General features: G+C 48.7%; 3 protein-coding genes across 4 annotated transcripts; 2 read left to right on the top strand and 1 right to left on the bottom strand.

Moving 5' to 3' along the window:
* Positions 1-8,030: 8,030 nt before the first annotated feature.
* LOC141468658 (L-threonine 3-dehydrogenase, mitochondrial) lies at positions 8,031-14,444 on the top strand. Its single transcript, XM_074153799.1, has 8 exons — positions 8,031-8,232; positions 8,609-8,651; positions 10,061-10,131; positions 10,943-11,092; positions 11,183-11,355; positions 12,243-12,333; positions 12,896-13,165; positions 14,063-14,444. The coding sequence occupies exons 1-8, from the start codon at positions 8,049-8,051 to the stop codon at positions 14,200-14,202; spliced, it is 1,122 nt and encodes a 373-aa protein (XP_074009900.1). The 5' UTR covers positions 8,031-8,048; the 3' UTR covers positions 14,203-14,444.
* Positions 14,445-54,650: 40,206 nt separating this feature from the next.
* On the bottom strand, positions 54,651-64,188 carry FAM167A (family with sequence similarity 167 member A). The gene is made up of 2 exons (XM_074153837.1): positions 63,817-64,188; positions 54,651-54,914 (listed from the first exon to the last, which is right to left on the bottom strand). Exons 1-2 carry the CDS (start codon positions 64,186-64,188, stop codon positions 54,651-54,653), a joined length of 636 nt encoding a protein of 211 aa, XP_074009938.1.
* A 16,524-nt stretch (positions 64,189-80,712) lies between these two features.
* BLK (BLK proto-oncogene, Src family tyrosine kinase) lies at positions 80,713-127,331 on the top strand. 2 transcript variants are annotated; one of them, XM_074153753.1, is made up of 13 exons: positions 80,713-81,102; positions 97,537-97,639; positions 99,766-99,814; positions 106,388-106,481; positions 107,508-107,606; positions 108,828-108,931; positions 116,544-116,693; positions 117,182-117,334; positions 117,973-118,152; positions 118,736-118,812; positions 123,266-123,416; positions 126,042-126,173; positions 126,544-127,331. In XM_074153753.1, exons 2-13 carry the CDS (start codon positions 97,538-97,540, stop codon positions 126,750-126,752), a joined length of 1,500 nt encoding a protein of 499 aa, XP_074009854.1. In that variant the 5' UTR covers positions 80,713-81,102; position 97,537; the 3' UTR covers positions 126,753-127,331. The 2 variants fall into 2 exon arrangements, with proteins under 2 accessions (XP_074009854.1, XP_074009853.1); XM_074153752.1 differs by lacking the exon at positions 80,713-81,102 and adding an exon at positions 90,077-90,156.
* Positions 127,332-141,600: the final 14,269 nt, after the last annotated feature.

Genomic DNA, 141,600 nt, shown 5'->3' with positions numbered 1-141,600 from the left:
GTTCAGCCTAGAGAAAAGGAGGCTGAGGGGAGACCTTATAGCTCTCTACAACTACCTGAAAGGAGGTTGTAGAGAGGCAGGGGTCGGTCTCTTCTCCCAAGTCACAGGCGACAGGACTAGGGGAAATGGCCTTACGTTGCACCAGGGGAGGTTCAGATTGGATATTAGGAAGAATTTTTACACTGAAGGGGTTATCAAACATTGGAATGGGCTGCCCAGGGAAGTGGTTGAGACACCATCCCTGGAGGTGTTCAAAAGACGGATTGACGTGGTGCTGGGGGACATGGTTTAGTGATGTTTTTTTTGTCAGTTAGGTTGATGGTTGGACTAGATGATCTTGAAGGTCCCTTCCAACCTAGACAATTCTATGATTCTGTGATTCTAAGACCTCACAGAGCTTTGCAGACTAACCCCTCTCTATAAAAGAGCTATTTTTCCAGGCCATGTATTGTAAGCAGAACATTGAGGCATAAAGAAGCGAAGTGCAGTAATTACATTGGTTAAATATGGGTCTTTTCTATTAGCTGGGCCCACTTGATTGTTATCCACACAAAGGAGTCATTTTTGGGTGGTGTTGAGCTTATCAGTTTCAGGTTTATAAATGATTAGTGCTTGAGTCATGTTTACCCTCCCCCTGAGCAGTACGTACTTTCTGTGTTTGAAGGTGCTCCCGAAGGCAAACCAACCTCCTCCTTTCACCCGGATTTCCCATTTAAACATATCCTTCAGTATTTCACGGCATTTTGAAGATTATAGTCTTTCCACCTCGCCTAATTTGTGCCCACGAACAGGCACAGTGGGGAAGAGGGGAGATAAAACACCTCCCAGCTTTTGCTTTTTTATCTTTCTTCATGTAGAAAGGCAAATGTCTAATACTTTATTTATTCCTGAAGTCTTGACACCAGTGTTCTGCCATTAACTACCACAGGGGATAGTTACCATGGTCTTTACCGACTTTCCCCTTCCATCTTCTTCATGATGGAGCTCCTGACTTTTTTTTTTTTTTTTTTTATGAATAATCCAAAGCCTTTCAGCCATTTCACCTCTGATAAATCAACCCGCTCTGTATGAATTCCTGCTTGGAGGTAGAAGAATTACCCATCTTGATGCTGATCATTGCAGAGTCTTATTCCCAAGTATACAAACCTGGCAGAACTCACCAGGTCCTGCACGTGGGTTGGGGCAATCCCAAGCACAAACCTGGGCTGGGTGGAGAATGGCTGGAGAGCAGCCCTGAGGAGAAGGACTTGGGAGGGTTGGTGGATGAGAAGCTCAACAGGAGCCAGCGACGTGTGCTGGCAGCCCAGAAAGCCCCCCGCACCCTGGGCTGCATCCCCAGCAGCGTGGCCAGCAGGGAGAGGGGGGGGATTCTGCCCCTCTGCTCCGCTCTGGGGAGACCCCCCCCCAGTGCTGCCTCCAGCTCTGGGGCCTCAGCACAGGAGAGACATGGAGCTGTTGGAGCGGGGCCAGAGGAGGCCACGGAGATGCTGGGAGGGCTGGAGCCCCTCTGCTGTGAGGACAGGCTGAGAGAGTTGGGGGGGTTCAGTGTGGAGGAGGCTCCGGGGAGACCTTGGAGCCCCTTCCAGTCCCTCAAGGGGCTCCAGGAAAGCTGGGGAGGAACTTTTTAAAAGGGCTTGTAATGTTAAGATGAGGACTAATGACTTCCAACTCGAAGAGGGGAGATTTAGATTAGATATTAGGAAGAAATCAGTGGTGAGACCCTGGCCCAGGTTGCCCAGAGAAGCTGTGGCTGCCCCATCCCTGGAGGGGTTCAAGGCCAGGTTGGATGGGGCTTTGAGCAACCTGGTCTGGTGGGAGGTGTCCCTGCCCAGGGCAGGGGGTAGGAACTGGGTGATCTTTAAGGTTCCTTCCAATCCGAGCCTTTCTGTGATTCTACGACCCGGCGCTGTCTGCAAAGGGGCCACCGTGGCTCCCCTCCCCGTTGCCCCCTTGCCCTCAGCCAGCCCCATGCTGTCACACCGCAGCCTGGCCAGCGGCCGCTCATCTCACACCCGGGGGGACCTCGCCTGTTCCCCACCGTCCCCTCGCTGCCACCCAGGGTAAGGAAGCTCCTGGCCCGGGCCAGCCGCGCTCACCCCCTCACAGGGCATGACATCACTCTGACGTATCTCTGACGTCACGTCACTCCCCCTCCCCTCCAATCTCCTCCCCGGCCGGCGGTGACGTCCGTCTTCAGCCCCGCCTCCGCCCCCCCCCAACCCCCTCCCGAACCGCCCCGGGGGCCTTTGGGGGCGCGGCGCCGGCCGAGCGGCAGCCGGAGCCGGCGACGGGCGGCGGCGGCGGGAGCTCGGCGGGGCCCGGGGGTGAGCGTGGGGCCGGGCCGCGGTGCCGCGGGACCGTCCCGCTCCACGGCCGGTGACCGAATGAATGAGGTGGGGGAGGGGAGGGGGGAGCAGGCGCGCGCGGCGCCCCAACGGCCGTAACGGCTGTAACGGCCCCTCGCCTCAGGGGGGGCGGGCGGCCTTTCCCGCCCTGCGGCGCCTCAGCGCTGGGGAGAGGAGGGAGCCGGACTCCCCCCCTCCTCCTTCCCCGCCAGCCCCTCCGTCTGTGGGGCCGGGGAGGGAGCCGCGCTGTGGTCGGCAAACCCGCTGCTTTTTCAGGCCCGTTCTTGGCCCTTTTCCGGGCCTTTCTTGCCGTTTTCCGCTTCAAGCCCTTATTTGGCCCGTTTCTTCTTCAGGCCCTTTCTTTGCCCTTTTACTTTTCAAGCCCGTTGTTGGCTCTCCTTCTCTTAAAGCCTTTTCTTGGCCCTTCTTCTCTTAAAGCCCATTCTTGGCCCTTTTCAAGCGCTTTCTTGGCCTTTTTCCTCTTCAGGACCTTTCTTGGCCCTTTTCCTCTTTAAGCCCGTTCCTGGCCCTTTTCAAACCCTTTATTGGCCCTTTTCAAGCTTATTCTTGGCCCTCTTCAAGCTCTTCTATGGCGTGTTTCCTTTTCAAGGGCCCTTTCTTGGCCCATTTCCTCTTCAAGCCCTTTCCCTCTTCAAGCCCTTCCTTGGCCCTTTTCCTCTTCACACCCTTCCTTGGCCCTTTCCTGCCCCTTTTCCTTCTCACCAGAGACCTGGAATAGGTTTATACCATTTTTCTTCACGCACTTAACCCTCACCAGCCTCTTCCCTTCCTGTGGGAAGGCCTGGTGTAGAGTAGATCTTTCCTTACCGGCTCCAAGAGCGTCATGCTGGCCAGTAGCTGCTGTAATCTGACTATTCCTTTTTTTTTTTTTTCCCGGTTGTGTTTCAGGCTGACGTCGTTTCTTGGCGGGCTTTGCGGAGGGGTTACGGCGTGGTCCTGCGGTTGTGCGTCACGTCTGAAAAACGAGCCCCAGCGAGGTTGTGCGTTGCGTGTCAAGGTTATTTTAACTGAGGTGAGCCAACAGCTGCCTGCCAGAGAGAACAGCACAAGCCCGGCCACCCCTCTGCCCTGCCCTGGCGCATCCACCATGACAGGGGACACAGGGAGGGATGTAGGGTCCCCACCTTGGGGCTCTCCGCACCAGAGGACGTCCCAACAGGGGTCGTGTGATGGCTTTGGTCTTTCCAGTTATCGGGGCTGCGTTAAGTGTTGGTTGTGCTGGGAGTATCCCCTAATTATTGCAGCTTGAGCGCTCCCAAATGCGGTGATCCGATGGATTTTCCAGTTGGCAGCGCTTGGGCACCAGGGAGTAAGGCTTTCCCATAGGACAGGCAAGTTGGCATGTGCTTCGTCTTCTAGATGCCCATGGCGGGCAGTATCTTTCGACTTGAGCTCTTCTTGATAGAGTTGGAAAAAAGAAGAGGAGCTTTCCATTGCCTAAGCCCTTCCTCGGCCCTGAAGCAGAAACTGTGTGTTTTTGGAGACAAACGTGAGTTGAGAAGGACAGCTTGGAGCTTAGCACATTGGTGTGGACCATGTGCCTAAGGCTGTCGGCCGTTTTGAAAGTACTAGTGGTTGGGAATCTGCGAGATCCTGTGCCCTAGGGAGTGTCTTAACTTTCTTTGGAAGAAGCAGGTTTTGGACTACTTTGGTTAGCTCTGTGGAGGAGCTGAGCAGCGGTGCAGCCCCCAGAAATGCCGTGGGACATTTAGGGGGTTTGGTTCTGACGTGTCTCTCCTCCTCCTTCCCCGTTGTCTTTGAAGCTTGCTGTTGTGGGATTTTCCAGACCAAACCCATGAGTTTCTTATCTTTCTTATCGCCGCAGTGTTCTATTAATAACTAATACATAAGAAACTACTGGGTTCTATAAACATGTTTTTGCCTTTTTGTGTGAGCAACAGGTGCTTGCTGCTTATATAACACTTTGGAAATCTTGCAACAGCAGCTGGCACTTAATTTGCTAAATGTCATTTTATGAACTTCTTTCTTTTCCCCCCCTGCCCTGTCTCTTTCCCCCCCTCCCCGTGCTTTAATCTTCTTACAAAACTCAGAAATTTCTTGCTATGCGAGGGAAGTTATTGCTTTATGTTCGAACATGTGCTTGCTTTTTGTACTAATTCTTCGTGCTGCAACCAATAAAGTTGAAAACCTGTCCTTCAGAGATGACCCTTAGGTTGTACGCTTCTGTTGGTAAAAGGAGCTGCTTGCATAGTTTCGGAGTCCTCTGCCTATCACAAAGTTACAGACATTTCAAAATCAAGCGAATGCGAACGGAGTGATATCCCTGGCTGCTGCCACTCTCACGCACAGGCTTTTTTTTTTTTTCTTTTTTTTTTTTTTTTAAGGTGTGGGACAACTCCTACTTTTTATCAGGTTTTGATTGGCTTTTGGAAGAGGCAGTGTCCTATAAATTGCCATCCCACTCTGCTTCTACTCTGTCACCAGCTGAGGGACAGGTGAGTACAGAAGAGGAAAAATCCCAGCGAGTGTTGCTTAATTCTCAAAATTGGCATTGCTTGTTAGTTTAAATTAGCGGGGTGGGGGATGTAAATTGCATGTTTCACGATAAAACTTCCTTATTTTACTTGATCTAGAAAACAAAAGAGCTATTTTCTAGTACCAGTTTGGGTCAAGGAGTTAAACCAGTGACCCAGAAACTAGTCAGAATATAATGTGGGTGGGTGAGGTTTAAAAATATATATTTTATTTTTTTTTCTCTCCAGTCCCTAATGGAACAGAAGTGTTCCTCTTTGGGATATTAAGAAAGAGAAACGTATCAAAAAATTTAAGATATTTTTTTACATCAGTTAAATGAATGCTTCTTGTGTTCAGAGCTGTTAGTAGCTCCTTGAAGTTATTTAAAATGGGAATATCTGATCTAGCAAAATGGGCTTTACTGTCCGAGTTGCTTTTGCGAGTTAATCACTGTCTTGGGGCTACCTTTATTTCCTGGTTGGTTTGGGGAAGTGTGTTTGAAGGGGTGCTAATAATTTCTTTATATATCTGTGTGCTTGTTGGCAACTTTCAGAATTTAATAGCTAGTTACACCATTTTTCCCTCTCCTCCCCCCCCTTCATATTTGAAACAGAAGTAAATGCACGTCATAGGTGGGATTTTTGCGTGCAGCTGCGCTGCCTGGGGAGCCAGGGGTTTTTTTGGTGTCTGGGATAAAATGTGTTTACTGTTCCTTTGAGTCAGCCTGGACTTGCAAATTATTTCTCGGTTTATGGCTCTGTGGTTTCACTCCAGGTGCGTCTGGAGAAACCAGTCCGGTAGGTGGGAAACCAATCTCATCCCAGCGTGGTATTTTTAGCAGCGACTGACTTCAGTTTGCTTATAGAACTCAAAATCCCTTTTCAAGTTCTTTAAGGGGAAATTTGCTGCAGCGGAGACCAGTGAGTCTCTCTTAGTGCTATAAGTGTTGTTCGTTGTCCCATTCTGAAACAAGAAGGGATTATCATGGCTCTTTAAAGGGCTAATACTGCTCTTTAACATTTCCTAGGGAGAAACATGTCTTAAGAGATGGAATTGTCTGGGTATGTCTGCCCCCTGCCTTCTTCCCCTGTACACCGAACTATTTTTGCACTGATTGGCTAATTTCCAGTAAGCTTGACAGGGACTGAGTCTCAAAAATAGCAAGAATATGTCTGTTTTATGAAGGTGGGCTTGCAGGGGAGGGAAATCTCATCAGTGCCTTGGCTGAGCGTCAGAGAATGGTTGTGATTGAGTCATCTGGTCTGCCCCCCTTGCTCAAGCAGGGCCATCCAGAGCTGGTTGCCCAGGACTTTTGGATAGCTTTTGGATATCTCCAAGGATGGAGCTTCCACAACCTCCTTGGGCAACCTGTGCCAGTGCTTTGTCACCGTCACAGTAAAAAAGTGTTTCCTCATGTTCTGAGGGAACCTCCTGTGTTTCAGTGTGTGCCCACGGCCTCTGGTCGTGGCACTGGGCAGGTTCTTCTAGCACGTGAGGTATTTATATGCATTGATGATGTCCGTCCTGAGCCTTCTCTTCTCTGGGCTGAACAGTCCCAGCTTTCTCAGCCTTTCCTTATGGGAGAGATGCTCCAGTCCCTTCATCATCTTTGTGGCCCATCAGCAATATCAGCTGAATTGTACTAATCAACGCTAGAGAATCGAGATAGGAGAGAGATGTCATAACTTCTTAGATAGCAATTAGATCCCTCTGAGGGTGAGTCCTCAGGAAACGGGGCTTCTTCGATTTCAGTGCTCGAGGAATAGCTTGTTTGCTCCAGCGCTGTAACAGGAGAGATACGATTTTAATAGATGAAGCCTGTAATCAGGGAGACTCATCCCTCTAAAGGCTGTGTGGCTGTGAGGTACAGCGGAGGCTCAGCTAATTCATCAGGGTACTAATTGACCATGCTTCTCAAGGCAATAAGCAAGTGAGCAAACAAGTCTAAGGGGGAGTGGAGGAAGATGCCTCTCATAATAAGGGTCTTGGATCAGTTTAAATATGCAAATGTGCTTTTTAATAATGCACTTTTTAGGGGTTATCATATTAAGCATGTGATGGGTAGTTTAGCAAGTCTTCTGTATTTAAATAGCAGTTTAACAAGTCTTCTGTATTTAAGTAGCAGGAGTCCCTGAAGTATCAGAAAGTTCTCAGTCTAAGCTGTCGCTGTAGGTGAAGGAACACCCACATTAATTACTTGTTTGCTTTCCTACGCGTGCTAGAATTGGTAGTGCTGGAATTCATCTCTGGCAATTAGCTGACATGATTTCTTCTTGTGGCCTTCCTTCTCCCCAGGTCTCCTGTAATATGTGCCACAAGAACACATACGAGAAAGGAATTAAGGGAGTAATCTCAAGCAGTTCTAAACATGTTTTAAACTTACTCATTCTGTCACTTTGAGAGAGAGAATTAAAACTTGTTTGAAGGAAGATAAGGAAGAATTTAAGCAATTGTACCTTAAGAATTCTCCATTTCCTTCCCCAGTATGAAGGATTTGGAGAGAAAGAAAACCAAAGTTGCATATAGCTCAGGGTAATTTAGGGATATTTTTGCAATGTCTTTTTATGAGCAATGTGTTATTACGAGCAAATCTTTTCTTTTGTGAAGTAATTAGGCCATTTTCATGAGTCCTGGGTAAATACTGCTGCTCCTTTGTTCGCTTCCTGGGTACTGTCCATCAGGCTTATTAAGTTTGAGCAAAGCAGAGCTCTGAAGAGATTTACTGCTGCCTCATGGCTTCGCTGTATCTTGCTGATGCAATACTACGAAGTGTTGCTCATTCGTGGCAGTCTATGAAACTTTCACTCAGAAGTACCTCCAGTGAAGCTGGGCAATCGTGGCAGCCAAAGTTGTTGAATTCTTCTGTATTTGTTGTCTTTTGTGCTTGAAATCATAGTTTTTAGTGACTCTTTTAAAAAAGGCTTAAGCTTGAACTAGATTCTCACTGTTTGTTTTACCGGACTGTGCTGAGGCTATGGGTACTGAGCTGACTCTGGTGAATACATTACCCCTATTCATGGTACTTCACGGGCTGTTTCTGGTAGACGTGGCTCTCAGTTGGCACATCAGCTAGGACTTGGATGGCATCAAACTTCTCTGAAACCCTTCAGAATTTTCTAAGGGAGTATTTAAAGTGTTTAATGCGCTTGAGTCTTTTGTGACTAATCTTTTTCTCTCTCGTTCTCGCAGCGTATTTGAAAGAGGAAGATGCCAATTGTCAGAAACGTGAGCAGAGCTGTCAGCCAGCTGCTACAGAGCTCTGGTTGTGGATGTGGGATTTCCATCGTGCCCGTTCGATGCATCGGAGTCTCACCCCGCCAGGTGGCCTCCGATGCCAGCTTTCACTCGGTTTCTTTTTCCGAGTCTGATCATCCTCGGGTGCTAATTACAGGTCAGCATTCCCAGCATAACTGTATTCCTGCTCTGAGTCCCCCACTCCCCTCCTCCCTCCCTGCTGAGCAGAGTTCTGGAGGCAAAAATACTCAATATATTCTGGAATTGTGATGATCTTTCCCTTATGGTGATAAGATCAGAGTTCCATGTGAACTTTCCTACTATTTTTATTCCAGAAATCTACTAAAACCAAATCATTGTTTTTTCTTTGGGAAAAATGTAGAAGCTTTCTGACTTGCTGAGGAAAATAGTACTCGGTTCTCAGCACTCCAACTGGGACCTAACAAGTTCTGATGGGATACATACAATAATGGAAACCTGTATTTTGATACCGCTTTTCCTCTGATTTTTGTCTCTTGTGTGCTGCCTTTTAGGTGGTCTTGGCCAGCTTGGAGTAGGACTTGCTAAGCTTCTGAGGTATGTCAGGACTCTTTGACTTGCTATTGGTGAGGTATTCAAGCTTTAGCTTTTAGAAGCGTTAATTTTCAGGAAGATTGTTTTTAAAAAAAATCCTAGTGACAACTGCAGGTTCTTTTTTTTTTGCCTTTGGGTCTTTTTATTTTATTTTTTACTCCAGTGCTTGGTTTAGGTTTGCTGATGTACTTTCTGTGTGTACATTGGTCACAATGCCCAAAATAACATAATTTCGTCTAAGAGACGAGCTGCTGAGTTCAATTTGCTTCCAGTTAAATGGAAGTATTCAGAATCTGAGTCCTCACAGGGTGGTCAGTTTTCCTTTTCTCTTTTTTGGTTTTGCCAAATAAGGCTGGATTTGAGTGCTGAATAGAGAGACAAAGGCTGTGATTTTACTCAGATACTACAGAAGAGAAAAAGGTGCAAACATCCACTTGAAAAAATATGTAGTTCTTTGTTAACTACTCAGCTGTTGGGCTTTGCAACTGCTGACTTTTATCTTTCTGAGAATTTCAGTTGAGTAACTTCAAGAATAAGGTGCCCTCTTTAGTAAAGTGCAAACAAAAATAAAGATTAGGGTACAAGATCTTGACGTTTTTATGATTTGGTGAAAGATGAACTGATGGAACAAAAAGAGTAAAATGGAAAATACATTTTTTTCTGGCTCTTTCTGTTCCCCCATACCCAGTAACATACACAGTTACCTTATTTTTTTTCATGATGTCTTTCCAAGAAATGGAAAATACTCCGAGAGCTCTCCCTGGTCCATATCATTGTCCAATGATACTCAGCTCCAGAGCACCGTTTGCACAGAGACAGTGTTTGTTGCAGAGGTTTTAGACTGACCAAAAGTGAGAGGACTCACCGAATTCAACACTGTGGTGCAGTTTGAAAGTTTTCTACCATTTCTATGATATATTTGAAAATCGTCTGAATAACAGAAGGTTGGAATGTACTCCAGTGCCATCAGACTGTTCTCTGTGACAGCCTTGTGCTGATTAGAAAAGCACAAGGCAGAGATGACTCAGTTGTATTTACTTTGATATCAAAGCAGCTGCAGTTACAGCAAGACCAGTGGCTTTTTGTTGTGAGCAGGGGAGTAAATTATCTCTGGGTAAAAGTTTCAGCCAGAAGAGGGTGGGAAGGTCGGTCTTCTCAATGTATTTTCATTTTCTAAAAGATTCTCTATACTTATGTAGTCTTTCACTGCTACTAGAAGTAGTTTAATAATTTTCTAAGATGCTATATTGACACTTAAGGGACCAGTGGGTTTTTTTTTAGTGAAGTGACTGATTTCGCTGTGGAAATTATTGTTCTGATATTGCTCCTACTCAACAAAATAGCAGCATAGCAACTTAAGAATTATCTTGAAGGCTGTGGACTCACTGTACTGTGTGGGTATTTTTATACAGGAAACGCTTTGGAAAGAACAATGTGATCTTGTCTGACATTAGAAAGCCTGCAGATAGTGTTTTTTACAGTGGTAAGTGACTGGGGGAGAATATGGAAAAAAAAAAATCTCGATTTTACCTCTAATGTTGGTAGACTGATAAAGTCTAAATGATACATGGAATAAACCGAACAAGTTGCTGTTCGAAACTTCTGGATAATGCCTTCCTGCTTTGAAATCTTGCCAAGACATTGATTTCTTCTGTCAGTTATTCCCTCTTTCCAAATATATTTTTCTTTGCGTTTTATTTGAGTGAAGTTGAGCTTGGTGGTTGTGCTTCTGCTGTAAAAAAAAGATGCATTTATTCTTTTGGAGGGAACAAGTTGGAAATTAAATTTCTTTCTTTGTTTTTCTGTGCCCAGGAAACTTCTATAGGATGGATGTAGAGTAGTCTGGATTCTTTGATTTTCGTTAGAAACTTACATAAGGTTTTCTTTGTCGTTGCTGTTTAGTGATATATTTAGATGCTTGGATAGTGTATATTAGATGTTCCCTGTTTCCATGCTCTTGACTGGATAAAACAGGAGTTCTTGCGACAGTAGAGGTAGCAGTTTCCCTTCATTTCTTTGGCTTATTTACTAATTTATTGACCACTGCTGTTAGGTGTGCGTTCTGCTGCGCAGTCAAATCCTGAGTAGAGGTATGGACATGTTCCTGTGCAACCTGCTCTAGGTGGCCCTGCTCTGGCAGGGGGTTGGACTAGATGATCTCTAGAGGTCCCTCCCAACCCCATATCATTCTGTGATTCTATGATCAAGAAGCAGCAATTTGAGTTTCACATAGAACTTTTCTTTACATCCATTCTTCTTGGTGATCAATTTCCTGCTTGTTGCATTTCTTCTAGGTCCTTTTATCTATGCGGATATCTTGGACTACAAGAATTTACGTGAGATAGTGGTGAATAATCGGATAACTTGGCTCTTCCACTATAGCGCTTTGCTCAGTGCTGTTGGAGAAGCAAATGTCCCTTTGGCCAGAGCTGTAAATATTACTGGTATGTGACAAGTGTGTCAAGTTCCTGACTCCCTACAGAGGCTCGAGAAAGTGCATTGTATGTTCTGATAAATCCTGTTGTTTGTTCCAGGTTTACACAACGTCCTGGATATTGCAGCTGAGCATAATTTGAGACTCTTTGTTCCGAGCACTATTGGAGCCTTTGGACCCACCTCTCCTCGAGATCCAACTCCTGATCTCTGCATTCAGAGACCAAGGACGATCTATGGAGTCTCCAAGGTTCACGCTGAGCTCATGGGAGAAGTGAGAATTGTTTTATTTTCTTTATTTCATGAAAGTTCTGGGAGAACTTCATTGCTTTTGTAAGATTCCTCAGTGCAGTGTTCTTTTCCCCATTCTTTCCTTCCTTCAGGCTTTAGTAGTCTGAGGCAGCTCTGAAGGACGAACATCATGGAATCATAGAATGGTTTGGGTGGGAAGGGACCTTAAAGATCATCATGTTCCAACCCGCCTGCCCTGGGCAGAGACACCTCCCACTAAACCAGGTTACTCAACCAGGTTACGAGGTTATCTTTTGAGTTTTGTTGGAAGAAATATAGAGAATTGGAAGCTGGCAAACATTTAGCTTTCAATATCGTTTCTTTCCCTGGTTCGTTTGACTTTGGCCTCTCTACCTCATCTCCCAGTATGAATGGTGTTGCATAAACGATGGTGTACAAAGCCTTGCGAAAGCCTGCTAGACATTGATGACTTTGGCCCCCTGCCCCTCAAAGAAAAGACTCTAAAGTCAAAGCCATGGGAGTCTGTACGTGCACAACTTCTCTCTTGGCTTTGTAGTTTTTTAGAAACATAACGTTGTTAAAGCTGGTATTTTTACATACAATTTCCCCTCACTTGAAATTTATGAAGGATAGCGGCAGGTCTGAAGAATGTTTTAACCTGAAATATCTCACAAACTTAGGATGTTTTCAGTTTATGAACACTAGCTCTAGACCCTATATCCATATGAAGAATCCGTATCTATTGATATGGAAGAAAACTAGCAGAGAGCAGTTCCTTTTCTTTCATCCCTGTCAGGGCATGGTTACAGAATGCAGGCTCATCCCGTGGCACGTATTTTGCTGTGAAATCAGTGAATTTTGTGGCCTAGTATTGATGCCTAAAGCTGTGTTTCTCTCCTCCCTCCGTAGTACTACCATTACCGGTATGGCTTAGACTTCCGCTGCCTGAGGTATCCGGGTATTATATCCGCTGACTCTCAGCCCGGTGGGGGAACGACTGGTGAGTGGCTTCTGTGTATTTCTCAGTATTGCAGGAAAGACAAGCAAAACCATAAGCCAATACAGTCATTTTTAAGGTGTTTGTAGTAATTTAATCTCTGTAGAACATCAGTGTAGAGCTGCTGTTTCAACAATGTTACACCGATACTTTTGTCCACTCCAGCCTAAGGGCATAATTCCGTAGCCTTTACATTTAAACAGTATCTGAGAGACTTCGTATTAATTACACTCATTGAGACGATTTCCTTTAAAAATATTTTAAACTCTGCTGTGTGGCTGCAATGTGTAAATGCTAGAATAGCATCGGGGTAGTTCAGAATGATTTAAGCGCCTGCTGTACAATGTAATTAATATCCAGTTCACAGAATCATAGTATGGTTTGGGTTGGAAGGCATCTTAAAGATCATCGAGTTCCAGCCCCCCTGCCGTGGGCAGGGACACCAATTTCTGCTGCTAGTCTTTAGACAGGAGACTTTGGGGGTGGTCTGAGGATTGTTGACTGTCATGACATGAATAACAGCTTGAGGCAGATGAGTACACGCATCCATTGTTCTTTTCTACAGATTACGCTGTCCAGATTTTCCACGATGCCATAAAGACTGGCAAATTTCAATGCAACCTAAAGCCGGACACTCGTCTCCCTATGATGTATATTGATGACTGTCTGAAAGCCACTCTAGAGGTGATGGAGGCCCCCGCGGAGGTGCTGAGCATGAGGACGTACAACATCAGCGCCATGAGCTTCACTCCCGAAGAGCTGGCGCAAGAGGTGCAGAAGCATGTTCCTGAACTCCAGGTCACCTACAACGTGGACAAAGTCAGGCAGGCCATAGGTTAGTATCAGCATTTCTGGTAAGAAAAAACATTAGGTTGCTGATGACAACAAGCTGTGTGGTGTGGTTGACACGCTGGAGGGAAGGGGTGCCATCCAAAGAGACCCCGACAGGCTTGAGGGGTGGGCCTGTGCGATCCTCATGACGTTCAGCCAGTCCAAGTGTAAGGTCCAGGACCTGGGTTGGGAAAGTCCCAAGCACAAATACAGGTTGGGTGGAGAATGGATGGAGAGCAGCCCTGAGGAGAAGGACTTGGAGGTGTTGGTGGATGAGAAGCTCAACACAAGCCGACAACATGCGCTGGCAGCCCAGAAAGCCCCCCGCCCCCTGGGCTGCATCCCCAGCAGCGTGGCCAGCAGGGAGGGGGGTGGGATTCTGCCCCTCTGCTCCGCTCTGGGGAGACCCCCCCCAGTGCTGCCTCCAGCTCTGGGGCCTCAGCACAGGAGAGACATGGAGCTGCTGGAGCGGGGCCAGAGGAGGCCACGGAGATGCTGGGAGGGCTGGAGCCCCTCTGCTGGGAGGACAGGCTGAGAAAGTTGGGGGGGGTCAGCCTGGAGAAGAGAAGGCTCCGGGGAGACCTTGGAGCCCCTTCCAGTCCCTCAAGGGGCTCCAGGAAAGCTGGGGAGGGACTCTTGATGAGGGAGGGGAGGCCTAGGAGGAGGGGGAGGGGTTTTAAACTGAAAGAGGTGACATTTAGATGAGATCTCAGGAAGAAATTCTTTCCTGTGAGGGCAAAACAGAGTTTCTTTTCTTTTTAGGCACTCACTAATTATTCATGTACAGTTCAAGTCTTAACGGTTTGAAAACCAGCTTTAGTACTTCAAATGATGATGATATATCTTAAAGAACTTTTTCTTAATCCTCATGCTCCATCTTTCTTCTTTTTTTCCACCGCAGCCGACAGCTGGCCCATGAACTTTGATGACAGAAACGCCCGGAGGGATTGGGGTTGGAAACACGATTATGATCTCCCCGAGTTGGTGACTACGATGTTTAGCTTCCTTGGGTCTGACTCCAGGATTGCTCAAGCTAACTGAAATACTTTGTAAGACGTTTCCAGATTTCCACAGAGGACCAGGAAGAAATGGCTAAATTAGTTTCTAATTTTCTGAGTCTTAGAGCATGTCAATTATTAATTTTTCTTAAGTAGCGATAGAGTTGGGCAGAAATACTGTAGCTGGAATGTACTTTTAGATAAACAACGTCATTCAGTACTGTCTCCGAGCACAGCACTGATGACAAACACAAAATTCTTGAATTTTCACACTTAAGCAGCTAGAAAAGAAAACAAAACAAAAAAAAAGGCACTTACTCCTGGCTGATGACTCTCCCATCATTCCTGCCGCCTGCCTCTTCTTTGGCAAATAACCTGGGGCAACATTGTCAGACTTGGTGTTCGGGGCATATCCCGCAAAGTTAATGGTAGGTGTTTCGTTTTCCTGGCGGAGGATGTTAGTTCGTAGTAAGATACTGATCCTTTCTACTCTTTGCTTACAAAAGAGAGATCAGAAGGAGCTACTCCATGTTTTCCAAATTGCAGGGGTCGTTGCAATTCTAGTTTGAAATCAAACTTTGGTCGATAGTTCCTATTTATATATATATATATATATATAGTGCTGTATAAGCATACACTTTTCTATACATAGGGCATACAAAGTAGCATTATTCTTATAATGCTTATAAATGTGAATAGAAATAGGACTTGAATTCTCGTTATGCTTTAAAAAAACAAAAACCCAGCAGGGTTTACAAGCGGGGCTTTGTCCTGCTCTTTGAAAGTGCTTCAGTTAAACTTCGGAGGTAGATCCGAAACGCAAAGGGCTGTTACGTGTGTGTGAATCTGGGGTGTATTTCGAGAAGGCGATGCCCAGGTGTGGGTTTATTGTTAATTAGCACCGCTTTGCCGTGCTGGCACAATGACATCCTGCCTGGAGAGAGTCTTAAAGGTGAGGCTGATGATGGAGCCTGGCGGTAGAGTCAAGTCAGCCTTTGAAATCTGTTCACGTTCACTGCATTTTCCACGCACGCTGTATTTGTAGATGCTGTTTATGTGTAACTCTCCCATGTGCTTTTATTCTTTAGAGAGGGATCCCGAAGCTGAAACCCATCTTGTAGCTACAGTTTAAGGGCTGTTCTGCTCGTTGAGTTTCATGCACAGGGGATTCTGGGATTGACAAGGGAGTCTTAGTAGATGCGTGCGTGGAAGCTACGTCTGCTCAAAAGCTACTTAGGAGACTTTGAGAAGTGACAGACTGGAGGGACAGCAAAGCCATTTTAGGTAAAATAGCAGTTTCTGTGGATGTGAATCTGAGCCATGGGCTGCTATAGCTGTAGAATGCCTTGAGAAACAGCATCTGGGAACTTGGATTTTATTTTTTTTTCAAAGAAAAAAATATCTTTTCATTTTCAAAATGACTGGAAATTCCCTAGATGAAGCTCTCCGTCTTTGTTTTTTGTGTCTTGTATACTCCAATGGCATGTGTAGCTAAACACGTTCGAGTATTTTTTTTTTTTTTTTTTTTTTTTTTTTTGCCTACAGCTTGTTTGCTTTGTTTTCCGTGATCACGCTTCGGTAGTTGCGAGTCTGTTACTCTCTCTGTAACCCTGTGGCGTTTCCTCGGTAAGTGGGTAACTGCCGCGACCAGATTTCTGTCTCCGTGCTGCAGGGAATAGGTTTTCTCATGAAAATAACCTTCAAATGGAAGATTCTGTGGTGAAACCCAGTTCTTTTAAACATTTGTTCAACTTGTGTCTCTTGGTTTTGTACGTATCTTACTGTTTCATCCCTTGGCAAAGTATGCCTTTCCCAGGTATTTAAGCTCAAAAACCTCTAAGGTTGTGGCCTGTCATTGAAATTATTGAAACATTATTTTTTATATATATATATATATTGTTTACGTTGCTGAAAAGACAAGTTTTTAAAGTTTGGCCGCTGTTGTAACTATCGCGTTGTTCAAGTGTAATATTTGGCCCAATGGGCCAGTAGAGTTGGTCCTCGATTCAGAGCCTCCAAGGAAAGACGGGCTCGGGTTTTGTTCTCTGCCCTTCCGAAAACCAGGATTATTTCTAAGTAAAACTGTTACCCTGAGCCCGCGGGTCAAGGGCTTTAATACGAGCTGAAATGTCTTGTCCATTCCAGTCTCACTTCATTCAGACCCTGGGGGCTCCTCGTTGCCTCCTTTCCACGAGATGTGTAAAATAAAGAGCTGTTGACAGGTCTCACTCCGTTTCTTTGCTCGATGTCGTGGGATTTACTCCCCTCACCTTTGTTCACTAACGAGCGAAGAGCCAGAACGTTCTTTTTTTCCTGAAACACGCTGTCTGTTGTGGTGACATTGCACAGAAGCTTTGGATAAGGTGCTGGATAAGGTGAAATTCAAACCGATGGCATTTTGAACAAAGTTGGGAGCTTTTTTGGTTCCCTTCGGTCAAAAATTGCTGAATTCATTTAGGAAACTTCTATTTTGCAAAATTTGGGATAAATCATATTGCAATAGAGAGCTGTTTGGAGGTAACAAGGTGGCGATAGGGAATGTGATTAGAGATGTCTACATGGTCTGAGGCCTGTTTGAGACTCTGGTTTTCAACCCGTGACCAATGATACGTGTATTATTATTATTATTATTATTATTACTTTTCCATTTCTTCCCCATTAATTTCTGTTGTAACTGTGTTACACAATTTTCTGTATTCAACCAATTTGATGTGGTACAAAATGTCTTTTCACTTTTGCTACCAGTTTGAAGTTTTGACTTCTGAGCAGAGACTTCTCTCATGACACTTGAGCGTTGTAGCTGTTAAATTACCTATTCAGGAAAAAAAAAAAAAAGAAAAAAGTTGTTATGAATATTTTTTCAAATATTGTAAGTTGTGGATGATGCCTACTTTAATAAAATCCTATGCAGACCTATCCTTGTTTTGTCGTCTTTGTTTAGAGCACCCAAGGGCAGTGATGGAGGACGCTGAGGGTTGCTCCAAGGCAGGTACAGGGTGGTTGCCCCTTTTAATTTTCAGGGAGCCACTGGGCAGGTGTTGGGGCTGGGCTCGTAGAATCATAGAATGGTTTGTGTTGGAAGGGACCTTAAAGATCATCCAGTCCCACACCCCTGCTCTGGCCAGGGACACCTCCCACCAGACCAGGTTGCTCAAAACCCCCTCCAACCTGACCTTGAACCCCTCCAGGGATGGGGCAGCCACAGCTTCTCTGGGCAACCCAGGCCAGGGTCTCACCACCCTCACAGCAAAGAAGTTCTTCCCCAGATCTCATCTCAATCTCCCCTCTTTCAGTGTCAAACCCTTCCCCCTCCTCCTATGGCTCCCCTCCCTGATCAAGAGTCCCTCCCAGCTTTCCTGGAGCCCCTTGAGGGACTGGAAGGGGCTCCAAGGTCTCCCCGGAGCCTTCTCTTCTCCAGGCTGAACCCCCCCAACTCTCTCAGCCTGTCCTCCCAGCAGAGGGGCTCCAGCCCTCCCAGCATCTCCGTGGCCTCCTCTGGCCCCGCTCCAACAGCTCCATATCCTTCTTGTGCTGAGGACTCCAAAGCTGGACGCAGGGTTCCTGTGTGCATCATCACAGCTGTCCCCATGTGATATAAATGAAGCAACCAGGAAGGGCAGCAACAGTGACTTTGCTGCCCAGTGGGTAATTTGTGAGCCTATCCCCCCCACACACCCCCTCAGCCCCATGTGCTCAGACACGTGGCGACTTTAGGATCACATACAACTATGGTATGAAGCCAAAAATAGCCTGAAGAGCACTCTTCTGGCTCGAGCCTCCAGCAGAAGGGCAAAGGCTTCGCGATGCCAGCTAACGTACGCCTCAAATAGGAACAACCTGCCTCCAGGATGTCAGGAAAGCCCCCAAAACCTGGAGTGTCATGGGAGGGGGGGCTGCAAGGTGGGCATCCCAGCCCTCAGAGACATGCTCCTACCCTCTGGCTAACCTCTCCCAACCTTGCCGGGCTTGACTTCTCTTCCCTGGAGGAAAGCAGAGCCTCTGGCCCCGCTCCAACAGCTCCATGTCTCTCCTGAGACCCCAGAGGCCCCAGTGCTGAGGTCCCAGAGCTGGAGGCAGCACTCCAGGGAGATCTCATGAGAAGGGTAGAATCATCTCCCTGGAAGAATCCCCTCCCTTGTAGATGGCAGATGTCCAAAAAGTGCTGGATTTCAAATATTCCTCCATCCCTTCTAGATTTCTTAGCCCTTTCTCAGGTTGAGAATCCAGTCGCTCTGCCTTCAGCCACGTTTCTGTCTCCATTTCCACCCGGGCACCTTTGAAATGGCAAGAAAAGAGCGATGGTTTTCTGAGGGAGGGGCTTTAAAAAACACATGGCCAAGAATGTAAGGCTGTAGGGTCCTCCTTTCTGCAGCTGTGCAGGTCCTGGCTCCAGGTGTTGCACAACCAGTGATGTTGGTCACCGGGAGAAGTCTGTGCAGACCTGAGTGAGGATGAGTCTGCTCCCGATCATTTACCAGGGGCCCGCCCCGCCTCGTTAATCGGTGAATAAACACTCCCTTCAGCTGCAACGAAGCCTTTCCCTCCTCCCACACCTCAGCTTTCAAATGATGGGAACTTCTCCTGGAGGAAACGTTCTGCTTGATCACGCCTTAATGACTAACGCGGGCATCGTGTTTCTTGCAGAACAGGTGAGGGTGTTCCAGCACCACGCTCTTCCCAGCTACTTCTCTTTGATAATTAGTTTGACTCTTGTTTACACGTGCTCAGTCTGGCTTCTCGAAGTGCTACAGGTGATGGAGCTTCATCCAAAGCCGCTGTGGCTGAGGAGAGGATCTCCATTAGCCTTCAGGTCCTCCAGGCCCTGCAAAAACTGCCTGGTGGAAAAGGACCCGGGGTTGTTGGTTGACTTCTGGCTGAATATGAGCCAGCAGCATGCCCAGGTGGCCAAGAAGGACTGATATGCAACAGTGTGGCCAGCAGGACTGGGGTAGTGACCATGCCCCTGCACTGGTGAGGCCCCACCTCAAGTGCTGTGTCCAGTTTTGGGCCCCTCACGACTGGAGGGACACAGAGGGGCTGGAGCGTGTCCAGAGAAGGGCAACGGAGCTGGTGAGGGGTCTGAAGCACAAGTCTTGTGAGGAGCGGCTGAGGGAGCTGGGGGTGTTCAGCCTGGAGAAAAGGAGGCTGAGGGGAGACCTTCTCGCTCTCTACAACTCCCTGAAAGGAGGGTGTAGCCGGCGGGGGGTCGGTCTCTTCTCCCAAGGAACAGGCCATGGGACAAGAGGAAACGGCCTCAAGTTGTGCCAGGGGAGGTTTAGGATGGATATTGGGAAAAATTTCTTCATGGAAAGGGTTGCCAAACCTTGGAAGAGGCTGCCCAGGGCAGTGGTGGAGTCACCATCCCTGGAGGTGTTTAAAAGCCGGGCAGACGTGGTGCTGAGGGACATGGGTTAGTGGTGGGTTTTGTCAGTGTTGGGTTGATGGTTGGACTCAATGATCTGAAAGGTCCCTTCCAACCCGGACAATTCTCTGATTCTGATTCTAAAAACAACTATTCCATTTTTCTCCCTTTCCCTCCACTCTGTTCTTCAGAGATTCAAGAGTAAATCATCGTATTCATGCAGCAAAACCAAAAGCCTCCTGAGCTTTTCCCTTTTAACTCCAAGATTTACTTCTCCTCCTTGCTGCTTTGCCTTGGAGTCGGGGACTGGCTTTGTCCTTCCTTCGCCGTTCCTGTGTAAGAGGGGACGCAGTGCTGACACCGTGGTTACCGGTGGCCTAAAAAGCTTCAAAGGAGGGAGCTCTGCTCCTTCTCAAGGGGTCAGTGCTGGTGGAAGCTGAGCTTCCCCCAAGGTTTTGAAGTGGGTACTGAACTACGTACCTCTGGCAATGGGCTAGTAATTCCCAGACTGATGAATCTGAAACCAGGGCCTGGAGAAAGGGTCTTTGTGTCCTCCTGGAGGTCACCACCCAACCCTGGGGTAGAAAGGCAAGTCCTGCCCGGGTCTGGGTCCCGTTGCAGTAATTCCTAAGATGATAAACTTAATTCCTTTGTTTCAGCCCACACAGAGGCAGCTCCTTTCCGCTCTTGGCTGCCTAGGACACCTGGGAGAGGTGCAGAAGAGGAGGCACCTTCTTCCCTAGTGAGACAGTGCCAGGGCTGCAGGAGATTAACTCTGTGCCTTTGGAAAACCCTTCCTTTTGCTCCTCAGGGTCTAACATAGCATTTGTGAGGAGCTCTGCTTTCCTCCAGGGAAGAGAAGTCAAGCCCGGCAAGGTTGGGAGAGGTTAGCCAGAGGGTAGGAGCGTGTCTCTGAGGGCTGGGATGCCCACCTTGCAGCCCCCCCTCCCATGACACTCCAGGTTTTGGGGGCTTTCCTGACATCCTGGAGGCAGGTTGTTCCTATTTGAGGCGTACGTTAGCTGGCATCGCGAAGCCTTTGCCCTTCTGCTGGAGGCTCGAGCCAGAAGAGTGCTCTTCAGGCTATTTTTGGCTTCATACCATAGTTGTATGTGATCCTAAAGTCGCCACGTGTCTGAGCACATGGGGCTGAGGGGGTGTGTGGGGGGGATAGGCTCACAAATTACCCACTGGGCAGCAAAGTCACTGTTGCTGCCCTTCCTGGTTGCTTCATTTATATCACATGGGGACAGCTGTGATGATGCACACAGGAACCCTGCGTCCAGCTTTGGAGTCCTCAGCACAAGAAGGATATGGAGCTGTTGGAGCGAGGCCAGAGGAGGCCACGGAGATGCTGGGAGGGCTGGAGCCCCTCTGCTGGGAGGACAGGCTGAGAGAATTGGGGGGGTTCAGCCTGGAGAAGAGAAGGCTCCGCGGAGACCTTGGAGCCCCTTCCAGTCCCTCAAGGGGCTCCAGGAAAGCTGGGAGGAACTCTTGATCAGGGAGGGGAGCCCTAGGATGAGGGGGAATGGTATTAAACTGAATGAGGGGAGTTGAGATGAGATCTGGGGGAGAACTTCTTTGCTGTGAGGGTGGTGAGACCCTGGCCTGGGTTTCCCAGAGAAGCTGTGGCTGCCCCATCCCTGGAGGGGTTCAAGGCCAGGCTGGATGGGGCTTTGAGCAACCTGGTCTGGTGGGAGGTGTCCCTGCCCATGGCAGGGGGGTGGAACTGGATGATGTTTAAGGTCCCTTCCAACCTGAACCATTCTATGAGGTGGCTCTTTAAATTTATATTCCCCTAACCAAAACGTATGTCCCTCACCCTCTAGAGTTCAACAGATATGACCTGCACCTTGCTGCTGGTTGCTCAAGATGTCCCTCTGCCTTTGTTCCTAATCCTGTGGGCCTCCTCAGCCCCCTCTTTGTCCAGGGGAAAGGGCTGGGACCGTGATCCTGGCAGGAGCAACTCATCCCCAGGAACTTCCCTCCTGCAGTGAGGTCACAGCGTGTTGATCAATGGGTGGGATGACCTTTAGACCAATCCTCAATGGAGGAGGTTCTTGGCAGGGGATGTCAGTGTGTAGCGCCAAGGACGGTCATCGAGCCGATCATTTTTTGGCAAGAAAGGAGCATTGCTGCAAGGATGGTGTCTCCTTACCTGTCTGGTGCAACAGGTCCTTCATCTCTCCAGCCTTTCCGTAATGCCAGGGTAAAGACCCGTCATCAGCAGAGCTGTTGCGAAAGCAACGTGTCAGAGGAGACAAAGCAAAGTCCAGCTTGTCCACTGACCATCCGCTTCCCCTTCAACTGACACTGCCGGTTCTTCACATCTGAAGCCTGAGATTCACGAGATTTGGTGCATTTTTTTTAAAGCCCCGTCTCCTGGAGTCTTGTGTTTCTGCGAGACCCTCATATCGGGTTCAGAAACAATCCTTACCTTTTGAATCCTTACTATTTTAAAGGGAAAAATAATCTTCTGAAAAATGTATATGGACTGTATGAGCTCAAAAATCTGTAATTACTTTTAAAGAAGTGCAGGGCTTTAATATTTTATAACTATTTTATTTATAATCATTGTTCATATTTTTATTGTCTTGCTTAATTTAGCGGACTCACAGTTTGTCACGATATGGCCCCAACGTTATCCATACATTCCTTTGGTGAACACAGGAATTACTCTGTTATTGCTCAGATATGGCTTGCCAACCTTTCCTAAATTGTGCTAAACTGCTAAAATGACATTTTTTGGTAGAGTGTCTTTTACGGAGCTCATCACAGTGTGTCCGAGTGTGTTTAGTTATGGAGAAACACCACCCCAAGGATGCTTATTCCATGGAATAGGTGGTTTATTGAGCTCCAGCCCCAGGGAAACTTGGTCTGATATGGATTTGTGTCTTGCAGCTGATTGATGTGAGTGTCTAATGATGAAATAATGTTCATTTTGCAAACAGTTGTCCCCTCCCTCTGCCTGAGTCCACCCCCCCCTTATGGCCAGCCAGATGAGTCCCTCCACGCTCTTCCCCGTTGCACTTGCCTTTGGGGAACGCAAAGGGAGGAAAGCTCAGTAAGTGAGCAATTTCCCTTCCTTCATATTATTCCTTTTTATGTCATCTCTCTTCCTTCCACATCTGCTTGGGTTTTTTCCATGGCTATGTGTGGGTTAAGCAGGTTTGAAATTGTGCCAGGGTCCAGTAGGTGTCACAGCTGGCCCTGATGAAGCCAAACGTGCTTTGGAAACTGGGAATTACCCCAGTTCCACTTGCAAGCTCTTCCCCACTTGAAGGTGGTATGAAATCTGACATTTATAACAACAAACAAAAAATCCCCAATCGGGTAGCAGCCACCTTTACCACTACTGAGGGCAGGAGGAGGAGTCAATGTGGTGCAGATCCTGCTCATCCAAGCCCAGGATGGCTGATCTTTTGGTTTCCCCACCAGACCATGCAGCAGTGTCCCTGGAGGAGCTGCTACTGCTGGAGTATCCAGAATGTGGGTAGAAAGTGGACTCTGGCAAAACCTGACCTCTTGCCCAGAACAACAGGACTCACTAGCCACTCATTGTGGTCCCATCGCTCCACTGCACTACGTGACCAAGCTTCTCTGTGGACATCAGCTCCGCACACCCAATGGCTAAGGTTCAGCCCTTGATTTACACTGTGGCACCAGCTCTTTCAGCACTTCTTCATGAGTATTGCCTCCTCCATTCATGGCAGAGGACTTGCAAAGCTTCATGATGACACCAAGGGGAGGACAGGGTGTACCCAGAAGTTTGCTTTCTCTGCTTGCTAGCTGATGAGCTACCAAAAAAACAGCAACACTTTTATTTCTTCATCCAGATGACCCTCAGCCTTGTGGTCTTCTTGCTGGGTGGAAAAACTGCCCCAACAATTGCACAAGAGCAGCAGGGTCTCTCTCAAGACATGCCATAGATGACAGAGCAGATGTTTGAGCTGCCGATGACCCATGGCTGCCGGGGGGTATTTACTCTGCTGGCAGTGTGTCCTGGGACCAGCGCCAGGAGCAGATTTTCCACCTCCAGCCTCCCCGCCTGGCAACAGGGGCTGGGACGTTTGCCCAAGGTAACGCTGAGCCTTTGGGAGAGGGGTCATGTCTTTTCCCACTCATCCCCAGACACCTATGCCTGCCAGTGACCTCTGTGGGTCCTCAGTTGCCAGGAGAGTTGGGCCAGCAAGGTCGACATTGCATGGGAACGGTTGTACCTTGGTCCCTGGGGACACAGTGTGGCCTGATCCAGACCTTGTGTCTGTGCAAGAGTCCAGGGCAGTTTAGAGGCATTTTGACTCTCCAGAGATTGCAACAGAGCTACAGCCACCGTGGTGAAGGGGGTTGTGATGGTGAAGGGCAGTTGCACTGTGCAAAGGAGGAAAAATGCTCCATCAGGCTGGGAACCCAAGGAGAAGCAGGGTGTGACCTGCCACCATTGGGTCACCCTTGGCTGGACCTTCTGGGGCTTGGACATGACCCTGGAGTGCATCCATCTGCCACCTCCTTTGGCAGAAATGCAGGAACCAGTGTCCCAGTTGCTTGTCCCTACGGGATCTTCTTCCATCTCTCCTGTGTCTCCCTCTGTAAACCATTCAATGCTCGGTGGACCACCTAGAGAGGCCAAGTGGAGAAGGCATGAAGTCCCCATGTTGCCTGGACACTGGGGAGTCCTGGAGTTGGCCACAGCTGAAATGGGTGTGCAATGGGGAGTCCAGAGGGGAAGGCAAAGAGGTGGGAGGAGGACATGAAATCTGGCTGTCGGCCCCTGCCCTGGCGTTTTGGATTTCCCTAGAAGTACTGTCTAGACAGAACATGAGAATTTGAGACTTTCCCAGAGGGTTTCTGGGACTTGAGGTGACCGGAGGGACAGGGTGATTAGACCTCTCTGACAGAAGTCTTCCCCAAAAAACCCAGGTCCACCTGTTGGGGCACTGGTGGTGCCCTCTACCCTCTCTCCCTTGTCAGGAGTGCACAGCAAAGTCAACATGGTTGGATTCAGCTTTAGCTGGGAGTACTTTTCCAATTTTCTTCCCGTTCCCAGCACTTTTCATCCTCAAAAAAGGGGAAAAAAAAGCTTTATGACATTGATGCTGGCTCGTTTCTTTTTTCTCTTCAATTTACTGGTTTTCTGTATTTACTTTAAAAATTGTAATTTAATTTATTTTTTTTTAAAGTCCTTTTTTATTTACCAAAATGCAAGGGTTTAATAAGTAAAAAAAATTCAGGGATTATTTTCTTTCTTAAAAGTACTCCCTCTCAGTCCAGGACCAGGCGGCATTTTTGAAAGAAGGGCCCTATTTAAACCTTTTGAATGCAGTGACAAAAACGTAGCGAGAAGAGTGCCATTCACAATGGTGGTGACGCTGCCAGAAGCTCCACTTGGAGAACTCCAAGCCCGGATGCTCTTCCAACACCTTGCAGCTATTGTCAAGAAGCTTCTGCTCATTGCTCTGGCCGTCGTTTCTTCACGATGGCTTTTGGTTCCAAATCCCTTCCCATCTCCACAAGAAGTGGCATCTCCATCTCTTCCAAGGCACGTAGAGCCCATCACAGCTATACCTGTCATCTGGCCAGGGCAGGGGTCTCCAATCCTGCTGAGATGCCTGTTGAAGTGGAAAGCTTAATTGAATGCTTGACTTGTCCTCTCCCCGGAAGCCATTAGTTAATTAGAGCTGTCTTTGGCTGTGGGGCAAAAGCGGAGGTGATGAGTGCTGCTGCTCCTCTGGCCGTGGGAGACACTTGGGTGCGCAGTGATTGCCCCAATTTGGGGCATGTGTGGGGCAATCAACACTGCTGGAGCAGGAGAAGCCTTTGGAAAGGGTTTTTCGATGTCCAAGGTTGGGGTCAGAGGAACACCTGGCCCAGGTTTCTTCTGTGACCCAGGAGAAGTTGCTCAATTTTTGGATTGAGCGATTTTGGAGAATTGGGGAGGTGGAAGATCCTCCGTCCTCAGACACCCAGGCCAAAAAAGCTGCTTTGCATTGCCACATTCTCTCCACCCTGGATTCTGAAGGCCTTGTGTGTGATGTATTGCAGGGGCTGATGATGCAAAACTTCCCAAATACTGGAGTTTGTGTGGGTTTTTGTTTGTTTTGGGTTTTTTTTTTTAAGGGAAGCAGATGGTTGTTCACAACTGGGATACACATGTTTATGTGAAACCAGCCCTCCTCTTCCCAGAAACCTTTCTAAGCAAACTTTATCACTATTTTCCCTGCTTTTTTTCCCCCGTCCAGCACTGGAATTTCAGGGTGAATCCAGCGTTACTCTATAACCTGAGCAGTGCGGTTACTCTGCAACATAATTCATTTTGCTTTAAACCTTTTCTTTCCCCTGTATCTCTTCCACGTGTTGGTGAGGTTAAACTTGGATGTTTGGTGGTAACCTGGGGAGCCCTGGTCACGCTGTGGTTCTTGCAAACCCTGAAGGGCACCCATAGGGGATAACAAGTGCCACGTTGCTGCCACCAAGCCTGTGCCAGCAGCCAGGAGAGGTTAGCAGCATGGTCCCTGGCCCTGGGGAGAAGAGATTCCCTGCCCTAATCCATGGGTGATGCCTCAGAAACCCACGTGGTGGTGTAAGCAGGAGTCCAGGATGGGAAGCTTATGGAGAGAGAGGAAAGTGGTCCCTGGAATAAATCCCAGGGGTATTAAAAATGGGAACTTGGGGGTGTGTGAACCAAATCTGTCCCGAGATGGCCAAATTCAGGCAGGGAACGCAGCCAGATGACCTGCAGGGGGGGTTGCACAGGGCCAGAATTGCTTTCAGTTATTTTCTAGAGGAGTTGAAATCTGGCCATTCCCTCTTGTTCCTCCCAAGCTCCCAAGCTTCTGCACCAGAGGCATTTTTTAGTCCACATCTTAAGAAAATGAAGGACCATATGCCCAACTGTTTGCCTGTCTGCTCGTCAGCACTCCCCCAGCATCAATTGCATCCCATGATTGATTTGAGCCAGGATATGCTGAGGACTAGAGAGATAAAAAATGCCAAATTTGTAGAAATTTTGGGGCAGGGGCAGCTGGAAGGAGCAGGAGAGAGATGCCCTAGGGTGAACTGAACCCCGTAGTAGACATCAGAGAAGCCCTTTGCAGGCACAGCCCTGTCTCCTTGGGGCTCAGGGCAGCTCTCACCCCAAAATGTGGGCTTGTCTTGCCATCTACTGGTGGGAGCCCAGCAGAAGAGCCAGAGCAGGGGCAGAGGAAAACCAGGAGAAGGAGGTTAGGGTGTCCCATACCGAGTCCCTGTGCTGCTGCTGGCACCCCTGGGGTGGGGGGACCAGCCTGATCAGGAGGGAACCAAGCACAGCTTTGCAGGTGGCATTATGCATGCTTTCCAGAAGGCTTTCCTTGCTCCTGTGGTCTATTCATACCCACTTAAAGGCATTCATCCCCATGATAGCATCACCCCCTCACCTAAAACTCCCTCAGGGGTACCAAGGCCACCTCCCCACTCAGTCACTGGGTTTGGCTCAGGGGTGTTCCCTTCTCCAGCTTGTCCCTGCTGCTGCTTTCCTGGTTTCCCTTTCCTCGACATGGAGGTCCCAAGGATGGGCTACAGGTGGCCTGGCCCTCCACACGGATATTGGTGGGTCCAGGGGGTTGTAAAACCCACCCTGGGAGAGACCGCTGGCCAATGGGGCTTAGAGAAGCAAGAAGGGCTCTCCCAGAAGAGCTCCGGAGTGAGACGAGGATGGGGAAAGCTCGCCATAGGTCTGGGGGAAGATGTGTATCCTATATGCACTGCCAGTGGTCACACTTGGCATGGGTCTGGGGGTGCTTTGGTTTGGTTCAGCAGGACTAATACAGTTTTCTGGAGGAGGTTTTGCTGAAGCACATTGCACCCAATTATTCCACCAAATGTTTCCATCAAAATTCCATCAAACTGGATTTTGAGGAAAAACTGAGCCACTTGGTGATTTTGTTCATGCCTGTGGCCCAGACCTGATTGGGTGATAAGCAACACCCAGCTTTTGGGAGGACGTTTGGGCCAGAAAAAGATGTCAGGAGAGGGAGCCAGAGCCTCAGCTGAGAGCTGCCAGAGCTGCAGGGAAGGGCTGTTCACCATTATAGCGGCATCCCAGACTACACAACCACCCCCCTCTTTTGGAGCTGGTCCAGCCACATTTGAGGATGCTCAGAGCAAGTCCAGCAAATCAGGTCCCTAATTTTTGGAGATGCATCCTGGTGCAGTCAGCACAAGGGGGCAGTGCCCCGTGGGATGGTGGTTTTAAACCCAGTGGGAGTTTTGGCTTGAATTTTAATTGCATGGAGTGCTGTGAGTGCAATGTGCTTCGGGTGGGATTTCTCCCTGCCCCCTCCTCTGCGGTGTTAGGAACCTGAATTCAGCTGCCTGTACATGCTTTCTGAGTATTTGAACATGTTGGTGCACACCTCTGTGTGCCAGCAACCTGGTCTAGTGGGAAGTGTACCTGCCCAGGGCAGGGGGTTGGAACTGGATGATCTTTAAGGTCCCTTCCAACCCAAACCATTCTACGATTCTATGATTCTAAGCTCAGCTGGTGGGAAATGCATCCAAGGATGGGTTGAATTCCCCAATTTAGCAAGAGATGCCCCCTGTGCTGTTGTGTTAACTTCAGCTACAGGCTTTTACCTTCCTGTTTTCCTTCTCCCTGCTCCCTCTGAATTTAAGAGATGCTCAGAAAGGTGTGACAGCCTCATCCCAGTGCCCCAAGGGTGGTTAAGAGTGGAGCATTTCTCCAGTGCCAGGAAATGCACAGTGCTGTACAGATGCCTTAATCCCAGCCTTACAAATAAAATCCTGTTGCAGCAAGCTCAAAACCTTACTCAGGGTAGAGAAAAGCCACAGAGCTGAGCATGGGAAGAGGTGATAAATGAGACTTGGGTCTTTTTTTGGGAGGCAGAGCCTAGCAGCAAACTGGATGCAGGTGGCTTGAAGGCTTGAGAGAAGCAAGATCTTGACATCTTATTGTCAATCAGGCAGGAGAAAGGATGAGGAGCCTGAATTTGGTGTTTGAAAAGCACTGATCATAGCGCTGCATCCCACGTGTTCACCGAGGGCTTGGACACCCTGACTCCAGGGGCAGAGCCGTGTTGGGTGCTTCAGCCACTGAGCAAGTACCATCCTGCATCTCATCACCAATTTCAGAGATTCCTGAATTATTGATGTCTCTGGTGCACTAGTCTATAATTAGCTCCCCGGACCTTTTCCCCATGGGCTGGAAGAAGAGAGATTTAGATTAGATATTAGGAGAGACACTGGCCCAGGTTGCCCAGAGAAGTTGTGGATGCCCCATCCCTGGAGGGGTTCAAGGCCAGGTTGGAGGGGGCTTTGAGCAACGTGGTCTGGTGGGAGGTGTCCCTGCCCATGGCAGGGAGTTGGAACTGGATGATCTTTAAGGTCCCTTCCAACCCAAACCATTCTATGATTAAGCAATTTCCCTTTGTGAATGAGGCCTCTGGTGAGAAACCCTTCCCCAGTCTCTAATCTTGCTGCAAGACACTAGCTGTTTCAACAGGACTTGCCGTTTCAACAGGACTTGCCTCCCAGGGAGTTGCAGCAGATCAAGGGGAGGTATGGCAAGAAACTGGCTCATTGACAGGGAGAAGGTAAGCTGTCTTTAACCCCAGAAAGTCTTGGGCACCCACTTTCTGGGTCACAGCATGGTGGCAGGGACTCTGCCTTGGAGAAAAACTGGTGCTGGGGTCAGCCTGGACACCAGCGTGCTGAGGACTGCTCTTGTCTGACACAACACATCCTCCACTCCCCTTGGCTTCATGGGGACTTCAGCACCAGGACCTGACTCAGGCCCTTAAAACAGCAACAAATGGGCTCCGGCAGGAAACTGCATCTATTTTTAGCATATTTGCATATTTTGCATCAGGGCCTGACCCATGGCTGTCCCTTTATCCCTTTCACGGGTCAGGCTGAGCAAGGGGCAGATCGCCTTTCCCCCAGCATGGCTGAGAACCCACCCTGTCCCAGTCCCATCCCCTCGGAGATCCCTCCATCGCTGCTGGGAGGTCTCTCTGTCCCCGCCACGCAGACTGCCTCGCTGTAAGTGCTTGCTTCAAGATAGACGTTAAACATATATTTAAGCACATTCCCTAGAAAATTGTCCCTTTTTTGGGAAACCTGGCATAATTAAAGAGTTGACTTAGTTTCAGCTGCGTGGGAAGGGCAGTACCGGAGTCAGCGTAAAGCTGGAGGCAGGCTCAGAGCTGTACTCCTGCTCTGCACCCACTCACTCGTTTGGCTGCGGGCATAGGTTTGACCAGGATGAGTCCCACTGACCCAAAAAAGCCCTCTACATATGCATGTGGGTCTAGTGAACTGAAAAAAAAAAAAAAGAACTTTATGGAGGAAGGAGGACTTTCCAGAAGACGCCACAAGAACTTGGATGGAGGTGAAGAACTCTGCTACCAGCCTCTCTGTGTCGTGGGCATCCTCCTGGTGGGAAAAGGCAAAACAAAGGGATGGAGCGGGGTCACTGGGACATACAGAGCTACGGGACTCAGCTGGGACACAGAGGATCATTCTGTCTACGGCAGAAAAAACCCAGATGAGACACAAGGTGTTGTACACGGTCTAGGTGTGATATTTGATGAGACCGTCAAATGGATGTCTCCAGCATGGATTTACGTGTAGTTTCTCCTCCCACGGGGCAGGGAAATGATCTGAACAACATCTCAAGGTCCTTTCCAGATCTATTCATCTGCATTTCCTGAGGCCCAAGTGAGCTTTCTAACCAGCAGACGGACCTTCCCTTTCACCCAGCGATGCAAAAACCCGGAGATGAGTGGATAAGAGAGCAAAGGGGGAGGTTTAAGTTCAGGGCACAGGTCATGGGAGCCTGTTATTAGTAAACAGGACTTGTTTAAAAGATGATATATGCTGCACTAATATTGTTCCCACTCTCCCACTCATCACTGCAAGCTAATTACACTTCCTGGAGCCATCAAACTTCCCTTCGCATCTCCTCTGTGCTGTGCAAGGACGTGGATACGACCTAGTAGCTTGAGGCTGGGGTTGGCCCTTCTGTTTAGATTTCTTTTAACCTTTCTGCTGTAATTGGTCATGCAATTACACACTAATGAACTGAGTCCTGGCCTCTGAGGGACTCTGGGTCCCTGCCACATTTCCTTGAAAGAAGATGGGGTTAATACGAGGTGAAGTCCCGTATAAATCTCATATAAGGCTTTGTGCAACTGGATACAGGGTGAGGTGGCCTTTGTTAGCTGCATTTGTGCTGACAAAGGGGGTCCCCACCGGATGGGGGATGGATCCACTCACTGTACCACAGCCATCTCCACTGGGTTGTCATGCTCCCTCACACAGTTTTGGCCCATTGCTTACACAATCATGGATTTCTGCCTCAAATGTGGAAGGGCAGGGGTTATCTGTAGGATGGTGGAGAGACTGGGAACAATAACTTCTTCCCTGCTGTTTGACTGTATGGTGTCTGAGAGATGGAGGTCCTTCTGCCAGGGATCTGCATGCTGGTGGAGCCTGGACCTGACCTAGGACATACCTTCTCATGATGGAGAATCGCAGCCCTACCTCTTTGCTTTCCTTCTCGTTCAATGTGGTCAAAGTTCAGGGTTTCTTGGGACCACCTTTACAGTGTGGCATCATGGTGGGCAAAGCATGTCCCTGAGCAGGTGGACTTATGTCAGACTGGAATCAGTGAGCTAAACCCCCTCCTGAAATCAGTCCTGTTGAAAGGGGGGCCCTCTTCTGACCTTAACGCCACCCCATAGCTCCTGAGAGGGGGATTTCAAACACATCCTTTAAGACTGCGGGTCCTTGAGGCCAGTTCAGAGGTCCCTTGGCTTTGGGTGGTGGGAGCTGTGAAGTGCCCCTTGGCCCTCACTCAGGGCTCAGGACAACTGCTGGGATGTGTGTAGGATGCTAGGTGCATCCCTCAGCTTCAGCAGTGTTCTACATAAAGCTGAGTAGATGCCCAGCAAAGCAGAGGAAGTCTAAATTGGAGGTAACTCCTCTGGAAGGAGTGGAAGCTGCTGCCAACTAATTTACCAAAGGATGAACCCCAAGCCAGGGCTGTCTTCATGGGCGTCGCTTCCCAGAGCAAGTTGCTTATGTGATGTTGGGGCTAAGCCCACTCTGGTGCTCTCCATCTCCTTGTGAAATGCCTGAACGGCTCATGCTGCAAATGCCACAGGTCTTTTTTTCCTCCTCCTTCTCTGTCTCGCCTGCATAATTGATCAGTAATGTTTATTCTGTCACCCCGAAACTGCCTTCAGGCAAAGTGAGCTGGGGGGCAGATAATAAATCTGCCATTGCTCTGATCCATAGCATCAATGATGTTTTCGAAACCAACTTGCTGTGTAGCAAGTAGGAGGCAGGAGCTGGGCACAGATGGCTTAATTTCCACCTAAGCCCCTTGCACCTCTCCATGCTACCAATGCCAAAGACTCCTGAAAGCCCATAGGAAACAGTCCATGCAAGGATTTTTGGGTACCTGCATCTGAAAGGGATGCCCGGGGTTGCTTTGACAGGTGCTGGTGGCTGAGCATCAGCCCTGACCCACATCACTGACTTTGCTGCAAGCTCTGACTGGAGGAGAGGCAGTCTGCACCTACCTGAGCATCCTTATTAGTCACAGATATTTGGCCATCAGTAGAGGATGGTTTTGGGGTGTAAATATAATCCCAAACTCAGTTTAGCTCTAGTGCAAACATCAACTCAGAGCAGAATACAGACATCTGGAAATCAGGTGTATGGAGGCAGAGATAGGGCTGGTTTCCTTCATGGTGGGCTACCAGGAGGTGACCTGGGAGTCTCTGGAGTTGCATGCACTGACCCCACCGCTCTCATCTCTTCTCAGGAGAAAGCTGGAGCTGAGCACAGCTGAGGCTAATTCAGACCTCTTGTTTGAGGGAGAAATTACCCCCCTAAAACCAAACCCCAAGCCCTGTTAATAAAAACAGAACACACAAGGTAGGAAGAGCTGGAGTCTGAATTATGTGAATTTAGAGACCAAAGAGACAAACATCTTCCTAGAGTTGGGGCATAAAAACCAGGTGGGTCAGACATACAAAACTCTTTTTTCAAACATCAGCCCTCATGTGTTAGGTGTATCATCTTCCCAACATCTCTGCTGCAGTGTCCAAAAGTTGATTCCTAGAGACTACCATAAGGACAAGGCAAACTTAAAATATCCTTCCCCAAGGTGTTTTATTCAAGTTCAGCTGGGCCTCAAGGTATTCCCGAATTTGTTTGTGGTTTCTGTCTGCTCATTTACCAACATTGACTTTCACTGTCCCAAAATAATCTGGTCTCCCATCAACTTCATGTCAACTTTGAGCAGCAGCAACATTTTGCAGCAAGGAGTTCCACAGTTCTGGTATCTGAATCCATCTTTAAGCACTTTCCAAATTGAATTGGGTCTGGGTGGAAAACAGGGTAACAGTCCATCTCTGAGAAATACAGACACCTTCCTCCAGCTTCTGGGCATGGGCATTAGCTTCTGTCCCTTCAAAATGCTGCTGTCTTTGAAGCAAAGATGAAGACAACAGACCCTTTCATACCTCAGTGGAGGAAGGAGCAGGGTCACAAAGCAAAACACCCAGATTTTCCATGTGTCTGGGCCAGACAGGTGGAAAACAGAACTGCCAGTGATGCAAAGAGGGGAACCCAAACACCTTAGGTGAAGTGTTTCATGATGCTCTGGCCAAATTCGAAATTATTCCCCCTGAAGGTTTTAAAATTGCTCTTCCTGAGGCCTGAAGATTAATGGGTTCATTCCTTCCTTTCCCAAGTGTCATTTCTGATCTTATTCTAACAGCTCCAAGTGTTTAATGTCTGGGATATATTCCAAATAGTTTAAACACCAGCTTCAAGGGCTGACTTGATGGTTTCCTGCTTTAGTATATGCAGGTGATTTCTGGCCGGCTTTCTCCGTAGACCAGCAGCTTTCTATGGAACGATGTCGATTTGCCTCTCCTCAGAGTCTGGCTTGCCCTTTCCACACGTAACACCTGCTTTGCTTTTTGAAAATTGGTCCAATATGCTGAAGCTGAACAGCCTCCAAGAGATCCCTATTCCCACCTTTGAAGAGCCTCCTACAAAGTTCTGCCATGACATTTCTGGATGAGTGGTTCACATCTATTTCAGGTAGTGGTGTCACCAATGTTCAAAAAATATCTGGAAATGTTTATTTAAAAAAAACAAACCCAACAACAACTACAAAACACCAGATGTAGCCCTCAGGGGTGAAACTTATTCCTGGCCTGGTGACTGGTAGTAGTAAATTTATTAGTATAGAGCACAGTGGCAACGTAAAATCATGGAATAATTCAGGTGGGAAAGGACTTCTGGAGCTCTTCTATTCCTACGTCCTGCTTGGAGCAGATCTGATTAAATCAGGACACCAGTTGAGTCTTGAATACCTCCAAGGATGAAGATCTCACAACCTGTCTGGGAAGCTGCTGGGGAACTAGTTTCTACTCCTTTTCCAGAATCTACTGCCCGATAGCAAAGCCAATACAGTTTCCTTTCATAGGCCGGTGTAGCAGCACCAACCTGCCTACCTGCCTGGGGCTGAGGTTGGCAGAGGTGTGCACTTGTGTCCTCTGCTTTGGGAGAGGATTTGCTTGTGGTTTCCACACTGTGGCTGTTTCAGTTTGGCAGCTTATCCTGGGTGGGTGGGCATGATGTGAGATGATTGCCCCAGAGCTGTGAGTGCCGTTTACACCATGCTCAACCCCTTAGCAGGTCTGAAAAAGCCTGGAGAGACCTTCAAGGACCCACCTTGGGTCAATTCCAAAGCACAAACACAGGTTGGGCGGAGAGTGGATGGAGGGCAGCCCTGAGGAGAAGGACTTGGAGGTGTTGGTGGATGAGAAGCTCAACACGAGCCGACAACATGCGCTGGCAGCCCAGAAAGCCCCCCGCACCCTGGGCTGCATCCCCAGCAGCGTGGCCAGCAGGGAGAGGGGGGGGATTCTGCCCCTCTGCTCCGCTCTGGGGAGACCCCCCCCAGTGCTGCCTCCAGCTCTGGGGCCTCAGCACAGGAGAGACATGGAGCTGTTGGAGCGGGGCCAGAGGAGGCCACGGAGATGCTGGGAGGGCTGGAGCCCCTCTGCTGGGAGGACAGGCTGAGAGAGTTGGGGGGGTTCAGCCTGGAGAAGAGAAGGCTCCGGGGAGACCTTGGAGCCCCTTCCAGTCCTTCAAGGGGCTCCAGGAAAGCTGGGGAGGGACTCTTGATGAGGGAGGGGAGCCCTAGGAGGAGGGGGAAGGGTTTTAAACAGAAAGAGGGTAGGTTCAGACCGGATTGAAGGAAGACTTTTTTTTACAATAAGAATTTTTTTTACAAATTTTACAATAAGGGTGGTGAAACCCTGGCCTGGGTTGCCCAGAGGGGTAGCGGATGGCCCATCCCTGGAGGTGTTCAAGGCCAGGTTGGAGGGGGCTTTCAGCAACCTGGTCTGGTGGGAGGTGTCCCTGCCCACGGCAGGGGGGTTGGAACTGGATGATTTTTAAGGTCCCTTCCAACCCAAACCATCTTACGATTTCATGAGAGCCTTTTTCTCTTGCTGACAGTCTCCCTGGTCTGACGTAGCTCTGTGGAGACAGGCAGGCAGAGGTGATGAACACATGCAGCCCTGGAGCCATGGTACACCTAGATTGGTACAGTGAAACTTTATTTGCCATGGCCTTCCTAGGCCTGGGCTTTGAAGACTTGTGCCTTCCTTGGTCCAAACCCCATGGAGGGCTCATCTGGCACCATGACAGACTTCTGCTATCTACCACATGAGCTTGAGCTGCGTCAGGCACTGTGACCTGGTGTGACTCTGCTTCCAGAACCACTACGGCCATGGCTGGAGCCATAGGTGTTAAGAATGTCTTGAAGCTCATCTGGCTTTGGAAATTAATTAAATGAATCACGAGTCTGCACAGGGGCGCTGGAAGGATAAAACCAGGCCTTGCATTCACATCCATCTTGATTTTGCAGTAGCTACCCAAGGTGGTCCTACACTAGCTGGAAACCTGTCAGCAGTGCAGGACAGAGCCCTTGCAGGCTCTGGGACATCTCAGGTTGGAGTGAGACCCAAAGATGCTTATATTCTCCATGAAAGGTGAAATACCCCCTAGTGTTTTTCCAGCCAGAAACCCTGGGGCTGGACAACCTGGGCCAGAGCTCCGTCCCAACAAGAGGCATTTCCAAGGGCTATGGGAGAGGAAGGGATGTGAGTTGCATGTGTTGGATGGGAGCCACCCACCTCCAGCCAAAGGACACTTTCTGCTTTACCGATCTGTTCCCTTTTTTCCCTCATTAATGCTACTTCCATGCTTGACAGTTGTGATTGGAATAATTTGGACTGATTAGTGTTTACATAGCAACATTTGGAGGAAATGAAACCACACTACAGCCACCAGCCAGCTAAAGGCTCTGAAACACTGTTTTGATGGGTTTTCTAAAGAAAGGAGCTTACATGACCATGCAGATCTATGCCTCTTGCTTGTCTGCAAGGTTAGTCACCTTGAAATGTGACAAATTACAGCCATGTCTGATCTAGGGGTGCAGGTCTCAAAGATATGCAGTTCTTGGAGGTTTTTAGTTAAATTGGTTGCTGGCTGGAGGACAGGAGATGCATTACTGTTGGCACTGGAGGAAGGGCAGGAGTGGCAGTGCCTCAGACTGTTCTGAATCCACTAGAACATAGACACATCAGCTGGGCAGTGCCCCTGTCCTCTTCCTCAGCACCTGCAGCTCCAAACAAAGCCAGGACATGGTGTATCCACAGCCAGAGAGCCAAGGATGGATGGGAGACGGGGGATTTAGGAGAGAAGGGAGTGGAAGCATTGCATCTGGGAGAGCGAGGGGACTTAGGAAAGAGAAATGAGGGTTATGGGATTGGTTATGGGATTATCTATGAATCTTGTGTGAGTGGGTGAAAGAAGCCTAGGAGCTGTGGGACACAAACCTGTGCGCTGTAAAGATTCATCCATTGCATGGAGCTTTTTTGCCCTTTTTCCTGCTCAAAGACCATTTTTCAAAGGTTGCTGGGGATGCAGAAACCCTTTTAGTGAATCCTCTGCCTTTCTTTATCTCTGCAGGCAGAGGGCCCTTATCTGATCTTTTTCTGGGAATGGATGTCCTGCCCCCTTCTTCAAAGGTGGAAATTGTAATCCTTGAAAACATTATGTGCAAAGCCAGGAAGATTTTCCTCCTTCCCAGTCTACTTTCATTACTGGCCATCTCTGCTTTTTACTCATCTCCTTGTGGCTCAGCAGTTTGCCTGAGCTAGCCCAGATGACCCCAGGAGTGTCCTGATACCTCCCAATTCCCTGGAGGAACAGTTGCAGGAGGATATCTGAGTGCCAGGGGAGATCTGAATGACCTCAATGGAGCTTTGGAGTTCTCCCAGTTAGCAGTGGAGCTCTGAGTGCAGCAGTACTGGTGAGACACAGGATTCCCCAGCACGGAGGGACAGGGATGGGACTAGGATGAAGCCTCAGAGATCCTTTCATGCTTTGGTCTTTGTGGTATTTACTCCTCTCTTCCAAATCCAGCCTTCAACTCCCCCCATTGACATTCACCCAGCGGGGGCATTTCCCACCACCCTGCCTCTCCTGTAAGCCCCGAGCAACCAGGAAAAGAAGGAGAGGATTTAAGACAAACTGAAGCAATCAAATCTCAAAGCTGATCTCTTATCTGAGGAAAGGAGCAACTCCCAAACCCCCTCTATGCCTGCCGGGAGTTTGAGCCGAGCACTGACATTATTCAGGAGATGCTCTGATCTCCAGCACCGAGCTGAGGGTAAAGCCCTAGGAGGACTAAAGCAACCGTCCCATGTTTGCTTATTTATTTGACACTGTGTGCGTGGGCACGGTTCTTTGTATGCGTAGGGATTTCTAAATGAACACAGGATTGGATTTCCTTGCTGTTTTTTGTTTTGTTTTGTTTTATTTTTTCCCAGAAAAGGCTCAAATGCAGCCTACCTCTAATTGAGGTAGATCTGAGTGTTGGCAGTGACAGCACGCACCTCAGACGCTGCCTCAGTGTCTCTGCGGATGGTTGAGAAGAGCCTGGCTCTGGCTGGGTGTCCGTGTGCTTTCTAAATGCGAGAAGAGCTGACATTTCTGCCTTTTCCTTCTCCCGCCAGCACATGATGCTGCCAAGGAAATGTGAAGGCATCCCCTCCTGGCTGCAAGAATTAATAACCAGTTTACTGAGACAAATGATACCAGCCTCTCCGCGTTCACGGCTCAGCAAACACCGACGCTCGGCTCTGGGGCGCTCCCGGCTCTGCTCTGCACGTGACACAGACGGAGATGGAGAGCTGCTCCCAGGGGAAAATTATCTCCTCCCGAGATGCTAGTTTCCTTTGTTTCCCAAGGTCTCTGGCCTTCCAGGACTTCTGGGCACTGTCATGCACGTCTCTGCCTTCTCCCATCTGCCACCCTGCTCCCCTGCTGGCCCGTGGGCTCCCTCAGGATGTGTTTGCACAGTCCCTTGGGCATCGGGGAGCATTAGTACCAAGAGGGATTGTGAGGATCTGGGTGGTACAAGCAGGACTGGACATAGGAAATATCTCCACTGGTCACAGCACAGTCCCTTGAGCCCACATTGGCCAAAGACATGTTTTTTAGAGAGAACTCATGAAACCGGCACCTCTTGGTGGGCCAGTCCATGAGTGCTTCCCCGGCATCCTCATCCCTTGGGTGTTAGAGACACTAGGGAGGACATCCCAGCCTAGTCTTCAGCATCCATTTATGGCCCTGCTGCTTACGAGTATTTCTTGCTCTTTTTCCAGTATCCTAATACTTTCTGATGCCCACTGTACCAAGACCTAATTTGTGTTATCAGTTTTAAATTGATTCCCTGATGGTTTCATCACTTGCTCCCTGTTTGGTGAAAGGTGGGTCAGCAGTTGCCATATCCACCACCTACATGGCCACTTGATGTGGCTAGGGGTGCCTCAGGACAGAAGACAAGTCCACGCACTGGTTAGTTCACTGGTGTGGATGTGGTTACTCTCAAGCATGCCCTCTGCTTGATAAATACACTGATGGAAAAGCACTTGAGGAACATTGGTGGGAATGTGACATCTCTGAGGTTGACTGCTCTCTCCAATCTGGCAGGGATCAGGAGGTTCAAAAGCTGTTTGGAGGGAAGAGGGGGTGGGCAACAGACAGAGGGATACAGAATCGGCATCATTCATAAGAGTCATAGGGAAAAAACTACTTCAAAAGCAGCTTGTGCATCAACAATCAGAACTGATACCGAGAGAGGGAAAGTCAGGACAAACAGGGAAATTTTATGAGATATAATTAATCACATCCACCAAATAAATCACAGCTCTGCCTCTGAGGGAGCCAGAGAAGCAGAGAGGCAGAAAACGTGGCTGAGCCTCTCTCTCTCTCCCTACACCCCACATGCAAATCCATCCTGAGCAATTTCTGGAGCAGCAGAAGGTCAGTAATTGATTTGGAGACCCGAGTTTCTGACTACATCACCATGCAGATGTGCTTCCCAGCCCGGCTGGCGGCCGCGCATCTCCCACTGCAGCAAATGAGCTCGGAATACGAATAGAGAAGGGAAGGAGAAGGAGCACACTCTTCCCTGGAGAAGCGAGCAACTGGGAGACAAAAAAAAAAACCCTTTCCACGCCAAATTAACCCAGTTTTGTCTCAAGTTGCAACCCCCTCCCTGCCTCCTTTTGTTCCCCAGAGCAAAACCCCTGGTCGAGGTTGCCTTGCTGGGGAAAAAGGATGCTGGAGGGGGGGATCATCTGGGGTTGTTTTTTAGCCTCAGCCTGAAGCTGCTTGCTTTGGAAATGATGCTGCAGCTTCAATAAGCAAAGTGGCTCGGGTCCTCCCCACATCTCACACCCCCTCCCCATCTCAGGGATGGACTGAGAGTGTGAGGAAACTCACCCCAGGGCTCAGACCATGACGGTGCAGTGGGAAACGGCTGCTCCTGGCCGTGGTGGCTGAGCACTGGCCCAAGCATGTGCAATTGAGACATCTCCCAGCCTAGACTCATGCATAAGCCTTTGGGAGCCCTCAGAAACCTCCTGACTCCTGAGCTAAGGCATTCCTTCCCCTGCAGACCCCAGAGGTTATGCAGATTCAAGGAGGGGATAAGAGAAATCCATGGAGGGTTGGTCTATCCTTACCAATTGAACACAGTCTCATTCAGGAAAACTTTACTTGAATAGCAGAAGCTTAAAAATGGGGGCCAGGATGAAGCTACAACCTCAAAATGAGATCCCAAGGTGGGCAGGGTACCTTCATCCTTTCCCATTGAAATCCTGTGCCCACTTGGCCCTTGCCATAATAATGGTAGGCACTGCCATTGCCTGGGCTCTTGGGGTGATGACAGCCATCCTTTGGGACCTGGATGGAGAACCATGACTTTGTGTGTGGGATCTTACAGATCCAGACCAGCTACACCCCTGGTTTATGGGTTTTGGTACCTGAACACCAGAGCCTCAGAGTATAAAGAAGCCGCCCAGAGAAATGATCACATTGTGAGCTTTTGCAGTGGTTTTAAAAAGTTCAGAGGTCCTCTAAGCTCAGGTGTGTAGGTTTTAAGACCAACCTACATGCTTACCAACTCTGGATTTTGCAAGAATGGAGTTGGATGAGTATTCAGGAAGCACAATATTTATTTATTTCCTCTTTAATTATGTCCTCTCTTTTAATGAGATCTACACTGATACAGGGGACAGATGGGCTGGGTGAGCTGAGACAATTTTCTCCCTCTCTTTCTCTCCCTGAATTTCTACAAAAAAGACGCTACAAAGAAAGGCAAATATTTGACTGTTTGGGATGTGGAGGAAGGAGAAACCAAAAGGCGAACCAGCGAGTGGCTCCTCACTCAAGCAGGGCTTTCTGTGGCACTGGACTGTCTATTGGAGGGGCTGGAGCAGGAGTTTCTGGCAGCCAGCTGGAAGGCGAGACTGAATGAAGAACATCTGCATCCCTTTTCCAGCACGTGCCTTTATCTCAGTCCTGCAGCTGAGGGCATTTCAGAGAAAAAAAGAAAGGGTGTTAGAGGGGATGCCGGGGAGGGGAGAGGCACTGGAGAACAGCGATGCAAGGAGCAGGCTTGGGAAACTGGTAGAGAAGGAGAGGGGGATTTGGGAATGAAATGTGTCACGAGGACCATAGAATCATAGAATGTTGGAAGCGACCTTAAAGATCATCGAGTTCCAAGCCCCTGCCATGAGCAGGGACATCCTCAACTAGACCAGGTTGCTCAGAGCCCCGTCCAACCTGGACTGGAATGTTTCCAGGTATGGGGCATCCACCACCTTTCTTGGCAACCTGGGCCAGTGTCTCACCACCCTCACAGTAAAAAATTTCTTCCTAATATCCAACCTAAATCTATCTTCTTCCAGCTGGCTTTCTGGGCTGCCAGTGCATGTTGCTGGCTCATGTTGAGCTTCTCATCCACCAACACCCCCAAGCCCTTCTCCTCAGGGTTGCTCTCAGTCCCTTCATCCCCCAGCCTGTACTGATACTGGGAGTTTCCCCGACCCATGTGCAGGACCCTGCACTTAGCCTTGTTGAACCTCATGAGGTTCACCTGGGCCCACTTCTTGAGCTTGCCCCGGTCCCTCTGGATAGCATCCGGTCCCTCAGGAGCGTCAACCGCACCACTCAGCTTGGTGTCCAACACACACAGTGATACACGTATGTGCACAATCATTGTGGTACACACAAGCTGTTTATCACTTCATTATGTTTTGAACATGTTACCTGTGTACACACACAAAGTCTGTGTTACACACATGAGCGTGTTCAGTGAAGTCTGTGGGCATGCACACACCTGTAATGCACAAATGTACGGCAACACACACACCCATTCACACACCATGACACACGCAGGCACATACACTATGATTCACGTCATGGTGTACACACACGCTCACACCCAGCAAATATATCACGCTCCTGGAAGCCAATGCCCAGTCAGAGACCTCTCTACATATCTGAGGAGAATTAAAGGGTTTTGGCAGCCATGTTAATAAATTATAATCCTTTATAACAGTGCATGGAGCCCTCAAAACCTCAAGCTCTTTGACATGTGATTGTCTTTCTGAATGACTGATGTGATCTCGGACTCCTCAAACTTCACTGAGAGCATCTTGGCCTGGGTTGTTGAAGGCAGCTGTGCTCTCAGGGAAGCCAGCATCACATTTGGCTTTACCGGGGTGACTTTCCTGATGCTCTCAAAACCAGAGCTTGTTAAAAAACAATTGTTCAGAGGAAGGGAGGTTTAGCACAGATGTGACCCCATCCTCCCTGGTCCAGGTAGACAATGGCATCTGGGGCACGTCAAGGTGGGAAATCATAGAATGATTAGAGATGGAAGGAACCTTAAAGATCATTGTTTCAACCCCCCTGCCCTGCGCAGGGACACTTCCCACCAGCCCAGGTTGCTCAAAGCCCCGTCCAACGTGGCCTTGAACCCCTCCAGGGATGGGGCAGCCACAGCTTCTCATGTGCTCATGAACATATACTCTGGGACTTGGGGACAAATAAAATCTGAGGAGGAACATTTTCACGTAGGGAGGAGCGTTAATGTCTGCGTTGCAAGGGGAACAGGAGGGCTTTGGGTGTTTTTCTGGGGATGTCCCGCAGCCCATGTGGGCACCCAAAAATCCTGACCTCCCAGTCTACTCCTGCAAATCTCCCCTCCCCATCACCCACACTGCAAATGCAGCACGTTCCAGAGCACACGGGCAGCCCTGCAGGAGAGCTTGGCCGGGTCCGAGCTGCAGCCAGGAGCACAGCAGTGTGCCGTGGAGCAGGCGTCCCTGGCACAGGGACATTTCCTCTTTATTTCCCAAAATATCCTATACCAGCGAATTTTGGCCCTATGGGCTGGCACAGCCACTGGACAGATGGTCGCAGGAGACAGCTCAGGTAGGAAGGCAGCTTCTCCATGCTCATAACCCTCCCTTTTCCCTCTGCTTCCAGGCAAGGAAGGGGCCAATTAGCACAAAATCCATGGCAACCCGGCCAGCAGCCTCAGAGCCTGCTCCCTCCTCCCTCCCCTCCTTGGCTCGCCTTTGTCTGCCGCTGGCACATCCCTCAAACCCTCACTTTTTGCTCTCCTCCTGGATTTCAGAGGGAGCAACTTCGCTCTCTTCTCTTCCCCCCGGGCAGCACTACCTCAGGACAGAAAATGCATGTTTCCCCCTCCTGCAAAAGACCTACCTGGAAGAGACACCTTTGCTCCTTTTCCCACACCACCAGGATTACAAAACCCACCCGCGACGTGCACAGACACTCACTGGGAGCAAGCAGGAAGCTGGCATGGGCAAGCAGGAGCTGGTGTGCGTGTAAGCCTGCAAAAAATGAGCCAAAGGAACTCCAGGGAAACCTCTGTAAAAAGCCAGACAGGGGTTTATGCTGTCAGGATTACACGGCTTAAAATCACAGAATCATTCAGGTTGGAAAAGACCCTGGCGATCATCAAGTCCAGCCATCAACCCTACTCTACAAAGTTCTCCCCTACACCACGTCCCCCGACACCACTTCTAAACTTGTTTATTTGGTGGGCAAATAACCTCAGCTGCTACCCCCTAAACTGATGATTTCCACTGGCAAACAGCCCAGCGGAAAAAAATTAGGCTGTGACTGCAAAAATCTTCTCACCAGCAACCCAGCAGTTACAACTCAGGGTGTAAGACCCTACAATAACACACAGATGTGGTCCCCTTTGAGGTTAAGGGCACTCCTGTATCGGTGGAGCAGGGTGTTTTTCCCCCCTGGGATCCGCAGCTCCTGTCCAGCCCATCACTTGCCAGCAACCCTGACAAAACAAGCCTAGTCTGCAAGCGCAGCCTGCAGGGCACAAACCAGTGGTGAGAGGGGAATTTGCCACCTTTCCAAGAAAAAACAGGCCAGAGGGAATCCCAAAAAAAACTCCCCTCTCTGAACCCCCTCCTGCTGAGCCTGCTCCGGACACGAAATCCATGTCACTTCTTTTAAGAGCTGCCCTTGAATCCAGCCATCTCCTGCGCTGCTCCGACAGCTTCCCCAGGGAAAACACCTTCCTCTGCAACGCATGAAAACCTTCCAAGTACATGGACATGATGAATTGGATCTCTGAGGGTGGTGAGACTCTGGCCCAGGTCGCCCAGAGAAGCTGTGGCTGCCCCATCCCTGGAGGGGTTCAAGGCCAGGTTGGATGGGGCTTTGAGCAACCTGGTCTGGTGGGAGGTGTCCCTGCCCATGGTAGGGGGGTTGGAACCGGATGATCTTTCAGGTCCCTTCCAACCCAAACCATTCTATGATCCTATGATCCCAGGAGGAGTGTTGGCACTGTGCTGTTGCCAGAGACTCCTGACTTTCCCCCTGTCCCCATAGCAATTCCCCCTGGAGACTGGGGGGAGCCCCCAAAGAATCCAGTGCTGGCAAGAGCCCCCCAGATCCTGGCCAAGCAGCCCAGCGTCCCTCTGCCTGGTGCCAGTAAGTGATGGCAGACAACCATGGTGGCAGGACCACCATCCCCGCCTGCATCCCATCATCTTCACGACTCTGGATGCAGCCCTGGGGAAAAAGCATGGAAAAGGGGCGACTCATTGCAGCCTGGGCTGGAGCAGGGCATTTCTCGGGCACCACAGGAGCAGCTCGGATGCCTGGCACAATGCACTCCTCGTCTCAGCATGCGAGAGGTCTTGCTGAAGCCGGTAACGCCGCTTCCGCTTAAAGATAAGCATGTGCTCGGAGCCTGGGCTGGCTGGAGCCCAGCGCCAGCACAAAGAGGGCTTTGTACGAGCAGGGATGCACAGGGCGATGGGGCAGAGCTGCTTTCTGAGGAAACTGGAGGCCCGGAGACAAAACGGGTCCCCGGGGAAAAGCTAAAAAGAGGATCTTTCTTTCTTTGCTTTTGGGCGGAGCGGGAGGAGAGCTGCACATCGTAATTAATAAGCCGCAGGTGATCAAACCCCTGCAGCCGCTGAGCAGTGAAAGGAAAACAAAGAGGCGCCAGGGGGGAGCGGGGAGGCAGGAGTAAACACTCTCGGCAGGGCACTGCTGGGAAAGAAAGGCGAGCTAAGCTGGGAGGACCGGCATCCCGAGCCAGGATGGCATCTCTCAGATCTGCTGGGCTTGAACTCATCAAAAGCCATATTTCCTCTGGGCTGCGATGCTGACAGCCCCGCTTGAGAGAGACTCTCCCAGAGGTTGGAGCCAGGGAAAATAACATGATATCAGGGGAAGAACATGTCTTTGTGCTCTCTACAGGACCTTGTAGAGAGGTCTTGTAGAGCTGGGCTGGGTGTCTGGCCAAGCCAAGGAAACACAGGCTGGTCTGGTGCTTGGGGAGGAGCCATCTGCAAATCCCAGTTATAGAATCATAGCATGGTTTGGGTTGGAAGGGACCTTAAAGACCATCCAGTTCCACCCCCCTGCCATGGGCAGGGACACCTCCCACCAGACCAGGTTGCTCAAAGCCCCATCCAGCCTGGTCTTGAACCCCTCCAGGAATGGGGCAGCCACAGCTTCTCTGGGCAACCTGGGCCAGGGTCTCACCACCCTCACAGCAAAGAAGTTCTTCCCTAGATCTCATCTCAATGTCCCCTCTTTCAGCTTAAAACCATTCCCCCTCATCCTATGGCTCCCCTCCCTGATCAAGAGTCCCTCCCCATCCCTCCTGTAGGCCCACTTTAGGGACTGAAAGGCTGCACTTGCCACAATCATCGGCTGAATTGTCACAGCTGAACCTTTGGCGAATGCAAGACCTTGGATTCAGGCTCTGTAGCTGTGTCTATACAGGTCAGGAACTATCCTTTGGTCCCAAGTACCTAGTGGCATGGTATAAATGGTGTTGTCCATATGACGACATCCATACCCGTAGCTAAACATCCTTCCTCCCCTGGCAGGACAGCTGTTGGACGGCTGCTGGAGACCAACCCATGCTACCATCAGTTCCCAGGTGTGGTTTGGGAAAGGGCTGCTGGTACGTGCCAGGGAGCATGAGGCTGGTTGCGGGGCTTGCCCTTGGCTGTGTTTTCTTTGCTAGATAGACGCGATGTGTAACTCCACTAGCAGCACAAGCTGGTGCTGGAGAGCTGGGGGCTCCTGTCCTTGTCCCCTCCTTCCTACCCACACGCATTAGTGCAGCCACGTGGGGAGCCGGAATGATGAAACCCTTCAGATTTCAACTAATGTGGATAAATCATGCAGAAAATCCAAGGCATAAAGTCAACCTTGCCCTGCCATGCTTGGGCCGTGGTATGGGAGAGAAGGAAAAAAGCGTGGGGGGTGGTTAGCGGGCAGGGAGGGTGGCACATGGAAGAGATCCAGGCCAGTTCCAGAGAGATCAGGACTGGCCCTATTTCTAACCCAGTTTTCTAGGAAAGAAAAACTTTGCACCATGGTGGTCTGTTCTCTATCTTTAACCACCAACCTTGCCTTCCTCTTGCTAACTTTTAAGCTCATCACCTGGCCTTGATCAAAGCCTGTCCATGTCCATCAACGTGCTTGACCTGCTGCTCATAAATGTGGAGGAGCAGAGGGCAGTTGTGGTCAGGGGTGGCAGCTTGGTCTCTTGTAGCTGTGAGATGACTGGGCTTGCACCCGGAGAGGGGCTTGAGAAGACAAGCTGTGGACTAAGGACTCTGGATCTCACGAGAGTTGACTTCAGCTTATTTGGGAATCTGGGAGGTTGCTGTGGTAGGAGAAGGTGTCCAAGGCAGCTGGCTGATTTTTTTTTTTAAAGAAAACTTATTCAAAGCTTGGGAACAAACCCTGCCTTTGCACATGAAAATCAGGAATTTCAGCACAAAGCCCACTTGGCTAATTAAGACGCTTCTTAGTGAACTGAGCTGCTAAAAGGGAGCATACAAAAAATGGAAATAAGGAGAGAAAATGAAAGACGAGTGCAAATGCATTTCTTGGGTACTTAGGGATAAAAGCAGAAGGGCTAAAAGACCAGCTGGAACAAAGATTGGCCAGGGATGCTAAGAGTAAAAAAAAAAATGGGTTTGCCAGTATTTTAACAGCATACTTAATTGAAAATGTGGGTTGATTGCTGGAAAAGGGGATAGCCTAGTGATGGACGGTTATGGAAAGGGTTGAATGTCTTTTTTGCCTCTGTTTCTATATGTCAGACTTGCTCCAAGCCTCTGCATGTAACAACAGTTTTTGGGAAGGTAAAGAACATCCAGCAGTGGGGGAAGAAAAAAGTTAGGGACTATTTAGTGAAATTAAATGTATTTACACCTGTGAGACTGAATGAGATTCATCCAAGTGCTCTGATAGAGCTCTCTGTGAGGCTGATGTGATTGTGAGGCTGCTGCCTGTCATTGACAAAGAACCATGATGTCTGGACTGTGTCCACCCATCAGGTGTCTCCAAGTGTTATACACATCTTAAGTAAGGGAAAATGGAGGATGTGGATAGCTATAGAGGTCAGACTCACCATCAGCCCTGGAAGGATCATGGAGCACATCCTCCAGGAATTCTTTTCTGGATATATGAAGAGCAAGAGGAGAGGGACTCAGGGACCCCAAGTTACAGGACATCATTGTATGGAGACTCGTATACAAGCTGCTCTACAGAAACAGGTGAGGGACTTCAGGGTGAGAGTGAGTGTACAAAGGAGTCTGATTTTCTTCTTTGGTGGCAATGACTTTAAATTGGGGGCAGGAAGAAGGCTTGCACTTTGGGGGTATGAAGAAACCCCTTAGTACTAAAGTCCTGGTACTAAATCCTTTCCTACTCTGCCAGAACCCTGAAACAGGGAAGAAGCCACCAATGATGGGACATATTTCACCTTGCACTGTGATACATGACAAACTTTGAGGCTTGAAGGCAGCAAGATCAGCCCAAAGCAATAGCTGGACAACCATGAGGAAGACAAAGGGACCCTGCAGGAACCTGGGCTTGTTGTGGCTGGTTCAAGCTGAGCAAGCCCAGCTAGATGGTTCCCAGTTTCTTTGAATATTTTGCATTAAACAGTCATTGGTGAAGGCACAGAAACGGAGAGAGAAATCCAGAGTTTCCGCTCTCCTGGGGACTGCCCTGACCACTGAACCATCACATGCTCCTTCTGGCTTGGTTACTCTCGAACAAGGCTCACCTCGGGGGAGCCTTCCTCCCCCTGGATAAGAAAATGGAAAAAATAATGGGTAAGAAAATGGCAAAAAACCCAAAGAAGGGCTTTTCCCAGGCAGTGTGGCTGCCTATCTATAGCCAGCCCCTCACTCGAAGCTTCCCCCTTAGCCCAGGGCAGGGGCTCAGCCCTGCTGTGTGGCATCTTGGCTGATCCCACCCAGGGCACACAGTGGAAGATCTTTCATTTCCTTTTGGAGGTTTTTTTTTTGCCTACGGGAGGATTTCCAGGAACACTGCAACACACCATCCTTCGGAGAAGTGCTGGAGGCTGCTGTTCTTCCCCATAGGGCCCCTGGAGCATCCTCCCTCTGCTGTCCTCTCCTCTTACGTGATACAGAACCATCTGATAAATAATTTCCTTTTTTTGCTGATTGCATGTTGTTACCAAGATGTCTAGGGAGCATCCTGGCATCCCTGGGAGCCCCGCTCAAAGCAGACAGGCAGCTAATGAAGTTAATTAATTTATAGTCACTTTTCTTAACAAGCTGGCCAAGCTTTCTCATGGGGATCTGAGAGGACTGGTGTCTTCTACCCACATTGGGTGGGCTTATAAGAGACCCAAGCAGGGAACAACAACTTTGCAAGTTTTTATGCTGTGACTGTAATTGTGCTAGCAAACCAAGCAGCTGAGGAACATTTCCCGGCACTGGAGTTCAACTATTCAATGGTCATCACAGTCCCTGGCATGGTTTAGGCATGAGACAACAATCCACAGGCAAGGTCTGGGAGCTTGCATGGGTCAGGGACTGTTCCTAAGATGTAGTTTGGCTGTGGCTGCCCTGTTTTGTAGTTAATGATACTAACTTGGTCAGATTGGTCACTTGGCTTTAGGTCAGAGAAGGGGTCCTGGTTGCTGGTGGAGATGTGGCTTTTGGTGTTCCCCTCCAAATTAGTGATCCTGCCTCTGGGTGGGAGGTTTGTAACTCATGAATCAAGAAAACTTTGTCTCTGCAACCTTGGCTTAAAAGTGCAACTCTACTGGTGAACCGAACAGCACCAGGGTCCCTCCTCTGTCCCCAAGACCAACTGGTATGGCCCAGACAGCCTCATATGGTCAGACCCACATACCCTAAAAGAGGTGGCTGCACCCAAATTGCCTATTCAGGACGCTCCCTGGCTTACACTTACTCCTGCCAGCTGTTCGGGTCAGTTCTAGTTGGACCAACACCATCTCAGGGACCACACTGACAACTGAGCAGGCAGAGCTAACCCTTGGCAAGCCATGTGCCAAAGCCACTAAAGCTCTGGCTGGAACTGGCAGCACGGGAAGGGGGACAGGGCAGTCTAGCAAGCTGTTGTTTTCACAGGATGGGTTTAATAGCATTAAGAACTTGATCCCTCTGATTTGGTCAGAAGCCTTGCAGCAGGCTTCCAGTTTTAATTCACCTGCAGAACAGGCTTTCATCTAAAAGCCCCGTCCCAGCAGCTTCCAGGGTGGCAAAGGACATGCTGAGCATGCCAAGGTGGTCACGTCTGAAACGCCAGAAAGTCCTTGGCTGTATCTCAGACTGAGCAGCCACAGCATGGGACATCTCACATCTCATTTTCCACCTTATAATCAGAGGATAATTATTCTAACTACCTTTCTGGGGTGGTAGGAAGGAGCTGACCTTTGCAGATCTCCACAGAGCACAGTTAACAGCGTTCCTGCTTCCTGTTGAGTTGCCACCTTAGCTGCCACCAGGCTGCAAGCTAAAGCTGTTGGGGGAAACTCCCTCTGCCTCCCCAAGCAATCCCCATCTGAAAGAAATCCCGTCGTAGCACATGGCATTTTTGGAGCAGCTCCTTCCTACCCTCATTGTTCCCGGGGAGGAGAGACAATGATCTAAGAATGCAAAGCTCTTGAAACCCCTCCAGAAAGCTGCAATTTATGAGCCGCCTGTTCCAACTGGCAGAGGGAAGTCGTCAGTGGAACAAAAACATTGTGTAAGAGCCCCCATCCTCCTCCTCCCCCTCCTCTGAGAGACAGGCAGCAGGGGGGGCTGAGACAGCCACCAGGGAGAGGAGGTGTCGGGGAAAGGACAGCAGTGAAGCACTGAGCATCTTCCACCAACATCTCAGTGCTGGGCCATCACAGACCTCTCACGGAAGTTAACTCAAGGTGTTTTGCATCACATTGAGATGCTGGAGGCAACGGCGACCAAGAAGGCTTGGCTGACCTAAGGCTTGGCTTGCAGGACCTCTGGACTGTCCTCCTTTTCCAGGGATGGGGCAAGTCCAGGTCTCGGCTGCTCTGAATGATGGGTGCACAGAGCTGCTCTCTCGGTCCTTCTTCATAAAATAGATTGAAAGGATGAGGGGTGAAAGCCTTAAATCAATATTTTACCCCAGATCTGATCACCGCTTACCTTAAAAACCACATCCAACCGTTGCAGTTCCACACGAATGTGGCCATCCAAGGCTCAGAGGTGTCCCCAGGTTGGAGAGGGGAGGGAGCTGCTAGTGTTACTCAGCTTTCCAGATTTCCCATGTAGCATGGAGACTGGTGAGGATTTCTGGGAGAAGTTTGCACATCTTTTGGTGCCACTCCTCCTTCGGGGGACTGCGCAGCTCCTCTGGACCTTGGCAGGGTTGTAAGCATCACCCAACTGGTGATTTCTCCCCAGAGTTTTGGGATGCCTCGCTCCCTTGTGTGCATCTCCTCAGATATAGCACTGAGTTGTAAAACGTGCTGTGAGGGAAGCAAATCTGATTCTGGGTTTGGTGTGTAGCCTGCCACCTCCTCCTTACAATCCTTTTTTTTCCCTCCCACCACTTCTTTCTTCCTTGATCTAAAATAAAACCCATTTAGCAGACAACGTCAGTCTGTGAAAAATAAAAAAAAAACCCACAAGGTGCTGAGAATACTCCAGCTGGGTGTTTTTTCTACTTTTATATATATATAAAAGAGGTTATACTGCGATAGCTGAAATACTGTGTAGCAGAAGCAATGTGAAGATTCAGTCTTTAAATCCTTAAACATGTCATTGCCTGGCTTTCCCGGAGTAAAGCGGGACCCTATTGGGGCATTTCTGTGATAATATCTCTATTGAATTTCATTAAGGGTTATACGGAGGCAATTGTGGGAGATGTCAAAATACAAATCACTCGCTGATTATACGATAGCACTTTGCAGTGCCAGAAGAGTGAGAAATGAGACACTCTCCTAGGAACAATGACCCTTTTCAGCATTGCTGCGTTGGGGCTGTGACAGGCGAGCAAGGTCTTCTCCATTAGTACGTTGTGGCAGACCATGCCAGGGAGAGCGGCCAGTTGACCGTAAGTTAAAATGTGTAAAATTGCTCTGTGCTTCCTCTTAATTGACCCAAAGGAAGTCAGAAATCAAGCTGGGCCAATTCATTTTTAACAGATTTCTTCATGCCGAAAAATGTATAGAGCTTTGGGTGGACTAAACCTTCAGGGTCTGGGTTTAGCTGGATGAATGGCTGAGACTCACTGAAACAGAGAAAGTGGAAAAGTTTCATTAAGGCTATTTCAGAGACAATGTTTGGACAATGTTTGAATGAAAATGAGGTGTTAATGGTTTCAGTTTTAAATTAAGATTTTTAAAACTGTTTTAAGTAAAAGCAAAATGTAACCAATTAAGTGCTAGAGTGACTCCACCATCCAAAATTTGCATATATGTGAGCTTTTTGGGGCAAGAAAAATAATCTGAAATTTGGTGTTCTAGTTAGCCTGGAGAAATCCATGGTCTTCCAGTCTGGTCATCTAAATTAAAAATGTAGTTAATTATTCACATGGACTAGTCTCAAACTTGCTCTTTAATTTCAGTGAGGACCATGTCTCATTGCTAAGTGGCTGTGCACAACCCTTGAATCAATGTCCAGTAGATCCCTGCTGCAAACAGAAGGAGAAGCAGCCACCTCCATGATACTGCTGGTGCTCCAGATGGAGATACCATGGCCTTGATTCGGTGATCCACACATGTGGTCTCATTAAGGGGTATTCACAGGATGGACCCCAGAAGTGTCAACCTTGGTTTCCACCAGGCTTTCTCTGCAGGCATCGTAGGTCATCTAGGAAAGGGAACGTGGCTCTAGGCCACTTGTATGAGGAGAGGAATTGGCACACGAGGGCACAACTCATCTCATTGCAGACAGCTGAGGCCTGGAGGCTCCTTTCTGGGAATTTCATGGTGGGACAAGTGACCTGAACTCATGTTTCTAAAGGCCCACCCAACCTTTGGATGGCTTGCCTTTTTGTAAACAAAGTTCAGCAAAAATCAAACACACTTCTATTTATTTTTCTTCCCTAGTTTTTTGTTTTGGTTTGGTTTGGTTTTGCTCTCTTTCCCATACATTTTTGTCCAAATATGTAATAAGTGCTCCCACCTTAATTTCTTCCTATGTCCTTCAGACTCCAAGGCAGACCAATTGGTGATGGAGCCGTAGGGGTGTCCCAGTGATGTGTAAAGGTAGATAAACCTGACCGAAAACCTTGCACACCTGTAAACCTTGAAGACACCAGACTGGTGCTTCCCCAACCACTCTCCAGGCAGAGCTGGAGCCATTGAGCACAATGAGAGACAACAGGCAGAAATCAATACAGACATAATTTTATAATTAAAAAATTGTGCATTTCGATGAACAGCTGGCAGTTATAACCATCCCCCATTCCACCTAATGCAGAAAATACACGTCTGGAACCCAGACGGCTGATATTTCTAATGCCACGTATAATGACCTCCTTAGACTGTGCTTGTATTAACCTCCTGCATTTGGCTACCAGACAAGAGCCCAAAGGCAGGTCCACCCTGTAGTCGACTCCAGCTGATCCTAGAGACAACCTCTTCCAAGGCATTATTTTCACTGAAAAGTTGTCACTGATGTCTTTTGACTGAAAATGCCTCTGCAAATTGACATGTGGGACATGAATTGATTTTTTTTATTATTAAAAAAGTAAACAAAGAAGAATTTTAATGAGATTTTTTTTTCCTTCTTTTTCAAGATGTCCAAGGGGAAATAAGGCTATTTCTCTACAAGTAAACTAAACGACATTGTGGCTGGTTGTCTTGTCTAGAGGCCACCTGACAGTCTGGCCACAACTCAGTTAAACCTTCACCGCCTGGGCAGCACAAGATTCAGCCCCCTGGCACGGCACTGATCAACTTACTGGTATAGATAGAGCTCCAGTGCCCAAAATACCTCTTTCCTTAGCCGAAAGAAATGATACTCAGTGAGCTTTGAAGTGGAGGAGGAGGCATCACCGAGGGGTTATGTACTATGAGAGATAGAGGACTGAACTCAGCTCCAGAGTCCCCTGCCAGTCCCGTGTGGCTGTGAACTTCTTTGTGATGTTAATGCGTTCCTTCCCAGGGAGACCTGTGGAGGCAGGCAAATTATTCAGCTTCTCTGCATTGACCTAAGCACTCTGTGGATACCCCAAGTCTTGAAGCCTCATTGTACCTTCCCAGGCACAGCAGAGTCTCATGGGCTTCTGGTTCACATCACGTTTGGGAACCAAGACGTGGGTCCACCATTCACCCTCCTGAGAGAGGCATCCTGCAGGCTCACGTGCACACACACACCCCCCAACTTATGCACACACACAGCTTACAGACACAGTCAGGTACAGGCACATCAACACAGCTACACAGCTTTCAGCTCAACGCTGGCTTGCATCTCCGGGGCTTAGGCTGGTGCTACGTGGACACCGTCACATCCACTCAGCCACCGAGCTCTCTGCTCGGGCACATGGTGGAGAGCAGAGCTGGGCTGGGGCGATGGGTTGAGGAGGTTAGACCACTCTGACACGGTCAGGAGAGGTGTTGGCACAGGAGGGAGAGCCCAGAGGCACCCACGTTCCCTCTAGACAGGCTGTCTTGGGTACCAGGTGTCCCAAGGTGGCCATGGCTAGACTGCTTGTGTCCCTGCCCTTGCTGGGCTACACCATGGGTGTCTCTGCCCTCCGTGCCACCTACAGGCAGGTGTGCAGCTGTGTGCACTGAAAGGCAAGAAAAAATACCATCCAAGCAGGGAGGGAATCCTTTGTGTTTGCTGGAGGTCCAAAGCTCATCGCAGCAATATTTCTCCCTTTAAGTCTGTAGTCACTCTGCATGTTCCTTACACAAAGGTCCTTTTTCTCCTCTTGATGTTCCCTTCTCTGATGGATGTGTGTTGCTACAGAGGATCCAGGATTTGCTGGTGTTGCTGTTTGGGGCTGACTTCTCTGATACGAGATGTCTTGGGCATGAGTTACCTTCTTTGCCTTGCTGCTTGTGGGGGTAACACACGGTGTCCTGTGGCCACTGCTGACAACGAGATCAGGAACACATATTGCTCTGGGTGTAACTTCTAGGGCACACAGGTGACTACTGGCTGGCTGGAGTCTCTATAAAAATATGTCCATGATATGTCCATCATCTATACCACAGGCAAAAATAAGCTAGAGCACACTGGACACAATGCAGCAAGTCAACAAACATATCTTCTCACCACTCCTTGGGGTGGTGTACCCTTTAACCCATGGTGCCTCACCTGCTGGGAGGACTCCTTTCCACTGGAAATCAGCTTCCCACCCAAAACAGCCCAGCTGACCCTGTGCTCGGGGCAGCAGAGGCTGAGGATTGATGTCCAAGGAGACATCCAGGGAGGAGAGTGACTCCAAAGAGATGGCTCTAGCCTGGGAGGAGGTAAAGGGGAAGGGAAAAGTGATTTTGCTTTGCTCTGTGGCTGATGTTTGACCTCCTCCTCTGATTTTTGAGTACAAGCCACGACACTGGAGCTGTGTCAGTTACTGTGGGGGGAAGGGAAGGAGAAGGGACTTTGTGAAGGAGCAGGCTAAGTGCACATGTTGGGTTCAGATGCTCTCCACGCTTCCTCCCTCCAGGTCCTGTCTTCTCCACGAGCATTTCTGGGCCATCTCAGTGCTCAGCTCTGCTGGTCTACCCTGTCACCAAGACCAGCTGTGGGTTCCCTGTTTGCTCCTGTTCCCTCTGGTCCTCCTTGGCCTCTTTCCACCCAGTGGTCAGGCAGAGAGAGCCCTGGTGGTACCCAGTCCTCTCTCTCTTTCTCCCCCATCCTTCCCTCTTCTTCCCCACTTCAGCACAGCGAGAACCGGCGGGAGTTGATGTTCATCTTGGTGACCCCAATGAGCTTCAGAGGCGTGGAGAGGCTGAAGGAGCTCATGAGGGGGAAGTCACAGAAGAGGTCGGAGAGCTCGTCCCTCTCCTCCAGCTCGTAGGTGGCGTCGTTGAGCATGCGCTGGTGCAGGTGGCAGGTCTGCTCGATCTTCAGCTTGTTAATGTCGCTGCGGAGACGCATGAGCTGCCTTGCCAGTTGCTGGTCCTGCAGGCGCATTTCTGCCTGAAACACAAGACGGAGGGTGGGGAGAGAAGAGACTGTTGGCAAGGGCACAGTGAATTTGCTCATCATGCTGCTCCCTGCTAGAAGTTGCACCAAATCACTGGAAATCATGCCCTAGGGTGCATAAGAAGAGTGTGGACAGCAGGTTGAGGGAGGTCATCCTGCCCCTCTGCTCAGCCCTGGTGAGGCCACAGCTGGAGCACTGTGTCCAGTTCTGAGCTCCCTGCTTCAAAAAAAGATAGGGAACTGCTGGAGAGGATATAACAAAGGGACACAAAGATGATGAGGGGACTAGAACATCTCTCTGCTGAGGAAAGGCTGAGGGACTTGGGTCTTTTTAGTCTGGAGAAGACTGAGGGGGAATCTGATCAACACCTATAAATACTTAAAGGGAGGGTGTCAGGAGGATGGGGCCAGTCTTTTTGCGGTGGTGTCCAGTGACAGGACAAGAGGAAATGGGCACAAACTTGAATATAAGAATTTCCACCTAAACATGAGGAAGAACTTCTTTGCTGTGAGGGTGGCAGAGCCCTGGAAGAGGCTGCCCAGAGAGGTGGTGGAGTCTCCTTCTCTGGAGACATTCAAACCCTACCTGGACACGTTCCTGTGCAACCTGCTCTGGGTGGACCTGCTTTGGCAGGGGCGTTGGTCTAGATGATCTCCATCCCTTCCAACCCCTGTCATTCTGTGATTCTGTGAAATGTAACTCACTTAGAGATGCTACCCCAGTACAAAGAACTGGGAGGGAGACAGGGGTTTTCCAAGCCAGCAGTGTATCCCAGTCAAATACCAGCTCAGGATAGTGAATTTTTAGTGTTCCAGAGGTCTGTGCCTGCTCAGGTTTTTAGGAGCACCAGGAAACTGGAATTAGAGCCAGCTATGCCAAGGTTGTTGGCTTACATATCCATCTTCATAGCCTTCATCTCAACCTTAAGCAAAGACCAGATTAATTTTATTCGTAAGGGAACAGCCACAGTGAAAAGCAACAGAGATGGAAACGACCAATTAAAAATACCCCAGAGAACCCATCCCCAAATACTTGGCCTGGGTTTCCATCCTGCATAAATCAGAGCTGATTCGTGACAGCCGGGAATGCGACCCTCCACATCCCCCGTGGCTTATCTCGTTGATTTGAAGCGGCTCTTGGGATGGGACCTCCACGTTTTCCCACAGGAGAGAAAACAATTACCCTGCAGGCTATTGAGCTGAGTGTTTCTGAGGATTTTTTCATCCCCTGGCACCTAACTTTGGAAGGTGGAAGATTTAGAAGTGATGAAAGAAAAGAGCTTTTTTTTTTTTTTTTGTAATTCCAACTTGTAATTAAGCAAAAATTTTATTGCCACAGGATATTGGGGATGGTGAAGGAAGAAGGTGAAGGCTTGGTGCAAGAAACAGCCTTTGTCTGGGGAACAGAAGCAGGTAGAGTTAGAACAGCAGACGCCAAGAAGACAATCCCCACCTCTTGCCCCACGTCCCTCCTCATGGAAAAGCAACAAACCACAAGCCACAAAGAAAAGAGAGTGGTGGGAGAGAAGCCAAAGAGCTCTTAGCAAACCTTGTGGCTTAAATCTCTGTAGCTACTGGAGATAAGGAGGGAGCAAAGCTGGCTGGAAAACAGTGCTACATCTGCTCCTATGCGGTGTCCTTCCCCTTTCTCTGGTGTTGCCTCCAATGCAGGACACAAATTGGCACTGAAAGGAGCCTCTTGGTACCAAGGCTCCTGATTTTGTTTTGTTTGGGTGGTTTTTTTCCCCTCCCAGTGACTCCCTGGGTATGTGCTGTCCTCACTGACATCTCAGTGGCATGAGACGATGCCCTGAGCTCATCTCCAGCTACACCGGGGAGCTGCCCTGACCCCAAATCCATCCTTTACCTCGCTCCTTTTAATTGCATCCCTGGTTTCTTGTCTCCCTGTGGCTTGAACAAGCTGACAAACAGACCCAGACTACATCTATAGCAATGCATTAAATAGCGCATTGAAACGAAATCTCTCCACTCGCTTGAGGGCAAGGTCCTGGCATCCTTTGAGCTGGGGCCAGCTCTCATGGTCCTAAGCAATTCCCCACAGGAACTCTTCAGGAGTTAACAGAGAGGGATTCATCCTCAGGAGGCATTTGGGATACAGCCACTTTGTCTGGATTTTAACAGCATGGACATGGCCAGACCATACCAGTTGGCCTCCAGGCCTGCAAACAAGCTGTTTGGTTTACAAGTACAGATGTAGCTCTGGGGGTTGGGGGAGTAAATTCATTCCTGATCTGGTGACTCCTACATGAAACTGCAGAAGGGAACGGAGGAGGGAAACTTCCCCTTGAGAGGCTCCATAGGTGGCCCTGGTATTTCTACATGAGAAATTTCCGATGCCTGATGCATGGGCTGCCAACTGGAGAAGCCTCAGGGATGCCCTAGCTTGTGGCACAATCCCTCCTCCTCCAGGCAATGCCTCCAAAGATTTTGGGATTGCTCCTTGAAGCATCGTTAGCCTCACAGCAAGGCGAAGCAGCCACTTCAGGAGGTTGAAGGGCTCGGAACGAAGCCTGGCTCCTCTCCAGCTGGTTTCTGTGGCTGTCGGGAAGCCCTTTGCAATGCTGTGCCCAGAGCCCAAGCTGAGAGCTGACATGAGGATAATGAAAGCTAATCCAAGCCAAGCGAGGCTTTTCTCATTCTTGCACCATGGAAGCACCCTGGAGGACCTTGCCTGGTGCTCTCAGACAGCAGTCAGACTCCAGCTCGGTTGCCTGGAGAGGACTGAGTCACCTTTGTACAAATCTCAGAGTGAATCTCTCTCTCATGAAATCTCTCTTGAATTGTTGGCAGGGTTGTAGCCTTCTTCAAAAAAACCCACTATTTCCTTGCAGATCTCGTAGCCTGTGCCACCAGCAGAGTAATGCCACTTGGCAGGTTTTCTTCTCCCACGTGAGTTATGATGAAAAAAACCCAATTTTGTTGATATTTTTCCCCGTTTCACAACAAATGCTGCGACCTGACATTTTATCAGGAAGGCGATCGTGGGCTTTATTGAACTGACCCTTGGTCGCTCTTTCTTGTCAGTTTATCAAGCTACATAAGAAATGTCAACAAATGCTTTCATTAAATGCTTTGAGGAATGTGGGACTGAAAAGGGGTTTAAAAATTAATTACAAGGCCATTGTGGAGAAGGATGGGAGTTGGAGATTGCTATGTTTCTCTTGCAAACCAGCTTTCTGCTTTTTGACCAGTTCTTGCTTTCCCTGTCTTTTGAGGAAGCTGTCTTGATTTCATGCAAACTGGAAGACAAAGCTCTCCAGGGCATGTCCTTCAGGTGCTCAATCTCCAGTCACCCTTCTTTCTTCCACAGGACCTACTGACCCTCATGTTTACCAAGCTGACCCACCTGTAGGGTGGGGGCAATGTGGCAGTGGGCAAACCCACCACCTATCTCCATTGACCACCTTGGCTATGAGACCACCTTAGACCCTGCCTTGCTGTGCTCTGGGGCTGAACAGGGAAGCAGGGGTGACCTGTCAGAGGTGCACCATCATCCAAGGCTTTCCGACGGGGATAAAGCCCTCTTCTGTTCTCCAGGAAAGAAAGGCAAATGGGTGAGGAACAAGGCCCGGCAATGGTTGACTAAAGGATAATGTGCACAGGGAGGAGATGGCACAGGGGTACCTAGGGCAAATTCCACTTCCAAAGGAAAAGCCTGGCACCTCAGCATCTGAATGAGGCAAACAAAGGGACATCTCCGTGCACTTACACATGGGCTTACACAGGAGAAGAGCACATAATTTCTCAGATGTTTCTGCAGTTCCATCTCTGCTGTGCACGGAAATCCACAACCACCCCATGAAACTCCCTCTCTTTCCAAAACAAGGTGGCTGCACCCAAAATGCCCCTTGGACATGGTCCTATTCTACGATAACTCCTAAACTGTGCCCAGGTTCTAGCAATTTAACAGTACAGATGACCACGCTCTGGTGCCTGTGCCCTTGTCCTTTCATTGCTTTAAATACAAATACAGAAAAATCCTTCTTGGACCTGCTAGGTAGCAGAGGACTCCCAGTGCACTCCATCACCATATCCATGATCTAGGCTCCTTCTCCTCCTCGCCACCTCCCAACAACCACAGAACGATCTGCAACAAGGCTCATGTCAACACTGTTTTAGCGTCACATTTTTGTGTACATTCACTTAAGTATTTGTTCAGCCAATATCAGTATCCCAAATGGAGATAATAGCAGTTAATATTTAATAATAGACACCTGACCAACAGGACATGAGTGTTTTATGATATCCCAGGACAGAGCATCAGACATTTTTGTCCCTTTTCAAGAGCCTTTCCTGCATTCTGGCTCACACACCTCAGATTTCAGTGCCAAACATTGGTGAATTTGAGATGGAAAATGTATTTTCCTACTGGGACAAAGTCAGAACTGTCCTAAGATGTCCCAGTTCATAGCAGAGTTCTGTTCTTCAACCACATTTAGGAGGAAGAAGGCTTTGAGGGCTCAGTTTTAGAACTTTGTAAACATTTGTCCTGACAAATTTCAGAAACAAAGAGGAAAATACAGCCTGACCACTCTGGTCTTTGGGTCTGTCACCATGCCCTGGCTGTTGATGGCTTCACTTTCAGCGTTGATGAAGAACAGCCACACTTGGCAGCGCAAAGGCAAACACAAGGGCGAAGAAGAGGCAGGAGGAGTTGGGGAGGGAAATGTTCCAGCCTCGGGGCAGTTCAGCACATGCTGAGTGCTGCAATTTGCTCATACACCTACACAGAGCCTCTCTCGGCACAAAAACAAGAGCAGGAGTTTGCATGTCTGAATAAATCAGCTTCTCGGGGCCAGATTCCCAGCAGGTCCCAGCTGACGCGGCTGGCTGGAGCTCAGTGGGCATATGTCAGTCCTATCAACCAGGGCCAGGGCTTGATGTGCAGAAATTAGGTCCTGGGACAGGTCATGTGGGGTGAAAGACCAAGAACAGCAGATGCACAGTAAAACCTTGGGTTTGTCCTTCACTTCTCAACACCAGGAGCCAGTACCTGGCTGAACCTGAACCAGGGACACAAAGGCAAATTCCTTGCAGCGTCAGATGACCCCTTTTGTGTGAACTGGAAGTAATGTTTCAGATTTAACTAGTAACCTCAATTTTAAAGCTGGACATTCCTGGACTATCACTTCATGAGGCAACTAACCCATGCCATGGCCCGTTCTGTAATACCATGGTCAAGGGAAAAGCTTCGGCACGCACATCCTACTAAATTCACTTTGCTGCCTCTGCGGCAGCAAACCTCTTTGGCTGTGATAGAGTTAATTCCAAAATTGGGTGGTCCTGTACAAATTGCCTGTTGGGAAACTCCTGAAGCTCTAACTGTTTGGCAGGGTGCTAACTGGTACAAGCCAAGATCATGCTGGGGCCGTGCTATTGAAATAACCCAGCCTAAACAGACTGGTAGCTGTGATGAGGGTTGCACAGTGTGGGTGATGGAGCTGCACACCCTGAATCATCGCATTTCATTCAGTAAGGACATGGGCTTTTGTCCTTTCATTGGATAGATGAACCCTACTTATCCTAAACTGACTTCTCGTGAAGGAGAATTCACCCTGCAGCAGAGGACAGCGCGGTGGAGGCAGATTTTGCCCCAGCTTTGACTGCTAGATCATTTTTGGATGATCTTCAGAAAGCTGCCTGGGATACTCACATTTTCCTGGGCCAAGGCTGGGTTCCGTGGTGCTCCCACGTCTATGGTCTCCTGCATTAAACTAGACCAGAAAGACTGATTGCCCACTAAAGGTGACCTTACCCAAGGTTCTGCCCCCTTGCCTGGCTGCTGTTGGAGGGATGCTGCCCTCTCTGGCCTTGGCTCCTGCCTTAAGTAAATATATAACCGTAGGCATAACCATAACCTGCTCTGAAGCCTTCCCAACTGCTTTAGTACCACAACATGGGGATAAACAAGGAAAAAATCTTGCCTGTGTCGGGATGTGTGGAAGCTTGTTCCTTTATTTGAAAAGAATCTGGGTTTCACCCTTGAGATGTAATGTGAAATGCCTCTTTTTGTGCCAGCATCCTGTGATGCGATGGCCTCGCTGGGTTCTCACTGTTTGCTGGCAGCTCTTACCCAACAATAGTGCCTCCGACATAGCTATTTAGCTGTGTGGTCAGTCAAACACAAGCTCTCTCTTTTGGGGAAATTGTTCTAAATTACATGAGTCACGTCCAGATCCAGAAAAGACTGGTATAATTAAGAGGCAGGAAAATGGAAAGTGAGGAACAATTAGGGTTTGCTTTGCCATTTTTCTTCTCTAATTTAAAGTTTTAGTTTTCATCAGATGGTGGTTTATATACCACACCCTACTCTAAAGGGTAGAACCAAATTCTGAGACAATTTATACTTCCATCATGGGCAGAAATGAAAAGAAAAAGACCAAACCTTTTAAAATCTGGGCCTCTGAGAAGGAAAATCTGCTTCTTACCATCTTTGGGCATCTTGAGACTTGTGAATATAAGATCGCATCACAGAGGCAAGCAGGGACCCAAATTCAGGTCTCAAATCTGGAGGTGGGATTCTCCAGAGTGCTGAGTGAATTTACGAGATCAGCTCAAAACCCCTTTGTAAGAGTCCTGGATTTCTGAAAGCACTGCACTTGCCTTGTGAAAGCCATGGTCCTGAGAAATGTCTCAACCTCCAAAACTCTGACATCAAGTACAACTTCTGTAAGTAACTTCTCTAGAGATCAATCTAGCTGGGCGAATACAGCAATAGAACAAAAAGTTAACAAATAAATGTTATCTGAAGAAAAAGTCACAGAGAATTTAAAAAAACTATAATCGTTGAATCATAGAATGGTTTGGGTTGGAAGGGACTTTAATGATCATCCAGTTCCAACACCCTGCCATGGGCAGGGACACCTCCCACCAGACCAGGTTGCTCAAAGCCCCATCCAGGCCTTGAACCCCTCCAGGGAAGGAGCAGCCACAGCTTCTCTGGGCAACCTGGGCCAGGGTCTCATCACCCTCACAGCAAAGAAGTTCTTCCCTATATCTCATCTAAATCTCCCCTCTTTCAGTTTAAAACCGTCCCCCCTGCCTTGATCAAGCATCCCTCCACAGCTTTCCTGGAGCCCCTTGAGGGACTGGAAGGGGCTCTAAGGTCTCCCCGGAGCCTTCTCTTCTCTAGGCTGAACCCCCCCAACTCTCTCAGCCTGTCCTCACAGCAGAGGGGCTCCAGCCCTCCTAGAGTCTCCAGGGCCTCCTCTGGTCCCACTCCAACAGGTCCATGTCCTTCTTATGTCGGGGGCACAAGACTGATTCATTGCTGTGCCCAAGAAGTCTTCCTCAAAGACTTTCAGAGCTTATCAAAAGCAAAGCATTTGCATAGGAATATTTTCACAAGTGCATCTGAACCACAAGTGATGTCCCACCTCTCTGGGACCCTGTTGCAAACATTGCTGCTGTCAATACAGTCGCAAATGCTGGTGGGACTCACTGGCAGACTTCCAATTAGGCAACAGAAACAAAGCCACATGACATGAATTGTTTACAGTCATATGAGCCAAATAATAAAGATTTTTCATTCCAGTGACGAGAAGAAGGGAAGGATCACTGGGCAGTGTGGTCTTGATGTCTGCTCTCTCTTAGACTTGTGAAGAGCACCAGAACCCATTCTCCAGCCCTGAAACAGCTGACCTGATCCAGTCGTGTCGCTCCTACTGACCTCCTGTGGCCTCCAGAAAATGTGTGCTGGATCCACGCTGCCTCCTGAGAATTATCCCTAAGCTGTGCAGACTCCTGAGATGGGTTGGGAGCTGCTTGGGTCAGCACTAGTTGGCCCAGTCTAAATTTGTGCCAAAGACCATGATAGCAACACAACTTATAAAAGATGAGCTTCCAGCACCCGTGCCCTAGCTCTCTGTATTTTCCTAGCATAAGTGTAGCATTTTTGTCTTGTCTTCCTCTCTGCGAAAACAGTTCGTAACTACCAGAAATAAAGATATGTGTAAGATAGGGCCCAAGGTTGGGATGGGAAGATAACAGGAATGTGGACTGGCTTCTAATGAAGCAAGAGCCAACAGATGATGAAACTCTAAGAGCTGGATGAGGAGGGGTTGGAGATAAGGTTCTGGCATTATGCATCCAGCAGAAAAAGGAATATTATTGATTAGATATTACACGGTCAGAACAAGGGGTTTCCACAGCGGTTTGAAACAAAGGGAAGCACTTGGTCTCACTTGGTGCAGAAATCACTTGGGGGAAGTAGGTTTCCACAAGACCTTATAAGGAGTTATGAGTTGGAAAAAAAAAAAAAAAAGGAAAAAGAAAAAGAAAAAAGGGGGAATTAGGCAAACGTTTGGAGTTTCTAACAGTCATTAGATCTGCTAATGACTGTTAAACGCAGTGATCAGCAAGAAATCTCCCACTGAGGGAGTTCCCAAAGCACCAACATCCACAATGGCAGATCCAGGGGATGGATCTAGGCATGCTTCCTTCCTACAGCCCTTTGAGATGCTTGGCAGAGAAGGGCTATTGCACCAGCAGTGCCCACATGTTCATGGTGTATTCATACCTGCTGTATTCATCTGAGTGTTGAGATATAATTAGAGAAGCAGGGAAGGGGGCAAATTGCTAAAAAGTCCTAACCAGTGCAAGCAATGATATTTCCCCAGCCTGCTGGATCCCAGCAGGGATGCTGAGACTCGCCCAGCTCCTTCTCTGAGGAGATGGATGCTCTGGCATTCATCTTTTCCCTTCCCTGGGCTGCTTCTGCTCCCACCAGCTACAGAAAATGCAATGATTGCTTGTTGCCTTTTCACCTGGGGCTGAAAGCAGGTAGGAACAAGGAGTTGCTTGTTTCCTCATTCTTTTTCTTTTTTTTTCCCTCTTGAAAACCTGTGCTATTTAACAGGGACAGGAAACCACTTACCAGTTCCTTCCTGAGCCATGTCAAAGCTTCATCGATACTCTCAAAGCCACCTATTCTCCCTGAGGTAAGAGTCACCTTGTCCTGGGCAGGGTTCCCATTGAGATGCAGCTGCACCTTCCTCAAGGGAACAGTCTCCCCCATGGTCTTTTTGGCCTCGGTCGCCTCCTCCTCCCCTGCTGGCTGTGGGCTTTTCCATGCCTGCTCCTCCAGCTTCGCCTTCCACTCCAAGTAGGATGGGCGCCTGGTCTCCAGTCTCAGCTTCTCTGTCAAAGCCTTGAGGCTCCTCAGGTGGTCATCAGGAGGAGCAGCACCTCCAGAGCCAGTATCTGCACTGTCCAGAGCCTCTTCTATTTGGATTTTGGGTAGAGACATCCTCTCTGGGAGTCAAACAGCATAAGGATGTGTTGAAAAGGGCAAGGGATGGAGGTGGGAAACCCTCAGGGCTGGACCAGTTCCTGCGGTGTGACAGACACAGACCCTCAGAGGACAGCCGTGGTGGTGGTGGCCCCTGCTCAAGCACCGCTCTGGCCCTGGATGAACACCTAGAAGAAAAACAGAGAGTTGGTTTCCAGTTTGAGAAGGAAAAGGGAGCGAGAAGGGAGAGAGGGCTCTTGCTGCAGCAGAGGGAGCGAGGGCTTTGGGAGAGGCACGTTGCCAAGGTGCTCCTGGGGGGTGTTACCTTACCTCAGCTATCTGACTGCTTTTGGGGCAGGAACAGACAGGCTCAGGCTTTTAGGGAAGCTCTGGTTACCTACATCTCCGGTCTTAACTCAAGGGGCTGTGAAAGGGTTGCCAAGGAGACCAGGACACGTTCACAGACCCCTCTGGGGCTGTATCACACAACCCAACGTCCTCTGGAGACAGTAATGGCTGTTGCTGGGGGTTGGAGTGTCTGCAGGCACTGTTTTGCTGGTTTCCTGGCTGGCAAACCTACATCTTTCCACTTAGGCAAAACAGGACCAGGTGAAGTAAGACAACCAAACTTCTCCCAGGAACTTGAGCCAAAAGGAGAGCTGGGGAAAGTGGCTTTTTTTTTTTTTTTTTTTTTCCTAAAAAAGGGAAAAGGTTTGCTAAAAAATGGTCTAAGTTTGCTAAAGATGACAGTCTGCAGCTATAAGAACCATGTCCCTCCTGTCCAGCAGGCTCAGGGCAGGAGCACAATCCCCAGCCACGTGTGGGAGTAACTGCCCCAAGGTGCTGGCATGGTCTGGGTTCAGATGCCCGCACTCAGGGACACTTGGCCTTGTGGTTTCCACCACCGGCCACCACGTCCAGCCTGCCCACTGGGAATGGTCCAATGGTCCCCTTGAAAACACCCTGGTGGAGGACTAGCAGAGAGGAGCCAGGAACTTCCTCCCCACTTCTCCTCCTGTCACCACCTGTAGACTCTGGGAAGCTGTGCCCAAACCTGGTCTACCAAACTGTGGGACCTGGAGGGAGAGAGGACTCAAACTACTCCGCAAGAGTTAAGCTCAGGCAGCTTCTGTATTCATTTGCCCATAAGATCAGATAAGAGACTTTCTCAAGGTCGTATGCTCATCTACGGTTGAGCTAGGAATAGATCCAGAGCTCTCCTCTACCACGTCAAACACAAAACAAAATACTTCTTTGCCTGCCTGGTAATGTGCCCAGAAAGACCAGCCAGGACTTATGCAGCTTTCTAAGTGGATGCACTAAACCACAGCAATACGAATTACTCAGCCATTCTTTCCCCTGCTATTTGTGCCCACAAAGACGTGTGTAGCTCTGAAACCCAGACCATAATTATGCCTCTCGAACCTTTTCAGTAAGAAGATTCAATTTAAAATAAACGGCAACAGAAAGCAAGATTTATCCCACAATTGTGTGCAGGCACACAACGAGGAGTTGATAATATACACACAGACAGTCTGGGGGTGGAGAATTAGTCATGTTGTGGTCTTGTTCCTGCTCTTATTTGTGTTAATGAGAGTTTGACGGTGAGCGGGAGCACACAGAGATACTATATCAGGTTGAAGCCAATGGCTCTCATGCCTGAAGCAGCAACAATTTTCCTTCTTCTGTTGAAAACGTAGACCGTATGGAGGGGAAAGCAGAGGGCTGCCCTGTCAGAGCCTGGTCCTGCACCAGCTCTTGCATGGATCCTCTGCAGAGCTGAGGGCATGCTGATGATTTTCACTTGCTTCCAGCTTCAGCCTGCCGAAATCAACAAAGTGAAACACCTAATGACTTTAAAGATTTCACCTCCGAGCCTTTTTTTTCCATCCATTGAGGTGGAGATTGCTAGGGGTGGCCAAAACCAGCAGCCCAATAACGTCTGCTGCGGCTCCACACCGGGCAACTGGCTTTGATAACCCCTAACAGAGATATTATTTTTATTGTAAGGCTGACTTTTCTGGATGCCACAGCTACAAAGCAGAGACACCATAAACTCCTTTGCCTCATGTCTTCAGCGTGTATAAAATCCTCAGGGTGCAAAACACTCTCGCTATTTGCGCCCTGGGTAGAGCCCAGTTAACGTTTACAGCATCGGACCCTGAAAGCACAACAGCAGTTTGGAGCATCCCCTTTGCCACAGCCCCGCTGCCATCTCCCCTTCCCTCCCTCCCCATCACTGGGGAGGGATTTGATTTTTCTCTCCTGAAAACAGCACTGACCCAACCCACCCTTCACCTCCTCCCAGGTGCAATGTGAAACTCCTCATTCCTTCCTGTAGGGACACCCCTAAGTAGGCACATCTGTTCCCCAGCCCATCCATACACAAAAACGACAGAAAGGAGCCGCCTCTAATTTCCTATCAATATCTTGGCCTTAAAGATTAAAGACCGGCTGTAGAAGAAGAGATCTGAAAGCGTGAAACGTGTGAAAAATGCCGCTGTGTGAGGCTGTAATACAAACCTCTCTGCTGCCTGGGAGCTCCCTAATTCCCAGGGACAAACCTGGCCTCTGGCTCAAGCCAACAGACATCTCCCAGGCTCAATTTCCCCCCAGCCTGGTCTACACAAGGGCGTTTAAGTGATTAACCCTTGATTTGTCTTCATTATCACACCTGCCAGTCTCAGGGGGTTCAGTCTCAGGGTGCCTAATTAACTGTTACAGCACTAAAATGGGGTGAGGGTCTGCTCCCAGCTGGCTAAGACCCATTGCTCAGGGGTTTCCCCCTTCGCTTGCACAAATCCTATCAATACTGAAGGCACAGGACACATTAGGTCACCCAGACAACAAAAATCCCTTAATTTTCTTTGTTGGGTTAGGTTTCACAGAATCACATGGGGTTGGAAGGGACCTCTGGAGATCATCTAGACCAACGCCCCTGCCAAAGCAGGTCCACCCAGAGCAGGTTGCACAGGAACGTGTCCAGGTGGGTTTTGAATGTCCCCAGAGAAGGAGACTCCACCACCCCCCTGGGCAGCCTCTTCCAGGGCTCTGCCACCCTCACAGCAAAGAAGTTCTTCCTCATGTTTAGGTGGAACTTCTTACATTCAAGTTTGTGCCCATTTCCTCTTGTCCTGTCACTGGGCACCACTGAAAAAAGACTGGCCCCATCCTCCTGACACCCTCCCTTTTAGTATTTATAAGTGTTGATCAGATCCCCCTCAGTCTTCTCTTCTCCAGACTAAAAAGACCCAAGTCCCTCAGCCTTTCCTCCTAAGAGAAATGTTCCAGGCCTCTCATCATCTTTGTGGTCCTCTGCTGTACCCTCAACAGCAGCTCGCTGTCCTTTTTGAACTGGGGAGCCCAGAACTGGACACAGTTCTCCAGCTGGGGCCTCACCAGGGCAGCGCAGAGGGGGAGGATAACCTCTCAATTGGAGAAGACAGCTTAACTGCCCCTGCAATCTGTAATGCAAAAGGATTAGCAAAAACACATGACCAGGATGGAGAAATAACAGGACTGTCAAACTGGGCTGGGTGTGAAGTCCTACCACACTGAGACTCACAGTGCTGGCATGCCCTGAGGCTTGGTTTTTGCATGGTTGCAGGTCAGCAATGCAACTCCTGCTCTCTCCCACGCCAGACACACCTCGTGAAGCTCATGGGTTGTCCTGTGCTCTAAGAAACCAGGTCCAGCGGCACAATCTGTCACCACAGATTCCCAATGTGGCCATTCCTCCAGCCCTGCAGCAGATGGAGAAGACCTGTCCCCATCATGCACCCTCAGACATCCCTGCCTGTGCATTAGAGCAGCGGATCAGGAGATCATCCTGGTTTGTCCCCTGATGAACCAGGTGTGATGGGGTAAGGAGGCAAGGGGAGGTGTACAGGGGTGTGAGACAAGCTTTGCTCTATCAACACCGATGATGGAGAACAATAAATTCAGATGCTCTTCACGGTCAAAAGGGAGGTTGCAAAAATGATGCCAGGCCCAGCTTTTTACCCTGAGGGAGTTCTACGTGCCTGAGGAGTTTTATGTGCCTCTACCTTCCCCAGCAGCTCTCTGTGCCCTGGCCAGCTTTGAACATGAGGCATTCACAAAGCAGCGTTGGTTGGCAAGTGCTGGACCAGGGAGGCACAGCCTGTTATATTCAGGGCCGTAAATAAGGGCACACGGTGCTTTGGAAGGTCACACGCTGGGGAGCAAGAGGTCGAGGAGAAGAAAGAAAAAAAAAGAAAAAGAAGGGAGAAACACTCAGGATGGAAACGAGAGGGGAAAAAGCAGAATAAATACAACTATCAGCCAGGACAGAGGTGTGGGGAACATTATTCTGCTCCCTTCACTCTTCCTGGTGGAATTCAGGTTATTGTAATGCCATTTTTTATTGCAGAGGATCAGCAGTGATTGCAAGAGTCTGTGTTACTCTGTTCGTCTAGTCTCTGAGAAGAAAAAAGAGCCTCAGTATGAGACAAAGCCCAGGCTGAAGGAAGACCTTCTGCAGGATGAAGAGGTACCCACAAACCCCATGGATGACACTTCTGGCGTGGGTTAAATGGGACGGAAGTAATGGTTCAGCCTGTTAATGACCTTCAAAAAGCACTTCAGCCCTTTTTATGCCTCAGTTTCCCTCTCCCTGAGTAGGCAGTTCATGTAACTGGCCTTCAGGAAAAAAAGCTCTGAGGATCTTCAGGGATGTACAGAGGCTCACCTCTGGTATCTTCAGATTTCTCCACCTTGTCTGGGTCCCCGTGCTCTGACTATAATCAGCGCAGGGACACCCTCTATGATCCACGGAGCCTGGGGTGCATCGGTGTCACCCTGTGGACCATGCAGGCACCCCTTGATTTTTCAAAAGAAAGCTCTAGAATAAATTGCACCTGCATCATTGAGCTCTGCAGGTGCCCAGGGGTTGAGGAGGACCCTGAGCCTGAAACGGTGGGCTGAAGAAACCCTGAGGTGGGCAAGAGGTGGGGGGATGATGCCCGGTGTGCACACCCCGTGCAGGGAGAGATGTATTTTGCTTTCCTTCTCAGCACAGCTATAAGACAGGGATGGGGTGAGGGTGGCTGACCCCCCTGGAGGTCTGTAGCAGGTCGGCAGCAGGGCAGCGAGGAGGAGATGCCTGTGCAAGGGGGTTGCCATAGCAATGGAGTATGGGAGGACTCCGGCTGCTGCACAGCGGGTGGATGGAGGCTCCCGACCATCCTCCGGGCAGTGGAGACGCGGAGGAAGGAAAGACCCATCCAGGCCAACTCCATGGCTCCCTGAAACCTGTGGGTTCCCTTTCAGGGAAGCTGCACATCAATAACTCCTTTCCCCCTGCCAAAAATGACCTCACTCAGGAGAGGAGCTGCTGTGCTGTGTGGGCTTTGGGGAGCTCGGGCTCTTCCTCACCCTGGGATCCCCTACCACAGCCCCCCCAAGCAGCACAGGCTCCTACAGAGATGGAGAGCACATCACTTCCTTGGCCATCCCACCGACTCAGAGGAGACCCCATGTCCCTGGGTTACATTATCCAGTATTTGGCCACCCAATCCCTTTCTGTAGCACCTGAAATCTGCTCCTGCAGAAAACTGACCTGCTTCCCAAATGCTTTCCTCGCCTGTCATGAAGTGACTTTCAGCCTCCCTCTCCCCAAAAGAAGACACCAGCAACCTGAAGATCTGCCTGACCCTGCAGCCAGGATTCCCTCCAGGGTAGAGGTCCCTGCTGCAATTGGTGCCATCAGGGTCTGACGCTCTCTGCCTGTTCAGCATGGTTGGTGCAGGATGGAAGGGGGTCTGCCCATGCAAGGCTGGAGGGGTCATGGCAGAGCTCCCAGCCCTCAGTTAGAGCCCACTGGACACAGTGCCCATGGGGACTTTCTGGCCACACTTGTGTGGGCTATTAACTTCTTCCAGAGACTAGATGAAGACACTGAAGTGACCAAGCTGGGCATCATGAGTGCAGGTCCAGGTCTGGTGACTCTTCCTTCAGACCTGCTTGCAGGGCTGCCCACATTAACCCCGTCCCTTCACACATGCACAGCCCCAACTTCCAGCCTAATACACGATAAAGCTCAGGGAAGAGACCAAGTTCCTGTCCCTGTGGATTGCTCCACAATGCAATGCCCTTGGAAAGGTGGTCACAGAGCTGCCCCATGCAGTGGGTTAAAATAGGGGTACAGGACCCAGCTTAATGGGATCCAGACTGCACCTGGAGATCCTGTCCTTTTATTGCCACAAAAAAAAACAACCCAGAAGACCTCCCAGAGAGCTTGGACGCTAAGGGCAGCAGCAGGGAAGCATCCTCTCCTGCTGCTTCAGCCCTTTGGATGTGGGCATGGCATTTACAGATAGATGGGGGAAGGAAGAGGGGTTTTCCATTCAGGTATGACCTGGAGCAGGGTGAGGGTTCGCCCGGGCACATCCTTCTGCCCGAATGACCCCCAGATGGACCCCCAAACAGTGCAATGATGGGAAGAAGGGAGAGCAGAGGGTGACTACAGCCAATCCACCAGCCTGACATGAGGAGCGGAGCAGAAGTGCAGAGATAACCAGTTTGCACTCCTTGCCCCTAAGGTATTTATCCAGCATCACTAGTAAGAGTCAGAACCTGCTTCAAAAAATCCATCTGTCCCTTCCTGTCTACCTACATCTTATCATTCCTGCTTCCCCTGCACAAAATCAAGCAGGCTCCTTGCAAGGAAACAGAATGGAGATTGCTGCCTGCTTTAGAGATGGACCCTGGCAGCTCCATTTTCAGATCAGCTCAGCTCCCATCCATCAACAGATTTCCAGCAGCCGGGTGGAAATCTTGCCTGAAGATGGGCATTGCCAGATGTCTGGCATTCCCGCAAACCAGTCTTCTGGTGAGTGGGCAGCATCTGCAAACTGGGAAGCTGGAGGGTTGGGGGGGGGTCAATGCTCTCAGCCCATCAGCCAAAACCAGGTATATTTACCCTTAGAGGGAAAGGGATTGAGCAGCAGCAGGAAAAGCAAGTTTATAACCTCTTGGTGAAGACACCTCATCCACCCGGGTCATCTTCTGGTAAGGTCTCTTGAGATGCAAAGGGAGCCATGGGTGAGGATGATGATGATAAGGGTGAGGATGATGATGATAATGGTGGTGATGATGATTAGGGTTGCTTCTCCATGCGCTGCCCCAAGGTCCTAGCAGGTCTTGGGACGTAATCCTGGAAGTGACACACCTAACCTGTCCCAAGATATGCCTCCAAAGGACCTGTGGCTTGGCAGAGCCAGTTTCTTCCCTTATTTTCCCTGCTGCCACACTGAGCACAGCCGTGTTTCAGCAGGGGAAGAGCAGACGGAGCAGGCAGGGACCTCTGTGCCCGTGGAACCAGGGTAATGTGAAGGGCTGGGACTGCTTGGGAATGAGCCAGGTCAGGCTGAGAAATGCTCTCTTCCCAGGAGACTGGCGCAGGGAGTTATTTTTCCCTAAATGCAGCGTGGAAGGCAGAAGGGTATATTTTCAGGAAAAAAAAAAAAACAAAACCAAACCAAAAACCCGAATCACCCTCTTTCCGGCTTTGCTGGGCTTCATCCTGCCCAGCGCTGAGCTCCATCCTGCCCAGCGCTGAGCTCACCCCCCCAGCAGAGACAAGCTCCGGGGTCGGCTCCCATACGAGACCCCGAGGCTCCACTTTAAAGTGATGGGGGGAGAGGAGAAGGGTCAGCCCCGCTGGCGATCCCCTAATCCCCTTTACATGCTCCCTGTCCCATCTAATTACCTGCCGCGGCGGCCGCCCGAGCAATGATCACACAAGCTCTGTACTCAGACCTGCCTTCTCCCAGGGCTGAGCTGCACTTTGTTATTTAATATTATTTAAGGCGAGCTGGTTGCAAACACACACACACCCCCCCCCCCTTCCCCCTCCTCAAAAGGCTGCCTTACTCTAAGGCTGATTATTTTTCAATATTTTTTTTTTATTTTTTTTTTTCCCTGCAGTGTCTCTGCTACATTTTGCAAACACCTAATGGCTGCGGAGCTATTCCAAGCCCAGAGCCTGGGAGAAACCGGCTCCCTCCCATTCTGCTTTATTTTTTTTTTGTTGTGTCGTACAGATCCCCCTCCGTGAAGAGGTACCACTGCAACGGGCACTGGAAGGCGGAGGAGATCGGAGGTGCAAATAACAGTGACAGCCCTGGCATGCTGAAATGATGGCTGGCGGAGAGAAAACCCCCCAGCAGCCAAAACAGGCTTTTTCCCACCGAAAAGTGGGGTGTCCATAGGATACCGGGAATGCGCAGACAAAGACGAAGGGATCAGCTGGACACAGCTCCTCACTGGGAACAAGGCACTTGGTTTCTGTCCATTTTAACTGCCCTTCCACTGCAATCCCCGATGTAGAAAAGCTCCGAAGGGCTGAGCAGTGCCGAATAATACAAGGAGCATCCCAAGGAAAATAGGGAGGGGTCTCCGTCGCCCCGCGTGGGTGCTGGCTGTGGGAGAGGTGTCAGTCTGCCTGGACTGACAAGGATGCAAGGCTGTAGGACTGGGGTGATGCCGGGGTGTACATCGCACCGGGGAGTGCTGGCTGGGCTTGCACAGGCGCTTGGGCTGGGAGGGGTGTGGGCTGACGGTATTATTTTAATTATTAGCCCCGAGCTGTTATAAAGGGCTCTGAAGAAGTTCTAGGTGATGATTTTTTGGGGTTGTTTTTTGGTTTGGTGGGTTTTTTTTTTTTTTTTTTTCCCCTCCTCGGTGTTAACGTGAGCTGCAAGGGCCAGACCTGAGCAGGTGGAAACCTGCTCTGCTCGGCACGCAGTGCCTGCTTCAAAAATCAAAGGTAGCTACGCCCTGCGAGGCCACCGCGCTCCATCCCATTATGTCTGCGCCACACGAGCTGACAAAACCTCGCCAAGGGCTGCTCCTGCAAATCTCAGGGAGGGGGGCAGAGAGAGCAACAAGTGATCGTGCTGAAACCCGGACAGACTCTTCCCCGTTACACCCCAGCCAGAGCAGAAAAATCCCCCCCCCCCCAAGAGTGGTGAATAACCCCCCCCACCGCTTCCAGCTGATGGCAAAACCCACCAGCCTCACTGTAAAGGAGGACTCAGACCCTGCCCTGGTTTCCAACTTGTCCCAGTCGCCGGGGAGCCACCAAGCCAGCCATCTCTGGGGGTTTTCAGCAAGGCAGGAGATTGCGGTTGGGGGGGGGACACACAATGCAAGCCCCCAGCCCCACTACATCATAAACCCCACTGCTGAACTTGGTGGGTCCCCATCGCCACCACCACAATGCTCCCCAGGGATCTGGTCCTTGCTGGTACCCCTTTCCATGGGGCTAGAAAAGCTGGGGGTCCCCTCCTGCACTTGGCATCTCTCAGCCAGCTGCAGTCCTGGGTTCAGTGGGGTGTCCCCGGGGTGGCTGTGCTCCCCCCCGAGACCCTGCACGGCCAAGCCAACGCCAGCAGCAAACTTACCGTGCACCAAGTCAGAGGGAAGGCGGCACGGACATCTTGGCTCCCTCCTTCCACCTCGGGTCTCCAACTTGGTATGTGCAGAGCAGTGTCACCAGTGCCTTCAGGAGACTGTCTCATCCTCCTCTCCGTCTCGCTTCAGAAATCTCTGTGTGTGTGTGTGTGTGTTTTTTTTTTTTTTTATTTAAGGGACTTTTTTTTTTTTTCCAGCGGTTGCGTCAGGCTGGTTGCCTGGAGACAGGCGAGCTATTCCAGTTTGAGCTTTTCAGTCCAGATTTCCTCTCTCTCTCTCTTTCATTCATACCACCAAGCCCTGAACCTACCTCCCACCAAGCAATAACCCTGGAGAGACCTGAAAAGGGAGGAGCTGCACAGCCTGGGTCCTAAACATCCTCCGACTCCGGCACCCGAAGGAGGGAGGAGGGGGAGTGATGCCCTCGGCGTGGGTGACAGGGATGAAGGGGTGCTCTCTGGGGCAGGGACCCAAAAAGCTCACAGGAGATGCCCGGGGAGCTGGTTTACTCCCAAAGGATCCTGTGGCTCTTCCCGACATTGAACCGGGCTGGTGTCCCCGTGGCTTTTCCCATTGCATGCCACGGAGAGCTCTGAGCCCTTCTCTGAGGAGCCTGGGGTCCTCTGGCACTGGGGAGAGCTTTGAGATAACGTTTTCCAGATGCCACGTCTTGCCCAGGGGTCAGCGTGTGTGTGTGTGTGTGTGTGTGGAGGGGAGTTTTGCAAAGCTGCATCAGCATCTCTGGGAAGCCCTGGGGTGGGTATCTCCGGGCACCGTGGTGAGTACCCGCTTGCTGGCACCACCCGTCCCCGGCCAGAAACCAGCTCAGAAACCAGCCTTTGCCTGTCTTATATACTGGGAAACCGCCTGTTGCTCTCACGGGGGCTGGAAACCATTTTAACTGCTTCCAAGGAGGGACTGGTAGAGACACGTGCCCCAGAGCTGCTGGCCGACTAGGGGCCAGAAGCAAAGGCAGGAGACAGAGGGGGTTTGGTTCCTTCTCCAGGAGCTGAAGGTTAACCCCTCAAAGCCTGGGGGGGCAGATCTCAGAAGCATCCCCCCGCATCCCTCCCCACCATGCAGCTATTGCACATCTGGTGGCCCAGGACCACTGGCCATGCGTGTGAACCTGGTGGAGCAAAGGGTTAAGAGTTGGCCATTGACACCTCAGCATCCAGGCCCCTTCCCACACTCAGCTTTTGTGAGAGAAAACCCCTTACAGCCTCCTTTTTCTTTTCTTCTCCCTCCCCCCTCCCCCCTCTCCCCTTCTCCTGCCTGAACCATTCCTCCTCTCCCCCACGGGCATTGGGAGAGATTTACAGCCCTTTCCTGAGTCCCGCATCCCAACAAATGCCTTACAAACCCCATCACAGGGCTGGGATTTCCCACCAACCTTCAAATGCCAACCAGACCCCCCTTCCCCACCAATCTGGATGCTGTATCTGCACAGTACTGAGCACAGGGGGAGCGGGCACCCTGCGAGAGGCTGCAATTCAGACTCCAAAGAGCGAAGAACAGCATTTTCCCATTTCTCATGCAAATGCAATTTTTTTAAATATTTTTTTTCTGCTTTGCCAGCACCAGCACCCTTTTTTTTTTTACCATATTTCAGATATGCATATGCAAACTCAGCCTGGTGTGCTGCAGGCAGTCACCCGATGGCTTGCACCCACTCTTCCAGGGGCTACCGATGATGGAGAAGGACCAGGGAGATGGAAGAGCTGTTGCCCTCCTGCTAAAGCCCTCTGACACAGACCTACAGCTGCATTTAAGCTCTTAGCAGCAAAGGGGTGGTTCAACATTTCCTGCAACATCTCATCAAAACAAAAAAAAACCTGGGTCTGTGCCCATGAATCGAACGGTGTCAGAGAATGGGCACGGGGAGCTTGGAGAAACGCGGTCCTTGGTCTTGGTTTTGGCATGGGGCAAGCAATCCTGGGACGTGGCTCAGGAATGAGGAAGACCAGGGCCCCTTCTTGACAGACGAGTTGGATGCAGACACCCAGATTTGATAGCCAAGAACATTTAATTGCATGGACGTGGCCAGAGGGGGTCGGTTGGCCCCAGGGCCAGAGACCAGGTCTAGCACGGGTGAGTTTACTAGCAGAGGTGTCGCTACCAAGGCTGGACATCTATCTCATGGCAGTAACAGACCACACACTGTCACCCCCTCCCTCTTCTGTAAATGTTTATTTTTAATTTAGTTGTGTAATGGATTTCAAATGAGCTGCCATAAGACACCAGTGAAAGGCTGAAGCCAGGTCCCTCTGAAGTCCCTTCGTGGGTTTCAAATGTTTTTTTGGCCTGAATTTATCTCGTTTAAGTTGTCTTCGCCCAAAAAAAAACCCTGTGGTGGGGAGCTGCTCTTCTCCTTCTACCAAAACGTTGCTGGTGGTGAGGCTTTAACCTCAACCACCTGCCATGAACACCTGAAATTAGGTGTAATGAGTCAAAATAAACCTCTGCAACACTAACTCTGTCCGTATCTATGGCTCAGATTATTACTTTTTTTTTTTGCTCAGATGAAGTGAGGCTTTTCTGTTGCGCTCAGAGATGCAGAAATTGTCAGTTCCTGGAGCCGCATCCCACAACATCCCTGGGCACAGCACCTTTTCCAGAGGACATCTGAATCCTTGAGAACACTCGGATCCAAGCCTGAGCCCTTGCTGGGGTGTGGTTTTGCAAAGCCCAAGCTGGGAGTTACGTACTGTAGTGGAAATTCCCTCCAGGCTTTCTTGGGAACCCAGATCTCCGGTGCCAATTGAAGCACCACAAATGCTATAAGGTAGATGTGCCCTATAATCAGCTAAATCTCATCTGGACCTTCTGAGCTGCGTCTGTATCACCAGAAATGGGTAGAAGTGGTCATTCCTCTTCCATAACAACAGTGGCTCAACACAGCTTGGATTTGAACCATCAGCTTCTTGCCCTGGCTCCTGGCTCTGGGGAATTTCTCCTTGCAGGCCTCCTGCCAACAGAGCATGAAGGAGCTGGACCTCCCAGCAGGGGAGTGTGGCCATTCTGTAAGACCACATGCTGGGAGCATCTTCTAGGAACATCGGTGGTTGCTTCTCAGTTGGTTACCAAATAAATGGTTTCTGCCAAAGCAAAGTCCCTGGGGCTCAACCTGCCCAGGCTGGGCTGGGAGAGGAGGCTGTGGTGCTCTCAACCACCACCATTCTATCCTAGCCAGGTGCAGCCTTCACTCCTTGCACAGCGACTTGTATCAGGAAAGCCCTCTGACACGGTTGGAGGGCCACCTGGGAGCCAGTCAACCTGGAAATGTGGCAGAAGCACCTACAGAGGGCAGCAGGTCTCCAGCTAATGCTGTCCTCTGGTCACCCCATCGGAACAGATGCAGGCATGGAAGACCTGCAGAGGGTTGTGGTCACCTGTCTGTTCACCTCCATGGATCACTGAGGGACCTGGGACTGGCTTTTTGCAGTATTTCTCCATTATTTGGTCTGGGTCAGCTTGTTTAAGAGATGTCTTTTCCCAGCTGGGCTGGCACAAGGTCTCTGAGTAACAGAGGGGAAATAGGCCACCCCAAGGACAAGCCCCCTGCACCTACATGTTTGGCCCTACTCTGCTTCTGAATGATGCTGAACACTTACCCCTCACCCTGCCAAAATGATGTTCACGCTGGGACAGAGGAATTGCCTTTCCCATGGAAAGGGTTGTCCACCCCCGACTTCAGGCCCAACCTGAAGTGTGATGCAGCTTAAGCAACAATTAGTGGGATGTAGCACGAGGAGGAATCGAGCTCTGGAATAACAGAGAGTTCTGGGGCCGTTTCAGCATAAAACAGTTTCAAGCAAGAGGGAATCTGGTTTTGGGACCGTATGTCCTGCAGGTAGATGAAGGTAGAGTAGTGATGTAGGGATGCAGGGGAAAGACAGTGGTATGTGAAGTGCTTCCAGAACAAGGTGGGGGTCTGGAAATATTTTACTGCCATTTGGAGTAGTTCTTAACCTTGACCTTCCTTATTTAGCTACCGTCCCTGTGAGCCATTAGGTTTCTTTCTCAGTATTTTCAGAGGTTGGTATTTTGTTTTCCTATGAATTTCCAAACCAATTGTATTGTTGGTCCATCCATCAACCCCTCCTACCAAATAACTTGTAAACTTTCTGGTGAATTCTAGCTGAGTGTGGTAAAGGAGGAGATGTTTCTAAGATGCAGAAAGGTGGTTGAGTGAGGAGACTAAGTCCACTAGAGGATAAGCTTTATGCTGAGCACCCTCAGGGTGTTAAACACCAAAGCATCAACAGGAAATCAGGTCTCTTAAGTTTCACCATCATGGAACGTCGTGATGTTTTTTGCATTGTGTGTTGCCTGAAGGTATCAGCGATATTTTCTCCATGGGTTTCTCCCAGGTGAGTCAACATCAAAGACAAAAGCAAAGGGCAGCTGTGCCTGAAGTTCTACTGAAAACATGGTAGGAATTTTCAGCCCACCTGTTTTTTTCGTGGATAAAAACGAATCAATTTGGTGACTGCAGAACTAGCTTTACAAGTGTGTACACTGAGTTAGTGAATTATTCCTCCCTCCAATTCCAAAAAGTGGAGGGGTTCAAGGCCGGGCTGGATGGGGCTTTGAGCAACCTGGTCTAGTGGGAGGTGTCCCTGCCCATGGCAGGGAAGTTGGAACAGGATGATCTTTAAGGTCCCTTCCAAACCTAACCATTCTATGATTCTATGAAAAGAAAGTTCCCAAGCCCTGAAGAGCTAGAAATCATTTCCAAAGAAATTCAAAACCTTTTCCAAAGGTTGGAAGTGGCTCATTTGTAATGACTTTCCTTTGAGAAACCTGCTAATCTAATTCATTGCAGCAACGCATAGAAGCAAAAAGCACTTAAAATCTCGGGACTGATATATAGTTTTTTCCACCTCTCTGCTGGAAAAAGGTCTTGAATTCCACTTTCACCCAAAATATTTGCTGTAAGTTACTTTCCAGAACTGCTAGTGAACCCAAAATTCCCCTTACAAATTTACCTGGCTACCCATTAAGGCATCTTCACTAAAAATCTTGGGTGGACACCATATCCCCAAACTTCAGTTAAAAAAAAACCTGTGGCTACGCTCAATTAATTTCCTTGGCTTCCTGAGCCAAGGAAGGGAGAGGCAAGGAAGGCCCATCTCAGATACCTGCTTTACATTGGGATGGAGAAATGATGAAGAGACAACCATCCCTGTCCTTGTTACCCCCCTCAGTGTCAAGAGTCAGTTTCTGCTCACTCCCATGACAAGAGCTGGGTGAAATTTCCTGGATTTGTACCTGTCTGTCAGAAAATACAGTTTCACTTCAACCCTCCGTGGCCTGACAAACTGAATCTGAACAATAGCTTCAGCTCAGGGCAAAAAATGAAAGACAAATAATTGGTTTTGACTTTTTTTTCAGCCCAACAGTTTGATTTTTCATGTTCATGGATCAAACTGCCCCCTTTTGGGGGCATTAAAACAAAAACAAGTAAAACATTGACACTTGTTAGATTCTTCTGCTTTTTCACATGTTCCTGGACCAAACTGACCCACTTTTGGGGCATTAAAATGAAAGCAAATTAAATGATGTTGCTTGTTAGATTATTCTGTTTTGCTGCTTTTTCAGCCTAGTGAATGAACCATAAAATCAAACATTTGCAACACTCCCAATAACCACTATTCTAGAGAGATCCATAGTTGGGAGGTTGTCCCCATCCCCCATACAGCCATCAGCTGGAGGCTGTTACCTCAGCTAATGACACTACCTGAAACTGCGGGACCAAGACCCAATATTCAACTTTCTCTTACATAAATTTGTCATCCCTCATCTCAAAAAAGAGTTGATAAACTCCCACTGTTCAACCAGCCTCAGGCAGGATCCCTGTTGTCCTGTTTGACGAAGCTTTGGCTGACTTGCCTTGATGTGACAGAGGCTCCATCCAAAATCCAGAAGGGTCAGTAGGTGACACACATCAGCTTCCTGGACTTCAGGTGGGTTGGTGGGTCTGAAACCCTGCTCATGAGGGTGTAAACGAGAATCACAGAATCCCAGAATTGTAGAGGTTAGAAGGGACCTTCGGAGGTCATCCAGTCCAACCCCCTGCCAAAGCAGGGTCACTTAAAGCAGGTTGTACAGGAACCCATCCAGGCGAGGTTTGGACATCTCCAGAGAAGGAGACTCCACACCCTCTCTGGGCAGCCTGTTCCAGGGCTCTGCCACCCTCAAAAGAGTGTTGAGATGGAATTTCCTGTGTTTCACCTTGTGCTTGTTGTTGCTTGTCCTGTCATGGGGCACCACTGAGAAGAGCCTGACCCCATCCTCTTGCCACCTGTCCTTTAGCTATTGCTCAGCATTGATGAGATCCCCTCTCCCCCTTCTCTTCTCCAGGCTAAACAGCCCCAGGTGTCTTAGCCTTTCCTCAGCAGAGAGGTGCTCCATTCCTTTGATCGTCTCTGTAGCCCTAAATGATGGAGCTTCACAGTATTGCATGGTTGGAAAGAAAGCTGTGCCCAAAGACCCTTGAGGATATCAGGCAGCAAAACATCCCACTGTAGTGAGATCTGAGCTGACCCCTTCCCACAACAGCTCCAGGTGGGCACCGGGAGCTCAGCCCAGGCAAAGCTGTTTGCAATACAGCTGGTAGCTAATTGCACAAATTAGAGGGAAGGCAGATCTTACACAATCTTACATACGAGCGATAAAGAGATATCAGGATGTGCCGTCAGCTGTCTCCTGTACCTCTCTTCCCCCCGTGCCCTAGATGGCATCAGCTGACTCGCACTCATTGCCGAAAGGCAGCCAGCTCTGCAGAGGAACAAGACCACTCTCTTGAGATGAGATTTTAAGCAGAAACAGAACCTCAAATGGAAAGTGAGTGAGATCACAGCACCGTAACCTAGATGATTGCAAAAGGGGAAACTGTTCAGACTAGAACCTGACTGGAGATAAACTCTCCCAAAGGTTAAGTGCATGCAATAAATATCTCCCCACCCCTGCTATTGGCCCAGACTGCTCTCAGCTGTGAATGGGCCAATCTAGAAAGCTCCAGGACCCATATTTCCCCTCCCATTTGCAGACCAGTTTTACACCTTGTGGCTCCAGGGGATGACTTTCAACTCTCACCAGCCTGAATGAGAGCGATTCGGGGCACTGTTTGTAGTGGGACGGTACTTTTTATAGCCCGCCGAGCCTTTGCAAGTAACGGTTCTTCTAAGGTAGACACCGTTCTAACAGTAGAGCTAAATGAGCGGTGTGGTTATACGACCAGCCTTTAATTGCTATAAGTGTAACAAACCAGTTCGATTTGTCATTCAGCTGTTGTCGACAGGAAACCACTAACAGCAGTCAACCGACAGCGCCAAGAAGAATTCGGGTTTCTCTTTCTACGTGCTCTAAGGATTAAAACTCATTAAGGCGAGCTTATGTTCTTAAGTACGCACCTGGCAAGGGATTTTTTAACTCTGGTGGACAACTAGGATCGAGCGGGATATGATTTAATCCGAACATAGGACTTGGCAGGTAAGTGCAAACAATTTTCCAGCAATTTTGCTTCATTCTTGCTGCTTGTTTATCGTCTGGCGCTCCATTGGGCGCATCCCCTTAAAGCGTTTAAAGATTTGGCCCATCTACAGACCAGTGGTAATTAAGACCTCAAAGATTGGGAGTGCGATGCTCAATGGGCCATAGTGCTGCCACGGATCGGGGCAGGGTGTATCTCCCTTTCCTTCTGGCAGGGTCTCAGGGCTGAAATCAGGGCATTCGCTGAGGTGGGACTGATGCTCTAAATCAGACGTTGACCCGGCAAGTTGTCTCTTGGGCACAGATCAAATAAAAGTAGATGAAAGCCCTTTAAATAGCAAGGGGGGAATGAGTTTCTTCCAGCTGAATTCCTTGGAGAAGAGAGAGAGGGGAGACAGTTAAATCAGGGACCCATTTCTAAATTTAAGGGGAGAGGGAAGTTTGGATGCTCAGGATCCAACTCAGCAACCTTCACTGGGTTGAACCTGTGGGTGCTGCGTACGGTGCAGAGAGTTGAGGCTTTAATTCCCCTTCTGCTGAGAGGCACATCTGGGGCTTTTGCTTTCTTTTGCCCCACGCAGGGGTTGGATGGTCTCCTCGGAGGTAATATTTTGTTTTCACCAGCTCTTCCGTTCAAGCTGGTAAAACCAGTGGCAGGTTAAAACCAGTGGCAGGTTGTGGACCAGGTTGAGCAACCTGTTCTAATGGAAGGTGTCCCTGCCCATGGCAGGGGGGGTTGGAACTAGATGATCTTTAAGGTTCCTTCCAACCCAAACCATTCTATGATTCTATGAAAACTTCTGGCAAATTGGACATCTCCAACGGAGTTACAGGAAACATGGACTTATTGCTTCTCCCCCTGGTCAGGAGAGAAAAACTCATGCAGAGTCTACACTAAGTCTATAACTTTCATTTTTCATTAAAATTTAGGCCAGACTCAAAATTCCACAGCGCTGTAAGTTGGAGCCTGGATATCTCAGAAGCCACCTTGCTTGCTGTGCCACTTCTGGGGGGGAAGAGCAGCTGCCATGCTGTGGGGTATTTGCATCTCAAACCTCCTCAGCTGTATATTTAAGGCTTCGTGGCCAGTGATGCCTGGCAAGACAATGCTCTTCGAGATGCTTCAACTACCCCACTTGGGAAATGGGGGCGTTTCTTGCCTTTCTTGCAGGGCTGTTGTGATATTTAATTCATTATTGGTCTTTAAAAGTGGAAAATCAGGACAAGGTGTGTATGCTGTCAGCAGCGAGGGCTCCTGCTGCACTCAGAGCACGCACACGTGGTCCCTGCTCTGGTACGTGCTGGAGAAGAGAAGGCAGATGGAAATAAAGAAGAAAAAAGGACAGCTGCAGGGCAGAAAAGGCACCCTCATTAATATGCTGTTAGTCATTCTGTCAAGGTTTAAGTAATTTTCATCAGAAGATTTGAAGGCTGCAGAGCTTATGGTTTCTTATCCACATTTTGTTTGTCCTCCCAGACCTCCTGCAGCATTATCAGTGTGCTGATGCACAAAAACCTGTGGGGAAAAAAACCAACTTCTGGCCCATTCTTGTTTTGTTCTCCCAAAATAGGACTATCACTGCACCTTGAGGGTAAGGACTAAAAAGCCGATGGCTGAATTTTCTGATGGAGGAGAAATAGACTCAAGACATATTTAAGTTAAAATTTTGCCAAGGCGCTACTGATTTTTCTTTATCTGCTTTTCTAATGACTTTCTGTGTTCTGCTTAATCAGTATGGGGTGCTCTGGCGTGCGTTTATAGCCTGGGCTCTCAGCTGAGATGGTCTCAGCTCCCCAACCCCTCTTAAATAAGCCCATGGTATGCCAGGCTGAGCATCCTGGGCTTCTGCACAATCTGGGCTGTGTGTCCATTTCAAACAAGGATATCGGCTCCTTTATTTCTGCTTTGTGACTTTCCTCTTGACTGACCTTTCAGCCTTTAATCCTCTGTGGCACCTTTATGTCCTCATCAGAATCCAAAAACATCTTGAGGCCATATTTAGGTGCAGACAAGGCTTTTTGTCATCTCGGTCAGGTGTGGAAACAGATCACCATGGATTTCACGGGGGTCACGGCACCGTAGGAGCACTTGGGCACACTACTATTTCATCATTATTTGTTTGCCTTCCTTCCCCTCATTCTTTCCATTCTCTCTGCATTAAAAAGGGAGTTTCCTCACTGCTCTTCCACGGTTGACAAGACTCTGGGGGCAACCAAGCGTTGACTCCATGTGGGTGAGCTCCTCTCTAGTCAGTCGTTTCCTCCAGGCCCACGGGGTTCAATCATGGGCAAAAATTTTGCAAGATACCAGGGGCTAAATCCTGCTGGAGCCCTCAGCAGCCCCAAAGTTTCCATCCACTGCTTCATTTTATGTGGTGCAAGTCAGCTTTCTCGTTAGGTTGGCACCACATTGCAAGATTAGAAGAAGATGAGGGGGTAAAGAAGGACACAATTCCTCCTTGGCAGAGGTCTTGGCCACAGATTACAGCCTCAGGGTCCTGATATTTGTTGGGGAAGAGGTGGCTGCACCACCGTGAAACTCGAAAGTACATCACTGTAAAAAACAGGATATATAGGGTCACGGTTATTGCTTAAAATAAATGCTGAAATGCAACATATGCAACATGAACGTAAACCAGACCTCCAGTATTTCATACTGGACAAGCCATGTGCTTCTCATGGGTCAGCCTGTTTTCCATATCAGGGTTAAATCCATGTGAATTCATTTCACTGGCCAGCCAAAAAAAATGCTCCCCCCGCAAAAAAAAACCAAAAACAAAAAATCAAAACACAACAGCTCCTTGTGTTGAAATAAAAAAATAGGCTTCTAATTACAATTTTTTCCAAGAAAATGTTGCAACCGAGGAGGGGAACAATGTTTCTGCGGTTTTACGGAGCAATTTTGCCTTTGTCAATGTTGGTCAGTTTTAATTTGGAAAACATTGTGGGCTTGCCTATTCAAACTTCCAAACCCAATTATAAATGCCCAAAGGAGAGGGATGCAGTTGAGCAAAGGTGTGGAAAGTGTGATCAAGGAGGAATTTTTACAAGAAGGGATGTTGCTTCTTTTGCTGGAGCCACTGTGAAGAAGGAGAGAATACACTTCATGTCCACCATGGGCAGGACAACGAGTTACAGGTCTTCCAGCGAAGGAAATTAGTGCTGATCGTTAGGAAGTGATTTTAAGGCTACAGGAATTGGAGGCCCGGGAGATACTGATGGGGAGCAGTGGGAATTTCCATCATTTAAAGCTTTAGGTGGTGTCTCAGACGCAACGTTAAGTCCACCAGACTAATGACCTTCTAGGGGCCAGTCCTACATTTCTGCTGTCCTGCGAAATACGTGTGGGTTCTGCAGTGAAGTGTCCTTGTCAAAGTCTCCCTCCTGCACTTCCCCATCTTTATTTATTTACATATTTATGAAACTATTCTCCGAATTTGACTGAATCTCTCTGATAATTTCTGCTTTCCTGGAAACTGTGAAATGTGGTGTTGATGAAAAAGCAGTGTGCAGGACTCCTTGGGTCCTGCGTGTCAGGCTCGTAGGAGACAGAGCAGACAGGGCAAACACTTGGTTTACAAATGAATCCTTGCTTCTTTGAGAAGAGTGAAAAATTATTCAGTTGTCCGGGTTGTCTGGTCTGCCTTACTGATGGTTGAATATACGATACTTTTGGTGGATGAAGGTTGGTTAAAAAAACATTTTGTGCTCTCTGCTTAAAGATACTTATGGCCAAGAAGCAAAAGAATTGATTGGCACAAGTCCTCTGGGTTCCAATTTACTACATTGTGGTGTATCCTCGTACGCAGGAGGTGACAACCTCCCCTATTTTCAGACCACTGTGCTTCCTTGGGTTCTGGCGGCTAGTGGTGAAGGACCATCAGGTCACACAAGGTGTCCTCATAAGAAGATACCCCTCTTCTCCGTGAAACCCTGGGGTGGGAAAGAAAGACCTTGACAAAATGCCGCGGGCAGAGGAGCTGCTGGACTTCTTTCAGCCCAGCCACTTGTCTGCCCAACACCCGAGCCATGATGGCATCCATATTTATGCAAATAGCTGCTGACGGCGAATGGCTTGGAACCATGAACATTTGGGGCAGAACATCTCAAAATATGTGCATGAGAGGATGATGCTTGAGAATTTGGCTTTGAATAGAGGATAAATTTGATTTATGGAAAAATTAAGACATCACCTGCGATACGTGAGGGAAGGAGGGACAACAAAGGTCATACTAAGCAAATGGAGAAAACAATATAAAAAGTTTACATAGTTTTATGTCTACTTTTATCTGAAGAGTTTTTCCTGGCTGTCTCTTACGTATTTGGCCTTCACCATTTTAGAAGCACAGGAAGAAGACCGCAGCTGCTTGAGACATTTATGTAGCAAACTTGCATGGGAAATTATTCTTTTTCCAGTGAAAGATGCCAATATGCAGGGTGTTTTAGTGACAGAACCTTTTCAAGAGTGGTGATTTCTTGTGGAATACTTTTTTTCCTGGAAATTTTGGTGGAAAAGTGGGTAAAAAAAGTTCTGTGTAGAAGTCGTTGAGTGGGCTGCCAGTGAATAACCACTGTGCACAGAAGGGGATTGAGACCATGGGACTCTCTGGAAGAGAGACAGCAACCAGGTGGGAAGAAATCCTGGTTGTTTAAACCGGGCATCAACTTGTCCTGCTGATGCTAGTGAGAGTATGGACACGGGGGAAAAAAATATGAGGAAATAAGATTTCTTCTGGCTCTGATGCAATAGAATTAGACCAGATCAAAAATGAGGTAACCTGAGAGTGGATCAGACCCATCACTTCTGTGCTATAAATAATAACTTCTGCAACAGTCCTAGCTGCGAAGCTGGGCTTTGTTCTGATGCATCTCTATCTCCTTCAAGCACCATAGAGGAGCATGAATATTCTTTTAATTATGAAAGACAAGCTCATGTTCTAATTTTGAATAAGGGATTAAAAATAGTATTGTGTGTGGTTTTTTTTCTTTACTTCATCAAAAGCAAAATAATATTGAGCCAGGGTCTTGGCTACTGCACGTAGCCAAGAATAGGGACGGTGTGAGCAGTGTAGAGGAGGCCTGGCAGGGAGGATTGGTGTGGGTAGGACAGATGAATCGCCACCATCATGTTCAGCATGGGCAGGGTCTCCGGAGCACGGACCACACGCTCCTCCAGCAAGGTTTTGTGAGGGCTGACCCTGCCTCAGGGCAGAGGGCTGTGCTAGTTGCTTCTCCAGTGGCTACTTTCCGTAAGGAGTTGTACTGATTCTAGACAGTGGAAATTCACACTTCCATGAGATCACCAGAAGGGTGTCTGTTTTAAAATGTTTGTATTTCTCCTCATTAGTTCTCATACTTATATGTGAGAAGAAGAGAAAGGAAAAAAAAAAAGTCACTTTCTCCCTCTAAAATGGCTTTTCCTAAGTGGGGCCAGATGAAATCTTTTTCTTTCCAGTCCCTCAAGATAACCTTGCAATCCCCTTGGGATTCAGCAATAAATAACAATGGTGAAACAAGAGGGAGCCCATCAACACCCTGCACTCGGGTTGTCTGGTACCTGGGGCTACATGAGGGACCTGTGTCTGTGTGTCATCCCAAACATGGTGATGTGTTTAGGGTAGTAAATCGGGGGAAAAGGGGCAACCTGTCTTTTGGAAAGCAGATACTCCAGAGGTGGGCAGTGCGACGTCAGCAATCAGGCCAGCACGGGATGGGGGACTAGAAGGAGGTTGGGTGTAGCCACCTAATTCTGAAGGATGGGAGAACAAGGCCTGATATCACCCATTTTACTAGTCGAGATGCTGCGGATGCTTCAGAGAGCTCCAAGAGTCAAAGTACTCAAAATGGAGGCTGGTGAGTTGGCTATAACGCATCAGCCTCTTCCGGAAGCAACAGGACGTTGCATTAAATAAGCTTTTAATCTGCTAGAGGAATGGAAACAGGGAGGTTCAGAAGGTACATTCAGCTACTCATTCTTAACAGGGAAGAAAAAAACACGGCCAGACCATGAAAACGTTATCTGAAAGGAATGGGCTGCCCAGCTTTCACAGCAGCAGTATAGGGAAGAGGGAAGCAGCCCTTGGGGCCACTTGGAAGAGGAGAGGTGCCTTCATCCGTCTTGGTGGTTTCAGGTTAAAGCCAGAGTCACCTCTGCAGCGGACACCTTAACAGAAAGATTTTTGGTTTGGTGTGAACTGGGTAAAATGCAATGGGAGGGGGCATTTGCTGCAGAAGGAGGCTATGCAGTGGGCCACCAGTGTAGGTGTATGGGTGTGGGGTCAACCTGGTGGGCGGTGGGTCATCTGGAGGGAGGCTGCCACTTTTTCTGGTCCCTCTCCATGTCCTGTGGAGTGGTAGGTCCTAGGCGTCTTTCTTAGGGGCAAGCCTAGGAGCCCATGGGCATTTATCGCATGGGCTGGACCTCTGGTCTCCATTGCAGCTCTTACAGGGGGCTGTAAAAGGCAGTCTCGGGATTGCACGCTCATGTAGAGGCCTGCAAAGATACTGGAGAACATCTGGAGACTGATGTATGAAAACAGGGTGGAAACAACTGCCAGACAGACCCTACTCAGCTGGGTAAGACTGTGGCTTGCACTTTCAGGATGGGGAAGAGGGGGCAGGTGGAGCCCATCTGGAGTGACCTGGGAGCTGCACACGAGAGACTTTCTCTCTTTTTAGTGCCCTTTTTCACATGCTTTCTAGTGGTCTCCCTCCAGCTGCTTTCAAAGGACATCCCTGGGCTGTGGCTTCATGTTTTCTGAGTAAGCAAATTGCAGAAGGGCACTCTCTGCCTGGGCTGTTTGACACCGGGTCTCGTCTCGTGCCCACGAGGTGCCCAGCCTGGAGGAAACAGAGGAGGCACAGGGTTGAAGGGATGTGCCCCAGGTGACATGCCAGGATATCTTAGATACCAAAAAAAACCTCCCTGGGATACAATAAGCAGACCACACTGTATCTAATCCTTTTTATTTTTACTTCTTGCTTGTGAGCCACTAGAACCATGGCCATCATTAGAAGGGTCTTCGCAACAGCCCGGCTGCAGCTGCTGGGTTTCCCCACCCTCAGCATCGGGACCGTGTCTCGAACCAGAAGCAGATTTCTGTCTGGAGCTGCTGCTCCGTGGCCCTGCTTCCCAAGATGACTTGGCAGCCACCAGCTTATTTCTAAGCCTTTGCTGCACCTCCTGGTAGCTCCTCCTTCCTCCCTCAGCGGTGGGCAAACAAGCAGCTTTCTAAAAAAACAACTTCCCTTTTCATGGGAATAGGAAGTGAAGCTCGCTTAGCAAAGAGAGGTCAGGTACCTCAGATGTGCTCCCCGCCAAAGGAGGAGACCCTGCCCTAAAGCTCAAAGAGCTCCAGCTAACCCTGAAGCTGTCCTCTCCTTCCCCAGGCCCAACTCGACTGTGTCTATCTGTCCCCGGCCTCCCCTGCCCTTAGCTGGAGGAGAATTGAAATGCAAGCTGGCAAGGGAGAAGTCTGACGAATTTGCGAGGGCTTCTTCATTTCTGTATCTTCTTGGTATGCAAAGGGCAGGCCTGACTCTGCAGCACACCTGGCTGAGGGGTGATGGGGTGGGAGTCTGTCCTGGTTATCTTTAGAGTCCCCCTGTGCTGGCCCTCTAGGGTAAGAAGCATGGCGTGACCCCCAAGTACTTGCAGACTCCTCTGCAAAACCCCCCTCCATGGGATTTCCTTCTTTTGTTAGGAGCTCAGAGCCAAGGCTGATTTCCATGCCATGTATCTCATGGGGTTTTACTGGCAAGGGCACTTCACAGCCCCACAAGCAGTCCTGGGGCATCGGGCACATCCATCCTGGAGCACTTCTCCCATCTCACACAGCATCGTGTCCTCCGCCAGCCTCGTCTTGTCCTTAGGTTTTCCGCCTGGTAAAGGTCCTTCACCTTGACCTCAGCTTAGAGATGCTCCACGAAGCCTTTTCTCCTGTAAACAACATCACCAGCGTGTGGGCGACCTTTGGGTTGCACCTCGCACTCGGCGGATGTCGGCTTGTGTTTGTCCTTCTCAGTGAGTGCAGCTGAAGTGCAAACTTCACGAGGTCGTTCCAGCCCCGAGGTCACTGAGACCAACAGTCTCTTCCCTCCAGCTGCCCCATAGTGTGTAAAAATGACACCATGCAACAACCCACAGAGGTTTACACGGTGTTTTTTATGGGGGTCAACAGCTTAAACAAATACACTGAAAACACCCCAGAGAAGCCAGCTCTTTATGCACCCTACGGGAAGCCCCAGGAGTCTGTAGAAACAGATCTTGCTTCTTATACAACATTTATCTCCTAGGACAGAGGCGTTTCAGGTTCCCTGTTGAACATGCTGAGGCAGAATGAGAAAGTCACTTCCTCAGAGTCACCCACAAGTCCCTGTCCAGGTCTTCATTTGTTAGACCACGCTGCCTCCTCAGCGCTATGGTTGAGTAGGTTCATAGAGGGTTGGGGCTCACTGGAACGAGATGCATTTCATCTGAAAAGGTCTCTTTTTTTTTTTAATCACGGAAAGGAAAGATCATTCTAAAGCCAGTTTGTTCAGCTGCTTCCTAAAATTTGGTGGTTTGCATAGTGGAAACACAACCCATTCACAGTCATTGTAGCTGTTTTTAATGACAGCTGTTAATAGCCTGTGGGTTTTGCTGGGTTTTGTGTCTGGATTCTCTTTGGGCTTCTCGCCTTCCTCCCTGCTGTTTTCATTGGCCAGGTTGTCTGGGAAGTGCAACTCCCACCCCCTCCCAGATGACCATTTTTATATTCAAAATAGAGCAAGGAATCCTTGGGGGGAAGAAAAGAGTCGGTTCTGACACGAAGACCTGATTAAAAAAAGAAAGTCCATTAAAAGCGCTTGCAAAACCAGGCTGCTCCTGCGATCCGGGGGTATAACATTCAAAGCGGTCGGTCCCATGGATGGTGTGGATGCGGTGGGAGCCTGAGGTCTCTAACACAGAAAGTCCGCGAGGGCCTTCAGCCCCATGGAGCATCTGTCATGGATCGGACCAGCGGTCCGTCCGTCCTCGGACCGTGTCTCCAGGAGCAGCTGCGTAGGAAGCAGGCAAGTAGGGAACATCCTATCCCTGCCCACATTCCCCTGAGGGTGGGGAGAAGCCCAGAAGGTTTTTCTCTGTTGTCTTCTCCTCTCCCATCTTTGCTTCATGTGATACCCCTTCCCCCCTGCCTCCCCCTTCCCCCCTGCCTCCCCCTTCCCCCCTGCCTCCCCCTTCCCCCCTGCCTCCCCCTTCCCCCCTGCCTCCCCCTTCCCTCCCGCCCCTGTTTTCCTTCCCCAAGATCTGTGGGGTAGATAGGTGATGGGGACACTGCCCAGCAATTGCTAAGATCCAGCCCTGAGGGATGGTTTGCAGGGATGCTGTTCTTTTGATATGCTGCAAAAGGAGAGGAGGACAAGTAAATGCTAGGGCTTGTGGGGAAAAGAGGGGGTTTATGTGTGGGGAAAGCTGTCTGGAGTTGGGCACAGCTGCGATGAGAAGGGGAAGGGTTCTCTGTCCAGTAGCTATTTCTGACATGGCTTTTTCCAAGTGGTTGGAGGTGTTCAGGTGGGAAACTGGAGATGTACGTCTTTCCCTATAGCCCTTTGCCTCATCTGAGCCTGGTGGGAGGGAGCATCTTTCCCTCTGAGACCCAACCCAAGGAGAGTGCCCAAGCACCAGCCTGCCACCAGCTTCATTGTTTCTCTTGAGATATGGCCAACAGCTCCTACAAATGCTGTCCTTTTGCCAGGAAAAGGCAGCCTCTGGGATACAGGCCCTCTGTGGGAGGGCCTTTCCCAGAGCAGAAGCATGGGTGGCCACACATACAGGTGTGGAGGGGCACTCTGTCCACTTCCTCATGTCCCCAGGGCTGTGAGGGCCAGGATCTCCCCACATCCCTACAGACCACCCTGATGTGCCCACAAAGCACTGTAAGACTGAGCATCGTGGATTCTGGCCAAACAACCACGGGCTGTGCTCACTTCCATGGGATTTAGACCTCAGTTAGGGGTGGCCTCCGGAGAAAATTTCTCCCTGCTGTGATCCAACTTGCCCATGGCCCACTCACAAGTCTGGCCCACCTGCGTTGGACAGCAGATAAGTTTGAGTTGAAATTTGGGTTGAAATTCCAGCCACTGCAGAAATTGCCGTTGACCAATGCAGTTTTGTGATAAAACCTCTCACACCTGAAGAACTCCAGAGATGCTCTGGGTACCCGAAGAGATGTGCTGGCTTCTCCTGGCCCCATCCTCCTCCTTCCCCCTCTCCAGTGCGTCCCACCTCCCTGTGCGCTGCAGGACCTCAGATCCTGCAGAGCCATCCCCAGCAGATGTCCCACCTGGCTGATGCAACGCCTGGGGTGAGCTCATGAGGAAAGCATGTTTAAGGAAGGTGGGATACACAGTCTGCCCTCCAGCTCTTCCCCTCCCTCTCCTGGGACCCTGAGCCCTGGCTCTGCTCCCTGGCCCGCAGCCTTTTGCAGCTCAGTTGAGCATCTGCCAGGTTCCAGCAGGGCGCAATGCTCAATGTAAGCAGCCATTTTTCCTCCAGACAGATGTTTTGATTAGTGAATGACCACTCTGGCAACAGGCGACTGTTTTCTACTTCTGGAGAGAGCAACGAGTTTTTATTATCTCCTTCTTTTTTTTTTTTTTTTTTTTTTTGCCTGTCAAGAAACTTTTTGCATCTGTTTAAACTCAGGGTCCTGGAAATCTGTGCGCTCCCACCCCCCAGCCTCGCACACAGCCTTCTCCCATGGGGTGTCCCAGCTCTTCAGAAAGGCAGAAAGGCCGGAAACAGCCAGATTTTCTGTTTGGTTTGTTTGCTTGGGCCAAGTGTACCCTCAAAGCATGGCCTAGGAAAGCTGATAGATTCAGGGCAGACTTACATTGCAATGGCAGGCTGGTTTAGGATTGCAGCAAGGAATCCCAAAATAAGCTGATGGTCTCCAATCTCATTTCTGCAATGTGTACCCCTGATGTTATCTGGGGAACCAGTGCTGGGTGTATCATAGAATGATGGAAAGGTTTGTGTTGGAAGGGACCTTAAAGATCACCTAGTTCCAATCCTCCTGCCCTGGGCAGGGACACCTTCCACCAGACCAGGCTGATCATCACAGAAGGTCTCGCTGCCCTCCCGTGTGCAGTGAAGGGTCTTCAGCAAGATTTTGGCCACTGTATTCTAGAGGATGGTGGCTGTAGTCTCCACCTTCTGCCTCTGAGCAAGACCTTCTGCATGGTCAGTGCTTTTTATAGCACAGCACACGTGTTTGTAGCGGTCTTCTAACCACCTCCTAGCAACAAAGCCACTAATCATTTTTAAAAAGGGATAAAAAGAACTTGACCAAAACCCAGCAAAAGTAGAAAACCGTCACAGTAGAAAACACTTTGGTGGCAAATCTTCATTCCTGTTTAAGTAGCTGATCTCGCCAAGATCTTCAGTAATTCTTGGGTTTTGTGTCTTGCAAAGCAATATAAGAGTGCCAGGCCAGGAAATGTATTGAAGAGCTATTTTATTGAGGAAAAAGATAATTCAATGCATCTGTGATATTCCTAGAACTGGTGGAATATTTTTTTTCTACTGTACCTTTTTTGTTCCTTGATGATGCAAAAACTGCAAATCTGGAATACTTAAATTATTGTATCCAAAATTAATTAATTTCAGCAATTCGTTCTGGAAGGGGGAGGACTTGCAAAGAGAAATTTAGCATTTAAAGCCCTTCATAATTGGATGTATCTGCATTTTCAAAGTAATTTTTTAGAGTTTTTAATGGCATATCCTTTTCAAGTGTGTTTTCTTAAAAAAAGACATTCTGAAGTTTTAAAATGAGGTGAAGCATCTAATCTTGGTGAACTATGAAAACACTTTGTTGGGCCCGCCCCAGAATCTGAATGGAAAGGGGGTTCATTTTGTGATTTCACTGGGCTTGGGGTTTTTTTTCGAGCTGCCCTCACAGTGAAACACTATTGGCTTGCTTGGCTCTTAACCTGTTTTTCCATGGCAGTTTCATGGGGGTGAGGCAAATGATGAGCCAAGACTTCTGCTTTTCTGCTAGATTCTGTCTTATTTTTTCCCCGCACCTGCCCCTGCATTCCCAAGGCCGTTTTTCTGTGTCATCCACATTCCTGTTGCAGAAGACATTGCTGTGTTCACATCAGAAATGACTTTTGAGCTCTCTTGTTCTGGTAGCAGAAACCACCCAGCAGCAGTAGATGGTGTGCCCATGGTGCAGGACTGTTTACTGTAAAGATGAGATGGGCAAATGCTTGCAGCGTGTGTGTAGCAGCCCAGGAACCTCCATCCTACCCTCTGACCTGCTGCTTAAAAGGAGTGAGTGCATCCAGCAGGTCCAATTTGACACTGTCCTGTTTGCTTTAGCCCACCCTAGACACTCAAAACACACCGAGTGTAGGGGCAAGGCAGGTCTCCCAACCCTGTGGTCAACAAAGACTTGTGTCTACCTCTACTGGTCCCCCTGGAGTTCCAAGTTCAGCTTGATAGGTTGCTCCTGTATGTTCTCCAACCCTCTTTGAAGATGGGCTAGTGACAGGACATTTAGTCACATCCTCTCCACCATGAAGGTGTTGTCCAAATGCCAGAGGAACAATTGCTGGAGCAGGAATTTTTGGTGGGATCTTCAGAAGACGTCCCCTTGGCTCATTACTGCTGGAACATCTGTACCTGTATCCAGCTGTCACTAGCCAAAATGTCACCTCAACTGCCCCTCTGAAGGTTGCTAAAATTGCCTTCTGCCAAACTGCAATATGGGGCACACAGCAAGTTTTTGAGGTCCTATAGAAGCATCCAGTGTTCCTGTGACCTACATGTCTGTCTCACGTGTTACGAGTTGGATGCTACACAGAGCTCACCATCCTTGTGTCTACCGACTTTTTCAGAAAAGTCTTGCTTGACTCTCTCAGGAAGACTTCTGCATCAAATATTTTTACTCAAAAATTATCAGCAGCTAAGCTGGACTATTTTTTGCTCAAACTTTTCAAGCATATGGAAAAAATTTGCGTTGTCTTAATTTTTTTTTTGTTCCATTTTGATTTCTGGTTTCTTGAAAAAGAACTTGTTTTATAAAACTTCATTTTTTGGACGTGAGTAAAGTTGAGGAAACAAGTTTCCCCTTTCCCTGCTCTTAGTTATTAAAAATAAACAAATATTTTTAGATGTGAAAAAACTGTAAATTCACAAAAGGAAATTTTCATGCTTTTCTGAGCTACTGTTTTCTCCCCGGTGCTCTTTTCCACCGGGAAAAAAAAAAACAACAGACCCAACCCAAAACCAATAAAATGGTTGTGAGTTACTTTTCTCAAAATATTTTTGGGAAGCTAATTTTAAAAAAGATTAATCAGAAGGAGAAACTCTGCAGATCAACGTACATTGAACTCAACCACTCTTTTAAAAAAAATAAAAAATTACTGTTTAAAAAATGAAAACTCCACCAGCTGTGGGCTAGGAGCCCACCAGCAGCTCTCTGCATCTGACAACATTTTTCTGTGGCCCTATTTTGGGATTTTTTTATAGCACCTGCGGGAAGAAGGATGGTCATGTTGGCTGCTGAAGGCTGCAGAGGCCACCTGGGGAGCGCAAAGGGTGGATCTGGTAGGGGCTGTGAATACCCAGAGCTGTGCTAACGTCCTCTGTGCGTGGGTGGGAACGAGTGACCTTTGTGGGAGACTTTTTGCCGGTTCCATTTCCCACCCATGCCGGGACATGCTGTTCACTTCTCTGTGCCGCTTTTGGACGGATGTGTCTCGCATGCGAGGAGAAAGCTCAGCTTGTGCAAGCACGCAGAGAGGTGTCTCCAGCCTCAGCATGGTGCAGAGAGGGTTGCAATGTCCTCCTGGACACAGGGGCACAGTGGAGAGATGCACAGATTAGAGCACGGTCCACACTCCTCTAAAACCTTGTCAGAGCAGCTGGGACGGCCACAAGTCCCTGATGGGGCTTGCTGAGGTTGACCTTCCTCCATGCCCTTTCCCACTTTGCCCAACCAGTTCTCTGACTAAGAGCACCTCAAACCCCCAAAACGTACATCCACCATCCTGCAGATGGTCCATCGATGCTCTTGTAAGATCATCCTAGTGACATGAGTGGCACTTGAAGCGTTTTGCTGACTCATGTCATATCTCACATCCCCTCACTCTGTAGAAAAGATGGCAATGGCTACCTCTGTATCTCCCATTCAGGGACAAAGTGTATCAAAGACCCCAAGATGCTCCAGTGAGATACTAAGAAGGACCATAGATAGACGTTCAGTGCATAGGAAGACACTGTGCCTTTCTTGGTTGGTAATGAGTGACACCTGAAACTTGTCATCATCCAGCCTTGACTTGAAACGATACCTTGCAGTTCCCTGGGTGAAAAGGGAACTCCAGCTACTCTCACTTACTATCCTGGCAGATAACGCTCTTCAGAGTCGTAAATTCCAGCACAAGGTTACCTTCTAGCAGTTTGTGAGTAGAAGAGTGGGGAAAGCTCACTGAGTAAATCACGTGCCATCGCGTGACAACCAGATCTTCTAATCAAAGCAAACTCTGGTTGCAACCTGGAAGGGAGGCTGCCAAATGAACATGAACTCGCTGCAGGAAATGCGGTGGCCGATTCTGTGGGCAAAACTTCCCCTCCAACCGTGTTGTTGGTGCCCAGAATGGTGCCGAGACCTGGTTACAGATGGATGGGCCATCTGTAAACTCGGGTCAGAGAAGAGCTGAGAGAAGTTTGGATGCTGAAAAACTTTTGACTGGGGAGTGGGGGGTGGGGAGGGAATGTGTATTGGGCTATCCTGAAATATTTCACCAACTTCTTCCATTTTACTCACTTTATCAGTGAAAATAAAAATGAGGCAGAAGGAAGAATATATTTCAAAAACATAACACCTTAAAATAAAATAATAGGATGGCTCTGTTAGAAACCTCATTTCTGAGTCCCAGTTTTTGAAATATATTAGATATGTGCTAGAAAGGAAAAAAAAAAAAAGTTACTTTTACTGGAATATTTTTTTCCTGCAAGTCTAGTTTGCTTGGAAGCTTTTTTTGAACACATCTGTTAGAGTCTAACTATCACAACACAGTGCCAGACTGACATTTGGGGGGAACTGACTAACAATATTGGTCCCCAATCCTCCAGTCTGTGATTCTCCAAGTTCATTGCAGACCTTGAGGTATTTTGGCAAGAACAGGAGTCAATGTATCTTTGCTCAGCTATGAGTATTTGGGGGTTGGGTTCTTTGGGGGTTTTTTGGACATGTAGCCCACACTTTTCAATCCTTTTTGTTCCAAGGAGGAGCTGGGGCAGACTTTGATGCTGGATGGTGTAGGTATCTTTATATCCTCGTGGCAACAGCACTTCAGTAATGTTGGCTTCAACTTTTTCAGGGGGCTGAGCAGGCTGAGTTTGCCATGGTTTGGCTACCTTGGCTACCCAGACCCAGGATTATGCTAGAATTATTGACCAGAGCTGAAATTACATTTCTGGGCTGCAAGTTAAATGAGTCCTCAAGCACAGGTGTAGAAACCCTAGTGTGAACCAGTGGTTAGCCCATGGAAAGGGTTTGATTCATTTATGTCTAGTGGTCCTTGAGGTGTCCAGAAGGTCCAAGACACACACATGGGATTGGGAACCATAATCCAGGATGTATGGGAGACCCACACCGTGTGGGACCCCAGAGCACATCAAAAGGTACATTGCATATGGACAACTGAGTCAAAGCTTAGGCCCACACTTTACAGGCAGGAAGGATGCAAGACTACACCACGTTGGACTCTTCTTGCAGTCCTCCAAAGTGTCCCATCAGGTCCCATGCCTTCGTGGACAAGCTGAGTGTGTGTCTGTGCTGCTTAAGCACAAGGAAGGGTGGGACTGGTACCATGCAGACAGGTACCATGTCTGTGTGCTGCTCTTGCTGCATGGGAGGGACATGACCTACAGAAGGTTCTGAGCAGCATGAGTACAGCTAGGTCTTGTTCCAAGGACTGTATGACACTCTTGAAGGCTTGGTACACCTGAGCAGTTCAGCACAGGGATATTCCCAGGATCTACACCTTTCTTTGACCCTCCAGCAGTGTACGCATCACCCAGTTCTGGAGGAAGTTTGCTCAATGCTGACTGGGGACCTCTACATTGGGTAGGGGACATATCCAAAGCAGTCATTTGTGCTTATTTTCTTCTGGTGACTTATAGCGTCTGTCTGAACCTCATCTGCAAAGTGTGAAATGCCAGAGTTATGTGGGAACAGAAACTGTGGGGTTCACAAGGTCCAAGGCAGTAGGAGGACTGTAGATAGAATGACTTTAGACTCTTCTCTTCGCTATCACATTGCCCTGCATTCTCATCTTCTCCAACTTGTTCTTCATGAATGAGAAGACTGTTTTGTCCCTCAGTGCCTGCTCCTTTTCCCAAGAGCAGTCTCATTAAAAAGTTCTTTTTTGTCTTCCTTCCAGGATGGGCTTGCTCTGGAGCAAAAATCAGCTGACACCCAATGAGAAACACGCTTCTGGAAGCAACCCAAAACCCAAGAGTAAACCTCCTCCCGCCCCACCCAAGGTAAGCCTGCAGCTTTGTGTTCTTTTGGGGTCCACCACAGCTCAGTTAGTGTCTGGAGTGATGAAGGCAATACTTGCGTGTGCCAACAGGAACTCGAGTGCTTCTGTTTCCTAAAATTGGGTTACCAATTGGGTAATGTCGTTCAAAGGCAGAAAACAAATGTTTATGCCAGGCTTAATGTGGAGTGAACTGTTCAGTCATCAGTGTCCAGCTCTAGGTTTTTTCTCCACCAGAAAGGATGCCATTTTCTCGTTGGGGATACGTTATGGCCATGAATTCCCTGAATGGGCTAGTGATGGTGGTGCTCCGAAAGGCTTTGTCATGTTGAGTTTGGCACAATTATTTGCATGGGCTGGACTGTGGAGCAGGGTAGGGGACAGGGAGAGAAGGTGCGGAGGCCACTACCCTGTGTCTCCTGCATGGCTTGGAGACAGGTCCTCCGAGCTGGTCCCCATATCTTTTAGACAGGGCTGCTGCCCTCAGCGCTCTGCAGCCCAAGCTGATGTTGCTGACTTGCAAACAGCACAAAGATGGGTCAGATTCAGGCTAAGATTCAAAGCTGCAAACCGCAGCGGAAACTTTACCATCAGGGAGGACAAGAGGTTCACCAAAGAGGGTCTACAGCTAATCCGTGTTGGGGCGGGCTGAGAATCAAGAACACTGAGCATTGCCTGCTCCCTTTGGATTCAAACGGCCTCTCCTTGCATGGACACAGATCAGTGGGACACCAGGATCGGATTTAGGAGACCTTAAATGACAGACCCCTTGTTTAAACCTGGTAAATCACTTTATCTACCTGTCTGTTGCTGTACAGAGGACACAAAGTTGTTTTCTCTTTTCTTGCCCCTGTCAGCCCTGCATCCATCAGCTACCACAAGAGAAACTCTAGGTGCAACTGTCATGTGAAAACCATCCTGGGCCTTGAGCTCGGAGAGGGGGCAGGAATTGCCCATCATTGCTTTTGATGACAGTCAGTGGAGATATTTTTCTCTCCTTTAGTTTCATTTCTGAGTTCTCCCATAGTTATGAAGCCCAGTTTTCATGACAGCAGATATCAGATCTACCAAGATGTTCTTTTCTTAAATTTCCTTCTCTCCACCTCACTGGAGAGGAGCTGCTATCGGTGTAAATACAGTATCATCAATCACCTTCTGACACTCATTATTTTTTTTTGCCACGGGCACTAAGCTCTCACATGTCAGGGGAAGTCCATATTTCTTTCAGCTAAATTAGAAAGGGCGGTGGGTGAGCCGTGCTCCCAGCCCACACTGCTGCTGAGTAGGAGTCAAAGGGTGGTACAGCCGGAAAGCGCTAGATGTTTTTAATTAAGCTTCTGTAGTTCACTCCTTTTACAAATATATAAGTAGCCCTGGCAGTGGTCAAACACCCACTTTAATGACTAGGCACTGTGCCTTGGACTGACCACAGGACTGGCGTTTGAAGTTGGGTAGAGGCCAACAGAGCCCACCTGGAGACTTCCATAGGATTAATCTCTCAGCCCACAAATCCAGGTGGCTGCATCCCAGCTGCTGATTAGGTGGTCAAATGGCCACTCTCGGGCTCTGGGCCAAACCAAACTAGGGACCACGTTGATGTTTTAAAAGCGTGCCTAGAGGAGTTGCAGTACTTTGCTGCTCTTTAATTTGCTAATATAGCCACTGCCTCCATTTTTTGAACATATCCCTGAGCAAAGGATGTTCCATGAACCTTGGGACAATTACGACAAAGGGTAGCCCGGGTTTTCTGCTTCAAATAATATTGCAATTGTCATTTCTCAATGGGATCATTCACGCCTCATCCCCCATTGATCCGAAATCTGGCATCTGTGAACAAGAGTTAGATAGAGCAGGGTCTAAACGAGTGGGTAGCAGATTTATGCTTTTATTCAGAGGGGACCCAAGGATTATTCAAGCTGACTGCCAAGACAGCTACGAACACACCATGGCAAAGTGTGCTAAAGTGATCACGACACACACGGAGCCAGATGCAGGGGCTGCTGACTGAATACAGTGGGCTCCAGATCAGACTCCCACCCATCTGTGAAGCCAAGAGCAGGTCTTCCTGCAAGCACGGCAAAGTAATAAATGTCTTCTTTTTTTTTTTCTTTCTCTCTATTTCTACCAAAGGGCAGACAATTTATCAACATCTCTCATCTAAACCAAGCCTCTGCACAAGGTAAGATTCTTAGCTCAATTGCTGTTTTCTTCACCTTCCCGTGGGGTTTGGCGAGGTGGTGGTCTCCCCAACAGCAGGTCTTGAGAACACACCGCCGTGTTGCAGGCGTGTGGTTTCCGCATCTTTCGCTTTGCCCGGCGGGGAGTTTATCAGCGTCTTTTGGAAGATTCAGTTTACACCCCTAACTGTTTGTAGCTGCCAGTTTCCCCTGCTCATCAAAGAAATTAAGAGGGGAAAAAGCACTCCTTCTTCATTGGCCGAGCAAAGTGGGATCTGAGACATCCACTGGGTGAGATTCCTCTGTGCCCTGTCTGCAGCGCGACAACTTGGGGAGGCTCTATGCAGCCGGCCGAAAATTTCAGAGAAAATAGCAGGCATCAGAGAGCCCAGCGAGGCTACAAAGAGAACGAGAAGAAAGGAAAGAATCTAAAATAGGGATGCACAGAGCCCCTGCTTGGGGACTGTTTGTTGGCTTCATCCACCTCTGCAATTATCTGTGGGTTGCAGATGGCATTCGGTAGATGATTGCCTTTCAGCAGGAAGCCCTCTGCTACCTGAATTTCTGTCAAAGTTTTGCAGATTAAGGACAGAGAGAGAGATAGGGAGAATTAGAAGAGGGCAAAAAAATAGAGAAAGCTTAGAAGAAAGCAGTCAGCAACACACAAAAGTTCCTCACGTGGGCAAAAATGTAGGGTTAGGGGAGACAGGGCATGAGGAAAGGAAAAAGTGGGGTGACAAGTAAATAGGATGGGTGGAACAGCAGACCTAGGTCTTCCTAGGTTTTATGGGTGACGATGGAGGGTCTTTGCCATGGGGCAGAGAGAGAGGAACTCCTGCTTCAAAATTGATATTTGTTATGGAGATCAAATTGGTGGGAGGAGTAGCTCTTCAACCATGTGAATCGGGGTACGTTTCTGTGGAAGCACCGTTTTTCCAGAAACCGTGCTTTCTTTTGCAAAGCTGTGTCCATGGGACATTTCCAAGTGACCGTGCTCTCCTACCTCCACAACCGAGCAGACATCACCAGTTTTTCACAGGGTTTTTATCAACCTTCTCACTCTGGTGAGAAGAGCAACAGAAGCTATCTTCAGGGAGGCGGCTTTTACTTCTGCTTCATGCCAGAAGGCAGAAGTAGAAAGATGCTAAAAAATGCATTAGGTACCATCTTAGCCATTTTCAGCTCTCAAAAATATTTTGGTTTGTTAGGTTCAGTTCCATTTTTGGAGGAATATTCACAGCAGAAGTCTGGGGAACTTCTTATTTTTCTCTACCAGTGCCCAAGTTTCCAGAAATGATGCTATGTCTGACTCTGCCCTGTGTGGCAAAATCGGCTGACAGGAACCATGTGAGATATTTGAGATATCTGAGATATTTGAGATATCTGAGATATTCTCATGAAAGAAGTAAATTCAAGTGAATTGATAGAGAAAGCACAAAATCCAGGCAATTCAATCCTGTAAAAAAAAAAAATCAAAGAGCTGAACTATATCCTGTGGGAGCACTTCAAGTTCAATCAGGCAAAATTATTGACTATGGAAGTGTGAAATAATATAAAATAAAAAACTTTTTTTTTTCCCTCTTCATTTTTTTTGCATTCTTTGCATTTTGATTTTTATTTTTTTTCCTGATCTTGGTCTTGTGCAACTTGTTTCACAATTTCAAGCTTTCACACCACTCATACTCTCAGAAATCACTGATTTATTTATTGTTAACAAAAGCCTAATTCGTCCTGACGTTATTTAGCTTAATGGAAATAACACAAAGGCAGGCAAGGAATTTAAATCTCTGGATTCAGCTGTGGTGTTGGCAGCATCGCCAATCCACTTTCCACTTGGGGTGGGTTCTTCCATCCTGTGAGTCTCTCATTCATTTTAGCCTGGTGCCCTAAGCACTCACAATGTCTTTAAGGTTGGCTCCATGTCTCTGTAGGGTCAAAACTTATCTTTAATTCTGCACCTCTAAGGCTCCCAGCACAGCAAAGTCTTGGCCCATGATGGTGGTTCCCAAACACAACAGCTCCATGGCTACAGCTGCTGCTATTCGCTGGCATTAGATAGATAAGACATAGAATAAACCCCTGCCTTTGCCCTGCCAGCTGCTCACAGCTGGATTTAAGTACCACTGGTGGAGGGAGCTGGTTGTTTTGGGTGTTTGTCCTCAGGCATTATAACAACCTGCAACTGCATAAAAAATTGGTCTCTCTGTGAGGCCGTTTGTTCTGATTGAGGAACCGCAACTTCTTACAGCTCTGTGCACTTGCTTTTGGCTAACCATGGTACGAACAGGATTGATTTTCAGGGGTAGGAGCTAAGCATGCTCTGGAAATTGAGGTCTTCTGAGGCGTCTTAAGATAGTATCAAATCCCTTAGTCATTTTTACTATTGTTCCCTGAATACAGATTTGAGTTTGAAAAGAATGCTGTCAGAAACTACCTTCTGAGCTTAACTGGAAACAGGAGGGGTTGTTTCTACCAAAAAGGCTGGCTTTTCAATGAGAAATTCAAACTTATCATCAAAAATGGGCATTTCCAATCAAAAACAAGAGGGGGAAGGAGGGTGAGTGGGAGTTGCCCAAAATGTTCAGATTTCCTAATAAAAAGTTATGAGTTTGGGTCTGAGACGATTTTATGAGGAAAGCAGAAATTATCTGCCAAACACATCCACTGTGTCAAAACACAAGGCAGAAAGGTAGTTGTCAGAAAAAACCCTCGCAGTGCAAGCCTGGATGTCCCAGGAGACTTGTCCCAGGCTGTCACACCTGGGCTTGCTGGAGATGCACCAGTCCCAGCCCATGGTCTTCTGCATCTCCACCAATGGGTTGTAATGGTGTTCTTCTTGATGGAACAAGGCTGGTGTGCCACCAGCAGCTGTGCATTTTGAAGGCATGCTTTTCTAGTACACGTTTACCTTGGTGAAGTAGCCCATGCCACACTGAAACAGAAAGCTGGACCCATTTTCAGCAGCAGGAACTCATAGCTCAGCTCACCCAGCCGGCCAACACACGTGCTGCAAGTTGCCATTTACCCCATGACCATCCTAGCACAACTCTAAACCAATTGATGGTCCTCTGGGGGACCCTGGTGCGGTCTCAGCCTGGCTCCGTAGCCGTGGGATGGTTGCAAAGATCTTCCATTCACGATGGGGCAGCGGTGGGAAGACTGTTTGAATCATTTCTATTAAGCCATCAAACTGGCACTCAGCCTGTGCAAACCGAGCTGGTATCTGACCTTCCTGACAGCAGCTCTGAGCCAAGATGCATTTGGCTGGCAATCAAAGTCTCCGGGCTGGTAGCGTTATCTGTAAGGCAGCCCCAATGGCTTCTCTGCGCCGGGGGCTGGAGAGTCACTTATGACCTAACTTGATCAAATAGGCCAAGAAAGTATTATCCAGGCTGTTTCTCGGTGGGGTGACAGACTCCGAGACCGGAAGAGTCACTTTCATCATGAGATGGCAGGTCCTGCTGGCTGGAGCAGAGAGAGCTTTTCTTCTGGCTCACTTAAGTGTGCAATGTTTCTCAACATGTATGTTGAGAAGGGGATAAGAGGTGATTGTAATATTTTTTTCAGCATATAAAACCTTTTTGTTCCTGCTATGTTTGCTCTTTTTCTTTTTTCCTCTCCATTTTTTTTTTGTTTGGTTTTTTTGTTTTGTTTGGTTTGGGTTTTTTTTTTTGTTGTTGTTCATTTTATTTGTACTTATGTCGATCACTTCAAGATCAAAACCAGATTTTTCATTTTCTTTTCCGGAACACACAGCCACTCTGTGCTTGAAGAAGTTCACACATTTGCTTCTATTTTTCAAAGCAAAAGCGCCACCACTGCATTATTTTACTTCCAAGAGGAGCAGGATGGCGCGTGTGGATGAACGTGTTCATTGTGGACGCTATCAATACAGACTGGGGGATGAGGTATTAGAAAGCAGCCCTGAGGAAAGGGACTTGGGGGTGCTGATGGACGAGAAGCTGGACATGAGCAAGCAATGTGCACTTGCAGCCCAGAAGGCCAATCCCATCCTGGGCTGCATCAAGAGATGTGTTGCCAGCAGATCCAGAGAGGTGATTCTGCCACTTTGCTCTGGTGAGACCTCCCCTGGAGTACTGTGTGCAGGTCTGGAGCCCTCAATATAAGAAGGACATGGACCTGATAGAGAGGGTCCAGAGGAGGGCCACGAAAATGATCAGGGGGTTGGAGCACCTCTGCTACGAGGACAGGCTGAGGGAGCTGGGGTTGTTCAGCCTGGAGAAGAGGAGGCTCCGGGGAGACCTCATAGCGGCCTTCCAGTACATGAGGGGGCCTACAGGAAGGCTGGAGACAGTCTGTTTACAAAGGCCTGCAGCGACAGAACAAGGGGTAATGGCTTTAAACTGGAAAAAAGCATGTTTAGATTAGACATTAGGAATAAATTCTTTACCATGAGGGTGGTGGAGCACTGGAACAGGTTGCCAAGGGAGGTGGTTGAGGCCCCTTCCCTGGAGACATTCAAGGTGAAGCTCGACAAGGCCCTGGGCAACCTGGTCTAGTTGGGGGTGTCCCCACTGACTGCGGGGAGGTCAGACTAGATGACCTTTGGAGGTCCCTTCCGAACCAGATGATTCTATGATTCTATGACACCCTGCAGTAGGCACATGCCCAGAAGCCTTTCACGTCAGTCAGTGAAGCTGCGTGATGACAACCTTCTCAAGGAGGCAACAAGAGTTTGGGTGCATTGCTGACGCCAAATTGCTTTGAGATGCCTCAAGGGGAAGCCCCCAGCTGTGCAAGCTATTTTAAGACTTCAAAGCCTTCTCCCTTGTGAGCGATCATCCTTTTCCCCATACGTAGGAGAGAGCGAGGCTCTGCTGAAACTTCTCATGGATCTCCAGGTTCCTGCTCGCAAGCCTGAAGGGAACTGCTCAGGGCTTTGGTTTACAAAGCTACATTTCCACCCACGCTGACCCTTTCTCCTCCCTCCTCTCCAATAAATCTCCAGCAGAGCAGCAGCCAGGCCTCACACAGACACAAAACCCAAGTTGCCCCAGAGACATGTTATCTTGCAATGACAAAGGGCCAGTCTGGGTCTCTTGCTGGTGGCATTATTTGGAAAGGTCACACAGAGACTGTGGCTTGACAGTCTGTTTTGAAAAATGCTATTTATAGGCTGTCCATCACTCTCAGTGCCTTAATTAGGCTCTGTACAAGATAAAACATTCTCCAGCAAATTATGTTTCTCTTTTTTTCTTTTTCTTTTTCTTTTTCTTTTTCTTTTTCTTTTTCTTTTTCTTTTTCTTTTTCTTTTTCTTTTTCTTTTTCTTTTTCTTTTTCTTTTTCTTTTTCTTTTTCTTTTTCTCTTTTTCTTTTTCTTTTTCTCTTTATTTTTATTTTTTATTTTTATTTTATTTTTTTTATTCTTCTTTTTTATTCATACTTTTCTTTTTCTTTTTATCTTTCTTTTTTTTTTTTTTTTTCCACCATTGTGTTTAGGTTTGCTTTTTCTGTTTGTGTGCATGTGCTGATCCTCTTTGCAAAGTTCGACCTACCCCAAAATAGCCGCTCATTTCTGCTTCAGTAGCTGCGAGCCTGCAGAGCGTGTGTGAATGGTTGCACAACCTCTCCGAGAGCAGCACCGGCACAACCCGGGCTTGCAAAGGTGGCGATTCAGCTCCAGCCCATGGAGATCTGCCCCAGGGAGGGTTAGCAACCTCCCAGGACACGTACCAGGTGGCAGCTTTGCCACGCATGGCACGGCTCACGTGCGCTGGAGAGTGAAACTTCATTTTGCCGTGCCAAATGTCAGGCTCGGCCAACATGGCTGGAGTAAAAGCAAGGTGGCAGGGTAGGGGATGGGGATGCAGGTTTGCTCACAGCCTCAGTCCAGGTGGGTTGCAAGCCAAATGGGAGACACAGAGCACCGGTTTTGTGGTCTGGAGCATCTAAAGTGCATCGGGTCCAGGGAGAGGGAAGGGCATCCTGGAGCATTTACCACCCCCTTGGGAATTTCAGTTGAGCAGAGCAGCCAGGTGCTAGAGAAGTGCTGGTTCAAAAGCAGCAGTGTGACTTAAACGTGATACAACATCTGCAAGGAGTAGTGCTTAAAAGGGATGGCAAGATACAGGCTGAGTCAGGAGCACCTGGAGGGAGACCTGAATCCTAGCAATGGGCTCAAGTAACAGACACTGAGATGATTTTATACCTTTTTCCATCAAGAAAGCCTGATCTTTTTGAGTCAAATCCCAGAGAAATGTTGCTACAGCAGTTTTCATTTACTGCCACGCGAAACTCAGGCCAAACACTGTCAGGTTATTTATGACCCTTCTTATTCCACACAAACCCTTTTTTTTTCTTGTTGACACACTGTTTTTTGTGGATAGGGTGGGTATGGAGTGCTTTAAAAACACCTACACAGGAAACACTTTGGTGAATCGGCGTTAGTCCTCGAGCACAGGTTGTGGTTGGCAGGAAAGCTGGGTTGGTGGAAAGCTTGGCTTTTGGGGGACAGGGGGGGTTGAGAGCCCCTTGTGTGTGTGTTTGTGTGTGAGATCCCATCACCCCTCTGGCAGGGAACTGGCTGAATTCAATGGTGTTGTTTCTTCTTTCAGATAACTTTGTTGTGGTTGCGCTGTACGATTTTCCTGCCTCAAGTGACCGTGACCTGCAGCTGGTCAAGGGGGAGAAACTCCAAGTCCTCTCCAAGTAAGTGACCTGCTGCCAGAGCGGGGTTCAAAGATGAGCATGGTGAGGCTGGGAAAGCGGAGACATTGGGGTCAGACACCAATTTACAGCTCACCAGAGCTGAGCCTGTGTCTTATCTCTACTCCAGAGTGAGACTATGGGTACCTTCTTCTCTCTGCAGGGTGGGGAAGGAGACATTTCTATAGGTTACAGATACTTTTGGGTTGGGTAGTGTCCCTTCCTGGATACTACCAGGACCTTCTACACTGCCGGTGTGCGTGGGCGCAGAAACAGCATAAATAACAACAATCACCTAGCTCCTCTTTCGTATTTTGTGCTGATCGTGCTTTTGCAAAGGATGTGGGTTGGGTGTAGTCAGAGGAAAGGACAGAATCAAGCCAGAGAGGTGTGTGGTTTCATTTCACCTTCTTCTCAAACCCTCCAGAGAAGAGGTTGACAGTTCATCTGCCCAGTCCATAAAAGGGTAGAAGTGGGCCTGGGTGCCCTGGTCATTTGGTCTTGTAGGGCTGCTCCATCCTTGACTGCTCTGTGAGGTTGCCTCCAGAGATGACATTTCTCACTCAGATTCCATGGGCTGGGACCCATGGGGCAGGGGAGACTCCAGGGTGAGGGCTGCTTTTGGTCATGGCTGGTGGGAGAAAAAAGCAATGGGGTGTCTGACAGATGAAGGAAGAAGCAGAAAGGAGGAGCTCCAATGTCCCTATGCAAGAGATGCAATAAACCCATGGTGTCCCAGATTTCCCTCTTCTCACCAGGGATGTATAGCAGAGGTTTGAGTCTGTGGTCACTCTGTGTTTCCTCTGCATTCATGGAGAGAGATTGTCACCTCCAGAAGTCCCTGAGAGACCAACAGCCTTCAGACTGGTGGTGGTCCTAGGAAATCGAGAGGGACCTGTAGTGTGGATTAAGGAGTGCTGGCCTATTTTCAGCACTCAAAACCCCAGAAACCATGCTGTCCCCGCAGCCTTAGCTTGTCATGAAGCCTCCTCTGGGCACTCAATGTTTTCTCTTCTCCTTGCTTTGCAGCGAGGGGGAGTGGTGGCTGGCAAAATCCCTCAGCAACGGGAGGAAAGGCTACATCCCTAGCAACTTCGTCGCCCAAGTAGACAGTTTGGAAGAGGAAAAGTAAGTGTGGAAGCTTATGAATGGTGAACACTGATGCGGGGCTTTCCTTTCTGAAAGAGCTCAGTCTCTCAACAAGCTACAGGAACAGCTTTACTTGATGGTAGGAAGATGTCAGTGCTGGGCCGGGTAGCAAGAAGCCTTCCATCATCCCCAACAACGCTGCCCAAAAGTCCAGGAGAAGTTTTAAGCACCATGGGGGTGTGAAGAGGGGAGGATGAGGTAGCCACAGGGAAAGCAGGCAAAGATTCCTGTCCCATTGATTGCACCCATTGTGGAAAACAAGGATCTGGGGGAAAGAACATAAAAATTACATTTGCACTGGTAAATTAGCAGTGCCAGGGGCCATCCTCTGGCCCCACTGGGCCAGTCCACCCGTACACATAGTGTTAAACTTCCTCAGCCTCCAAGAGGCTGTCCATATGTAAAGAGGGACTGGGGATCGCTCGGGAAGGGTGCATTGATGCACAGGTCTCGGATGTGCCAGGGACCACGCTAACAATTTGATGGGGCAAACACTGAGCGCCAGTGCCCAAACCCACGGCCTGGAGCTGTTTGACTCATTACCACAGATGCAGCCTCCGTGTTTGTGTCCCTGCAAAGAGGATGGCAAGAAAGACTTGAGCCAAAAGAGTTTTTTATGCCTATAACGCAAGCAGCAGAAGAAATTGTTTCCATGACTTATTCTCCTCTGTGTCATCCAGCTGTAAATGATCAGCCCTGCTTGCCGTCTCCTGTTGGAGGGACCTAACCACCACGGAGTTCAGCAGATACTTAACAGCACACAGAAACATGGCTGAGACATAAATGCCCTTTGTATCCGAAGGGTGCATTTAAATGACGATGGGTACCCTATGCTTGGCTTCTAGACCATGTTTCTGCTTTATACACAGCCTGCCTGGGCACTGCTGAGAGCTCACTCGCTCACCGAGCTTTCTCTCCTCTCCCGTATGGGGTTATGCACGTACCATCTACTCTCTGCTCTGCCTGAATTGCAAGGCTGTGAAACAAGCCCAAAGTGACCAAAATCTGGTGTTAATCTACTAAAAATGGTCTATTACTGGCACTTTCCAGTAGATAAAAGACTATTTACTGATAAAAACAATCCGCAGTTTCAGAGTGTGACAGTAAAAAAAAAAAAAATGAACTAACTGGAAAGAATTTGCTTTTTTTTTTTAGAGCTTTTCCTTTTCAAACAACAATTTTGCCTTCTCTGTCTCCCAGGTGGTATTTTAAAACTCTGAGCAGAAAAGATGCTGAACGGCTGCTATTGTCTTCCGGTAACAAAGTCGGCTCTTTCCTTGTCCGAGAGAGTGAAACCAGCAAAGGTGAGATCCACAGAGCAGGGAATTCTCCTCGTTATCGCCACGGCTTGGAAAACCTTTCAGCTATGAGCTGCAAAGTTCAGCTGTGCCAGTGTTTCTTGGATCTGGCTGGGCAAAATTAGTCTTGCCAGGCTCAGCAGGGCTGTAGAAGCGAAGTGGGGATTTGGAGGACAAAGATTTGCTCATGACGCTGTGTAGTTCATACTGTGGTAAGGGTGGCTCTTGTCACCGTAGTTTGTGGCAGAGATACAGGAACACAGATAAGCAGAAAAGACTTTCCAAAACAACATGTAGGGGGTTTCTTTTCCTTTTCTCCCCGAGGAAATGTTACTGGTTTTGGCAAATGGAGATTCTTCTATGCAGTCTTGAAGAGGCGTTTCACCTGCTTGCAGCAGAAACTTGCAGGATTTTGGAAAAAGTCTTTTTGTGTAAAATGTTTCCCAGGGAAACATATTTTCCCTGACAGTCTGTAGCAGGGGGAATTGATGCAAACCAGGGATTTCAGAAGGAGACTGATGAACAGGAAGGGTGAACTTCATCCTCTTTCCTTCCCTATGAACACATCTGGCTTTTGAAGACACGATCCAATGAGGGTGGAAAGGGCAGAGCATTGTGGTCACTTCTCCTGAGCAGTGGATATAGTTTTTAACCACAATACTTAACCGTGTAATTGCAATTTCTTTGCTCTGTACTGATAATTTTTAGACATTCTGGAAGCTACTTTAAGTTGTCCCATGGGAATTTCATATTGCTGCTTTCCTATTTTTCTCTCCTTGCATCCTCTGGGCCAGCAGGTGTGCTTGCAGCATGGAGGAATTAATGCTTATGGTGGTTCCATGGTTCTGCTCTGAACCAGCTCCATATGCTAGTTTAGGAAAGTACTCCTATCTTGCTGTGCTTTGGTTCCTTTCCTGTGAAATAGGTACAGGCGTCTTTGTTTGCCACATGGGAAAAGGTTGTTTGTGTCTTCTTAATATATCAGTAGAGACTTGGAACATCCATCTGAAGTAATAGGAGACCTTCTTTTCCTTGTCTTGCTTCCCAAATGCTTCTACAAGACCCGGGCCAAACACATGGAGTGGGAACAGATAAGCTGGATCTTCCATTTTCCATCTAGTTCTTGCCTACAGTAGCTTCTCCTTATTCCTTTCTTGTCTCTGTTTTCTCCATGCACATGGCAGGTCCCCAAGGCAGTATCTGTCCCTTCCTCCATGGCTACATCATTAGCAGTAAATTCAATAGTGCCAGAGTCTGGATGCGGCAGCTGGGTCATCCACACATTCTCTGCGCAGGTTTTGTCCTGGCACCAACCAGGCACCGTTCCCAATAGTCAATTTGAGAGCAGTCACCCTGTCTCGGAGGCTGAGAGCGCTTCATGGTGTGGATGTGATCCCAGGGATAGAAAGCAGGCTCTGGTGTGGTGTGGTTCACTCACAGATCTGGTCTGAGCCCTGGCTGTGTTGCAGACCTGACCATTTCAGCCACCTCCAACAGCAGGATCTGACAAATAGAGTCAAACTGGAACACTGGTATTGAACTGGTGTGACATCTAGCGTGCTCAGCGGGACAACAAGATGCTCATTTTCCTGTAGCCCTCTCTCTCAGCTATCAGCAGTGCTCCTTTAACATTATAGCAGCCTATTTTGACTTCTCCCCCCAGCCTCATGCCTGGGCTCACCTCCACACATCCCTGCTGAGCTGATGTCAAGCAGGAGGGCTGCTTTCCATATGGATTTGCAGTTTTCAGAATTTTTAGGGAACATTTAGGTTAGGGAACATTTCAATGTTCCAGGGTTCCAGAAAACATTGAAAAAACCCCTTGTTTCTAAGCTTTTCCCTTTACAAGTAACTTGTTCTGCCTGTATATTGGTTTCTCCACCGCCTTTGTGGTGCCTTTGAAATGATCAGGCTTGGACTTGTCACCACATGCTGATCTTGTGTTTATCCCCTTCCCCTGCCATAGGTGGGATCAGACCTTTCCCTACACTTTCTCGGGACAATTGCCCCCTACTTCTGCTAGCCATGGGCTGCAAACACAGGATGAAATAATTCCTTGCAATTCTCTGGTGTGTGGGCATGTCTAGGTCACACAGGGCTTGGACAGAGGTGGTGAAGTCCTGAGGTTCAAGGAGAAACAACCAGGCTAGACCTGGTCTTTAACACCCTGTCTCTGCTGCCTAGAAGCAGACTTAGCTGGAGGTGTGTGATATTCTGCATCAGCAGATGTGGCCTGTTCTGCTCCATGGAAGTCCCATGTTAGTCCCAAATGGTCAGAGATCAGCTTCTGCTCTGAGATGTGAGTTTTACCTGTGCCTTTTCTGATATTTAGAGTTCTGTCTTAAAATATGGCTGATATTCCTTCAAACACTTCATCCTCTGAATCATCCCATGTGATCAGCTTGTACCTGAACACCCTGTGCTTTAGACTGCCATGGCCATGGTGACATCATTTGATCCACTTAACCACAGCTTCCTCCTCTCTAAAAAGAAGTGGAAAAGTGAAAGCCCCGCATCTCTAAATATGCCATGAAGCCGAGTTCACTAATGTAAAGCACCCTGTGACCCACCACGAGATGTCCAGAGCAAAGCTATGGAATTAACCCTGCCCTTCAAACCCTGCAGGTTCTTCCTGTTTTCCTCCTCCATGACATATATTTTCACTTACTTTGCACATCATCAACAACATCACTATGAGGGTGGTGAGACACTGGAACAGGTTGCCCAGACAAGTTGTGGATGCCCCATCCCTGGAGGTGTTCAAGGCCAGGCTGGATGGGGCTTTGAGCAACCTGGTCTAGTGGGAGATGTCCTTGCCCATGGCAGGGAGTGGAACTGCATGATCTTTAAGGTCTCTTCCAACTGTAACCATTCTATGATTCTATGATTTGACCTTCAGGGCCGAGCACTGAGTCAAGCTAAGGGCAGTATCCCCCTAAACTGCATGCACTGGAGGGTGGTTGTCTCATATCGAATTGTCTCAACCATAGCAGGACGCATTCTGCACCCTGCCTAAGAGCAGCACCTATTCACAGCCCACCCTAAGCAGTGTCTCATTTTGCTAATGGTTAAAGATACTGGAGATCTGCAAACTTGGGGGCTTCGCTTTCAGTCCATATCTTGCAGAGGCTGTGAAAGGCCTGTTCAGCATCCTGGGAAGATGGATCCTTGTGGGAAGCAGACCAGCAGGGAAATCATTGGCAGAGAGCTAGCCTTGCTGAAGCTGCTGGAAATAAATAAATCTTCCCCCGAAGCAATCATCGTTCTGAAACCTGCAGGAGCACAGTCGCACAGCTGTGCCGAGTCACGAACTCCTGGCTCGCAGCAAGACTGCTGTGTCTCTGCTCCCAGCAGGAGGAACCTCGCAGAGCCCAGCTGTTGTATCCAGCTGAGCTCCGGGGTTTCCCATCGGGAAGGAGTTAAGAGCCTGATGAGACCTGTAGGAACAGGAGATGCCACATGTGGTGAGACTCAGTGTGAGATGCAGGCACCAAGATGTAGATATCACACGTGACAGTTGCCTCAGCTCCCACTGTAGCGAGTGGGGCTTGATTTGGTCACCAAACCCTGGACATCTTGGAGTCATCTCCAGCTGCTCCACCAGAAGTTGTGGTTTTGCACTATATTTACCAGGCCCATGTAGATGTCCCAGAGAATATCAAGTGGTAGCAGACACCCATGTTTAGGTGACTGAATCAGCCCTAGATATGATGTGAAGTTGAATCCTACCCTTTGCACCTTCTGTTGCTCTTTCCCATCCAATACTTGCCAACCTTTGAACAGAAAGGACCTGAGAGCCCTTGTAGGATGGTTTGGGGATCCCAGACCCAGAAGAGGAGGGTCTGAAATCCAGAGCTGCCCAGGGCAAGATTTAATTGTGCTCACACTGCTCTGAGATGGTGTTGAGTGCAGGCGTGGACCTCTGCGTGTCAGCCCAGGTCTGTGCTGGGATGCGATGCGGGGTTGTAGGACAGGCGAACATCCCTTGTGGCTGAGGAGCAAGAACTCCTTTTGGCCACCCTGGCCAAATCGGGGGAGATTAGGAGCCCTGCCACCTGTCTGGTTCCACTTAGCAATTTTCGTTTGCTGCTGTCACTGGGAGAAAAGAGAATTGAAGCTTTTCTGCCCTAGTGCTTTGCCTTTGCACTGCAGCTCCCAAGGGGACAGTAGCCAGCCATGGTGAATGACAGGGAAAGTTCTATCACGTTCACTCCAGCAGACTAAAATCTGACTTGGGGTGAAATCCAGTCATTAGCTCTAATGACAGGACAAATATTAACACTGGTAGTAGGCAGCTGATAGATTGGCCTGGAGGGTGCCCAGAGCCCCTGTCACCGCTGCATGTCACTGGTTTGAAAGATGCAAGAAGGTCTAAAGGGTCAGTAGGGTCTGGAGAGGAAGCCCTGCAGGAGAGCAGGCATTTTGGGGGCAACCACGCTAACAAATAGATCAGGTCTCTTCTTCTCCACTGACTCTCAGCCCCCAGGCATCCGCTTGCACACGTGTTAGTCATTAATTCCTGTGCTTCCTTCTGCAGTGCTGTCTGTCGTCAGTGCAGCTGGGTTCGCACCACGTTTGGCTCCTTCCAGCAGCAGGCCTTGGGTTGAAAAACATCCCACACGTACCCGAAGCCATGTCCCAGGCGTGCGAAGCACCCTCTTGGACTTGCGTCATATAAGCCCAACACTGATGGGCTGCAGCCTGGCCTGCATACTCTTTCAATCACATCGAAATTAAAATAACATCACCATCATCCTCAACAACAATAGGAGAAAATGCTAATTCTTCTTCTTTCTTCTCCTTCTTGTTTTTCTTCTTATTTTTCTAATTTTTCTAGTTCTTCTAATTCTTATTCTTATTACTATTATCATTACTATTATTATTATTGTTGTTATTTATATTGTTTATATTGTTAATATTAACTTAGGATCACATAGGTACCACAGAGGAGCCAGAAGAGGCCTGGGGCCAAGCAATAGGGAGTGTGAATGTGGCTGATCAACTCTAGCAGGACTTGTGGTGAGCACTGCAGACACAAGCCCTCACAACACCTCTCTGCACCCAGCAGGGACCAAAGATCACTCCCTGGGAAAGACATCCTTAGCTGTGTGGTGACCTTTGGTCACTGAGACATGGACAGCAAAACTGAGCCATTACTTTGCCTTTCCCATGAGTTTTTTGTTGCTCCATTGAAGATGCTTCTGGGATGTTCTCAGATGTTCAGTGGCAGGACTGATAGAGCCAATCTGTCTTCTGCCTGACACTCATGGTGAAGGAAAGAGTCTCAGAAGAACATTCTCGGTTGAGAAGCAGCCCACCATGCTGAGGCTGTGTGCTTCCAGTCTTGAGGTTCCACAGCTCTGCATTTAAACCATCAGGTCTTCCATGAATGTTATAGAGTCATAGAATCATTTAGGTTGGAAAAGACCTTTAAGATCGTCAAGTCCAACCCTTAACCTAGCACTGCCAAGTCCACCACCCTGTCCTTATTTAACTGTGCCCTAACTGGGCACTGTCTGCAACAAATCATTTCACCTGGGACTTGCTCTTTAGGAAATGTGCTGATCAGTCTCTCACAAAGTGCATCCACGTAGGGAGGGTATCTGGTCAGGTTTGCTACATGGACACATCCTTAGTATGTGGTTGATTGACTTTGTTGCATGGAAAACAAAGCTCTGCTACGTGGACACATCCTTAGTATGTGGTTGATTGACTTTGTTGCATGGAAAACAAAGCTCTGGGATATTTTGTCCCTTTAGACTATAGTTAAGGTCTTACTTTCTGATAATTTTACTTTTTTCTCCTGTTTCCCACCTCACGTTACTGAGGAGCACTGCGGGGAGCACTGATCAAACCCCAGGGGATTTCAGTAGACCCCCAAAATGGAGAGTGTACAACCATCCTGCTGTTCTATTATGGTTTTTGATTGATGGTTTCACACATTCTTAGGTGTCCGTGAAGGAAATAAAACGCTGAGGCAGTTGTTAGCAGATATTCTTGAACATACTGGAGGTGCTCTAGTGCAAAAAGGCTCTTGAGCCTTGAGACTCCCAAGCTAACCATAGAAGGAGAAACCTAAAATGTACAGAGGCAGTGATTGCACAGGGAATCAGGAAATCAGAAAGCTTTGTGGTTCCTGAGTGAGGAGTTCACAGCCTCGGTGGTGGCCGGCTTTGGTGACAGCACCTTAACACAGGGTTAAGGAGCTCCTATCCCTCCAGCTTTTGCTTCTGTTCTCACCCTTACTGATATGAGTTATGCCACCAAACCTCAGTCTGGTCTCTGTAGAAAGCGAGTCCCCCCAAAACGACTGCTCGCACTTAGAAAAACCTTAGACTCTCCCAAATTCTGTTTGTAAAAACTTATAATCTCTGCAACTGAGCAAATATACACAGAGGTGGGTCTTCTTTTGTCACTTTTTAAAAATGCAAATGTTTTCCAGCCCTGGCGTAGGGAACTGCTGGTGCTGCGATGGAGAAACACCAGCCAGTGAGTGTTAGATGTTGGTAAATTCCCCTTGTGTGTGGGATTTTGGGGTTTCAGAGTCACTGTGGAAGGCCTCACTTCTGCTTATGATCCTACATGACAGATTCATGCTTTTTAAACATATATAGATCTGCCTTTTTAAGCATTAAAAAAGGGCAACCTATCAACCCAGGTGACGTATTAGACTTTTCACAGCCCAGCAGGCTTGTAACAACTTACTCCGGAAATGTGATCCAGACAAAAGGGAAAAAAACCCCACCATTGCTAAGCTGTATTGAAATTTGCACTGACATAGGCTGGAAGTTGCTGCTCTGTAGCAACATCTAGTGATGTTTTTGTGCACAAAAAAAAACCAACCCCGTGCTTTAGATTACAAACCCATTATAAGGAGAGAACAGCAGGTTGGAGCAATAGATCGTTGAGTAGCTCCCTTGAGGTCAAAATGCATCTGACTGTAGATGTGAATCTAGATTTGGTTTAGTCACAGTGACAGGTTTATGGCTGATCAAGACAATTCTCCTGACTCCCCCTTCTGTACTCCCAGCTGAACCAGTGACCTTGGCACAAGGGTTATAGGGGACAACAAGGGCACAGGAACTTTGGATAACGCTGAGAAGGGACACGTATCTCTCTGCCTTATGTCTCCCACTAACTGAAATTCTGGTTGTGCTGGCAGGGTGGTTTAGCTCCTTGTCAGTCCTGTGTTTGTACAAACTGGTGAGGCTGCTCTTGTTTGTCCAGATGAGGTGGTGGGATTGAGAGAGCTCAGATGGGAGATGTGGAGCTGTGAGAAGCCCATCATGACCTAAGGAGTGTCTGATTGCTCTGGCTGGAGATGTACTATTGATTGCCATATTGCTTCCTCGGGGCTGTTGGCCATGGTATAGGCAGGTCTTACTCAACCAAGCCTTGAAAGGCCCAGTTAAGCTCTGATGAACCTTTGACCTCTCTACTTGCCTTGGAGAGAGGGAAATTTGTAGCTTTGCAGTCTGGTGGGACTTGCCCTGAGAAGGCATTAACAAGGGCTGGGAGAGGTGTCTGCAGCTGCAGGCAGGCAAGGGAAGAGGATGTAGCTGGTCCCTGGGTCAGGTCCTACTTGTCCTCACAGCTCCCTCTTCTGCTCATTCTCCAGGTGCCTATTCCTTGTCTGTGAGAGACAGCGATGCTGCTCACGGGGACATCATCAAACACTACAGGATCCGCTCCTTAGATGGCGGGGGATATTACATCTCCCCCAGAATGACTTTCTCCAGCTTGCCAGAGCTAATCCATCATTACAGCCGTAAGTTGTTTGTCTTCCCTAATGGGTTTGTCTCCTGGCAGAAGGTGGGCATGTGGACCAAGAGAGGACAGGCTTACCACCACCATCACTCCATCCACTCTCATGGGCAAGGTGTGCTTCTCCAAGCAGAACTTGGGCACCCATGTACTATCTTTCATCCTAGGGCATTGTGAGGGTGAGCTCTGCTCACAGCTCTATAACCAGGGAAGGTCCCCCATCAGGAAAGGAGAGAGATGAATGTTGAAGGGATGCTTGGGAAGCAGGCTTTGGACTTGCGGGGCAGGAGAACTTTCTCCTCTATGACTCCTTTGGAGCTTTTTCCTGTCACTGAGTCTATTCTGGATGCCTTGATCCCTGCGGCTGAAACACTTGTGTGGTTGTGGAGGTTTCCCTTGAGTTGACAACTTTTTCCTGGCACGTGTAGATGGAGGAGGAGGAGGTTAGCTCTGCCATCCCATTGAACTCTTCTGTGCTTCATCCTCACACAGAGAAAGGGGATGGCCTCTGTCAGCGGCTCACAGTTCCCTGCATATCCCTGGTTCCCCAGAGACCCTGGGCACAGGATGAATGGGAGATCCCACGGGAGTCTTTGAAGCTTGTGAAGAAACTTGGCAGTGGGCAGTTTGGGGAAGTGTGGATGGGTAAGTATAATTCCCCCCCGTTCCAGAAATAGTGTCACCTGGGTGACAATATCCCACTTTTTCTGCTTCCCTGTTCCACTTTATAACCCAGATCTGAATCCCTTATGCCTTCCTGCCCACTGCTAATCAGCGGGAGAGGAAATGGGGTGAGCTCAGCTTCCTTTGCTGTCCTCTTTGTGGTTGCTTGTTGTTTTGGAAATTGAGATTGTGGACAGGACCAGACTGAGTTGACATCCTGACTGCAGTGTCCTGGCTTTTTCGATGGCATTTGGGTTGTTTGAGAACCCAGCTGGTGGGAGGTCCCAGGGGTTTCACCTAGAAAAAGTCTTACAGGGCTGTGAGTAGTGCATGAGGATGGGCTCATCACATGGGTGTCCACCACCCAGAGCAGGAATTATCCCAGATGAAGCCACGTGGATTACAGTTGTGCCATGTCTCTCCCTTCTCCTCTTACACCTACTGGTTTCCCAGAGCCCACTGGCACTGAGATTTTCCATTTATTTCTTGTTGGGAGATTGAGAGTTGTTGCTGTGTTTTTTCTGCTCCCTCATCCACAAGCTCTTCTGCTCTTTATTGCATGGCCTGATAGAGCCTGTAGAGAGGCCAAAATTCCTCAATGCATCCTTATCTCTCTGCAGGCTACTACAAGAACAACATCAAGGTAGCTGTGAAGACCATGAAGGAGGGCAGCATGGATCCTGATGCCTTCTTGGCAGAGGCAAACTTGATGAAGAGGCTCCAGCATAACAAACTGGTCCGGCTGTATGCAGTAGTCACAAAGCAGCCTATCTACATTGTGACAGAGTACATGGCCAATGGTAAAGAGCCTCATTGAGTGTTTTGTTGGGTTTCTGCAAAATTAGGTCAACGGGATGGCTGGTACTCCCATCATAATGGGGGTGGAGAGGAGGGCGTTGTACCAAATCTGTAAGCAGAAGGACTAAATGATCCACAAGTTTGTTTCTAGTACTGGAAGGGACCTTCTGGGCGATTAAATTCTGCCTCTTGTGGTCTCATATTTCATAAGATACTTCACAACATGGTAATGCTTCATTAGAAGAGTATTTACAGTTCTCATCTCCACTGCTCCTACTGGAATTTTGTTTCAGCTTTTTACTCCCCTCATGGTGAAATTGTCCTTTATTTTGCCCCTCTTGTCCATAAGTCTTTGAGCGATGAATGCCCAGCAGTTTGCAAAAGGTCTGTGTGAAATAGAACACAAAAAAAGGACTGCATTTGTGAACTTTCCTAATGGAAGATGCTCCAGCAAACACCCATTGTGGTTTCTCGGATTTTCTCAAGGATGCAGGCAGATTTGTTGCATATATTCTGAGAAGACCCAGGGAAAACAAATGTATAGGCTTATACAGGAGAGTTACAGCAGTCTCTCCTCTTTTGCAGGGTGTTTGCTGGATTACTTGAAGACAGAAGAAGGAAGCCAACTGAATCTCCCCAAACTCATTGATATGTCTGCTCAGGTGAGTGAACAACCCCTGGGAAACAGACTCGAGACTGTGATTTGTTATTGCCTTGGTGAAATGCTTGCAAGTCTGAAGTCTGTCAGAGCGTTGATTTCGTGGAGAAAAACAGCACCTCCTGGTGTGCTCACTCAGGGTTTCTCTCTCAGCCCTCTCGCCTTGATGTGCTCGTCAGCTCAGCAATGCTCTGCTGGCCTCAGGACAGCCTCTGGGGAACTTAGTGCCATGCTAGAGAGCTGGGGTTTGGTTTTTGGGTTTGTTCTGTTTTGTTTTATTTTGGTGGGTTTTGTTTGGTTTTGTTTTGTTTTGTTTTCTGCATTACTGAGCAGAAAATATGTTTGTGTCGCTTTTTACCAAAAGGAAGAAAAAGCTCAACAAAGAGGCTTTCAGTGTAGACACATGCTGGCTTTAAGCAGTTCTTCCCTTCTCGTGATTAGGCTTAAAGGGTGTTCTGACCCTCAAATCTGGGAATATTGCTCCTTATGAGAACAAACTTTTCTCTCTGCAGGGTCATTTCCTTCTAAGCATCCCCAGGCTGTGAATGTTAGTAGTTGCAGCTGCACCATAACGTTTTAGTCCAGAAGTGAATCTAAACTCAAATGGGTCAAATTCAGGTAAACTGAGACCCGGAGTGGCAGCATCTTGGCAACAAGTTGTACTTGAAAGACGAGGTTAGCAAAATCATTCTGCTTTGGTCCTGGCCAGCTGTTGACAGAGTTTGGCTCACCCAGAGCAGAACTAGGTTGATTTTGGAAATATTGGAAAAAAGCCATGAAGCATCAGTGTTACCGCTGAATACAGTTATTTTGATGTGCAGGTCTGGGATTTACCCATAAGATCACTTGGCCTCTCTGGGTCAAAGCAAGCCCGAGCAAACAACATATAAAGGCTGGTCACTTGGTTCCAGCCATCATACAGACTTATTTTATAATGTAATAAAAACTAGAGAATCTTAATATTTGAGCAACTGTTATATATAGTGAAAGATTTTCCTTCTTCCTTTAATCAAGATGAAAGGATTTAAATACTTTAATTTTTTATACTTTATATACTTTATATACTTTAAATACTTTAAAGCACTGTCCCCATTTTTATTTTCCTTTAGACCCCTGTGAAGGGGGCAGAGGAACACATTTCAGTCCCTTCCCTCTTCACTAGTGAAAAGTCTTCCATAACTGCAGCTTTTATTTGTTGTCTGTGAGAGGTTATGGGGCCAACAGCATCCTCCCTGTTTAGTATCTTTCCCTTAATTTCTTTCTTCTTTCCCTCTTTCTCTTTTTACCTCCCCATTTCCCCCCCATTTTTTCATTCTTTTGTTCCTTCTCTCAAAAGGTAAAGCCTGTTGTTTGTATTCAATTCCTGCTGATAAGCAGAATATTCCAAATTCATCCATAACACAGAGCCCCTGGGTTTGGTGAGAGTGCTGCTCCAGAAATTAGCTTGATGCATTTCTATGTAAGAGGAAAGTGCTGTAGCCAGAGGAATCTGCGCTCAACTACAGTCACAGGGGTGACCTGGAGCAAAGCTGTTGGCCAACATTATACCCAGCTTTGAGGCAGGGACAGCAGAAGCCACGAGTACTCATGTTTTTATTTACCACAACATTATAACTTGCATTGAGCACGAGGAATAATGAAGAATTTCCAGGCAGGTGTGTGGAGGCGTCTGGGAAGAGGTCAGTGATCTTGTCTGTCCCAAGCACGAGGGTGGTATAGGTTGGACAACACAATGGCTGCAGGAACCCTTGGGACAAACCTGTCACAGGGCAACCTCATGCAACCAGACCTCCTCTCCAAGTTTGGGTTGAAGAGTTGAATATGATCACATAGCATGGCCTGAGCTGGCCAGAATCCTATCCACTACAATGGTCAAATAGTGGGTTGGCCCCCACTACAATGGCCCACAGTGGGTACCATCACTGGATGTGAAGGAGATCTGGCTGTGACATCCGTCACCCCATTGATTGCCAGGGTTGATTCGGCTGATCTGGCTGGCTAGGCGGGTGTCCCCTTCCTCCCTCACCACTCCATGTGCGTCCCTGCTGAAGCTGCACGCTCAGTCGAAGAGGATGACCTTCCTCAATTGAGACGTACCGTTCATCGGTCAAGGGTACACGGTAGCTGTGCTCCCCTGCTAGAACCTCCAAACAAGCTCTGTGATCACCCGGGTTGACCAGTTACACATGGACATCACCTCTCCACAGACACCTGGAAGCACTCACCTGCCCTACACACTCTTCTCACATCCCTCCACGCTCTTTCCAGCATCCTGCACCACATGCCACTTCCAGGACAAAGTTGAGGTTGTTCAGCTTGGAGAAGAAAAGGCTCTGGGGAGATCTTATAGGAGCCTTCCAGTACCTAAAGGGGGCCTACGGGAGAGATGGGGAGGGATTCTTTAAGAGCGAGTGTAGCAATAGGATGAGGCAGAATGGTTTTAATCTGAAAGAGGGGAGATTTAGATTAGATCTCAGGAAGAAATTCTTTGCTGTGAGGGTGGCAAGACCCTGGCCCAGGTTGCCCGGAGAAGCTGTGGCTGCCCCATCCCTGGAGGTGTTCAAGGCCAGGTTGGAGGGGGCTTTGAGCACCCTGGTCTGGTGGGAGGTGTCCCTGCCCAGGGCAGGGGGTCGGAACTGGATGATCTTTAAGGTCCCTTACAACCCAAACCATTCTATGATTCTATGATTCTATGATAGTCAAACGTAGATCAAACCCCCACACCCTAGCAACATCATAACCCGCACAAGCCACCCTCAGCACCTTGGGTAAAAAGGATTTTTCCCATCCGTCAAGACATGGGTGTCAATCGGAAGGACAGCTTTCATCGCTCCCACCCCCCAGGGCAGGGATTCAAACACGGCAGCTCCCGGAGGAGGGAGAGGAAGAAAAGGGCAGTCTCTCAAGCTATTTTGCTATCTATTCATCTGCGGTGTTGGGATGACATCACGGCCCAACAGGCACCCAACCCTCTCGAGCGCAATTTTGGATCCAATAGCATCCGTCGGAGTTAAAATTAGAAAACTCTGGGCCGATGCGCTTGATCCTGTGGTCAGTCTCGGGGGTACATGCTTGAAAGCACGCTTGGCTGGGACGGGCCCATCGCCGGGTACTATCTCATTAACATCAGGACAGGAAATTACATCAATTCTTCCATTTTCCACTGCAGCAAACAGCACTTGCGCTGAAGGGGTGTTGACACAGGTTAGAAATGCAGCATTGGAAAGTATGTGTTAGTATCCTGTTTGAAACCACATGTAAGACGAGATGCTGATGTGAATCTGTATGGAGTGGAAAATTGCTCTGCCCTCACCCACAGGCACATAAAAGCTTTAATATGCACTAACCATTATTAGCAAGGGGTTGCGTACATCCACTCGCCCTCCTGATAAAGGCCTAACCCAAATCTGAGACTCGACTGATAGAGCAATTTTGCAATCTCTTTTTTTTTTTCTGTATCTCTCAGCACCCGGCAATAAAAGATTGCTGCCGTCATTTATAGGGGTTCGTCACACACCGGGCACCTCCCCGGGGCTGCTCCCTGCTCCAAGGAGCTAGACAGAGAAAGATGATACTGGGAGCAAGAACCTCCCAAAGTAAAGTTTGGAGGGGTTTGGAGAAGTCAGCGCATGTTCAGGACAAGGGATTTGTCCAGGGATATCCTCTCTATCCCATCATATTTCCATGAATAGCTGGGTTTCCTGCTCTATTGCATCCTGTAGGTATCAGAGGGGAACTGTATTGTGTCCTGGGTCCTAGTCTGGATCCAGCGCAGGGAAAGAAAATGCCAGTCTCAGAAAATACCAGTCTCAGTTTTACGGTGGAGGGATCTCCTCCCCATCCCAAAGCAGACCAGTGAGGGAGAACAGAGGAGGTTGCTGAAGAACATCTAGTTGTCCTAGATCTGGACTTTGCTACTGTGACTGAGGGACAGATGAGCTCTTTGAGTGTTTTGTTTTTTTGTTGGTTTTTTTTTTTTCTTTTTTTAATTCACGTATTTAATCTGGAGTGTTTGTGATTAAAATCCCAACTAGAGGGGAGAGTCTTGTGGCAGAAACTGGGAACCCAGTGATGTGGCTTCAGATTTGCTTTGACTCTGTGCCTTGCTACAGACACGACTCACAGCTGTAACTTCTGAGCAAAACAGAGAGTGATGTTTCTGTTCTGCTTCACTCGGCTGCTTAAAGCTTTTGGAGGCCGAGTGCATGCTGGTAGAGCTGCATATATCCATATTTACATGGGCAGTATCTATTTGTCTATGTATGTGTCCATCTACCTGTTTATCTCTCTGTCTGTCCATCTATCTGTCCATCCATGGAGCGTGTATGCACGTCCATGTATGTAGAGGCAACCCTATAAACATGCTGTACTTTCATAAAGATGGGTAAGATGCAGGCAAGCTCGCTTGTTGTCATGGGGAGGTGACTGATGAAGATGGGCTCTTCTTCCTCTCCAAGGTGGCAGAGGGAATGGCATACATCGAGCGCATGAACTCCATCCACCGCGACCTGAGAGCCGCCAACATCCTCGTCTCAGAGACACTCTGCTGCAAAATTGCTGATTTCGGCCTGGCCAGGATCATCGAGAACGAATACTTGGCACAGGAAGGTGGGTGTCGTTCCCAGCTTTGCTTCACCAACACATTCCCTTTATCTCCAGCCCTCCTGCCACGCAGACGCGCCAAGATATGAGGTCTCCAAGGGTTGGGCTGGGACCAGGCATGGGGCACCACTGCCTATGGGGTGAGACCAGAGCCCCCAGTTCTCCTCCTATCAGCACCCAGGCAGAGCAGGCAAGAGAGCCAAAAGTGGGGTCCCAGGAGAGGGAGCAGCACTTGGGGACAGTAAAAAGTAACTGAGGTTGGCAGAGGGAAATGGGAAAAATGTATTTTAGCATCATGGAATCACGGAATTGTCAGAGATGGAAAGGACCTCTAGAGATCGTCTAGTCAAACTCCTGGGGGAGTCCTGCTGAATCTCAGGTTGTGCTACTGGAGGAATTTGACCTCTACTAATGAAAACTTCTGCCTGTGCCTACATGCTCACAGTAGGCTGGTCTGAAGGGAAGGAAATAGCAGTGTAACTCAGTCACCGCGCACCACGGGATGGCAGAGGGGAGCTGGAGACATGAATCTGGAGCTAAATGCATTTTCCAGATGTCCCAGGCAATCCAAGCCCAGACCAAATCGGGTCCTTTCAATAACAGAGAGACAAGTTGGCAGGGGTTTCTTATGGGAACAGAGTACCTTGAACATCTAAAACAAAACAAAACAAAACAACCTTCCCCAAACCCCCCAAAAAGACATAAACCCCCCAATATTCCCCATGTGAAATAACGTGAAATCTCCTTATGACTCCACCTGCAAAGCCAACCCCCTTGCTGGGGCTGAGTGTCTGAACTGGCAGTGGACAGAAGAGTATGACCATGAGAGGTGACAACTGGTTTGTTGATGCAGAGGTCCATCTATAGCCATACAAAAACAGGGTTAAGTGAAATTCTTCTGGTAGCAGCTTTTTCTCTGTACTTCGAGGTCAATTGTGAGATCGTGTCATTCAGGTTGCAAGGAGACTGTACAGAGCATCAGGGAAACAAGCAGGAGTAAAACAATTAAGTCTGGCATAAGTGGCACTTACCAGAAGATTTTCAGATTTTGGAAATCTGTCCACCTCTAGAATTGGGATGAAGCTAAAATTTCCCATAAAAATGCTCTAGGGAATGGAAATTGAATAGTTAATTTTTTCTTATACGATAAGAAACTTTTCTTTCCACTTGCCGTCCCAAAAATACCTTATGATACAAATTGTACCCATTCCAACATGAAAAACTATTTCAAAGCAATAAAAGCTCACAAGTGTAATTTGTGGAATGTCATGAAGGGGTACTGTGGGATTGCTGCAATTCTTTAAGACATTTTTTTATCCTTACGAGAAGTTTTGGTGAAATCAGTATAATTCTGCTAACATACCCAAAAGGGCTACAAATCCAGTGGAAAACAGCTCCTATCAGCATTTTTTCCAGCCAGCTTTAATCTGAAATAACAACTGCCCCTCTATCTACTTTGAACAATTTTCACTCCATAGATTGTATTTCCGAGCCTCGTCAGTCTACTTGTCAGAGCGTGATGTGCAAGAACAAAGGCACTTATTTCACACACTGCATTTGGGCTTTCAGTCCTGAAAGGATATATACAAATAAAAGTGTGGTTTTCTGTGCAGTTCTTGAATACGCTCAGCTCCTATGCATCAAGGTGTTTTGGGGTTTTGTTCTCTTTTTGGCCTTAGCTAACTGAAATACTGAAATTGTAATCCTATGGTCATTGCTGTCCGCAGAGTGCAAAACAAGGTCTAGGTGGATAAAATAAAATGGGACTTTATTTTTGGTTTTTAATATACATACGCAGCTCGAAGAACCAGAGAATTTATATTTGCTGTATCGTTTATGCACTTTTGCTAAAAACAGCCCCTTTCCGGTGAATGATTTTATACAGAATAAAACCCTACTGTTGTTATCCTCTAATAAATCTAAAAGCATTGGCTTTGAATAGCACAAACACATACTTTGGGCTCCAGAAACCCATTGGTTCCACATGACAAGTTGCCACCTGAAGGGCGATGGGTCTCTCCTGAGAACTACTGGATGCCCAAGGGCTGTGGCAGGCGCTGATCACTCCATCATCATGCCCTCGGCATGCACGGCGCTGGTCGGCCATCCATCCTACCATTTCTGGCTCCATTCCTGGCTCCATTCCCAAGATCCCATCGCTAAACACACAAGAGATGCAAAGGTGTTATAAGACTTCACAAGTAAAATATCTTACCTAGACTACTTATTTTTAAAATATACACATTATCGGTTACCCAATGCATTAAGTTTTTGCATTATTTGGCTTCCACCTATCAGTAACTATGGATGTTTATAAGCGTATACATGATAAAAAGTCTTTTAAGATGAAATAGCCCTGTCTGCACTGGGAAAAGAACCAAGGAAGGCAAAGAGATGCCAGGGAGAAATGACCTTTTAAGAAAAGCAGGAGATAGGGAGAAATTGCCTTCCTCTGGCCTTATTTCTGTAACTCTATAATTCCTTCAATAAGTCTCGTCACATCCCCCTGATGAAGTCAAGAGCCCACAGGACCCAGGGCTCAGTCTTTGGGAAACTGCTTGCCCATGCCCATGGGAAAGGAGGGGGATGCTGTAACCCCACCTGCTATTTCCCTTTGCTTCCTCCGGACAGGTGCCAAATTCCCAATCAAATGGACGGCGCCGGAGGCCATTAACTTTGGCGTTTTCACCATCAAATCTGACGTGTGGTCTTTCGGGATCCTCCTGACAGAAATCATCACCTATGGCCGGATCCCTTACCCAGGTACGCTGCAAATACAGGATGAGTGAGCATCAGCTTCAAAGCATCTAGAGCTGCTTTATGCTTGGAGACCCATATCCAAGTGTGTACACGTGTGCCCAGACACACACCCCTGTCTCTTCATGCTGGGTTTCCTCTCCTAGGCTCCCATGAGTCTCAGTTATACCTGTGGTGGGAAAAAAACCTGTAGGGGGGAGTCAGGGAGAGGGCAGAGGGATGGAAGGGAGAGCACAACCCTGAGGAAGGGATGGTGCCCAGATATGGCCCAGCATCATGGTCCTTCATGCCCCTCCAGCCCTGCCTGGATGGGAGCTCCACTGAGCTTCACTCCCAGGTTGCTGAAAAACTCCTGTTGGGCTGTGTTTTTCTCCAGGGATGACCAACCCCGAGGTGATTCGCAACCTGGAGCGGGGCTACCGCATGCCCTGCCCGGACATGTGCCCCGGTGAACTCTACAACATCATCCTGAAGTGCTGGCGAAACAAGCCTGAGGAGCGCCCGACCTTTGAGTACCTGCAGTCGGTCCTCGAGGACTTTTACACTGCCACAGAGAAGCAATATGAGCCAGAACCTCAGCAGTAAGCCACTGTCCCACCAGCACGTGGGGGGACATAACTGGAAGAAAGCCACTGCCCTGCACAGCCCAGTGATGGCTTTTTTCAGGCCTTTCCCTTTCTCCTGTGTGCCACCATGATGCATTTGGAGATGGGGAACGAGGGGGGACGTGAGTGAGGTGGATGCTGCCAGCTCTGTGGTTAACATGAAGACTAAAGAGACAGCTGGTATGGCTCCTTCCCCATCCACCTTGGAGGTCTGTACCCATTTTGCAGACATCACCTCTGCCATGAAGGACAGCAGACTCCTTCGTGACCTGTTCAGAGAAAGAAAAACCCCTCAGCCCTGCAACTTCAGCCCCAAGAAGAGGGGATCATGGCCGGGATGGTGGTATGGGGGAGATACAGAATATCTGCTCCCCCTTCTGATGCCACTGCCTGCAATACTACAGCTCCCTTCATGCCAGCGGCATGGGTGGGAATGTGACCTCTCTGCACCTCCTTGGGCCACACCAGGTTCCCAAGCTCTGGAGGAATCTCTCCAGGTGATGCCACCACCTCCCTGCCTCTCACCCCCCTAAGTCAATAATAAAGTACTGAATATCACCATGTTCCATTTATTTATTCAGACCCCAGAGAACAGGCCCCTGTGCTTTCCATGCCCGTGGAGGAGAAGGGGAGAGGTTCTGGGGCTCCCCGAGCAGCTCCGGGTAATGCTGGGGTGGTACGCAGGGCAGGGAGGGGGGATGCCCGGGGTGCACCCACCAACCCGGGGCACAGGAGGCCCTGGAGCCAGGAGCCAGGAGAGATGTTTGTTGTGTGGCCACGAGATGTCCCTCCTTCCCCACAAATCTGGGTGGCTCCTGCCACCCAGCTGGTGGGAGAGGAATTAAACTTCAAAATATCCCCAAAATGAAAAAAATACCCTCCCTGCTTTGCTGAGCCCTTCACTGCACAAGATCCTGATGCAGCATCATAGAATCACAGAATGGTTCATGTTGGAAGGGACCTTAAAGATCATCTAGTTCCACCCCCCTGCCATGGGCAGGGACACCTCCCACTAGACCAGATTACTCAAAGCCCCCTCCAACCTGGCCTTCAACACCTCAAGGAGGAACACCTGCTTGAACACCCCCATGGTGCATCCCGCTCTATGCCCAGCACCAGGAGGGTTCAGGTGCTCTTTCCCTGCTCTGTGGTGCATCTCTGACCCACAGCTCTGGTGGAAATGTCCAGATGAAGCTGCAGGTTGGTCTCCGTTGGTTGACTCCGCTTGTGTCAAAGGGAACAGCACTTTGCCTGACTTCAAGTATCGTATCCCTCCTTTTCAGAGCCATAACTGGGAGAAAGACCATGTACGGACTGGTTTAGCATTCACAGGAGGCCAAAGTATCTGGAGATGACTGGTTTGCACAGCTTGGAAATGTCATTCCCTGCATCCCCAGGAGGGAAAGGGACTTTAATAGCAGAAGACAGGTGTCCCAGACCAGGAAGAAGGGAACAATTTGAGATGACAGAGCCTCAGAAAACCTAGATCTAGTGGGGAACACCCTAGGATGTCCAATATGTTTTCACCAGAGTTGTGGATAGGGGTCTTTGGAGGACCTGCACCCCTCTAGGACTTCAGTTGAAGCTCAGGGTGTGAAACCTCAGGGTGTGAAAAAGAGCATCAGACACCTGTGTTCAGCAGATGGGATTCTGTCCCACCAAAATGTCCAGACCTGGAAGTCAATCAACCTCTGGCGTCTCAGAGCTCTTTTCTTATTCCACCCATAATACATCTGTTTTCCACAGCAGACCCATGGGCAGCTTCACTCCTCATAGAGGAAGGTGAAGTTTCCTCCCAAGCATTTCTGTGAGCCATCAGAAGTCATCTTCCAACTCAGCACGAACAGCTGGGGAGCAGCCGTGTGGCCAGGGCCTGGACACGGTGAGACAGATCTCTTCATCAGCAAACCTCATTCACCCATATCCATCTTCACAAACTGGTTCCTGGGCCCCGTGAACCCAGTGCTAGCAGGTCCCAGAGATAATTTAAGATGGAACAGTCTTGGTCCACTTGTTTCACGGCTCCAAGGGACAAGATGTATGTGCTATAAATATATGAACCCCGTTTTAAACAAGAAGGAAGTATTAGCCATTTATTCAATAATTACATTTGAGTTGAAAAAGCAATCTCCCTGCTTGAACTGCAGCTTGGTCTTTCACGTTTACCAGGAACTCCATGCAGGACAAACAGATTTCTATTAATGAGATGACATGCCACAAATAAATAAAAAGGAAAGATATATGATGCCTTGGCTGCAAATATTTTATTGAATTGAAAACTGTGGATCATTTGTGCTGGAGCAAACCAGGACGAAGGGTTACAGGGTGTCTGGTAAGCACTTCTGCATTGCTTTATCACCCAAGGCCAAAGAGTCAAGTATTGTAGCTCAATTTAGAAAGGAAATGGATATTTTTATGGCCAATAGCAACACGTGGCCGAGGCCAAGGTGAACACAGCAAGGAGACTGTAAGCTGTGCTTCCTCTGCACTGGCCACCGTAGCCTTTTTTTGTTCATGCTGCACAAACAATTCTTGAATTTTGTTCCCTGCCATGCTGGTGATAAATGGATGGGGTGTAGACACTCACCGGGCTGCATAGTCATGTGTGGTTCCACCATGAAGCCATTGCAGAAGCCACTGGCAGCTCTTCCTTTGCGTAGGGGAGTGGGGCTGCGGGCTGTGCCACCAACTGGAGTCTCTCCAGGGGATGGAGGGAGACCACGAGCCCCATGAGCAGCCGTGGTTTTACGCAGCAGCCACCAAACCCACAGTGAAATGGAACCCACAGCTCCACCACAGCAGAAATGAGTCAGCTGGAGAGAAAAGGACCTGTGCTCCAGTATGTATCCTGGACACATACATCAGGGACCTCAGTCAAAAACCCAGGTGAGAAGTGAGATGCTGTCTCCTGTGACCTCCAGCCCAGGAGACAACTGTAGTCCAGGGGACCAGGATGTCTCCAATGGCCCCAGCAAGCTCTGCGAGACCCCCTTCAACCCCTGTACCTACCTGGCAGCCTAAGAGGTGTCTCTTCACTGTGGGTGTGCTCCAGCCAAAGGCTCACAGGTGAGTGTCAGAGCAGGAGAAAGGAGAAAGTGACCCAGGCTCTCACATTCAGTTTGTGATTCTTGAGAGATTTGCAGCAAGGACCCTATAACTCACACAAGCAGCTTAGTTACAAGGACCTCTCTAAAGCTACCCAAGAAGAGCATGTTGTTTATTGTGTGCAAGGTGTTTTACAAGATAAGAGGCAATTTCTGCCATAAACAGAGAGTATGAACTCTCTGAATGGCCCAGAGAAGTATTAAAGGGGGTGCCGCATGATGTGTATCTTGCACATCCACCAAGATAGTCTTTTAATTTCTTCCCTAGGTGCCAGGTGGTCTTTCCAAAGACCACTGGAATGGTCTTTCCAATTCTCAGACTGAAAGATCCATGCCTCCATTATTGGTCTTTGCTACTACTTTCCCATGCAGCCTTGGTCCTGTTACTTCATCCCCATCTTTTGTCTGAAAATTCATCTGTGCAGGTAATGTCCGGTCTTCTGCTGGTGTTGAGTTCATCTGCATTACCACCCTGTTTGCAAGAGGTTTGAGGGGCTGGGGGAAAGGTTTCTGTGGTATTTTTCAGTTCTCCACCAAACAGATATGGAAATATCCCCATGGCTACAGTGCAAAACCTTCTCCAGGCAGTAGCTGGGACACCTTAGCAGAAAGTGCATGATCTGGAAACTTGGAGCCAGGGCCAGGGGGTGATACAGGCATGGAGAAATCAGCAGAGACTCAGAGGAGAGAGCTGGGAGCAAGAGGGAGAGCAAAGGAAAAACAATCAAGAGGGCAGGGCTGCAGGGAGCAGCAACATGGAGGAAATCAGGTGGCTTCTCTGATGTCTAGTAAGGTGAGGGCTCCAGCTGAGGCTTTTCCCATCACCCAGGCATTCATTGCAATGTGGATTTTCTCGTGCCTAATAAAAAGTTAAGCATAGCATACACTATAGGCTTTCCCGAATGTCTTCAGGAAGCTGGGGTAAAATCAGAGCAGGACAAGATTACCTGAGATGAAAGAACAGAACAGACAGAAGGAAAAAGATGGAGGGCACGGTCCTACCCAGGGGATAGGATAAAGGCCTAGGGCTTCTCAAGTAAGGCTCTTCTACCCTCTTCTTTCTCCCCGTGCTATATTAACACCCTGATCTGCTGGACTCTGGCTCACCCTGCAACCCTGTGAGTGCAGCACTCGGCCAGGGCAGGAGAAAAGAAGAAAAGCCCATTACAATTCCAGATCTCTGGCTAATGGGGGAGCTGGTCCCCTTTTGGGAAGGAGGATGCCCAGCAGGGAGAGGTCTGCATCTACTTTAACAGGCTGCAGCTGGATTCTGGAGCTGTGGCTTGGTCGTCTGGTGTAAAGCAAAAGCAAAGCAGTGATGTATCGAAGTCACATACTGGAAAATGAGATATTTTCAAAGCCATCCCATGATAGGCTCTTGTTTGGTCCTGAGCAGAACAGCATTGGCAGCCACAGCCTCACCAACAGTGCATGCTGGCATGTGTCAGGAGTTCAGGACCTCTCCCAGGGTGATAAAGAACCTGGCACCCTGAGGATCCAAGGGTCCCCACCCTCTGTGTGCAGGACAGGGTGCCTGGAGCTTGCCACACTGCCACCAAAAAGCAAGGCAGGGCCGCCAAGGAAGGGAGGTGGTGAGGAGTCCTCACCTTGCTCTGGTTTACCTCCACCCACACGCAGCAGAGCAAATATCCCCTGGCAAATACTGAAGAGCAAACAAGGGCATCAACGTCCTGCCAGCTTGAGCTCTGGTCTCCAAGCTGCTCCACCAAAGGGAACAATGACCACTTTTTTGCCAGGCAGGCCCCCTCCCTGGCCAGGCAACTAGCCAGTCTAGTGCTTACAGCCAAGGGAGACCTTACCTGGCTTGCTTCTCCATGAAGAAGTCTTGGTTCAGAGCATCCCCAAGGGCTGGTGAAACTTCAGGCTGAGTCTGGAAAGTGTGGGCAGCCATCCCTGAGCATCCCCCAACAGAAGGAGAGGCTGGGGCCACGTGTCACAGGCTGCATGGGTGGCAGAGAGCAGAGATGCGTTACTGATGTGAAGCAGAGACAGAGTCCCCAGCAAATCTACCCAGGGAAAGGCCCCTCCATCCCCACCAGCCACTCAGTGCAACATCCCACCTCTACCAGCAGCCAGAAAAACCGTTCATGGATAATAAGGCTCAAGAGGAGCATTTTCTTTATATGCTCAGGGCCCGTGGATGCTCCAGAGAGGTTTGTGGGATGTGTAAAAGACACTCCCTTCAGTCCTGCTGGGTTGCAGACAGGAGGGCTGGAGATGTTTCTGGACAATTGCCCATCCCTCAGTCATCCGAGTCAGGTGTTATGACACAATCCCTGGCTCAGAAAGTCTCTAAATTGTTGATTTCCTTGTTCTGCTTTCCCAGGGCTCTTGCTGCACCCTTCCCCTGTTCTGCCCATGGCATCTGCAATTGCCCACTGCTGGAGGCAACCTTTGCTGTGGCCTGCCATGGGTGCTCCTTTTCTAGGCTGCTTCCAGACCTCCTTTCTCCAGCGTTTCCTTCCCCACCAATCTGTTCAAGGTCACTCCCAGTTAAAATTAGAAGCTTATTCAGGGTTAGAGAGAAGGGACGGCCAAATTCCCTGGCCTGATCACAGTCCTGGGAGCTGGCGTCAAGGCATCCAGCTCCCTCTCCCCTTGGAGGTGAGGGAGCCTGTGCTTGCCATCCTCACAGTCATAAACAAAATACCTGCAGCCAGCTTGCCCTCTGTGCCTTAAACCTGAGCTCCGGATCTCTGCCAGCAAAGCAGGAGGAAGGGGCATCTCCCTGGAGCCTCCAGTTCCCACCACCATCCTCTGAATGCCAGATGTCACCCCTAATTGTACCCAAGCCAGATGTTTTACTGGTCATAATCATCTCTGTGATAGCAAGAGAGTTCCCCCAGCCTTTCAAATCTATATTTAACTCGTCCTCACCTGATCCCTCTTCCTGGCTTTCTTATCTTTCTTTCTTTTTCATCCAGGGCAGGCTGAAGCCACAGGGTGGAGATAGCAGAAAGGCAGCCATGGTAGGGTAGTAGGAGTTTTACTGTGGTTCATCCCCTGCTCTGGGTTGGGGATGTTTTGGGGTGTGATGTCTGGTCCACCAGGAAAGGACACAGCTGGTAAATGGAATCAGGACCTTGATCCCAGCGTGGTGCACAGCCCAGGGAATCATCCCTTGGATGGTGGAGCAGTAACACTCACATAGCTTGTAACATATGCACCAAAATTTGGTCACAAGGAGGAAAAGCACCCTTGTCTCCCTCACGTACCAGTCAGGGCACCTCCTCCAGGCTGAACTCAACCCTGAGCTGGAACATCAGCGCATAGGCTACTGGTAGTGATCACATAGTAGATGGTAGACTGGTAGACATCACATAGTGATGGCAGAAAAAAACCCGAAATTGCATGCACCTCGCTGGGAGGAACAGCACTGGGCAGCTGTGAATGAAAATCCCTGTGGTGTCACTGCTTGAGAGAGGATATTCTTCAAAAATAGAGGTGTTTCCAATATTAGAAAGAAGCCAGGAGAAAACCCAAGCTTTTTCTTATCACTACATGTCACCTGAAAGTATCTGGGCAATATCAAGTTTTTCACAGAGAAAATATGCTCACTTGAATTGAAGCTGTCAGCCAGACTCTTGGGATTGACAAACAAATTAACCACAGAAGAGGGGTAAGAAAAGTTCACAACGCAGAAGTTAGGGGTTTGGTGGACTTGTTGGGGCAAAACCAGGGTGTTTGGGACAGTAAGTGCCCAGCCTAGGGGCTAGTGCCTTGGAGAACAGCTATTTGGGTGAAACTCCAAATCTCCTACACAAGGGGGAAGAGCTGGAAGGGGTAATCTTAAGAGAAGCTGAGACTAGCTGAGCATCACCATCTGGGTCTAAAGAGCAGGACCTTGGGAACATCGTTCCTCCAAACGCTTGTCCTTCTGGCAGCACTCCTGAACCCTGTATCAACTGGATTCTGGCCCGGATTCTGGATTTCTGGAAGAAAATGTCTCTTGCTGTAGCCCTGATTCCCTAACCAGAAGGGTGAAGATCACAGAGGTATTGTGTGCCTGTGAGCCTCAAGGAAATGGGCAACTGTGGAAAGAAGAGAGCCCATGGATGTCCTTTCTGAGGGAAAGTCTGTAGCATGAACATGGTCCTTATTACAGGAGCTGAAAGAGATGTTATGAATATCCCAGATGCAGAAAAAGCTTCAGATTGGAGGACACATCTTATTAGACAACACATAATCCAACCTCAAGGCCAGCCCACATTGATCAGATCACTCACCCACATTACCCCAAACACCTCATTTGGATGGAAAACTTACTGGGTCCCAGGCAGATGATGCAAACATTTCCAAGATCTAAAAAATACTGACATAGTGGGAAAAAAACATTTGTCCAAATCTCTCTGTACCTTGAACCAACATGTGCTGCTGTGGCCTACCTACAAGACCTCTTACAAACCTTTGGAGAGCAACAATTTCATTTCAGTCTCTGATCCTGTCTTGCAGCTTTCATTCTAGCTTTTCCTACCCAAAGATGCCATTTTTTTGAGGAAATTCTTCATAGTGAGGTGCAAAATGGAGGTCTCTGGAAACAAGTCAAGGCGCTGAGTCCTTTTGGCAGCCAAGCCTGGACAACGTGGGCCTCAGCATGGGGTACTTTGCTTAGTTCTCATGTTGATACCCAACTCAGGTATTAACAATATGCCTTTTTTTTTTTTTTTTTTGCCTCATAAGGTCCTGAAACATTATTGCTTCTGGATTTAGACATTGTGGTGGTCACCACTTCTCCATCAAGGGCCAATAGGCAGTGACAGGAAGGTGAGGTGCAATTACCAGCTCATAGTGAAGTCTTTGAAGGATAAAAACAGTAAATGTCATAAGGATGGTCACATTCTGAGGAAGGTTCAGTGCATGTAGGTGTGGGGCCATTCATGTGGACCCACTTGGCCAGAAATGGGAGCTGTAGCCGTATTGGTGTCTGGGAATGAGGACACATAGTTCGGACCTATCTGCTTCCTCTGGCATTTGACACTCACATATCTCCATCCCTCTGTGCATGACATTATCAGGGACTGCAGTCAGTTTTCTGAGTTTTTCCTGGAATTTGAGTGTCTGCCGGGGAGCTTTGAGCAAATAGCAGAGGAACAACTCCAGAGCAGGAATTTCAATGCATTTCCAAGTGGAGAGAGGCATGTAGGAACCCAGCCCAGAGCTGAGCTCACCTATTTTATTTGGGAAGAAACCCTTGCAAGAAAGATCTGGCCTGGCCTCCAGGTTCCCCTCTGCTAAGGACTAACAACGTGATGTGGGCAACCACAGACCTTCTTCCCAGAGAGCCCTATATGCATGGCCTGCTGCTCTCCCCTGCCCCACAAACCAAGGGTCCCAACCAGGCCCCTAGGGGTATATTAGGAAGGGTAAAGACTGGAGCTATACGGGACAGTGCCCATTGTTATGAGGATAACCCCCTTACAAAGAAGAAAGGCAGAACATTGAACACCTTCAAGCCATAGGGCTAAGCCTTGACTGGGGCATGTGCTCTTGCAAGCAGAGGGATGTTCAGCTGCTCTGAACAGGTAAATGTGAGAGTCTCTGCCCCATGTTTTCTTATCTAGGTCAAACCTTCAGGACAACTGGCCTGTCCCATCCAGGAGGTCAGAAATTAATATCACAACAAGCCCTTCTGCACTTGAAATTGGACCCTGCCCTACAGCAAGGGTGTGCTCTGACCTTTCTTCTCTACCAGCACCTTGCCTTTGCCATCGTCATCTAATGACCTTTGCCTTTCCCATCTTCAGCCAAGGACCTTGAGGGCCTTGCTTCTGCAGAACAAACACTGCTAGAGCTGTTTGGGGTGGTGTTGACTCTGCATTACCTTAAACTTTTGAGCCTAACTCATTACAGCCGTGCTGATAAACAAAAAAAGTACCTGGCCTGTCCTCTGACCCTGAGGCCAGATGGCCTGGTATGGCCACGTCCACACTATTAAGTTCTCTAAGCCTCCAGAACAGGGTGGACATATCCAAAATACATTTTGGGAATGGTGTCTGTTGTGTGCTGTCTCCAGACCAGGGATTGTTTGAGTCTGTGCGAGTTGAGCTGGGCCAAGCTGATCGTAGGAGCATGTTAACAATTTAGCACTGCAGATGATCAAATTGCTGGCTGTGTTGAATTTACCAGTACAGATATATCCACTAAGCCCAATTTTGCCTGAAATCACCAGTGTTGGTTTTCATCTGGTGGACAGAGCCACCTTGCTCCATAGGCCAACACCACAGAGGAGGTTAATCACCCCAACTGGATAGGCTGGGAAAAAGCTCCTCTGCCATCTATGGACCGGCAATTATTTATCCTGGGTGTTTAGATGCTCGTATAGTTTCCCCACCCTGGATCTATATGGGTCAGGAGCCCCTTCTGTAGACTGTATCTCTAGATCTCCTCTCTTCGAGCTGTGCGAGATCACCACACAGCTCACGTCGCACCGTAGGTGGTCCTCCAGCCCCACCGCATGGTCGCTTCCCTCTGATAACTCCGAGGTCTTAAAGGTCAACCCAAGGGCAGCGGGTGGACATGTATCAACCAGCTTCGACATGCTGCACTCCAGGAGTAGCTGTGTTTAGACCCAGCGACTCTCTGATCTTCAATAACCTGGCAGCAGCTTGTAAACAGTGGGCTTGACGTGATAGCATCCTCAGTGAGCAATGTACACCCTTCCCCCCCCGATCCCCCTACCCTCTTTGCACTCCCACAGCACTGGGAGCCTGAGGAAGAGGCACGCTCGGAGCCAAAATCACTCAGAGAGGCTCAGTTTGTGGCTGAGTGTCACCTATGATGGGTTGGGGAGATGGGGAAGGCTGAAGGGGTGGGAGCACTAACGTGTGTGTGCTCTACACGCACAGCTTTGTGTGGTGCTAGAAAAGCACTGATGGGTGCTTCTAAACCATTGCCGTGGTTTCCCTCTGATGTATTTGGTCTCAAAAGAATGGTACGGTGGAAGACTGTAGAGCCTTCAGCATGTACCTGTAACATCCTAGCCCCAAGATGTGACCTGCATATCTAAAGCTATTTGTCGGGATAAAAGCAACGCCCTCCTGGCTGGTGGTCTGAATGTGCCTCCTGTTTCACAGCCTCAGCTCCTTGTACACAAGTTAGGAAGGTCTGAGCCCTGGGAATGGGTTGTATTTTACTCAGAGGGTTTCCCACAGCCTTGTCTCCCCTGGATGTAAAAGGATGGGATATCAGGATGGTTCACCGCGGGAGAAACTCCCAACCTGTGTCCCCTCGGAAAGGAGGAGCTCACAAAGATGAATGGGGGGAAAGGGGACCACCATGTTGCTCAGTCACACACCGAAGCGTGGATAAAACCCTTTGAACCTCCACCTCCAAATTTTCCATCCTGCTTAGTCTGGTAGAGCTCTAACACTGACCCAGGTGAGTCCTAGGCATGGTTTGGGGGTTATCACAGGCCAGGAACCATTCCCAATAGCCATTTTGAATGTGGCCATCCTTTTCTGAAGGTAAGGAGAGCTTAATAGGATGGATGCCATCCACGCTTGTCCGTTTGCCTGCAGGACCAGAGAGCGAATGCACCCCCTGTGCTCCCATTTGCCTCCACCTGGGAAGAAACTGAAGTATGAAGGGCAGGGGAAATCAAGGGGCTCCCCAGCCAAGTCCCCCCTTTCCTTTTCCCCAGAACAAAGCAGCGAGGTGAAGGCCACGGGACAGAGCCCAGCTGTGCCGGGTATTTCCAACTCAGTCTCCCATGCAATCCCTGCCAGCGGCCCCACTCCTCCTCCTCCTCCTCCTCCTCCTCCTCCTTCTCCTCCTCCTCCTCCTCCTCTTGCTGGGAGCAGGGCTGCAAAACAAGCCGACCGTATCCCTGCTCACTCCAGAGCCGTTCCCCTGGCGCTCAAGGTGACAGTCAGCACACATCTGCGCCCTGGCCCCCCCTGCCCACCCCTTGCCTCCCCACGGGAATGTTCTGTACCCGGGCACAGGAGCGTCACGGGGGAGAGCTGCCTGCGTCAGGCTCTCCTGCCGCGGGGACCTTGACTTCTGCCTGGGAACGGGAAGGACAGGCAAGGGCTGCGCTTGCAGAGGAGCGGGCAGGAACAGGGCTTGGGTGCAGGATGCTCTGGTCCCATGTCACCTCCCCAAGCTGCTGGCTCCAGGGTGATGCTTCACTGTGGAGTGGAAGAACTGCACTGAAGGCAGGTGCCAGATAGATACTCTCAGCAGGATGAGAAGCTCCCATGAGTTATTAGATCCCATTTACCTCGTCCCCTCAGACATAGGGGTTTGTATCCCTTACAGAAACACAGAGTCACATGGGGTTGGAAAGGACCTCCGGAGATCATCTAGTCCAACCCCCCTGCCAAAGCAGGTCCACCTAGAGCAGGTTGCACAGGAACTTGTCCAGGCGGGTTTTGAATGTCTCCAGAGATGGAGACTCCACCAGCTCTGGTGTTTTATTTAAGGTCTTGCTGTTATAAAATTGGATTTTCTTTCTGTCCATATAAACATCTGCTCTGTTTTCACACAGATTGTAGACCCACCGTGACCTGGGCCCCTGTGACACCTTGAGGAAAGGATTTCCCCTGGTCCCCAGGCCCAATCACCTGTTAGTGTTGATGCCCTGGACCTGAATGAGGGCAAGGAAACGTTCAGGCCCTGCAAGCCCTGGAGATCAGATGCAGAAGTGCGCTTTAACCTGCACACACCATGCACAGGACAATGTCTCAGACTTTGCTGCAGTCCAGCAAGCCCACCCTTCACCAGTATTGATGAGGGGGGACAATAAAAGAGAATTTTTCCATCCTGAAGATAAAACTAGTTCTCAGGCAGAGAAGGCCCTCTCCTTCTCTGGTTATCCACTGACCACAGCCAGCCCAGAGGAAGTCAGGTCACCTCCTCACGTCACTTCTTCTCCTTCAGCCTCTTCTCTGGGATGCAACATCTGTAGGGTCCTGAGTGCTCATCAGGGCGGTCACCTTCTTCTTCCTCCCTACGTGAACAGGAGCCTCAGAGCTGCTGGGAGCTCAGCTGGGCATGAGCAGGGCAGCGACTTTGACCCATGTCCTTGAGAAGAAAATTTGGGGCACCAGGAAGCACTGCAACATCTCAGAGATAAGGCAGGACCTTGGTGGATCACCAAGAGACATCTGAGCACCTAAAACCACCTCACTACCCTTTAGTTTTCCAGACAGTGTTGCTTCTACCTAAGCCCCATGCCCTGCGTTCCTCACCACCAGTCTTCAGGTAGCTCCCAGCTTACTGCCTTTCCTCAGGGGCCACCACAGAGAAGGCTAGATTTTAGGGTCCCCTATATCCATCTACAACAGCCCTACCATAGCGAAGCTCAAAACTCACCTACAGCCCCCAAGTACACTGCAACTAAGCAGTCAGTCCTCTAAGGCTCTTAACACCACACTCGGTCCACACTCAGCAAGGAAACAACAAAGTTTTAGTGAAATGCAAGGTCCCATCTGCCCAGAAATGCTTCTTTCTACTCGCTCTCACCTTCTCCTGTGGTTCCAGGGGATGTCTGCATATCTGTCTGGCTTGTGAGCTGCCTTTTCTCAGCACAAGTCAAGAGCAAGAGAGGTTGGCTGCCACGCTGCTGAACGGATATGGGTAGGCAAGAAAGGGCTTGGCAGGGAGAGCTGACATTAACTGCTCGGGCTATTTAAAAAGGGTGATTTAATCAGGCGAGGTATTTCTGCCCAGCTCCGTGCACAGTACATTTGGCAGTTTGCTGGAATGGGACCAGGGTCTTTTATCAAGAGGAGCGAGGAAGGGAAGGGAAGGGAAGGGCAAAGCAGATGCGGGTGCAGATCTAAAAAAAAAATAATAAAAAACCAAAAAAAAAGAGGGCTTCCAAGGCTTTTCCATAAAAAAAAAAAAAAAGCAAAGAAGAGAAGAAGAGAAAACAGAGTTAAAAATAATATCATGGCATGTTCTGGGCAGAGATACCAGCGTCCTAGGAAAAATATACACGTTTATTTTTTTGCCAAGAGGGAAATAAATGGGAGGACGAGGGAGGATGCTGAGGCTGTTCTTTGATTTGAAAACGAAGCAAGGCCAAAGAGCAGAGCTGGTCACTGGGCTCTTTCAGCAGAATGTGTGTTTTATAGTTTTATAGCAAAAGAAAGCTGGGCTTGAAACCTGCCAAGTGCAGAAATTCGCTCCTAGGGAGAAAGGCCAGATCAGTTAACATTGGGTGGTGTGCTACCAAATGCTGCCCTAACAGCACTGGAAAGAAAACGGTGCAAATCCTTGGATGGGGGTGAACGGAGCTGGTGTGAACTCTGCTTTTCCACTCTCGGTGGTCATTGGTTCAGTCCCTTCTGCTGTCGAACACAGTCGTCACCGTATAAGCACAAAGGGCCAATGTCATCCAAGAATTAAGCGTTAACTCTCCGTCATTTGAGAGGGAGTTAGGTACATGCATTCCTTTAAGAAGCTGGCCATAAAGGCTTGTCTGGGAAGACTTTTGCACCATTTTAACTTTATCTCTTCGAAACGGCTCTGGGTTTTGTCTGAGCTGGCTGAAATTTTTCATGACAATCATTAATTCACTGAAAAATGCAGGTTTGGGCAGATCAAGTCTCTTTGTAAGTTCAGACCAAATTTGGCAAGCTGTTTCAGCCAAAATTAAAAAAAAAAAAAAATGGAGAAAACTTTAAAGCATTTTGCCCTGAGTTCCAAAATTAAATTTCTTGCCTTTTCTTTCTTGTGCAATGGGTTTTGCCTTGAAATGAAGCTATGATTCCCTTATTCAACTTCTTGTGAGATTAAGTAATAAAACAGCATAAAATCAAATATTTGGTATAATTTCTCTTTCACCTGCAGAGAATGATGTGGATACTTTGAGAGAGGAGACAGGGATTTGTCCCCCAAACCAGAAGCCCATCCCCTCCTCCTCTTTACACCATCCCCATTACCTGGATGGCGATGCTAGGACACAGCACTGGGAAACAGGCACCACAAAACAGCAAATACCAGTTAAGCCACAGCTTAAACCTCTGAATAAAACAGGCTGAGGGAGAGAAAGGCTCCAGTTGTGCCAGTATAAAATGCAGCCAGTCTGGGATTCCTGCCAGCGCAGTGTTTTCTAGGCAGGGACCACAGCTCTTCACCTCCAGCTTTGGGAGATGTCGTGTGGACACAGTCACCATTAAAGCAGAGAAATCTCCATCGGCAGATATAGTTATGTTGAAGCGAAGGAGCTCATACCACCATAGCTTGTTTCTTTGTGGGCTCCTGTTGTCTTCTCCTTTGGTCCCCTGCCTGCCTGATACTTGGACTCCAGGTCCCTTCTGCCTCAAGAGCTGCATGAAGAAAATACAACATCCCTAAAACCTGGCTTTTTAGTTTCTTCAACCCAAAGCCGAGCTCTTTTGATAAAAACGTTGGCCCTGAGGTGCAGGACTGTGTTGTAATCACATAGCATGTGGCCCACCGTGTCCTTAAAGGCACCACGGATACTTTGGGGTCCCATACATTTGCATCAGAAGACCATGAAGTGGCCAAAAACAGAGGAAGGGTCTGATCACAGCCCTCAGGGTAACCTGGTCTTTGTCAGCCGAAAAGACCCCACACCATTTTTGTCTCCAGCTGGGGACATGAGCGCCTTCATGCTAAAGTGCACAGCTGGCTGGTGGGACCACAGAGCCAAGTTCAGCAGGCTCCATGACACAGTCCTTGGAGAAACTCACCACACCATCCTAACGTGGCTCCATCTCTTGTCCCCACAGC

This window comes from Numenius arquata, chromosome 9 (genome assembly GCF_964106895.1).
Source record: "Numenius arquata chromosome 9, bNumArq3.hap1.1, whole genome shotgun sequence".
In the NCBI taxonomy this organism is placed as follows: Eukaryota; Metazoa; Chordata; class Aves; order Charadriiformes; family Scolopacidae; genus Numenius; species Numenius arquata.
Note: the sequence above shows the minus strand (reverse complement) of the source record. Positions and strands in the feature narration are given on the sequence as shown.

Coding starts and splice junctions, on each gene's coding strand:
- LOC141468658 (XM_074153799.1), top strand. CDS start 8,049: ATGCCAATTGTCAGAAACGTGAGCAGAGCTGTCAGCCAGCTGCTACAG. Junction 10,132..10,942: donor AGATAGTGTTTTTTACAGTG/GTAAGTGACTGG, acceptor CATTTCTTCTAG/GTCCTTTTATCTATGCGGAT. Junction 12,334..12,895: donor GCCCGGTGGGGGAACGACTG/GTGAGTGGCTTC, acceptor TCTTTTCTACAG/ATTACGCTGTCCAGATTTTC.
- FAM167A (XM_074153837.1), bottom strand. CDS start 64,188: ATGTCTCTACCCAAAATCCAAATAGAAGAGGCTCTGGACAGTGCAGAT. Junction 54,915..63,816: donor CATGGCTCAGGAAGGAACTG/GTAAGTGGTTTC, acceptor CTTGTGTTTCAG/GCAGAAATGCGCCTGCAGGA.
- BLK (XM_074153752.1), top strand. CDS start 90,077: ATGGAGCATCTGTCATGGATCGGACCAGCGGTCCGTCCGTCCTCGGAC. Junction 90,157..97,536: donor AGCAGCTGCGTAGGAAGCAG/GCAAGTAGGGAA, acceptor TCTTCCTTCCAG/GATGGGCTTGCTCTGGAGCA. Junction 123,417..126,041: donor CGAATACTTGGCACAGGAAG/GTGGGTGTCGTT, acceptor TCCTCCGGACAG/GTGCCAAATTCCCAATCAAA.